Source organism: Meles meles, chromosome 1 (genome assembly GCF_922984935.1).
Source record: "Meles meles chromosome 1, mMelMel3.1 paternal haplotype, whole genome shotgun sequence".
NCBI lineage: Eukaryota > Metazoa > Chordata > Mammalia > Carnivora > Mustelidae > Meles > Meles meles.
The window spans coordinates 201,666,486-201,788,381 of NC_060066.1; the positions used below are offsets into that span (position 1 = coordinate 201,666,486).

Below are 121,896 nucleotides of genomic sequence, written 5' to 3' on the forward strand. Positions count from 1 at the left end.
TGAAAGGCAGAATGTTAACCGACTGAGCCACCCGGGTGCCCCAGAGTCCTTATTTCTGTTGGAGTTGCTGAGGGACTAGGATGCATGCCTGGTGCTGCTGGCAGCCATCTTGTGATCATGAAGAAAGAGAATGAAGCAGGCAGAGAGGAAAGGAGTCTTAAGAGATGGGTGGTGACACCGAATCCTGGCTATGTCATCTGAGTTCCTCAGTGCATCCATGCCTGAAGCTAGCTCTATATTCCAGTTTAAACTGAGTTTTCTGCCAGGGTTTTGAGCCTTGAGGCTCTGACTGAGCCATCACAGTGTCCAGACACCTGAATATTTGGAGGAAACAACCCTCACCTCTCAATCCATAGGAATCTAACAAGGGAAACATGTTCTCCTGCCATGCAAACATCCATGTCTCTGCCACAAATGCCAAAGAAGCAGCACGATGTCGGGAAAGGAGCAAATCCTCTCAGACTAGCTGTGCCTTCTTGGGGAAGTCACTTTCCCTCTCTGAATATTCATTTTTCTCACTTGCAACGTGGGGTGGGGTGGGAATCATAGCATCTACTCCGTAGAATTGTTCCGAGAAGGCTGTTTAGAGGAGGTGAGTTCTGAGGATCCCTAAGGAGTTGGGGGTTAGGGTCAGAGTTCTCACAAACCTTTCTCTTTGTTCTCCCCTGGGCCGCCTAAGACCAGAGACTGCCCCTCCTGGTGGAGTGGAAAGGAATTGGCCACAGCATTGGCCGCTCCGTTTCACAGGCAGGTCCTGGTTCCGCGGCTGCCAGCCTCGGGAGTGAATCTGCTGCGATCGTATCTTGTTCACTGCTGTCTCCCCACAGCTTAGCCCAGCTCCTGACTCACTGATAGAGCCTTTCAGAATGCCCATTGCGTGACTGGAGAAAATGTGGTCAGGACACACAAACTTTCTGTTTTGTTTTGGAACATGTTGTCGCAATGTAATATACAGGCATACCTCCGTTTATTGTGCTTTGAAGATACTGCGTTTTTGTTTGTTTTGTTTTGTTTTGTTTTTTAACAGATGGCAGGTTTGTGGCAATCCTGTGTCGAGCGAGTCTACAGTGCCATTTTTCCAACAGTATTTGCTTACTTTGTGCCTCTGTGTCCCATTTTGGTAATTCTTGCAAGATTTCAAAACTTTTCATTCATTAATTAGCTAATTAGTTTTTTAAAAAGATTTTATTTATTTATTTGACAGATGGAGATCACAAGTAGGCAGAGAGGCAGGCAGAGAGAGAGGAGGAAGCAGGCTCCCTGGTGAGCAGAGAGCCCAATGCGGGGCTCGATCCCAGGACCCTGGGATCATGACCTGAGCCAAAGGCAGAGGCCTCAACCCACTGAGCCATCCAGGCGCCCCTAGCTAATTAATTTTTAACGCAGGGTCTAAACTCATGACTCTGAGATCAACACCTGAGCCAATACTGAGTTGGACGTTCAACTGACTGAGCCACCCAAATGCCTCTGTGTTTTTTTATTTTTATTTTTTGAGATCTTATTTATTCATTTGAGAGAGAAAGAGCAAGAGAGCATGAGAGAGCACAAGCCAGGGGGAGAGGCAGAGGGAGAGGGAGAAGCAGGCTCCCATCTGAGCAGGGAGCCCGACAGAGGGCTCAGTCTGAGGACCCCAGGATCATGACCTGAGCCGAAGGCAGACGCTTCACCGACTGAGCCACCCAGGCGCCCCTTCCCCTATATTTTTTTAAAGATTTTTTTTTAAGAATTTATTTATTTATTTATTTATTTGACAGAGAGAGAGAGAGAGAGAGATCACAAGTAGACAAAGAGGCAGGAGGAGAGAGAGAGAGAGGAGGAAGCAGGCTCCCCGCAGAGCAGAGAGCCTGATGTGGGACTCGATCCCAGGACCCTGAGATCATGACCTGAGCCAAAGGCAGAGGCTTTAACCTACTGAGCCACCCAGGTGCCCCTATTTTTAAAAAATTTTATTTACTTAAGTAATCTTTACATCCCACGTGGGCTCAAACTCAGGACCCCAAGATCAAGAGTTGCATGCTCTTCTGACTGAGCCAGCCAGGTGCCCCAAACGTTTTCATTATTATATCTGTCATAGTGAATTGCGATCAATGATCTTTGATGTTTATTGTAATTGTTTTGGAGCACCATTAACTGTGCGATATAAGATAGCAAACTTTGTAAGACGGCAGCATGTATCAGTAAACATTGTGTGTGTTCTTGCTGCTCCACTGACCAACAATCTCCCTGGTCCCCCTCCCTCTCCTTGGGCCTCCCTATTCTCTGAGACACAACGATATTGAAATTAGGCCAAGTGTTCGAGTGAAAGGAAGAGTCACATGTCTCTCACTTTAAATAAAAAGCTTGACATGATGGGGCTCAGTGAGGAAGGCAGGTTGAAAGCTGAAATGGGCTGAAAGCTAGGCTTCCTGCACTCCGTCGCCAAGTTGTGAATGCCAAAGAAAAATTTCTGAAGGAAATTAAAAGTGCTCCTCCAGGGAACACATGAATGATGAGGAAGTGAAACAGATTTATTTCTGATAAGGAGAAAGGGTGAATGGCCTGGACAGAAGATCAGCAACATTCCCTTAAGCCAAAGCCTCATCCAGAGCAAGGCCCCAACTCTCAGTTCTGTGAAGGGTGAGGGAGAGGGGGAAGCTGTGGGAGAAAAGCCCGATGCTAGCAGAGGTTGATCCGTGAGGTTTAAGGAAAGAAGCTGTCTCCATAGCAGGAAAGTGCAAGGAGAGGGGCGCCTGGGTGGCTCAGTGGGTTAAAGCCTCTGTCTTAGGCTCAGGTCATGATCCCAGGGTCCTGGGATCGAGCCCCACGTCGGGCTCTCTGCTCACCCGGGAGCCTGCTTCGTCCTCGCTCTCTGCCTGTCTCTCTGCCTACTTGTGATCCCTGTCTGTGAAATAAATAAATAAAATCTTAAAAAAAAATTTTTTTTAAAAAGCGCAAGGGAAAGCCTCAAGTGCTGATGTAGAAAGCTGCAGCCAGCTTTCCAGAAGCTCTAGCTCAGATATCGAGAAAGCTGGCTACAGTAAAGCAACAGATTTCAGTGCCGACGGAACAGGCTTCCATTGGAAGAAGATGCCACGTAGGACTTTCACAGCTGGAGAGGAGAGGTCAATGCCTGGTTTAGAAGCTTCAACAGATGGGCTGACTCTCTTGTTAGGGGCCAGTGCAGCTAGTGGCTTGAAGTCGAAGCTGGTGCTCATTTACCATTTTGAAAATCCTAGGTCCTGGGCACCTGGGTGGCTCAGTTGGTTAACCCTCTGCCTTCCGCTCAGGTCGTGATCCTGGGGTCCTGGGATGGAGTCCCGCATCGGGCTCCCTGCTCAGCGTGGAGCCTGCTTCTCCCTCTCCCACTCCCCCTGCTTGTGCTCTTTCTCTCTGTGTCAGATAAATAAATACAATCTTTACAAGCATTATGTGAAATCCACTCTGCCTGCCCTCCATAAAGGGAACGACAAAGCCTGGATGACAATATATCTGTTTACAACGTGGTTTGCTGAATGTTTTAAGCCCACTGTTGAGTCCTATCGCTCAAGGGAAAAAAAAAAAGATTGTTTTCAAGATATTACTTGCCATCAAGATATTATCATTGACCATGCACCTGGTCACCCAAGAGCTCTGATGGAGATGCCCCGCAAGATGGATATTGTTTTCGGACTTGAGGACACAGCATCCATCCCGCAGCCCCCAGATCAGTAATTCAGACTTTCAGGTGTTACTATTTAAGATTATATAATGCTATTTAATAGGCTTATTTAATATTAAGGATTCTTTAATAATATCTGAATTATTTGAATCTGGGCAAAGTAAATTGAAAAGGGTCTGGGAAAGATGTGCTATTCCAGATGCCATTAAGAATATTCGTGATTCGGGTGCCCGGGTGGCTCAGTGGGTTAAACCTCTGCCTTCGGCTCAGGTCGTGATCCCAGGGTCCTGGGATCGAGTCCCGTATCAGGCTCTCTGCTTGGCAGGGAGCCTGCTTCCTCCTCTCTCTCTCTGCCTGCTTCTCTGTCTACTTGTGATCTCTCTCTGTCAAACTAAAAAAAAAAAAAAAGAATATTCGTGATTCATGGGAAGAGTCAAGATGTCCACATTCACAGGAGTTTGGAAGAAGCTGATTCCCACTCTCACGGATGCCCGTGAGGGGTCCAGGACTTGATCGGAGCAAGTAGCTGCAGGTGTGGTGGGAACGGCAAGAGAGCTAGAACGAGAAGTGGAGCCTGCAGACGGGACCGTATGGCTACGAGCTCGTGAGAAAACTCCCGCAGATGAGGCGTTGCTCCTTACCGATGAGCCAAGAAAGTGGTCTCTTGAGACGGAATCTATTCCTGGTGAAGGTGCTGGGAAGATTGTTGAAGAGACAACAAAAGATTTAGAAGAGTACAGAAATATTGCATGGTTGACAAAGCAGTGACAGGTTTGAAGGACTGACTTCAATTCTGGAAGAAGTACCACTGTGGGTAACAATGCTATCAAATAGCATCGCGTGCTGCAGAGAAATTGTTCACGAAAGGAAGAGCCGATCAATGCGCCAAACTTCACCATTGTCTTGTTTTAAGAAATCACCCCAGCCCTCAGCACCCACCACCCTGATCAGTGGGCAGCCATCAACATCGAGGCAAGACCCTCCACCAGCAAAGATGATGACTTGCTGAAAGCTCTGGTAATGGTTAGCATTTTCCAGCAATAAAGTAATAAAGTGTCTTTTTTTTTTTTTTTAAGTTGGCTCCATGCCCAGCATGGAGCCCAACACAGGGCTTGAACTCACCATCCTGAGATCAACATCCAGGGCTTGAACTCAGCACCCCGAGATCAACATCTGAGCTCAGATCAAGAGTCAGACGCTTACCTGAGTCACCCAGGCACCCCAAAAGTATCTTTTTAAAAATTTACTTTAAAAAAAAAAAGATTTATTTATTTGAGAGATAGAGAGTGAGTGCAAGCTGGGGGAGGAGCAGAAGGAAAGGGACAAGCAGAGTCTGTGCTGAGCATGGAGCCTGATGTGGGCTTGACATGGGGTTCGATCTCATGACCCGAGGTCAGGACCGGACCCGAAATCGGTAGCTTAACCAACTGAACCACCCAGGCGTCTACCCCAAAGGTATCTTTTAATTAAAGTACATAACTTTTTTTTTGGTAGATGTAATGCTATTGGACACTTAATAGACTATAGTATAGTGTATAGTATAGTATAGTGTAAACCTAACTTTTCTATGTACTAGGAAACCAGCAGATTCACTTGACTCGCCTTATTGTGGTTTTCGTTTCATTGTGGTGGTTTGGAACCAAATCTGCAATGTCTCTGAGGTACGCCTGTACGAAGGAGAATACACAGACCCTCAGGAAGCTTCACAAACCCAGCATATCCCCCTCCCCAGCCCCTTGGTTCTGAAACCACCTTTCCAGCACCCAGAAGAGCCCCTGCTTTCCCCTTGCCAGTTTTTCCCTCCCCAAAGGTAACACTAGTCTGACCTCCCGACGGCACACATTCATTCGCTTATTGCTGAACTTTATATAGGTGGGAAAATGCTTAATATTCTCCAGTGGTTTGTAACTTACAAGGGACCTGCATGTACATTAACTTGTAAAGCCTTCACAGCAGTACAGGGAGGGGGCAGGAATTACAAATCGCATTTTACAGAGGAGAAAACAGGCTCAGAGAAGGGACGGGGATCCACCACGATCACACTGCTGTCAAGGGGAGGCAGGATGAGTGGGTTCCATTTTTGCGTCTCCCTGGATCTCAGAATGTCCTTCCAGGCATCAGGCTACAATTCCCAGGAAGACGCTTGGCCGGGAATCTGAAACTAGCCCAGGCCTGGGCAGCTGATGGTGTCTTACCCAACCTCCAGGATGGAGAGTGTCTGGGACAGAGAAGGTCTTGTCACCTTTAGGGTAAGACCCAACCCTCCCCGCTCTACCCTGCTTCCTGTCTGCTGCACTCAATGAATTTGTGAATTTTGACAAGTGACTCTCCTCCATATGTTCTTCCCTCCACATTAAGGAATTCAGAGTGCTGTTGAATGGAAGGGGGGAGATCTGTTTCCACAGAGCCCCCGGCCACCTGCAGATTGCCACACACACACTGCCCAGGAACAGACGGTCCCCTTTGGAACCTGGCACTCTGTGCCCAGAGTCATGCCAGCCAGCTTCTGAGCAGGGGTTGCTGTGAGCGGTTCCTACTCCCCCTCCTGGCAGCAGGTGTCTCTTCCAGAATCCACATCTGTCCCCCGCCAATCCAGCTCCCTTGCCCCCAATCCCACGGCTGAGAGGCAAGGTTCCCCACCTCATTCCTTCTTGCCCTATGATCGCTTATACCTCCTTCAAAGCCCAAACCCCATCTCCTCCCAGAGGGCTTTGTCTCTCCTGAAAATACACTCATCATGCCTCTTGTACACTAGTTTCTCTGTCTGGACATAACACAAATATAAGTGATCCCAGAGGCACATGAATAAAACACTTACACAACACACACAAGGTTTTCATCTCTCTTTCTCACAAACTGGGCTGCATCCACAGTGTACCAAATCACAGCCATGCCCCCTTGTGTGTGTACAAGAACACAAGAACACAAGCACCCACAACATCACAACACCACAGGAATTTGGTGTCTGTAACAGGGACGCAAAGTCTCTAACACATGGCCACGCATGTACAACAGGCCCATAATGCACAGGTCACTCACATACAAATACAGACACACACCCTTGCGCCCTCTTCCTCCTTCGCCCTCTTAACACAATACACAGTAGAGACAGTTTCTACTCTGAACACACAAAACGCACAGACATGGAGAGTCATGGGTCCTTCTCTCTGCTTCCCTCCCACCGCCTTCTCTTGCCCCTCTCTTTTACACAGACATAGACACACACATATACACACGCACACACGGAAGCTCCAAGTAACAAAACCCAAATATAGTCAGTCTCTGCCTTTCCGTCACAAATAAACATACAGGCACGCGGGATCCATGCCTCCCCCGCTTCTTCTCTGTCCTCCTCCCCTCCCGCGCGCGCGCGCGCACACACACACACACACACACACACACACACATAAACACACGCGCAGCTGCAGCGCTCTGGGTCACACTCTGGAGCAGGCGCCAGGCAGGAGACAAAGGTCGCCGAGGCTCCAGGCGCCGCGCACCAGACGCAGCCGAGCCGCTCCCCCGGCTCCGCCTGCCCCCGAAGCGGGACTCGAAAAGGTCCTGACCCCGCACCCCGTAGCCTGAGGCCCCACCCGCGCAGGCCGCGGGGTCCCCACGCACCCGCTCTCCCTGCCCGGCACGCCGAGGGTTAAGGAGGCTAAGGGGCGGGGCCGAGGCCGGGCTCGGGGCGTGATTGGCTACGCGGCCCAGCCCCCGCGCCCCGCCATTGGCCTTCGGCGGGCCCTCCTCCCCCCGGGCCTGGCGCCCGAGCCGCGCTCGCCCGCGGGGAGCAGAGCGCGCGGCCGGAACGAGCAGCCGCGCCGTCCGAGGAGCGCGGCCGGGAGCCGAGAGACGGGGTCGGCCCCGGGAGCGGAGCGGTGCGGGAGCGGAGCGCGCGAGCTATGGTGAGTGCGGCGCCCGGCCCCGCCTCGACGGCCCCGGCGGCCAAGCGGCGGGGGGACTCGGCCGGGCTCGCGGGGGGCTGGGCGCGGGCTGCGGCTCTGGCTCTGAAGGCGTGGAGTCGGGGGGCGCGCGGGCCAGACTCGACTGGCCGGGCGGCACCGCCGAGCTTCCGTCGGGGGCGGCCACGCTGAGCTTGGGTCTGGGCAGATGGCCCCGGCCAGGTTTGGAGGGCTCAGGGTGGCCGATTCGGTTCGGGGACAGTTGGTGCAATTCTAGTCTGGGGCGTCCGGAAGTCCTAGCAGGGAGTGGAGACCCCGGGCATCGGGGTTGGGTCCGATACGGGGTCGGGCACAATCGCGGAGCGGCTGGGTCCAGTTGGACCTAAATGTCCCGGGACGCCGAGGTCGGTCTGGGGCCGAGACTGGGCTTGGGGCGTCATGGGTGGCCGAGCCTAGCGCATTTCGGAGGGCTAGGTAGAGGTCGAGGCACTCGGGGCTGCCTGTCCCCTTATGGCCGGAGGGAGTGGAGCCAGCTAGGTTGGCCGGCTGTCAGAGACCAGGGAGCGCTTGGGGACCCTGCTTTCGGTGATCCGCTCTCCCCACCATCTCCCAATAATGGGTCCTCAGAGGAGGGGGTTGCTGAGGGGGCTGGCCAGCGACACCAGGGAGAAGGGACTTGCAGGGAGATTTCATGGGGGTTTCTGGAACCCCAGGAAAGAAACCCTTTTGGTTGAAGCTGGGTTTGTTGGGGCTGTTTTAGGGCGGGGTGTTGTCTCTGGAAGGAAAGGTTGGACCTTTCAGTAATCTCTCTAGGGCCTGATGATCACTTCTGCATCATGGGGGTGGAAGCCACCTACTTCTCTTTGCTTTCCTCTGGACAGGCCCTTCTGATTCTCTCTCCTAGTTCTGTTCTGTGCCCTGTGAAGTGAGTACAGGTCACCAGGGAGGGCCTGAGGACGGCATATGCTGGTGATGATGGCTGCCAGTCCCAGGGAGACTGCCACCTCCATTTCTCTGAAATGATGCTGTCAAGCTTGAAGCAGACCAGGCGGGGACAAGATGGGACCCCTGTAGGCATGAAGAGTCCCCCACGGGAGTCCCAGGACCAAACTCTGCTCCACCCAGAGCGGGTGTCCCCTCCCAACATCCCTTTTTCCTCCTCTCTCCTCTCCCCACCAATATCTGCCTCCTTCTCTGCCATTTGCCTGCCCAGAGTCAGTAATAATGAAATTGTGTCTTAGAGATACACCTGGAGCCAATCTGCCTCCTTGGTCAGGAATCTCTCCCCTGGAATGCTCTACTTGGACAGTTCCGGTGGCAGGGAGCTCCACACCCTGTGGCCTGGCCCTTGATTTAAGGTCTCTTCATAGGAGCAGTAAAAGGGGCTGAGACATAGAAGTCATATCCTTCACTCTGCCTTCAAAGCCACCCTGATCTAAGTTACTCAGAAAGACAACTTTTTTCTCCTTAGAAACCACCAAAAAAGAGAGAGGGCACCTTGCCTTGGAGATTCTTTTCAGAGGCTTACAACCTGAGAAACCTTCCACACTTTAGCATCAGAGAGATTCAGGTTCGAAGCCTGGCTCTCCCACGTCCCCGTGGGGACTTGGATCAAGTTGAATCCTCACCTCTGACCATCAGTTTCCTCATCTGTGAGAAGAGATGAAAGGTCTTGGCTTGCAGGGGTGATGGGGGTTTGGTGAAATAACCCAGTGAGAATGCTCACTCCAATGCAGGTTAATTTCCTTTCCCTACAGTCTTAAGCTTGAGTTGGGACGTTCTGTGTGACATCTAACCTGTTTGCTAGTTGGGAAGAAGGATTACAGGTTATCGTGAGGGGAGAAGAAGGGGACAGTGACACTTAGAGAACCATTCCTTTGTACATCAGTCAACGAAGATTTATTGAACACTTACTATATGTCCTATGCTAAGGAGGAAAAACTGTCATCAACACAGCATTCGGGGAGCTTCTGCCAGTTCATAAATGTATATAAGGATCCTCAGGCCAGATGGCATATCTCTGGGAGAGTCAGAGGTATCACACCTGGCGAGGAGTTCCTCCTGACTGGAGAGATGAGAGAAAGTGTCACCGAGCAGGTGACTTCTGAATTGGAAAGAACTTCCAGTCAGGGAAACCTCTGTGAACAGAGGACCAGGGGCATGAGTGCAACAAGGAATGTACTCGGAAAGGCCAGAAATGGGGCTTGCCTGGCACGTGGGTATGAGAGAGCCAGAAAGCAGAAGAGAGAGTAGGCAAGGGTCATGCCTGGGGCCAGACGACCGAATGCTTAGGCTGAGGGGTTGGAGCCCCACTGAGGATTGTTGACCCCCCCGTGCGTGGAGGTGGGTGGGTGGGGTGGAGGGTGACATCAGGCTTCCTTGGCCCCTGTCATTTTGGTTTCCCCTAAACACTACTCCCTGTGCTCATTCCTGAGGTGGGGGTTATTCCGGGCTGCTAAAGAGTTCATTCCTTGGATCTCCTGCTTCGTAGGTTTTAAACAATTCCCGTGTTCCCTCCCTTCCAGCGTGGCCAAGTTTCCCCTGGCCCCCAGGTTCCAAACAGAGTTCCTTTGGAGAGGAGGTGGGCTATTTTCTCGTGTCCCCACTGAATGCCCCATATGGTCCCCAGCCCCGCATCCAGGTCTCTAACCCCTCGGTGGGGAGTCAGTGCAGTTCTTAAAGGCTTTTTGTATCTCCTGTCTTCAGTTGTCCTCATACCACCCAGCAACAGGCACAGAGAGGTGAAGGAGATTGCCCAGGGTCACACAGCAAGATAAGGTCAGAGCAGGCACAAGCCTCCGGTATGTTTAGAGGGTTACCAGGAAGACAGGTTGGGGGAAAGGAGGCCCAACCCAGTGTTCCCTCTCTGCTGTTGTGGCGCCTCGAGAATGTTCCTCCACACTCCAACCTAGGGGCTGAGCGTAAAGCCACAGCCAAGGGTTGGGAGTCATGTAAGTGGCTGAGTTGAGGACAGGGGCCACTGCCTAGGTTTGAACATGTACCACCAGCTTGCGTGTGACCTTGGGTCACCTCTTCCCCCCTCTCTGCACCTCTTTTCCCACCAAGCGGGGCAGATTTGCTTCCCTGGCAGGATAGCATGAGGATACAACCTGGGGTCCAATGTAGAAAAGCTTAAGAACTTGAGAAGGTGTTACTCTTTGAAGATGGGAGGCCAGCCACAAGCCCCCTGCACCTGTCCCCTTGGAGGCCCGCTCCAGGCTTCCCAGAGCTCTGCAGTACCCTTCCCTCTGCCGGTCAGCGTCTATGCTGGTACCTGGATCACTCAGCTTTCCTGACAATGCTGAGATCTGTGGTAAACAGGCGTGTCGTTAATCTTCGTTAAGCACGAAGTAGATGGTTTCTTTGGCAGGATGGGGGAGACCAGACCCTGTGGGAAGCAACAAGATTTGAGTCGTCAGAGAACTGTCCACAGGTGGGTTTGGCAGAAAGTTTCAGGCATCGGCCACGACGTAACCCGCTTGGCTAAAGTCCACACTTTGATGTCTGCTGTGAGGGAGGAGCCATCGGCAAAGGTTTATGACTTTTTGTGTTTCCACTCCATTTTTTTTTCCTTTTTTGTCAGCTAGGTAAGCACCACGGCCATAGTCACAGTGCTGCGTTCACTCCTTCATCCAGCAAACTAGTCTGCCTGGCACGGGACCAGGTGTCGGGGCAGCCGTCAGCCTGAAGGAGAGCGACAGATCTCTCTTCCACAGTCGGGCGGACAGGCAGATAAGGAGCAGGAAATGAGAAGGGCAACTGCAGTCACCAAGGAGACGTGTGGGGTGCGGGGGAGCGGAGAGGGGAACCTCACCTGGGGATCAGACGAGGCTCCCCGAGGACGTGGCATGAAAACCGTGGTCTCAAGAATGCGTGGTCCGAAGGGTGACTTGGTTCCAGGTGGAGGGAGCCGTAGGTGAGAGATGGGACCAGACACGGGGCCTTCAGCAATCACTGGGTCCAGAGGCTGAGAAGATGGTGTGTGGGAGGCGGCCCTGAGCAGGTGCATGCAGGGAGGGGCTTGATAAAGATCTGGGGCCTCGATCCTAAGGACACTGGGGAGCCACTCTGGAGTTCAGAGGCAGGAAGTGATGTGGTCAGAGTTGTGTTTTCAGTGGGTGAGGCCGGGAGCCAGAAAACCAGTTAGGAAGCAGTTGGAGTGGTCCTAGGAGAGATGATGGTGATCTAGACACTAGTTACGGCCCCCTTTACCCGACCCCACAGCCCCATCGTGCTGCCTAGCATGGGTAGTGAAGAGAGGGGAGGCTGTGGCCCTGAAAGTTGCACGAAGCCCATTCCCTGTGGACACTGACTGTCCTCCACATATTTTCATAGAAACAACAGTGGGGCTCCTGGCCTCAAGGAACTTTGATCTAATGAGAAGGACAAAATTCCCAAATGGCTCTAAAACCAGGTAGACTATGATGGTGCCAACCTGGGGATACAGCTCTAGAGTCGCCCTGGCCGTGAGTATGTATCAGGGAAGGCTTCCCAGAAGAGATGGCATTTGTGCTCCCTATGGCAAGGTAGTGAAATGGTATGTTTCCTAGGAGCCACGTTTTAGAGAAATGAAAATATGAAGACACTCTCCTGTCCTTAAGGAATTATAATCTGTTGGGGAGGGAGTTTAAGGAACAACCAACGCTAAGTGAACCCCACAATCAGTGAATGGTACTGGGGGTCTCGGGCCTCGGAGTTCTCTCCTTCCCCAGGGGTCCCCAAGAGCAGAGGTGCCAGAAAGATCTACAGGCCGGTCTTGGCTCACTGACTAGCCTTGGAACAGCTCCCTCCTCCCCACAGAGCCCTTGGTGGTGGGTGGGTGGGTGGGGTCCTTGGGGGAGATGTAAACAGAGAAACAAGTTTCTGGAGAACATTCAGGAAATTAGCTGAGGGAGGATCTAACTTCAGGGCTTGGAGACAGCGAGGCCTTGGCTACTAGAGCTTAAAACCATAGTGTGCTTGTGTTCTGAACATCTGATTCACCTTCCCCATTTCATAGGTGGGAAAACTGAGGGGCAAAACGACAACCTACGATGTGCCTGGGACTTAAAAGCAAACCTCTCTGACCTTCATGGGAACCCCAGGAAGTAGGTTTATCCCCAGCATGGAGCTGTGGAAGCTGACACTCACAGATCACTTTGGGAACTAGGGACTGGAACCAGGCAGTGGCCTCCTGATTCCGTGGGATCCTGGCTTCAGTCCCAAGCTGCCACCCACTTGAGCAGAAACTCTGCTGTCCCAGGAAAGCCCCCCTGGGAACAGGGACGGGACTGCCGGGCAGCGGCCAGAGGCATTGGGAGGTGACCGGGGCCGGACGTTGACCAGGCTGAAATGTTATTTTTCACCTTTGCACAGCCCTTGACAGTTACCCCAGCCCTTTCCTCCCCGGTTGCCGACTGTTTTTGGGTCCCACCAACAATCCGTGGCAGAGCGAGGACTGCAACCCAGGCCTGCGACTCCCAGTTCCGACGCCATCTCCCTGGCTCCTGGCCTTGCCCCGTGGGCCGCAGCCCAGGGCTGCAGCAACCCCCTGCCTGAAGACGTCCCAGGCTTCCTGTCCACTGGTCCATGGGAGCAGGAGCAGCAGCCCCAGCCCAGAAGCCTCCTCCCCCCATTCTCCTCCCCATAAGCTCCTTTTCCTCCTTGGCGGGGACAGGACGGGGACAGGCCGGGTATGAGGCCCAGCCGGGAGGGGTAGGGTTCCAGTGTAAACACCATCATGTCAATATTTACCTCTGCCTGGAACCAGGCCTCCCTGCCTCCCACACACGGCCCATCCAGGTGCACGTGGCCTGCTCCGAGGCTCTGGTCATGGAAAGTTGGCATTTTGCTCCCCAGGCCAAGGGGACAAACGTAGCTTCCCAGCCAAGCCCTGCCACAAACTTTATGTGTGGCTCCGAGCAAGAGCTTCCGGGGCCTTCGTTCTCCCACCTGTAGCCCCGTGGGGCTGGAACAGACCTACTCAGGGGCGCTTTCAGCAATAACATGCGGGATTACAGACACAGCGCTGTGGTGTGGAACACGGGCCTGAAGCGGGGCAGACCTGGGTTCGAATCCCCGTGCTGCCGCTTTCTCACTGTGAGGCTGTGGGAAGTCACTGAACCCCCCCTGAGCTTCCGTTTTCTTCCTGTGCAAAATGAGATCCCAACTGTGCCTACTTTGGGGGGACATTGGTGAGGAGCCACGTATCAAACTCCAGCTCTTAGCGCAGGGTAAGAACTGAGTAAGCCGCGGTAATGGTGGTGGTTGTTTTTCCAAATAAACATTTTATGATTCTCCGAGTCCAGACACTGGGTTACGTCATGTGTGAGCTGGAGCCAAGGGTGGGGTCTCTAACCTCAAGCCCTCCTGGCCCTCTGGGGCCACGGGCTGGGTCAGGGGAGCCCAGGAGCCGAGAAAGCCCCTTGGTCGGCACCACCCCTACCCCTCACCCCCCAGCACACAGCTGCCCGGCCTCCGGGGCTCCTTCTGGTCGGGCGGAAGGCCAGGGCTGCAGTGACCTCAGAGATCTGTGGCGGTGAGGGGGTGAGGGAGGGCGGAGGGGGCGGAAGACAGAGAGAGAAGGCATTTCCTAAGCAGCTCTTTCACAGAAATCAGCCCACGCTCACTGTTCCCTTCGACCCTGGGGAGGCGGCGGCTGCGTGGGGACCAGTGACCTCGCGGTGTGGGGTGAGGAGGGCAGGGAAGTGGGGACTGCTCCCTCCCTTTCTGCCATGTCCCTTTGGACGCCGTCCCCTCTCTGAGCTTCGTTTTCCTCCCTCTGACGTGGAGATATTGGGGCCTCTTCTGGCGGTGGTTGCAAGCGTTAGTCACCTGCTGTTCCCGAAGAAGCCGGCTCTGTCCCTGACACGCAGTGGGGCCCCGGCGACACCAGCTGCTCTCACGATCGTCCTGTTCGGCAGGGCTGTGGGCTTCCTCAGGGCGAGACCGGGCATCTTCTAAGTCGTGTAATTTCCTTAAGTAAGATGCACACGTCTTGTGCTGCTGTTTTTACAAATGTGTAGCCTGTCTAACCGCCGCCTAGAGCAAAGCATAGAACACTGCCACCTCCCCAGAAAGTTCCCGGTACCCCTTTCCATCTCTGTCTGCGACAGGTGGCTGCTGATCTGCTTTCTGTCACCCCGGTTTCTCCTGGTTTTGAACTTTATCTGCATGAATTCAAAGTATGTCCTCTTGGGTCTGGTTCCCTTCAGCTTTAGTCAACAGTGAACAGTTTTCTGTTGGCCCCCATCGTTGGGTGTTCCAGAATGTGCTCCATTGTAGGCGTCCCCCTGGACAGATGCACACGTTTGGACGATGTTCCTGTCTGGGCAGCTGTGACATTCCCGTGTGTCTCTCGCTGGGCCAACACACGCATTTCTCATGGGTGGGTCTGGGGAGGGGGCTCCTGCTGGGTCTGAGGGTTTGTGTGTCTTTCACGCTCAGAGAAACTACCAGGTGGTTCTCCAGGGAGGTGTCCATTTTCTGAGTATATTGCTCACCTCTGCCGACAGGCCCAAGGTCTAGCCTCAAGGAGACTCCTGATGAATCTTTTCTGAAAGAAGGAAGGAATTTGAGACTTTTCTTTGTCTTAGGGCTTCAGATACACTCTGCTGGCCCTGCCCCTGCCCTCGGGCCTGGCAGGTCTGGGTCTGGCACTCTTCCTAGAACCTGCGCTTTGGGTTTCACTTGTCATTTCTCGGGGCAAGGAAGGGTTCCTGGATCTGGAGACCCCAGGCCGTGAGACTTTACCAGTCTGTGCAACTTTAAGTAAATCCCTCCCTTGCCCTGGTCCTCAGTTTCCCCTTCTGCACAACGTTGGGTTGATTGAAGGTTGTGCTTCTTCACCTCTAGGGTTGTGCCTGCCCCACTGGTGAGCCCCAGCTGCCCTGTATCTCTGAAGAAGGGAACACTGAGGAAGTAGACAGGCCCTTCCTTCTTGGTACCCTTGCTAAGAGCCTCACTGTGAGTCGGTCCTCTCTGGGTGAGAGCCCCCTGAAGTGGGCTCCTGGCCTCTTCCATGGAGGCCTGGCAGAAATGGCCTGGGTACCAGGCAGACCTGGGTCTCAATCCTGCCACTTCCTTGCTGTGTGACCTTAGGCAAGTCAGTATACCTCTCTGAACTCCAGCATCCTCACCTGCAGAGTTGTAAGGACAAAATGAGGTCCCAGCTCATTGTAGGAACCAAAGTAGATGGAGCAGCTACATCCCTGCCCTGGAGGAGAGGCCCTGGAGGAGAGGGACTATGCAGGCAAGCCAACCAACCAGAAGCATCACTTCAGAGAAAAGAAAGAAAACCGAGTGATGAGTGATGTAGTGATGAGTTAGCTGGGAGGTAGGGAGGGAGCTACTCACATGGGTCAGCAAGGAAGGAGGTGACATTGAGCCGAGTCCTGAAGGATGAGGAGAGGGCAGCTGGGCAAAGATGGGGGGCAGGAGAGTTCTGAGCAGAGGGACAGCAAATGCAAAGGGCCTGAGAGAGGGATATGGGGTTTGGCACATTTTGGGCGGCAAGAAGGCTGCTGTGGCTGTTCAGAGGGAGCAAGGGGAAAAGTGGCCAGGTCGTGCAGGGCCTTGTCAGGCAGGGGACAGGGGCTGGGGGAGTTGGCATTTTGCTCTCGGAGGAATGGGAAGTCGCTGCAGGGCTCCAAGCAGGGCCATGACTGGTTTAGGTTTTGCCAAGGCTCTGGCTGCTGTGCGGAGGATGAACTGCAGGGGGCAGGAGGGAGGCAGGGAGGCTGGCGGCAGGTGAAAGGGTAGCGGGATCTTAGTGCTTTTGACCTGTCCTGAGGGGGAGGCTTGTCTCACTCCAGGATCTGGGATGTTAGCAGCCACGTCAGAGGATGGGAGAGAGGGAGACAGGACATCCCAGATGCCACAGGACGTTCTGGCCACAGAGCATGGTGGGCGAAAATTGCCTTTGGAGCCCAGCGAAGGTTTTTGTCCTAAAACCTCCACTTGAACTTGACCTTCCAGAGCGAGCTCGGGATTCCCCCAAAGTGACCACATTCCCACCACCCCAGGCCACGGGGACCCAGAGAAATGGGCCGGAAGGGCACAGAGCCAAAGCCCGCTTCCCCTACTTCCGCACACCCTGGAGAAGTGAGGGCAGAGGAAGTGGTGGCTGCGAGGGCTTGCCCGGCCCCTCTGCCCTCTGGGCTCCTGCTCCCACGGCCCGGCTCGAGGGAATCCTGTGGCTTTGCGGTTCTGGGTGTCCTGGTTGGTTGGGATCACCAGGCAGCCAGAAGAAGATAATACTTCATGTTTTTCTGCGGATGTGGAGTGGTGGGTGGGAAGAGGGCCAGAGGTCATGGCAGTTCTCAGAGTCACAGAAGGCCGAAGTGGAAGTGCGACTTAGACGTCATCTAGACCAACCTGTTGTGGGAAGACAAACCCTTTGAAAGGAAAGGAAATTTGCCTGACGCCACACAGAGAGTTAGAAGCAGGACTTACACTCTGATCTCCTGGACCCCTTGATCTAGTGTTCTTTTTGGTTAAGATGTGGGCTTCAGAGCCAGACAGACCTGGGTTCTCGTCCCAGCTACATGACCTTGGACCAGTGACTCTCTCTGAGCCTCCGTTTCCCCCCGTGCGGAACGGGATAATAGTACCATCTTTCTCATGATGGTGTTATGCGGAATGGTTGAAATGATTCATGTAAGGCTGTGTAAAGCTCGTAGGATGGTGTTCACAGTAGGTCCTCGGTAATGGGTGCCGTCATCAACATTATTACTGTTGTGGTTCTGTCGTTCTAAGCCTTGTGTTGTGCTGGAAAGAGTATCTGGGACTAGCCTTCGTTTGTGCTGATTTCTGGTTCTGGTGAATGTGCTGAAGCCAGGGAGGTGAGGAAATTGCCTTCGTCAGCCCGCCCTACGGCTGCTTGCTTATTATACGTCCCCAGATAGTTGGGAGACCCTTAAATAAGGTCCTTAACTGCCAGCCCCTACACACACACACACGCACGCACGCACGCACGCACGTGCGCCTTTGTGTCTGCCTCCAACCCGAGTAAGGGGCAGAGGGACAGCAAAGGCGGGCCTAGCAGGGAATGCTGCCTGACTCCCCACCTTCTGCCTCAGGTCCCTACACTGACTGACTCCTGTTTGTCCATCGTGGCCTGAGGCTTAAGCGGGGGCTATGGTATTGACTTGAACTTGAACCCAGGATCCATCACTTAGGTGTCCTGTAAAGGACCTTTTAGCAGGGAAGTTTTCCTCTCTGAGGCTTTGGCTTCCCATCTGTGAAGTAGGGGTAACAACCACCTGCCTAGGCGATCACTAAAATGAGAGCTGATATGATCAGAGCCTGTGGGGGCCACATTCAGGGCTCGACTCCTAGAGGTGGGAGGTCCCTGATAACAGCAGCAGGCCGGCTCCTCTTTCCACAGCTGTTCTCAGACATTTTCTTGACCAACTCCCACCTGTCTGTCTTGCATTGCCCCAGCCGCCTTCACTTCCCACCCCGGACTGCCTTCTGTCAGGGCACAAGTCACTTGAGGTGAGACTTCCCACCCTGTCACGCCTCCCTGCATGAGCACGGATCCAGAGCTAGAGCTCCGGGATCAGCCTGCGTAGGTCTGAGTCCCAGCTCTGCCATTTACCCGAGCAACCTTACGCAGAGTCCTGAATTCTTCACCTTTGCCTCTGCCTGAGGAAAGTGGGACAATAATAGCACCAAAACTCATAGAGTTGTTTATTTTTTTTTAAAGATTTTATGTATTTATTTGACAGAGAGAGAGCGCACAAGCAGGGGGAGCAGCAGGCAGAGGCAGAGAGAGAAGCAGGCTCCCCACTGAGCAAGGAGCCCGATGCAGGACTCAGTCCCAGGACCCTGGGATCATGACCTGAGCCAAAGGCAGCCGCTTAACCAACTGAGCCACCCAGGCGTCCCTCATAGGGTTGTTTAAACAAGCAATGTAATTCTTGTAAAATGTAGGATCCATGCCTGCCATAGGGGGAGTGCCTAGTGTCTGTGAGCTGATTTTTCTTTCTAGATGGGAGTTCTAGCAGAGCCCCTGCCTTTTCCTCTCCATATTCCCAGCTCCTGGTGGGATCAGGAGGGATTTGGGGGATCTCTAGGGATATATGCTTTGGGCAATGGGTACTTGCCTTACCAGTGAAAGGGGCCTCCCCGGAAGGACTGTGCTTGGAGCCTCGGTCAAAGACTCAGGTTACATTGCGAGCTTGTTTATTTGGAAGACATTCCTGCCACTCTGCTCTGTGTCAGCCTGTGTTGGGAGAACGTGCAGACCGAGTTGTTCTGAGTGAGCCCACAGTCCATGGTGAGCCCGGGAGACGGGGCTCTGCTGCGGTTAGAACGCGTATCAGCACAGGGCTGGGCATGCTGCTTCCAAGGACTTTCTGGGGCCACTGACGCCCGATGATTCCTTGGGGGGAGAGAATATATTCACTTCTGCCCACATTAGGGTTTTCTCAATAATCTTCTTATTTTTTCCTGCCAGCAACGTTTCCCAGGCTTAGCTCTTATTATACATGGTGATAACGGTGCTCATGGCATTATTTCCTGTGTGTCAGGAATAGTGCTAAATGTTTTATGTTATAAATTCACCTAGTCCTCATGTCAACCCTATGAGGTACTTATTATTAACCCTGTTTTACAGCGGGAAACTGAGGCATGGAGAGGCAATGTATTGCTCTCAGTCAGTAAGCCACAGAGGAAGATTTGAACCCCAGGCAGTTTGGTCACAGAGCCCAGGTTCTTACTGACTATGCTAGAATTGCTTCATCTAGAACTGACTTTTGGGGCACCTGGGTGGCTCAGTGGGTTAAGCCTCTGCCTTTGCCTCAGGTCATGGTCTCAGGGTCCTTGGATCGAGCCCCGCATCAGGCTCTCTGCTGAGCGGGGAACCTGCTCTCTGCTTCCCTCCCGGCCTCCACCTGCTTCTTGTGATCTTGTGATCTACTTGAGATCTCTCTCTGTCAAATAAATAAATAAAATCATTAAAAAAAAAAACCCATTGTTTATAATTGACTTTTCCCCACAGTCCTTAGGACCAGGCAGGCTCACAGACTCTGAGCACTTCACCTTCCGTGGGAGTCTTTGTAGTCAGCACAGGTGGAGAAGTGAATATTAGGTCTTTCTGTACAGCCTTCCTTACACATCAGCTCGGGGATGAGAAGGTTCAGACCTTCAGGAGAGAGGCATCTGGAAGTTAAACTGCTAGAGAATAAAGGGTCTCTATCCAGGAGAGGAACAGGGAGTAGAGTGGGAGGCATTTAAGTGGGGGAAGGGAAGGGAACCAAGAGGGCTGAGAAAGTTGGAATTCAGACTGAATCAACATTTAGCTGAGTACCTTCTTTGTGGCAGATGTGCGGGTGCCCTCCAGGAGCTCCCAGGTCTGTGGGAAAGATAGATAAGTCAACAGGTAAATTCCTGAATAGTATTTGAGTGTGTGGGCAGGAGCCTTTGAGGGCCCAGAGAAACAGATGACTAAGTTGGCCCCAGGAGATGATACTGAAGTTTGGGTCTTTTTTTTTTTTTTTTTAAAGATTTATTTATTTGAGAGAGAGAGAGAGATAGAGCATGAGAGAGAGAGGCAGAGGGAGAGGAAGAGAGAATCTTAAGCAGATTCTGCACTGAGCACAGAGCCTGACATGGGGCTCGAACTCATGACCCTGAGATCAGGACCTGAGCCGAAATCAAGGGTGGGACACTCCACCGATTGTACCACCCAGGCGCCCCACTGGGTTGGGTCTTGAAGGCTGGGTAGGAGTTTGCCAGCCAGGTGCAGCCAGTAGTGGCAGAGCCAGAATTTTAACTGGAACAGATCTGTCTTCAGAGTCTGTGTTCTCACCATGTAACCCCTGCTTCTGCTCCTTGCAAACCTGGCTGACTGCAAGGGCCCTGGGGAGTGGGGGGGGGGGGGTTGGCCGGCCTCTCAGAGAGGGTCTCTGCCTTCTCTAGGTGGCCAGGAGTTGTGGTGTGTGAGGATGACACACACCTTCCGCCTCCAGAGCCCTTGTGGCAGCAGCAGAGGAGGCAAGGGGAGACAGTGAGACGCTTCCTGTTGGGGTTTTCACCCTCCCCCCTTCTCCCACCCAGCACCTGAAATGTAGTTTGCATAAGGCACTTCCTCAGATTATCCCAACAACCCTCGCCGGTAGAGGTTGTTTATCATGATTTTAAAAATTGAGGAAGGTGACTCAGAGAGGTCGGGCCACTTATCTGAGGTCCCACAGCTAAGCCAATGCGTGCAAGAACCAGAATTTATACTTTGATTTGGCAAATCCCAAGGCCTATGCCCATGTTATTGTTTGTTTTTTTTTTTTGTTTTATTTTTCTTTCAGGATTTTATCTAAATTCAAATTAGTTCACATATAGTGTAGTATCAGGGGTAGAATTTAGTGATTCATCAGTTGCATAGAACCCAGGGTTCATTTCCACTACATGCCCTCCCTCATGCCCATCCCCCGGTTACCCATCCCCCCTCCCCTCCAGCCACCCTCCCATTTGTTCCCTAGAGTCAAGAGTCTCTTATGGTTTGCCCCCCTCTCTGTCTCCATTTTATTATACTTTTCCTTCCCTTCCCCTATGTCCCTCTGTTTTGTTTCTTAGATTCACCATATGAGTGAAATCAGATGGTATTTGTCTTTCTGACCCCAGCGCATGTTAGGAAGCATATCAGTTTATGATGAACCACGTGCCTTTCTAGAGACAGATGCCCTGACCCCATCCAGATAACCTCTGGGCTTAGAGTCAGGGCGCCCAGGACTTATGGGTTAGTGGCAACAGCAGTAAGATTGCGTTGGTTGCCATGCTTCTCAGACTTGAGTGTGTATCATCAGAGATTCTGGTTGCAAATGCAAATTTCACTGCCCTTGCCATGACTTTCTGATTCAGTAAGTTTGGAGGGGGTGTAGGAACCTACATTTCCGACAGACTCCCTGATTCTGATGCTGGTGGGCCACAGCTCACACTTCGAAGTCCTGGTTTATTACATACCTGCTCTGGGCTCAGCATTGTCGTGGGCATTTTATTTTGTCATTTCAGCCATCAGCACATCGCTGGGTAGAAACTGAGGCAAAAGGAGGCAGGGAGTCCTGAAAGACATTTCTATTAGTCCTAATGAAGACACTGGTAACCAGTCGGTCTAAAGTATTAACTTAACCTTCAGAGTAACAGGACCGGGGGCACCGGCCTGGCTTGGTCGGTAGAATGTGCAACTCTAGATCTTGGGGTTGTGAGTTTGAGCCCCATGTTGGGTGGAGAGATTATTTAAAAGAAAATCTTGGGGCACCTGGGTGGCTAGGTGGGTTAAAACTTCTGCCTTCGGCTCAGGTCATGATCTCACGGTCCTGGGATCAAGCCCCACATCAGGCTCTCTGCTCAGCAGGGAGCCTGCTTCCCCCTCTCTCTCTGACTGCCTCTCTGCCTACTTGTGATCTCTGTCTGTCAAGTAAATAAAAAATAAATAAATAAAAATTTAAAAAAAAAAAAAGAAAATCTTGGGGCGCCTGAATGGCTCAGTGGGTTAAGCCTCTGCCTTTGGCTCAGGTCATGATTTCAGGGTCCTGGGATGGAGCCCCACATCGGGCTCTCTGCTCAGCGGGAAGCCTGCTTCCCTCTCTCTCTCTCTGCCTGCCTCTCTGCCTACTTGTGATCTCTCTCTCTCTGTCAAATGAATAAAGAAAATCTTAAAAAAAAAATCTTAAAATAAAAGGGGGTGGGTGGGAGGGGCTGGTTCAGCCCAGGCTGGTGGTAATGGCAAGGGAGAGGCAGAGACACTGAGGGGGTAGAGCCGATGCTGATCGACTGGGCTGGCACTGGGGACCTGGCCCAGTGCTTTGACAGGTGAGAACAGAGCGTACAAAGTCGTGTGAGCTGCTCTGGGTCTGGGTCAGAGCTCAGGATCAAAACTCACATCCCAGGCCTCCCATGAAACTCTTGACTCAGGGCCCAGATTCCCGGCAGCCACACCTGCGGAATTCTTCCAGCCCTTCTGGTGTCTGGACCCCCTCCCCGTGACCCCTTCCCCTAAAGACTGGTGGCTTCTGGGGTGGGGGGGGGGGGGATGCTTCCTGCGCACAGATTCTGTCTTTGAAACAGCTGGGGGTGGGGAGGGGCTGTGCTCTGACCTCCAAATTCTTTCTCTGTGACCTCTGCACTGAGACCCTTCCCAGGCTTTGGAGGAGTCCACAGGAGTGGGGCTGGGGGGGTGGTTGGAACAACTCCACACAAGCAGCCCCTCCCTGGGCTCTGAGGAGATGCCCTGCCGTGGAGGAAGCCTGGGCCTACCTCGTTGCCCAGTGCCGTCTCCCCAGAAGCAAGGTGGCATCCCTTCCTCCGAACCTCTTGAAGTGGGAACGGTCGGCTACCGTTTGCAGGCTTCTGTTTTCTTCCCCCAGTTAAGCTTGTCTGGCAAATACCACCACGGAGATGTCCGTGGAAGTGAATTTCTAGCTCTGCAGGCCTCTCCCCGCCCCCCACCCTGGTCTAAGCTCGAGGCTCCTGGGGATTCACGACAGCTCTAGCTCCCCTGTCATGAAACTCAGCCCCTCTGTATCGGAGCCCCCATTTTTCTTAGAATTTGGAATCTCTTTGGGGTTCAGGCTCCTTCTTTCTTATCAGGTTCTAGAGCCCACTCACCTCACTCTTCTCCTTGGGCATTGCCCCAGACCTTGGACCCGAGCCCGATCCCTCTCTGGGGACTGGCTCCCCTGCTCTCCTGGAGACCAGCCCTCCCTCCGCCCCCACAGTCTCCTGGGGTTCTGTGTCTCCCCCAGCGACCTGGCCTGTCTCACTCTGCCACTCAGTGGGCACTCAACAGATGTGCTCTCCTCCTCCTGCCACACCCCTCCCCCACCCCTACCACCCAGCCCAGCCCCCCCCTTTGTGGCCCCCGCCTTAGTTTGGGCGGGACCCTCCCCCGCTTGGGTATTTTTGCTCAGGGAGTAGCGTGTTGTGCGGCTGCCGAGCCTGGAAAGCCGCTATTGTTGGCTCAGAACATCGGATGGAAGAAAGATGAGGGCTGAGAAGGGGCAGGGGAAACATTCAGTGCTACAGGCTCAGCCCCCTGGTCCTGGTGCATCAGGGTGAGGCAAGTTTAGGACAAGTCTAAGAAGGTTCCCTTCCCACAGGAGGGAGCTCAGTTCTGGAAATCATGGTGCTGGTGTGAAATGGGCAGCGGGTTTGGAAATGAGGTGGGTTGGAGTGGGTGGTGTACAGGCCACTAGCGGCCTCACAGAGAAGCCAGGAGCTCCCAGTACCGGGACCCCTTTATAACTCTTTCTAACACCTGTTCTCAGGGTTCCCTGACCTGGAACCACAGTTTAGTGAGCATCCACTTTGAGCCAGGCCCTGGGGTGAGCAGCTCATGTGTTGACTCATTTCGTTGGAATCGACTCTCAAGGGATGGGTCCTGTTGCGTCCCCATTGAACAGATGAGGACACTGAGGCCTGGTAAGCCACCAAGGCCACACTGCTTAGAGACAGCGGAGCCAGCGTTCTGGCTGACTCCAGAATCAGAGTTTCTGGTAGGCTCCTATGAAGAGTCCCACATCAGGGTGGAGGTGGAGCTTCGGGCTCAGAATGGACAGGGACAGGGATGAGAGAAGGCCAGCCAGGCAGAAGGTTGCTCTGGAGGCTCGTGCAGGGGTCCTCCTGGAGGGGAGCAGGTGGCACCCTTTGGGGACAGCAGGCAAAAGAATAGGCACTGCTCTGTCCTCAAGACACTCATGTCGTTACTTTCACTCTGACTGTTACTTCTCACCCCTGCAGGGGAAGTCCTCGAGGGCAGAGACTGCTGTCTCCCACACTTGCGGTCAGCCCGTGCCCAGTGAAGGATGAGAAGGATGAGTGGAGGAGGGCGGGCCTCACAGGGCCGAGATAAGGCGGGGCCCGGGATGGGGGCCAAGCCATCCTGGGGCCAGCTGATGGTTCGTATTGTCACTGGGGACACATTTCTATGTGTCTAATGCCAGCTAACGGAGAAGTAGCACTGAATATATAAAATGTCTCTTTGCCGTCAGTTCCAACCTGCAGCTCTTGTAGGATGTGCTGCTTTAAAGAACAAAACCCAGAACAAAGATGGAAGTGAGCATTCATGCTGGTGATCTCGGATCCATCTACTGAAGAGACTGCTTAATAGGAATCGCTTTTTCCTTCTTTGGTGATTTGTGAATTCGCTTGCTGTCCCCAGGTGGCCGTGAGTCAGCCATAAAGCTCGTTCAGGAAAGTCCTGAGGAATTTTCTTCTCCATCAAGTTCCATGTGAGCAACGCTGGGCGAAACCCAGTGACACACGTTCAAGGGTGTCAGGAGAGCCGCTAGCCATTTGTCTCTGCCATCGCTGTGTCTGTTTGTCGCCTGCCTTCCTGGGGCCCAGAGCCCCCTCAGCCCCAGCAGGCCGATTAGTGACCGTCGGGCTCCCCCAGCCTGACTCAGCCCAGCCCTGGCCTCTCTGGGGACATGTGAGTCATTTCTTCAAGCCTGAAATGTTTCTCGTTATGTGGGAAGAGAGAGGAAGGGTTCGGGGGGTGGGGGGGAGACCCCCTCTCAGTCTCCTCCAACCTTGTTTCTCAGCTGTGAAGAGTGCCCTAGCTGTAGATGGAGGGGTCCCAGGGCGATTGTTGTTGGGGACAGCTGGACGTGGTTAACTCAGCAAACCGCATCCCCTCAGCCATCCGGGTCACCCTAGACAGAGCCTTGCGGGGCTGAGCCGTTGGAGGGTCCCTCCCCTTGACAAGTGCCGGTCCCCTTCCCCCTTCCTCTGCCCACCCAGCACCTTGGCGGGGGGCCGTGGTGTGCTGGCCCATTTCATCCCTTAACCTCTTGAGGCTGATCAAGTGAAGAAGGTGCCTGAAGGGGAGGGGCCAGCACCCCCTACTGAGGAGTTGGAAGGGATTGAAAATCTGGCTTCAGCAAGGGAGTGAGCGGTGGGCTTGATCACTTAGTGATGAGCAGGGGCCCAGGAAGGGGCGGCGGGGGTGCCCCCAACCACCCTCCTCAGACAGGAATGAGGGGCCTGCCTCCAGTCTAATACCCTCCCCCAGGGCGCCCATGTTTTTCAAGGTAACCTTTACTCAACTGTTTTTACCTCTTTGAGGCTCGTTTTCTCATCTATAAAACAGGGCAAAGAAATACCACCCACAGGTGTGAAAAATAAATGAGAAACCGTCTGCAAAGCAACCTTATTTCCTTTCTTAGCTGTCACCTTCCCAGCCACCCTGGTGACAGATGTCCTCCCTTCCCGTTTTCTGTCCACCTCCATCCCCGCACCACTTGATTTTTCTGTCGCACTTACCACATTCTACAGACTCCCCGTTTTACTTACGCATTTTCCTCCGTCCCCTCCCACTGACACAGAAGGATTTGGGACTTTCTTCTTCCCTGTGGGTCTGCCTAGAACAGCGCTGGCCCATGGGGGGCACATAAATATTTGTCAAAAGAATGAATGTGGGTCCCTGCACGGTGTCTACCTGCTTGTAGGGCTGCTTTTGGTCCCCCTGCCTCCGCCTTCTCTCCTGGTATCTTATCTACTCTTGAGGCTTCAGGCTTCCTTTCTGTTTATTTTATTGTTGTTTTTTAAAGTAACCTTCTGCTCAAAATGTGGGGCTTACATGCATGACCCTGAGATCAAGAGGAACCCCCATGCTTAATTTTCATATCTGGGCTTTTCATACCAGTACACGGACTGCCCTGGGGAATATAGTGGGATACTCTTATAGCAAAATCAGAAGGCACTATTTTGGCATAGAATGTAGAATTGGCATAAATTTTAATTTTATTTTACTTTATTTTGTTTTGTTTTTAAGTAGGCTCCATGCCCAGTGCAGAGCCCAAAGCAGGGCCTGAACTTGGACCCTGACACCCAGACCTGAGCCGAGAGTCAGACGCTTAACTGAATGAGCCACCCAGGCATCCCCTGGCATGAATTTTTAAGATGAAAAAACATGGGGCTTCGATGAAGGCTCTTATCTGTGTCCTGAGATCTCCCTGGGTACGGATTCTCTCTCTGGGAGCCTGTGTGAGGAGCCCTGGATTTGGAAATGACCCCAGCCTCGGAGCCTCTGTCAGGGATTTCAGCAAACACACAGGATTCCCACCAGGGTGCAGATCCACTCTGCAGATCGACTCCCCTTCCCTTTTATTTCTTTTTTAAGTTTTTATTTATTTATTCATGAGAGAGACACAGAGAGAGAGAGGCAGAGGGAGAAGCAGGCTCCCCGCTGAGCAGGGAGCCCAGTGCGGGCTCGATCCCAGGACTCTGGGATCATGACCTGAGCCGAAGGCAGATGCTTAATGACTGAGCCACCCAGGTGCCCCAGCTTTTTTTTTTTTTGTTTTTGTTTTTTAAAATAAGCATCTTCTTTTGGAATAATTTTCGATGGACGGACAAGTTGCAAAGATGATGAGAATCCTGGTGTCTGCCTTCACCCGGTTTCCCCTATGGCAGCGTGCACGTGACCCTGGTGCGTCCATTAGCTCTCTGCGGCCCCAAGTGCTCCATGCCCATTCATAGAGCCCTGCGTGCTGCTTGGATTTCAGCAGTCCTTGGCGGGGAGGACAGCATGTAGGGCACCATGTCACATTTTGTCCTTGTGTCGCCCTAGCTCCCTCTCGTCTGTGGCAGTTTCCCAGACTCTCTTTGTTTCTCACGACCTTGGCTGTCTTGAAAAGCACTGGGCAGGGGTTCTGTAGGGTTTGTGCTGCGGCCCACCTGTGATGCCTTCCTCCCTGTCCGCTGCGTGTTGGAGTGGTCCCCAAGGCCGCTGCTTCTTTCCTTGGCCCCAGAGCCCGCCAGGCCTCCAGCTTCAGTGCTGCCCTCCCCCCGGTGAAGGCCCCCTCCTGCCTCCCGAACCTGTCTGCCTTGCTGACCTCAGTCAGGGACACCGCCAAGCACAGTGGCCTTAGTGGAGTTTGAGGTGGCGCCCAGACACGTCCTTGACCTAGTTGTAGCGATAGTCAGCCTCCCTCCCCCTTCCTCTTACTCCTCGTCCTTGCTGGCCTCTATTGGCCACCTTTGCCTGGACTAAGAGCCTCCTCCCTGGCCTCCCTGCCTCCAGCCTTGCCCTCCTACCTTTCCTCCTCACTGCAGCCTCAGCCGTCTCTCTGAAACGCAGAGCGAGCCCGTCACTGTACTGCTTCAAATCCTTCCATTGCTCCCCATTACCCTGGGAGCAAGTGGGACTCCTTCGTAGGAACTCTAGGGTGTTCTGGGCCTATTTCCTTGCCCGGTCCTTGCGTATTTCTCCAGCCGCATCTCTGGCTGTCCCCGGCCTGTGCTCCCGGCTTCAGCTGAACAGACTGCAGTGTGTCTCCCCCCACCCCCCCCCCCCCACCCCGCCGCAGCCTACACTGCATTCCACCTCCGCCCCTTTGCACAAGTGCCTTTTGTTGTCCTTTTCCTGCCATTAGAAAGTGAGTTCCACGAGTGTAGAGACCTTATCTGGCTTGTTTGCCACTTCCCCATAGTACAGTGGGCAGGGTCTGGCACATAGTAGGCACTTGATAGAGACCTGTTAATTAATGGGAGGAGAGAGCATGAAGTTGCGGCAGTAACTAATGTCAGGAGGTCCTGGTGCTACGCTTGTAGCCAGAGGATTTGACCTGGTAAAGGAAGGGGGGAGGATTTTACCCATAAAGGTCAGAGAGGGCCTTAGATCACTCACTGTGATCTGAAGGAGAAGTGATATTCACTGGCTGGGAGGGGAAGAACGTTCCAGGCACAGGGAACAGTGTGTGAAACGGCCCTGGGGCCTAAGCGAACAGGAAGGACTAAAGGAAAAGCAGAGTGGCTGGGGGCCTAGGGTAGGGAGAGTGCGGAGGTTTTGAAATAAGGCTCAACAGGATGGGAGGGGCTCTGGCCCAGGCTCTGGGGTGCTTGTAGTTTATCTTTATTTTTGGAGCAGCAGGGGGCCATTGGATGGAGTTAGAGCGAGAGTGGAGAGAGAGAGAGAGGGACAGTGGGAGGTGGAGGGAGGAGACAGAGAGGAAGAATGGTGATTGTGTCCTTGTGTCCACACTGTGCAACTGTACAAGTCTTATAGTCTGTATGAACTCATCTCCTGTCGGTGGAAGTGAGGGCAGAACCTCCCACTTTGCAGGGTCGTTCAGGTGATGAAGTGCGGTAAATGCAAAGCCTTTTACCCCGTCACGGTGCACAGTCGGCCACCTGATAAATATCACGTTTCCAGCCCTGGCACGCAAGCCGAGAGAACTACTGACAGGCCCTGGTTCACAGCTCAGCCGTCCCCTTGGCTCGGGGTCCTTCCCGGTGCTTCCCTTCTTCCCTTTGGTCTCAGCAGGCCAGGGCTATTCCTACTCGCTCCCCCTGGCCTCTGCCCTGGAAGAAGGGCGGTGCCTGGTTGTCCCTCCCAAACCAGACCAACCTCAGGCTCTGACCAGCAAGATACTGGGATCCAGAGCCTGCAGGGACTGGCAGGGTGGAAGGGTAACTTGCCGATCTGCCCCACCCGGTCCACCTGGTCACTCGCTCTGCAGTGGCGATGGCCTCTTTCTCCCAGGGGCCCTGCGGTAGACGCCGTGTAGCCATCACCCTGTTCAAGCCCCGGGCCAGTCATATCAGGTGCCGGTCAGGCAGTGTCCACTTTTCACAGATGAAGATACTGAGGCCCAAAGAGGTGACATGGTATCTCCAGGTTCGGGTTCTCATGGCTTGTTGGTGGCAGAGATGGACTGAAAGCAGGACTGCGTAACTTAGACCCACGGCCCTGCACTGCCTCCTGTTGGACCTGGAGATCAAGGACACTTGGATGGTCTTTGGGGATTAGCAGCCTGTGTTTGTTTGTTTCTTTTTTTAAGATTTTTTTTATTTCTTTGAGACAGAGAATGCACAAGCAGAGGAGAGGGACAGAGGGAGAAGCAGGCTCCCTGCTGAGCAAGGAGCCTGATGCGGGACTCGACCCCAGGGCCCTGGGATTATGACCTGAACTGTAGGCAGATGCTTCACTGTGGGAGTCCTGCAGGCACCCCATGCAGGGGCTGTTGGCATTTGAGAGAGGCGATTTGTGATATTTTGTAGCGCTGTCATGCACACTGTGGGAATCTAACAACTGTGGCCCCTGACTAAATGCTAGGACTCCCCAGTCGTCTAACCACCAAAAATGCTCCAACGTATATGCAGAAACTCCTTGGAGGGGCAGGATGGCCTCCGTTGAGACCCACTGATAATCCAGTAAAAGGTACGATCATGTTAATACCAGCTAACATTGAGCGCCTCATATGGGCTAAGTGCTTAACCTACATATTTACATTCAATTTTGTCAGATATAGGTACCAGTAATAGGCCCTTTTTATGGATGAGGAAGTCGAGGGTCAGAGAGGGTAAGTCATTTCCCCAAGATCACACATAGGTTAGAAGTAGCATTTGAACGTGTGCTTTTTTTTTTTTTTTAAGATTTTATTTATTCATTTAAGAGAGGCACAGAGAGCACAAGCAAGGGGAGAGTCAGAGGAAAGGGGGAAGCAGACTCCCTGCTGAGTTGGGAGCCTGAAATGGGACTTAATCCCATGACCTGAGCCAAAGGCAGATGCCCAACCATCTGAGCCACCCAGGCTCCCCATCTTTTTTTTTTTTTTTTTAAAGATTGATTTATTTGAGAGAGTGAGAGAGCGTGCGTGAGTTGGGGGAGGGGCAGAGAGAGAGGGAGGGAGAGAGAAAGAGAGAGAGGCTCTCCAGTAGACCTGGGGAGTGTGGAGGAATGACCTAAGCCAAAACCTGAGTCACCGACTAAGCCCCCCAGGCACTCCTGAGCTTGTGCTTTCTCTTAAAGAGAAGGCCCAGAGAAGGCAGGTGATTTGTTCAAGGTCACAGAGCAAGTGAGCATCAGGGATGAGTCTTGAGCCCAGGACCTGTAGAGCTGTTCTCTTGTCATTCCCGGTGATGTGGAGGACAGAGAGGAGCCCCTGGCCTGTGGCTGGGGGAGGATGTCTGCCACCCCAGACCTAGGCCTGGGCCCTGGGGGCCTTGAAGCCTTCTGTCTCTACCACTGTCCCCTCCACCTAGACAGTTTTTGTTGTGTCCCTCTATCACCCCTGACCTCATGCCCTGGGCTGGGCCCATCACCCCCCACCCTGATGTCAGTTTTTCTCTGCAGTCTTGGGAATCATGCTCATCTTTTGTGGGGGGGGATGGTATAGAGGATCCGGTGGCAAAACTAGCAGGAGAAGGTGCCAGTGTGATGCAGCCGTGTCCCAGGGGCTCAGGAGATGTTCCCTAACTCTGAGCCCCCGTTTCCTTCCCAGCTCTGTCTGTCCTCCTCCTTGGATTCTACTCACCATCTCTAGGTTTTTCTCTCTTGGCCCTCCTAGCTATTAAGGCCAGCTGCCGACTCCCAGGGCCAAATGGCCCCCTCCCAGCCTCCTATGCCAACAGTGGGCGCTGCCGTTTTTGTCGCAAGGCCTGGGGCCTTGGGGTCGGGTACATGGGAGGAGCCCCGGATTGTGCCCTCCACCTGCCCTTTGCACTGGGCCGGTGAGCAAGGCCGGCTGGTTTCCTGCGCTCGGAGCATCCTCTGTGTTTCCATGGCAGCTGAGTAACCAGGCTCCCTCAGCTTCTGGGCAAAGGGCCACCAGATTCCCCACAGGGTGCCCATAGCTCTGGACAGGAAGCCCCTCTCAGGAGGCCAGAGGTGTGCGGCACTCGCCTGTTCTCCAGCCTTAGAGAGGGAGCAGCTCTCAGCTAAGCCATGGTATGGGGTACTGGTTTCACCCACACACGTGCCTGCCCCAGCCCATCTCGTGCGAAGATGCCCTGTGACTATGCTCTGAGCCTCAGTTTCTTCTTCTGTAAGTGGAACTACGATGCCAACTTCAGATGTCCAGCTGTCCCTGTGAGCCACGCGGGGGTAGTGGTCAGCGAGCCTGGGGACGCTCCCTGGGAGCCTCGGGGAGGAGGAGAGGGGTGGGTCCAGATCAAAGAGAGGTACCCAGAGACTCCACTCTGTTCCACTAGGACTTGGGGATCAGGCAGCCCCCCCCCACCGCCACCCTAAGCAGAATGGTCTTGAGGAAGCGCCCTTCCCTCTCTAAGCCTCAGTGTCTCTTTCTCTAAAATGAAAATAATTCTTTCTGTGTGACAGGACTGCTACGAGAGCAGAATTAGATGTGGTAGCGTGCAAGCATGGTGCCTGGCCCAGTATACAGCAGGTGTTTATTAAGTGTTGATTACCAGTGAAGGCACTGACTGGCCACGGCTGCACAGGGAGGCGTGTTTCCTGTGGTCAGCCCTGCCTGCCCAGGCTTAGGGCCCTAACAGAGCCCCTCGTGGGCATGGCTGCTGGGCGCCCCCAGGACCTGCGTCTCCTGTGAGGAATTCCTCCTGTGTTGTCCACACAAAGACTTCCCCAGGAAGGCCGAGCCCCTCTCTGGAAATGCCCCAGCCTGTTATCTGGCCTTCCCTGAAGGCCCTTATCGATTTCTGGTTTGTGTTAGGTTGTTTGTGTCCTGTCTTATCTCCTTTAGGAGACTGGGGCAGCCTGGTGAGTCAGAGTGGCCCGCTCATGGGCTGTGGCGTCAGCTCTCCGAGCCTAAGTCTCCTCTATAAAATGCCTCCTGCGCAGGATGGTCATGAAAATGTCCGGCAGAACCTGGCACAAGCTAGGTGGTATGTCCACAACGGCTCCCCCATGCCTTCTGCAGACCTGGAGGCCTGGCAGCCGCAGGACTCTACGGGCTCCAACCCAGGGCGAGAGAAGAATGTATCATCCGGTCTGTCCCAGGCTTTGGGGCCCAGACAGCTGGTCCCCAGGCTGCTGGCCACTCCTAGTACTCCCGCGGGCTGGAAGAAATTGGGACTTGAGGAAGAGACATCCCCAGAATGGAGGAAGGGTGGAGGGAAGACACCAGTGAGGCTCCAGCAGGGACATGGATGAGTATGGAGGTCAGGAGCACAGGCCATGGATCAGGAACACACTTCCTCCACCTACCAGGGGCTGTGTGACCTTGTATAAGTGACTCAGCCTCTCTGAGCCTCAGTTCTCCACCTGGGAAACAGGGGATAATAATGCGCCCTGTCTCCCGCAGTCGCCGTGGGATGTGATGCGGTGACGCTGGAAAGTGCTTGGGTCGGTCTGGCCAAGAATTTTTTGTTCCTTATTTTTTTTTTTTTTAAGATTTCATTTATTTTGGAAAGAGAGAGAGTGCGAGCAGGGGAATGAGCAGAGGGGGCAGGAGAAGAAGGGGGAAAGACTTTCAAGTAGATTCCGCACTCAGCACAGAGCCTGATGCGGGGCCCAGCCTCAGGACCCTGAGATGTCGACCTGAGCTGAAATCAAGAGTCAGACGCTGAAGCGACTGAGCCACCCAGGCGCCCTATTACTTATTTTTAAGACGGGCTCTCAGGGCCCACTGGCTTGTTGGCCAGATTCCTCAAGGAGCCATCAAACAATCATAATTTAAGAGCTGATTTTTCACCACCTTCCACGAGCCAGGCGCTGTGCTTAGTGCCTTCCTCACGCCACCCCCCTGGTTCTTCCCTGTCCCTGTCGTCCCCCTTTTGTAGTTGAGGAAGCCGAGCCTCTGAGAAGCAGGGTGACCTGTCCAAGCCAGCACAGCTCCCGGAGCCGAGTTGTAACTGCCTTAGGGTAGCTTGACGGGTAGCCGCTGGACGCAGCCAATGCCAGACACAGTTCGTGGGGAGAATCTGTAAACAGAGGCTCTGGAGTGGGGCGGAGGCCGGCCCGGGAGGTGGGGGGTCTGTGGGAAGCGGGAGGCTGGAGCTGTGTGGCCGCGGGTGTTTACTCGGCCTGTCCCCCGCAGGCAGGGGCCTTGGCTGGCCAGTGTAAACATCCGGACTGCTTGTCGGCCCGGTGGGGGGCAGAGCAAGCTGGGGAAGCAGTGAGCAGGGCCTCCGGGTGCCAGCCTGGTGCCAGGGCAGCTGTGGTGGACAGCCGGGGAGGCAGCCCGCAGCTAGTGTTTCTTGAGCAGCTAGTATATGCCGTCTCGCTGACACACTCATCCTACAACGGCTTCACAGCAGCCCCGTCCCGTCTGTTTTGTTATTTGGACTTAGCTACTGGAAAAACTGAGCCGGAGGAGTCAGACGGGCTCAGCTCCGTGCTGATGAGCCAATTCGGCCATGCTGGGAAGCGGTATGAAATTGGAGCGTGGACAGCGTTTCCTGGGCAGCTTCCTCCGCTGGGGGCGCGCTCTCCACACACACCGTGGGGACCCCAACTCCCCTTCCTGTGGAGTCGCGTCCACCTGGGCTGTGATCGCCTCCCTTGTTGACTTGGGAGCCCATCACTGTGTGCAGGCCTGGCAGGGCGGAGGAGGGCCGCGTTACCAGTACTGGGGTCTTGGCGGGCTCTGGTTATGCAGGAGTGTGGAGCCGGTCTGCGGGATGGGCTAGACCTTAGCTCTCCTCCCACTTATGTTCAGATGGAGGAATGGAAGTCCGGGGAAGGGAGCTGTCGGCCCCCGGGGGATTCACGAGCATGGCTGGGGCAGAGTGGGGCCTAGTCTGTGGGGAAGGTATTTTCGGTCCAGGATGCTCTTTATGAGTGGGGGGTGGGGCCGGGTTAAGCCAGGGCAGGGATGAAGTCAGAATGTTCCCCAGATGCGTTACAATCTGAAATCAAATTTCACAGCCACCCCCGCTCCCTTCAGCCACCCTCTTGGAGCTGTGCCCCAGGAATGCCCTTGGGCTCTCAGGGACTCTGATAAACTCATGGGCTGGTGCCAGTGAGCATAGCCTCCCTGGGCTTGGGTGTCTGAGAGGCCGTGTGGGGGCTCCCTGCTCCCCTCTTCCGACCACTCTTCTGCCCAGATCTTGCCCTGCCCTCTCCTACACATGTACCCTCACCCTGGTTCAGCTTTGAGTCCAACAGGCCTAAAACTTAGGTTGTGCCAAAGCTGGGAGGAATGGTTTAAATACATAACTCGTTAGATACCCATATGACTGACCCCGGGGACGTGCCTTTGATGCCTTTGAGATGCATCTCTGAGGTGCAGACCCCAGCTGCCAGTGTTCTCCATCACTGCCTTCAGAGAGAGGTGGTGGTGACCCCAGTTTAGGGTTGAGAACACTGAAGTCACCCCCGAGGCTGGATTTGAACCAGGAGAGAGACACCTGGGCCCCATGCTCTGGACCACACCTGCTGAAGCCTGGGACTTGCAGAAGTTACTCCAGAGGGATTATTTGGGTGCAAGATGGCTGAGACTCACCATTGAGGATGAGGAGTCACGTCTCAGGAGAGGCCAGGGAGAACTGGGCAGGGAGGGAGCCCAGCTGTCCCGCCCAGCTCCCAGCAGGGAGGGGTCCCCAGAAGCCCAGGGACAGAGTCAGAAGGGAGTCCAGCCAGCCCAGGCCTGTGACTTTATGTCTCCTGGTCGAGGGACCGAGATTGGCTAATCTCCGGAGCCCCCGATGCGTCACCAGTTAAAAATCACTGAAGGCCGCCCTGGGTATGGGACAAGTAAACCCTTCCCCGGCTTGATCTGAAGCCTGTGGACTGGGGCTTCTCCTCTGGCGGCTCATTTTGGGAGATTTCTCCCCACAGCTAGAACAACAGCAGCCTCTGTGCACCAGGCCACCCGACGGCGCACGGGCCTCCCCAGCACCGCCTCCTGTGATTCTCAGAAGAGCCCCCACATTACGATCCCCATTTCATGGAGGCAAAAACGGAGCTCATAGGACAGCAAAGCGCCAGGCTGGCTTGAAATCGCAGTCTGTCCGCCTCCACAGCCCATGCCTTTTTTTGGTGTGTGACACAGTATTTCAGATATATAAAAAGCACAGCGTTCAATAAAAACAAACATTGGTGAACCAGCCATGCAGTTTCAGGAACGAAACATTCCAAATGCAGTCCAGTCCCCCCACCTGTTCCCACCTGCTCCTTCCCTGCCACCGCCCTCCCAGAAGAAACGACTTTTTTTTTTTTTTAAAGATTTTATTTATTTATTTGACAGACAGAGATCACAAGTAGGCAGAGAGGCAGGCAGAGAGAGAGGGAGAAGCAGGCTCCCCGCCAAGCAGAGAGCCTGATACGGGGCTTGATCCCAGGACCCTGAGATCATGACCCGAGCCGAAGGCAGAGGCTTTAACCCACTGAGCCACCCAGGTGCCCCAAGAAACTATTTTCTTGAATGACTGCCTTGCTGCCTTGACTGGATGCTTCTACCCGCCCCCCCCCAAACTATACACAGTGTTGCTCACGGGCTTTAAAACTAGAAACCAGAGTGCCTATGTAGCATTCCGTGACGAGGACCTGCCGGGTCGACGAGGACCCATCCAGGCTGCTGTAGACAGTCATTTTGGTTTTTCTCTTTGACTGTTCAGATGATGCGGGGGGGCGGCGGGGGGACATCCTTGTGCATGTACTGTGGTGGCCACAGGAAAGCTTCCAAGGCGTGTCCGTGTTTTCTGTGTGAAGGCCTGGGAGCAGATAAGGCCACCGTATCCTAGGACTTTGCTGAGAGAACTGACCAACAATCCGAGGTAGCCCCTGCTCTGAGGGTGAAAGGCTTCGCAAGGGGGGGGAATGCTGCTGTTTTGTTTGCTGCTGTGAACAGCGCCAAAAACAGCATCTGCGCGCAGTAGGCGTACAGTGAATATTTGTCCACCGAGCGAGAGGATGTGCCCCGCATGGTGCGAGACACTTGACATTCATGATCTTAACCAGCTGCTGTGAGGCTGTGGTGGTGGGGGGGGGGTGGTTCTTCCCATTCTGTAGCTGAGCTTTGGGGAGGTGGCGTTCCCAAAGTCCCACAAACCATCCCCCGGCTGACTGACTCCAGAGCCCGCACTCTCCCCCCAGCCTGCGGATCCCCTGTGTGGACAGGGAGCGCCTTCCCAGAGGCCTGGAAGTTGGGGCCAGCAGGAGCTGCTTCTGATGCCTTGTTGCCTAGTTACAAGCACTTAGGGCTTTCAGAGTCCTCCCGGAGGCTGGTGGAGCGCGGCAGGACCAGCTGGTTGTCCCCTGCGGCCTGAATGCCGCCATGGGGTTGGGGCCGAGTGGCATCTCACCTCTGGGGCTGATCTGTCGGGGGACTGCAAAGGTTGGGACCGTGACAGGCTTAGGATCCAGGTGCACTTGGTGGGAGAGACCCATCGTGCAGGAGGTAGCTGGACCCAACTGAGGAAACAGTCATCTGCTTGGAGCCTGAGCAGAACTGTCTTCAGGTCTCTGGCCTGCCACTTACTAGCTGTGTGATACTAGGTTAGTCTCTCAAGCTCTCTGAGCTTTATCATCTCCCATCTGTTAAATGAGGATATTGACTCTCTCTTGCAGAATTATTGGTAGTTTAAGAATTGAGTGAAACAGGTGCGCCTGGTGGCTCAGTGGGTTAAAGCCTCTGCCTTCGGTTTGGGTCATGATCCCAGGGTCCTGGGATCGAGGCTTACATCGGGCTCTCTGCTCAGTGGGGAGCCTGCTTCCCCTCCTCTCTCTCTGCCTGCCTCTCTACCTACTTGTGATCTCTGTCTGTCAAATAAATGAATAAAATCTTAAAAAAAAAAAAAAGAATTGAGTGAAACAACCTTAGCCCAGTGCCCAGAAAGTAGGCTTTTGTTTTTGTTTTTTTAAGATTTACTTATTTATTTGGGGGGTGGAGAGTGCATGTGCACGAGCATACCTGTGCACATGAGGGAGGGAGGGACAGGGGAAAGGGATAGAGAATCCTCAAGCAGACTCCCCGCCGAGCACAGAGCCCAACACGGCTCCATCCCAGGACCCTGAGATCATGACCTGAGCTGAAACCAAGAGTTGGACGCCCAACCGACTGAGCTACCCAGGCACCCCTGAAGGTAGTTATTAATTATGTCATGGGGCAAAGATATTCTAACTAGAGATATGTCCAGATCACTACAGGTGCATACAGTGGGGGCAGCCTAGGACACAGAGGAGGACTTCAGGGAGTAGGTGACGTCTGATCTGGGTTTTGAAGGGTGAGTAAGAGTTCTCCAAGCTAAGAAGTAGGCTATGGGTCAAGAAGCCTCCATGTGTCCTGTATTAGACTGAGAGCCTGTTGAGAGGGATATCCTGCCCATCGCTTACAAAAACAAACACACAAATGCTAGTTACTTATAATTTGATAGAGATTCGTGATCCCGTGAAGGTGGTGCAGGCTGGGCACTGAGTAAATGGACAAATCAGTGGTGCCCAGCAGTACTAAATAGACGAATTGAGAACCAGTAGTGCCCGGGGGCAGAGGGATATGTGAACACTCTGGGCTGGGGCATTTGGGAAGTCTTCCTGGTGGAGGTGATGGGGTAGGACTTCGATGAGAAAGGAAGACAAGACAGAGAGCGCCGCCTGACACTTGATTTCCTGGCGGGACTGGGTTAGGAAAGGGGTGTCTGCAGCTTGGCAGGGACAGACCTCAAGGGTTCTGGCAGCAGCCCGGCTGTGTCCTTGTCACCAAGGCTTGTGCTATTCTTTCTGCTGGAAGAGAAGAAAAGTTGTTCCCAATTATTAATTGTGCAATTGCAAATTGGCTCCTGGGCTGGCTGAGTAGGAGCCAAGCCTCAGCGTGGGGAGGAGGGAGCTGGACTGGAGAGCTATAGAGCCAGCAGTTTGGGGGCCCAGGAGGGGGTTAGGGAATGCCGCTGGGTACCGTGTGCTTGTCCCAGGCAGGGACGTCTCCCAGCCCAGAATCTGTGCTGCAGGATCCTCTGGTACCTAAGAGCTGGGTAGACTTTGATTTGAATCACAGCCTCTCCCCAGCTGTGTGGCCTTGGACTGGTTACTTAAGCTCTCTTTGTCTCTACTGCCTAGCACTGGGCCTGGAATGAAGTCCTTGATCAGGAGATGGTGTTCGTGCCCGCCGCTGTGGCTGCTGTGACGTGTTAGCAGCCACAGTGGGGCCGTTGCGGCTGCTACCTCCGTAACACGGGCCATGTCATCACTCAGGTTGAACCCCAAGGTCATTCTGGCCGCCCACACCGCCTCTCCAGGAGCCGGGACGTTGCTGTGCTGTCCCGTTGGTGTCCAGCATCGCAGGCCATGTCCTCAGGAGGCGGAGGAACTTGAAATAATCCTGCGCCTTTGTCTCATCATGGGTTATCTCCTTAAATCTCACCACACGCCCATGAAGTAGGTTTGCCCGTCCCCATGATATAGATGAGGACACGTGCTCAGAGAGGCGAGGCCAGTTGCCCAGGGTCACACAGCAGTAGATTCCAGGGATTCACGCCCAGGTCTCTCTGCTCCACAACCTTTGCCCTTCCCACTGTGGATGGGGGCGAGAGCCCATCCCATGGATTCGCGGCCTAGCACCTTCCCTCCGTTCGTCGCCCCTCCGCTCCCTTTCCTGTCACATCCCTGGTCCCTGGTTCTCCACCCTCTCTTCAGCTCTGCTCTGCACCTACCGCCCACTGTGGGCCACGACTGCAGATGGGGCAGCGTGTGTCCTCGTGAGCCAGTGCACCCACTGCTCCCCCACAGTCAGCAGGATTCGGGCCTCCTCTCCCGCTAGGCATTTCCTCCCAGGCTCCCCCCGGCCTCCCCGGCCTCCCCGGCAAGCATGACACATGTGCGGTGAGGGGGTAAATAGGGACCAGATGCGAAGCTGAGCCTGGGGTGGGCTTTGTTAGGCGGACATTCCTGGTCACTGAGGCAACGCCAGCTTAGTAGCATCTGGTTTGGCGAGCAGCCACCCTGATTGGCTGGGGCTGGATGTGGGGAGGTGTCCTCTCACACAGGCCTGGGCAGTGTGTCAGGTGGGGACCAGCCCTTCATGCTAAGACAGGATTTCGGAGTCCAGGAGGGAATATGGGGGCCGAGAGGTGGGGGAAAGACGACGGGGAGTTCAGAGTCAGACAGACTTGGTGTCTGGTGCTGGCTCTGTGCAGTTTTCTCATCTGCAAAATGGGAGCTCATGCTGGTACCTCCCACAGGTGCACAACAGGATCGAGGGAACAGCAGCCCCGCGTGCACACTGCTTCACATGCTTTCGCTCTTTCTTGTGCTGCCTGGGAGGATGGTGCTCCTGCCCTTTCTGGTTTACTGATAAACTGAGGCACAGAGTGGCCATCCCACTTGCCCAAGTCAGACAGGTAGTAGGAGGCAGAGCTGGGGTTTGAACCCAGGCCGCCTGGGTCCTGGATCTGCCACGCTCCTGCTGCTGCATTGTCCTGCATCTTAGTGTCGCAGGTGATGACCTGTGGGCCCAGTGCTGTGTAAACTGGCGGTGATTGTTCGCCTCCGAAGCCTATGCTGTTGGTGGCGTGTGGGATGGGCCTGCTGAGATGCTGGGACGGGCACATCGATGGGTGAACGGAGGAGTGGACGGATGTTGGGAACACTCTTGCACGTGGGGTGAAGGGAGGCGCCAGGGTTGTGAACCTGTGGGCCCTGCCTTCTGGGCAGCCAGCGAGATCCGCCGTGGCCCTGAGAGGGCAAGGGAGCCCAACTCTGAAAGCAGTAGCTCCCATTCTTCCGGTCCCTACCACTTGCCGCACACTTTGTCCATATTCTCTCATTCAATCCCCACGACCACTGGGGTTGCCCTAGATCATAACACGTGTCTTCGGAAGCTGGTTGGAACTGCAAAGCCAAGGCGCTTTCCCACAGACTCACCAGTTTGGGGGCCTGTCTCCTGCTTCCTGAGGGATGGGTTCCGCTCTCCTTCTCAAAGAGGGCTTTCTATTTTTTTTTTTTTTTTGGTAATGAGAAAACATGAGGTTTTATTAGAATTGTGTAATCCACATCCTAAATATTTACATAAAAGTGAACACAAAATTGCAAACATATTTGTTTTATTCTCCAAGTCATTAGCTTCATGGAATTACTTATTGGGAGAGTTACAAGATAAATTCCCAATCCTGAATGTTGTAAGGAAATACACAAGGAGCAACAGGAGAAAAACCTCATTCTTCCTTTGAGAAGCAGTAACAAAGTAACCTAATTGCCCCCTGGGGATTGTCAAAGCTTTCCTAGAACTCCTGGAGAATGGATTCTTTTGTAAAACAGTGAGAACTAAAACTACATCCTTTTACCAACCCACAGCCCTCTGGTAAGCTTTCTTTTCCAAACACACAGAGGCTCCAAGTCTGAAGTCCAGCTTAGTAAACTCAGCTCAAATGTCCCCTATCATCCATTTCCCCAAAAAGGCAGTTCCAAAAAGGGGGAGAAAATCTCTTTTTTTCACTTGAACAGCTTGAATAAAATTTCAAAGAGGTTTGTTTTGTTTTTTTAAGATTTTATTTATTTATTTGACAGACAGAGATCACAAGTAGGCAGAGAGAGAGAGGAAGGGAAGCAGGCTCCCTGCTGAGCGGAGAGCCCGATGTGGGACTTGATCCTAGGACCCTGAGATCATGATCTGAGCGGAAGGCAGAGGCTTTAACCCACTGAGTCACCCAGGTGCCCCCAAAGAGGTTTTTTTTAAAAGATGATTTTGACGATTGTAAGCGGAGGGTCTAGGTAGGCTCAGGGTGGGATTCAAAGAGCCCAGACTAAGATTCTTATCCTGGTTTCTGGTTGGCCCCTTGGGCAACTGCCTCTACCTCTTATTTCCTTCTTTCTTTATTTATGAAAAGTGATTTCTTTTTTTTTTTTTTTTTTTTAAGATTTATTTATCCATTTGAGAGAGACAGTGACAGACAGCCTGTGCAGGAGGGGCAGAGGGAGAGGGAGAGAAAATCTCAAACAGACTCTACATTGAGCACAGGGCCCTACTCGGGGCTTGATCCTTGGACGCTGAGACCATGACCTGAGCAGAAACCAAGAGTCAGATGCTCAGCCACCTGCACTACCCAGGCACGCCCTGCCTCTGCTTTCTTGTTTGCTTTTCCTTGTTTGTTGAAAGCAGACTGTCTCCAGGGACCAGAGTTGAGTGCTGGGAGGCCAAGATGACAGGAGCCGTGGCCCTTTAAGATTGCCTGGCCCAGTGGGTGGGACAGCCACGTGCCCAGTGGGATCTGTTGGGGGGTGGGATGTGCAGGATGCCATGGGAGCACAGGGGAGGGAAAGCACACAGAGCCAGGGTGTCAGGGCAATGGCATGGACACAGTCTGTCCAGCTTCTCTTCCCTCTCCTCCTGCCGCCGGCAGCCCCTCCCTTTGGGGGTAGCTGGGTGCACATCCCAGGACCTTGCCTCTGCCTCTTCACAGGGAGGACACTTGAGCCAGGCCTGGTCCATCAGAGCTGTTATCTAGGAATATATATATAGATATTCTCCCCCCCCCCCCAAGATTTTACTTATTTATTTGAGAGAGAGAGAGACTATGCAAGAGAGAGAAAGCATGAGCCAGGGAAGTGTTCGGGGGAGAGGGAGAATCAGGGAGTCGGACCGTGGGATGGGGAGTCAGGGGAAAGGGAGGGCTCCATCTCAGGACCCTGCGATCATGACCTGAGCGGAAGGCAAACACTTAACCTACTGAACCACCCAGGCACGCCCCCCCCCCCCCCTGCCCAGGACTATATTTCAACAGAGGGAGAAAGAAGGGTTCATTTCTCTAGGGCTGGCAGCTGCCAGGAGGTTAGCCTGACCCAGGCTAAACTCAGGAGGCAAGAACAAGGGTAGCACAAAGAGGAGGAGAAGGAGGGCAGAGAACTCAGTAGATTCCTCTGAGCTCCAGAATCTCTTCCTGTCCCAGGCCTGGCCCTCCTTCCCCTTCATGCAGTGCAAGTCAGGACATTTGCTTTGTTAGAAACCCAAGCGGGAGCTGAGTTTCACTTACAACCATGAGGGTCTTGACCTAGGAGGCTTCAGAGAGTAGGGTGGCATTTGAACTAGGTGTTGAAGGAGTTTTGGGGACAAACGGCAGTGGCACGGTTTTGCCAGGCAAAGCAGGCCGGTGGGAGAGACATGATCATGACCTGGGCGGGGGCAGCAGGTGGTGACGCCCACACGGATGGTAATGGGCTTTGTGAGCCACGGGGCTGAGCTTGGATGCACGGGCTCATCCGTCCATGCACCCATCCGTTCCACTAACCAGTCCCGTGCTAACTGGGGGCCAGGCCCTGTGGTGAACTCGTCGCAAAGAACAAATGGCATCATCGTAACCACGCAGTGAGATAGGTACTATGATTTCAGCACTTCACAGGCGAGAAAATGGAAGCACAGAGAGGTTGAGTAACTTGCTCAGGGTCATATAGCCGTTAAATAACAGAGCCGGGATTTGAACCCAAGCAGCTTGGCTCTAGAGTTTATTTTCTTAACCACAGAGTAGGAGTGACCCCCTCCCCAACCCCAACTCCATCCCAGAGTTGTTTCTGTGGAACTCTGTGCCCCGTGCCCCAGTGGGAATGAAACATGCCCATGGCTGAGATGTGGCCCCGGAGCCCCAGTGGGGCCTTGGGGATGGGCAAGGGAGGGCAGGAGGGTCCTGTGGATTCTCTTAGAGGCAGTGGGGTGCCCCCCTGGCCCAGTTCCAGTCCCAGCTAGCCAAGAGCTAGGGCCGGGCTCCTGTCACACACACTGCCGTCCTGCAGTTTCTCCAGCTCTGATAACCTCCAGAAACAGTGAATGACGGGCTCCAGCTGGGTCTGGCTAAGCCCTTGGCAGGAGGTCAGTAATGGAAACAAGCTCTGGCTTCCAGCCCAAGTACTGGAGAGTTTTAAAGCTGCTTCTGACAGGGGAGCCCCTGGGTGGCAGCAGGGGAGGGGTGGTGCAGCCCTGGGGATCCCTGGGGATCGTCTACATCAGCCCATGGCTTCAGCTTGCCTCAGGCTTCAGCAGCTCCTGTGTGCCTTCTGGTTAACAGAGGTAGGGAGTATTAATCCTATTTTCAGATGAGGAGTCTGAGGCTAAGTGACTTGTCCAAAGTCTCACAGCCACATTTCCTAGGTCCTTGACAGGCTCTGAACAGCCTCACTCCTGCCTCTTCAGCTTCAGTCCTGACCTAGGGATTCTGGAACACACACCAGAGCTCAGATCTCCCAGCCCTTCCCACAGGACAACTTTCATCTTATCTCCAATTCCAGAAGAAGTTTTTTCCCAATGGGGGTGCTTTCCCATTCCTCCAAGGGAGGAGCCCAGCAGTCCCTGGGAAGCCTACATGCGTGGTCTCTGGGGCAGGGAATCAAGGGGACCAAGGCTTCGGATTGTGCTCCTGTGTCTGGCCCTGGCAGGATATGTGAGAAAGGAGGCCAGCCTGTCCTGAGAGTCTCCAGAAGTGCTTGTAAAAGTAAAGTGCCAAGAAAGGAGCCCCTTCAGGTGAGGGCACAGGAAACACCATTTCGGCCGAGCCTCTAAAGAAAAAGGTTATGCCTCTGTGAGTAGAGCAGGGAGCAAGGTTCTCCAGGTGGAGGAGATAGCATAAGCAAAGGTCCGGGGGTAGAGAAGTAGAAGGTGTGCTTTAGGGAAGGGTGGCAGTTCCCATGTGAGTGGCTGGAGCTGGATTATGGTTCTGTGCACGAGTGGGGCAGGCAGGTTTTCTAGAGGTGATCCGTCCTGGACCTTCTGGGGGGAATCAGAAGAGACATGACTCACTGGAGTATTAGGAAAACAGTGAGCCAGGCTCTTTCTCTCTTCTGAGCCAAGAGCTTCCTCCCAGACACATTTTCTGTCCCACGAGGATGCTCAAGTCAGGCTCAGGCTGGTGGGGTGGGGATGGGGCGCCCTCCCCTGTACCTGGCCACCTTCCACAAAGACTAATCTGTCCCTTCCCATTTCCTGTCTGGAGCAGCATACCCTAAGGGAGCACCTCCCTTGGAGCAGGGCTGGGCTAGACTGGTAAGCCAGAGCTCCCACGGAAGTGGGAGCCCTCAGTTGTTTTCCTCAGGAGGTCTTGAGAACTGGAGCCCCAGGGCTAGTGAGGACAGGGACCAGAATGGCTTCTGGGGTGCATGGAAATGTCTCCTGGTGCCACCGTGCTCCCAACATCCTCCCGTCCACAGGCATAGTGATGAAAAAGAAAAGGCTGCCTTTTCTTAAGATTTTATTTATTTATTTATTTGACAGAGATCACAAGTAGGCAGAAAGGCAGGCAGGGGAGGGGGGGAAGCAGGCTCCCCGCCGAGCAGAGAGCCCGATGCGGGGTTCGATCCCAGGACCTGGGATCATGACCCGAGCAGAAGGCAGAGGCCTTAACCTACTGAGCCACCCAGGCGCCCCGAAGGGTGCCTTTTCTGATGCACTTACTCTGTGGCATCCATGGCATGTGGCACTTTCCACAGTGTCTCACTAGCCACTCCTAACAGCTAGCAAGGAAGCCAGTAGGCCTCTAGAGGTGGCGTGATTTGCTCAACGTCAGTTCCCAAACGGCTGAGCTGAATGTGTCCAACTTCAAAATCTGCATTCCCGCCTGTGACACAGAGACCCTAACTCTGACCCCTCAGAGTTGCTATGAAGACAAAAGTGAAATGAGGGGAGTGAGCCCCCCCAGGAGAGAGAACCTGGGCAGCTAGTGTCACCTAGCCGTGGCTGCAGAAATGTGAATGGGGTCCTGAGCAGTGAGTGGTCCAGGAGCTGATGCCCCGGACCTAGAAGGAAGGTGGCAGTCTGGTTGCAGGGAGATGACAGTCCATCAGCTACCCATGACCATCCTAGGCCCAAGCTGACTCAGTTCTCACCACCCAGCCCTTAGCATTCATGCCAAAGGCATGTGTGGCTTTGGAAGGAGCACTGGACTGAGAGTCCAGAGGTCTAGCTTCTGGTCCTGGCTCTGCCCCTGATTTAGCTGACTTAGGGAGCTTCCTCTTGGGGCCTCAGTTAGTTCATCTGTAGAATGGGATGAGGTGGGGTTCAGCCCAGGCTCACTCCCCTCTGCCCTTCTTCCTGCTTCTTGCACAGTACACTTGGTCTTGCCTCTGGGGCTTTGCTTTTGCTCTTCCCTCTGCCTGAAGTGACCTTCTGACAGTCAACACATGTCATTCTGGTTTCAGTGTTCATGTCACTTCACAGAGCCCTTCCTCCATTCCTACCCAGGAGTTCACTACCATGCAGCCGCCCTGCTGGACTTTCTTTATGGCACAGCGAGGTAGTCTCTGCAATGAGCCTACCGGGTACTGGGTAGGGTTAGAGACTCAAGAGTCGAATTCCCTGAGTCCAAATCCCAAACGCCAACAGTTAGAGCTGCATGATCTTGGCCATAAGCTCTCTGTGCCTCAGTTTCTTCACCTATAAAATGGGGTCAATAATAACATGCATTATCATTTTTTTGTAAGGATTAAATAAGAAATGCATTAAAAAGCACTCGTGCTCAGCATACAGTAAGCACTCAATAAGTGTTGGATGCTATTATTATTATTATATTATTTTAAGATTTCAATTATTTGAGAGAGAGAGTGTGTGCACAAACAGAGAGAAGGGGCAGAGGGATAGGGAGAAGCAGACTCCCCGCTGAACAGGGAGCCTGATGCGGGACTCAATTCCCGAACCCTGGGATCACGACCTGAGCTGAAGGCAGATGTTTAATCGCCTGAGCCACCTAGGCGCCCCTTAGCAACATGGTTCCTTGCTGGTCTTACTGATTAAGATTCAAGTTCCTGGGGCACCTGGGTGGCTCAGTGGGTTAAAGCCTCTGCCTTCGGCTCAGGTCATGATCCCAGGGTCCTGGGATCAAGCCCTGCTCGGGCTCTCTGCTCAGCAGGGAGCCTGCTTCCTTCTCTCTCTCTCTGCCTGCCTCTCTGCCTACTTCTGATCTCTGTCTTCCAAATAAAATAAAATCTTAAAAAAAAAAAAAGATTCAAGTTCCTGAGACAAGGACTTTGTCTTGTTCAATGACATGTGTCAAGCATGGAGCTTACATCCTGGCACACAATAGGTGCCAACTAAGTATTTGTTGAATGAGTGAACAAACAGATCCATGAGCGCCCCCCTCTTCTAAGAGGCCCCGTGTGGTTGGAGATGGAGAAGGGTGGGTGCTGGGAAGACAGGGCTGGGCCCTGAGCAAGGTGCCCCCTCCACCCCCAGCAGCCCCCATGATGGGCCCCATCCTGGCCTGCCCCAGTGGGGGTCCACACCCTGCAGGACAGAGGGGGTCTCTCTGGGGATCAAGGTGGCTGCCCAGCCGCCTTGACCATGGCAGCGTCGTGTGTGTCTGACGCTGTTTCTTAGCTCAGATTCGGGCGGCCAGGCATGGGGGCCAACGTAGATTTTTCCCTGTGCTCAGCAGCCCTCCCTCCTGAACCCTCACATTTGGGCCTCACACTGCCACCCGCTCACAAACAGAACTGCCCCCTGTGGCCCCTCCCACCACTCCTGTGCCTCCCACCTGCTCTACACTAGTTCTCCTGCAGGCCTTTTCTTGGTTGGCACTAGTTACCCCCCTACCCCCACCCCATGAGGACACTGCTTTATGTGCCTGGGCTTGAGAGGAGGGGAGAGAGGGCCATGCTCTCATCTCTACTGACCATATCAGGCTTGGAGGGGAGCTTCACTGGAGGCCCCACTGCTGGCAAGGACCAGGGTCGGGTTTCAAACCCAGGCCGTGCTGTGTGCTGCTTCTCCCTTCATTCATTCATTCATTCAGCTCATGTTTACCGAGCACCTCCTTTGCGGCAGGCACTGCGGTGATCGGTGATCGCAGTGCCCCGGCGGGTGATCGGAAGAGAGTCCGGGCTCTGCAGCTGATGCCCTTCAATAGAGCTTGCTGTGATAGGCAGGTGTTCTGTATGTGTGCCGTCCATGACCTTGTGTGGCTGTTGAGCCCCTGAAATGTGGCTGGTGCGAATGAGCAATTGAATTTTTTTTTAAAGATTTTATTTATTTGATAGAATGAGTGAGCACAAGCCAGGGGAGCGGCAGGCAGAGAGAGGGGGAGAAGCAGACTCCCCACTGAGCAGGGAGCTGGATGTGGGACTTGATCCCAGGACCCTGGGATCATGACCTGAGCTGAAGGTAGACGTTTAACCGACTGAGCCACCCAGCCATCCCAAGGAATTGAATTTTTAACTTTAATTTAATTTAATTTAATTTTAATTTCAGTAGCCCCATGTGGCTAATGGCTACTGTGCTGGTTATTATGGGTCTGTGCAGTTCTTTGAAGATCAATCATGGCCTCCGACTGTTAGGTCTCCAGCTCACATATGAGCAGGAGAACCAGGTCGATTTCCCAGGGGCACCTCAGGCTGCCTTTTCCCCCATATATTAAAGTCACAGTTGTTCTTTTCACACCCAAGAAGCAGTTAGTCGCAGTTTTCTTTGAAATATGAGACACTCCTGACCCATCTTTCAGTTTTGGCTTCTTTTTTTCTTCTCGAGGTGTAAGTGACATCCAGTGAAACGCACAGGCCGGAAGCAGTTTGAGGAGTTTTGACAAACACAGACACGCATGAAAACACAGGGGAATCAAGATACGGGACATTTCTAGAACATTTCCATTCCCCCAGAAGGTCCCCTCCGGCCTCTTTCCAGGAAGTCCTAGCCTCAGAGGCCACTGCTATTGTGATCTCTGTCGCCACAGATTCGTTTTGCTCGATTTCAGCCTCACATAAATCATTTTCCCACTTTGACTAAGACAAGGGGACGAGAAATACTTCTCTTTTCTCTTTGTTTCAAAAACCAGAGCACTAGCATGATGACAAGTGAAGGCTGACCCCGGGCTGCATCGAGAATGAGCCAAGGAGAAATGGGGGTGGGGTGGGAGGGCTTGGGGTCCTGGGGACTTGTGTCCTGTCCCCTGGCAGCCCCTCCTCGGCTCCTGAGAAAAGCTGAAAATACTGTTCTTCATGTAGAGTCTCTTAAATGTGGGCATTTCAAAACCTGGTACAGTGCTGCAGGCCATTAACTCACATCTGGGAGCCAGACTTGACCTGTGGGCTGCCGGGTTGTGAGTTCTGCCTTGGGCTAATCAGACTGTTAGCAATAATAATAGTGCTATTTGTTAAGTGATTCCTTTGTTTAAGGTCCTCTTCTAAGTGTTTGATGTTATTAAGTCATCTAATCCTCCTAACAACTTATTAATAAATCCATTTTACAGATGAGTAAGCTCCGCCAGAGAGAGGGATTAGGGGACTTGCCCAAGGTTACAGAGTGAAGACTTGGCTGGGCTTTGAACCCTGGCTGATTCATTCCTGAGGCCAGGCTCCTAACTTCTGCACATCCTCCCCTGGGGAGTGAGTGCAGCAGGAGAGGCTGTCGGGGTGGGTCACTCCACTTGGGGTGCCGCTTTGCCAGCTCCCGGGGGTGCTGCCATCCTGACCAGGCAATGAGAGCGCACCTCGGCCCCGCCCACCGGCACTGCCCTGACGGGCAGTGTGCAAGTTCAGACACCTTGGCTGTCCGTTGGCGGAGTCCCGATTGTAGAAAGTGCTGGGAAAGCAGCCAGGGGTGGGGTCGGGAGGATAGCAGCCTGGCTGATGCCTGATGAAGCTCTCGGGGAGCACTGGGCAAGTGGGGGCAGAAGGAACAAGAACCCGGCAGGGGGAGAGCCCAGGTCCAGGAGGGAGGCAAGGGAGAAGGGAAGGATCAGCCACCCAGGGGGGCGCAGGGCCAGGCCTGGATGCTGCTGCCGCGGGGGCGAGGGGAGCTAGGGGTTGGAGCTTCCCTGCCAGCACCCCGTGCCCCAGCCTCAGCCCCTCTGCTGCACTTAGTCCAGACAAGTCTATCTCTAAGGGAAGGTTGGGCAGGGGAAGATAAGAATCATCAGGCAAAACAATGCTGCATTTCTATCATCCCATCCCGCCTTGGGGAAGGGGCCCGGCAGGAAACAGGGCCCGTGAGGGTACAGCCAGAACCCAAACCCGGACTCTTGGCTTCCTCTCCAGTGCTCCTTCTACTCCATTTGGCCGAGTCCCTCGGGACCAGATGTTCTGGGGAAAGAGGGTCTGGGGTCCCTGGCAGGGACGTGTCCCGGCAGCCTCAGCGGAAAGGCAGGGACAGGCCAAACCCTCTCCCCCTCTGGCTGTGCTCTGTGTTACCGAAGCCAGGCTGGCAGGAAGTGCTAAGCGTTTGCCAGTGTGTTTGTTTTTTTCCAGTTGGATCTTCCCACCCACCTTTGCAGTATGTGTTGCTATCATAGATCCCTCATCCTACCAGTAAGGAAGCCAGGCTCAGGGAGGTGGAGATCATTGCCGAAAGTCATTGGCAGGAGTAAACAAGTGATGTCTGTAGAGTGCTTCACACCATTCTGGTGCTCAGCGAAGGATGACGGGCCATCGCCCGGAGTGGGGAGGAGGTAATAGGACTGCTTAAGGAGGACCTCTTGGAGGAGGTGACGTGGGGCTGGGCTTTGGGGAGTCTAGCTTCTCAGGCTGCTGGGTCGCCTAGAGTTAAGATTGTTTCCTGAGTAAGCCCTGATGCTGGTTGGGTCTCCTCACTCAGAGGATGTCATCTCTCACCAGAAGACCCAAGGAACGGGGGCTGGTACCCTAGGCCCTCACAAGTCTTCTCGCAGCCTCCACACCAGGGGACCCCTCTGGGCCTGGCTGTACTTCCTCTGTATTGTGAAGGGGCAGCCTGGCCTGGGGGTGGTGACAGCACCTCTCTGAGCCTCAGTTTGCTCATCTGTCAAATGGGGACAGTGCAGCTTACCAGGCAGGGTTGTGGTGAGAACCTGGCATGGGATGAGTGCTCGGTGAACAGGCATCACAGAACCTCCAGGAAACAGCTACTGAATTGAATGGGACTTTTAAAGTCGAAGACAGACACATCCCCATCTAGCTTGATCCATGCTTGAGCACAGAACCGAAAAGTCCCAACTACCTCACCTGAAGCCCGTGCTTTACAGGATCAGGAATCGGTCAGCCCGATTCAGCTGCATCTGTCTGCACCAGATGAGGGCCCTACGGAGCAAGCTGGTTAGTGTTGCCCCAAGTCCAGAGCGGTCGACACTTTCCGAGTGCTGTGTTTGAGGCTCTAGGCTGAGCCCTTTGTGTTGTTGTCTCACGCAGGAGGCAACAGGCCCCGTAACTGAGCGCTGGGGACTCCGCCAGCACTTGGACCCATGTCGTCTGGCCCCAGACTCTGTGCTCTTAGGGAGAGAAAGTCATCTACTAGTAATATGCAAAAAACATTAATTTGGCCCAGGCTTTCATAGTCGCAAAGGCTTTCTATGCCTGAGATTCAGTGTTGTCCCGATGTCACTGGATGAGAATGGTGTCACCCCTTGGCGGCAGACAGGTACGTGAGCTGCTGGGGGCCACATGGGTCCGTACTCCTCCCCCGGCTCCTGGGGAGCTTGCTGTCCAGCTTGCCCATCCAGTGGGGCAAACACCATCCCAGCCCCAGGCCCCCAGTCCCAGTATCCACCTCGCTTTAGAGCTATTAGTTGTCAGATAGCAACGTAAAGGAGTGATTTTCAAACTCCATTCCTTGGAACCCTTGAGGAAGCCAGGTTGGGGTCAGGATATGGGGTCATTGAGTGCGCAAGGGGCAGCCCCACTTACCTCTCTTTTGTATTTTGGGTTGCCATGGTAACTTTGTAATATGAAGGGCTCTATAGAATTAAGAATATACGTGCTTTGTGAACCACCGTTCACAAAAACTACCTCCCCATTTTACAGATGGCAAAACTGCCTTCAAAGCCCAAGCTTTCCCCAGAAATGATAATGACATTCAGGCAGTGTTCTACGTTTTTTAATGTGTTTGACCCTCGCACCCTGTGAGGGCTGCACCATTGTCTGCATTGTACCGAGGGTGCTGAGGCTCAGATAGAAGGGTTTGCTCCAAGGCTGAAATCCCAGGAGCCCAGCTCCCCAGTCCATGCTTTCAGCCACTCCCGGCCTGACAGGCTCACCTTCTGTTGGTGTGCTGGGGAGGGGAAGGCACTTGCTGAAGCCCAGCGGAAGGCAACCTGGGACCTGGGGCCAAAATGTAGATCTCCTGCCTCCCAGCCCAAGGCCAAGCCTGCTGGCCACAACATCACCGGGCCAGATAGGGAGATGAGCAGCCATGTGTGAACCCCGGCTCTTTCTTCACTGGCTGTGTGACCTTGGACAAGTGAATGGACCTCTCTGAATCTGTCTCCTCACTTTAGAAAAGGGAGAACAGGGCCCACTTCACAGAGTCATCGTGAAAGTCGAACAGGATCAGCCACGTGAGTTGGTGGGCATGGGGTCTGGTGCAAAGTGTGAGGGCCCCAGCCGCTCCCCGTTCATGGATCCAAGGAGTCCCCAAAGCTTCCTGCCTCACCTGCTTCCTCCTCCCTCTTCCTGGCCCTTACTACCCCACCTACATAACACAAATACTAATTACAGCCATCTCCATGAGGTGCCTCCTGGCTGAGCCTAATTATGGGGTAGTTCAGGCATGACCATCTTAAATATCAAGAGAGAGAGATTAACTTTGTCCTAAGTTTTATGTGATTAGATCAGCAAATTGTTAAGGCACACGTGGTGTCCTCAGCTTGGGCCTTACACAGACCAGTCATCCTGCATGGGGTGGGGGCCAGCTGCACCTTTCTGGTCTGTTTTGAACTTGGTGCTTAAAGACCAGAGTGAATTGACCCTTTAACCCAGCCAGGAAGGGATGCCTGAAGTGGGAAGGATGGACCGTCTGGGGCTGCCATCTCGTTTGTTGTCATGGCAAAACCACAGGCTTTGGGCATGGGCACACCTGGGCTGCCGTCTGGGCTTTGTTATTCACCAGGTGTGTGACTCTGGGCGTGTTGCTAACCCTCCCGGTGTTACAGTTGTTCTGTACTCTGCAGCGGCGAAGAGGCAAGGAGGTACTGTGGTGCCAACAAGGGCCAGGCCCTGCACCTGGCGTGTTCTAGGTCCCATCTTCTGTCGTTCCCAATAGGATGGGATACCACGTTTTCTGAACCCACCGCCACCCGCACTAACGTTTCCTACGTGCAGCTTCTCTGCAAGCACCGGACTGAGGACTTGATGTGTCTTATTTTATTTGATCGCATAAAGACCCTATGGAGTAGGTACCATTATCCTCTCCACTTGATAGATAAGAAAAGCAAAGCCCACGCAGGAAGTGGGGTGACTTGGTCAGGGTCACACGGCTGCACTTGCCTGCAGTCACTCTGTTGGGATGAGATGCTAGAAGGTCGTGCAGGGTGCTGCAGGGGAGGAAAGGTCACAGTGAAGTCCGAGAAGGCTGCCTGGAGGAAGAAGCATCCGAGCTGATGAGTTAGCCAGGGGAAGAGGCGAGGAGAGGCCTCCTGGGCAGAGGGCAGCACGGTGTGGCTAGGGGACTAAACCGTATGTATTTGACTGAGGTTCAAACCGTATGTATTTGACTGAGGTTTGAGCATGTGAGGGAGGACTGGTGAGTCAAGCTCAAGGGGAGCCGGGAGCCAGACCCCAGCAGGGAGGAGAGGTTGGAAGCCGCGCGGCCGGCCGAGGCTGCTGCTTTTTTCTGCCAATTCCAGGGAGCCAGTGTGTGGAGGAGGAGAGTGACTGGACCACATCAGTTAGTTTAGAAAGTTCTGCTTAGAGAGCCAGGTGGGAGGTGAGGGACTGGGGTGGTGGGGGGGAGGGTGAAATGGGAGATCAGGTGGGTCAGGGGGCTGACAAGGAATGCTTCCAGGGGGAGGAGGGGCAGAGCCTAGGACACTCCCCGCTTACCCCCCAGAGGGGCAGAGGTGACAGCCGGAGGCTATCACATGGGAGTGGGGGAGGTGGAGAGAGCTGTGGTCAGCAGTGTAATGTGTGGCCGGGGTCAGGGAGTAGGGAGGAGGTTGCTGGCCAGGTTTGGGGCTTGGGCGTGGGCTGGCCGCCTCAGCAGCACTGAGGGTGTTGGTTGGCAGCACTAGGTAAGGCTCTTAATGCCTCCCAGGGCCCCCAGGCAGGTGAGTCAGCAGCAGGCCAAGTAGGGGAGTGTTTGGCAGCTCTCTGCGTGTGCGGGCATGTCTCATCTGCCAGCATGGCCTGGGACTCTCTGGTCCAGACCAGGGTGATTGACTCATGGGCTCGCAAGGCTGCCACCTTCTCTGAGGACGCAGCGAGCAGCCTTGGTCTCCCATGTACGCTCTGTGCCCTTGTCCTTCTGTCTGTCTCTGAGTCTCATCTTCAGGCATCCCTTGCCCCCAACTCCTGTCTGCCTCCCCACCTTCCATGTCTGGCCTCCAGCTCCATCTGACCCCCTTGGTGGCACAAAGTAGAGTCTCCCTCCTCGCCCCCACCCACTTCTGTGGTCCTAGGGCACAACCCAACCCCAGGCAGCCTGTAGTCTCTGCAGGAGGTTGGCCTAGGGAGACAGGCCTCAGGGAGGTGGCCCAAGAACAGAGCGTCAGGAAGATCTGGGTTCGAGTTCCAGTTGTGCCGCCAGCTGGCAGGCTGCTTCCTTTCTCCGGCCTTGGTCTGTGCATCTATAAAATGGGGGTCCCAGGCTTATTCCACAGGGTGGTCGTGAGACACAAGTAAGATCAAGGTGTAGAGGTGTAGAGACGCCCGGGCAGCTCCGTCGGTTAAGCGTCTGTGTTCAGCTCAGGTCATGATCCCGGGGTCCTGGATCCCTGCTCAACAGGGAGCCTGCTTCTCCCTCTGCCCCTCCCCCCAACTTGTGCTCACGCTCTCTCTCTTACTCACTTTCTCTCAAATAAATAAGTAAATTTTTAAAAAATCGGCATAACAGAGTCTCGAGAACTGGACAGTGCTGGGCTTATGAGCGTGTCGACGACACTGGACAATACTGTTTTGGGTTTTGGGGCAGCAGTTGTGGTTTTTAAAAAAGCAAACATTTTATTGTAGAACTGTTGAGATTTATAGCATCGTTGAGAATATGGTTCAGAGAGTTCCCTTACACCACACACCCGCTTCCCCCATTATTAATGTCTTCTGTGGGACATTGGTCACAATGAATGAGCTGATATGGATACATTATTACTAACTGAAGTCTGTACTTTATTCAGATTTCTTTCACTTTTACCTAATGTCCCTTTTCTGTTCTGGGATCCCCTCTGGGACACCCCATTACATTTAGAGTCCTGTCTCCTTAACTCCTCTTGGCTGTGACAGTTTCTCAGACTTGCCTTGTTTGATCAGCTGCCTTGACAGCTTTGAGGAGTACTGTCAGGTATTCTGTAGAATGCTTCTTCCTTGGGATTTGTCTGATGTTTGCCTCCTTATTAGACTGGGGGAATGTGTGTTGGGAAGGAAGGCCACAGAGGTAAAGTGCCACTTCTGTTACCTATCAAGAGTACCTACTCTCACTGGACATATCACGGTTGACATTGACCTTGGTCAGCAGGGAGTCTGTTATTTTTGTTCTGAGCACAGTGGCACGGCTACAGTCAGGCCAGCATTGGCTGAATGAAAGCCAAGCTCACCGTGTGGGCGAGGGTAGGGGCGCCTGGGTGGCTCAGTCGGTTAGGTGTCCGACTCTTGATCTCAGCTCAGGTCTCCATCTCAGGGTCATGAGTTCAAGTCCCACATTGGGCCCCATCCTGGGTGTGGAGCACACTTAAATAAAAAATTTATAAAAGAAAAAATATGTGGATGATGGGAACATCCCAAGTAAATGAGAAAGGTGGTGGGGGAAAATAAAGAAAAGCAGGTATGAAGTGGGTTCACTTGGGGCTGGGGTGCAGCGCTGTATACCAGGCTGTCCACAACAACCCTTTCTCCAGATGAGGGAAAGGAGGTCCCAGAGGGGAAATGACGTGGCCCATGGGCCCAGGTCTGCCTTGACTGCCTGACCCCCACTGCTGAATAAGCACCTTGATATTGCATTCCCCGGGGAGGGGTTAAGGGAAGGGGGGCAGGGGGCGGTGTTTGCTATAGGTTGCTTCTTTTTTTTTTTTTTTTTAAGATTTTGTTTATTTATTTGACAGAGAGAGATCACAAGTAGGCAGAGAGGCAGGCAGAGAGAGAGGAGGAAGCAGGCTCCCTGCTCAGCAGAGATCCTGACTCAGGGTTCGATCTGAGGACCCTGAGATCATGAGCCAAAGGCAGAGGTTTTAACCCACTGAGCCACCCAGGTGCCTGCTACAGGTTGCTGTTAATTTACTTTATTCTGCAAAGGATTCGTGATGGCCAAAATTCATTCAGTAAGATAATATGCAGTTGAAATGGAAAATCAGAATCAGGGAAAACAGACTGAAAAATGTGGACAAGGAAAAGCTGAACATAAAGACCAGGAAAGTGCCCGTACATGAGTGTCTGATTTGACTGTCAGTTTCCTGGCAGCCAAGGAAAAAAGGGATCTGAGCCAATTCCTAGGATTCTTAGTATCAAAATAGGAACATTGTGGTAAATTTAAAAATAAATTAATCAAATGGAAATTTCCTTCTAAAAGACTGAGCAATGCAATAGATGACATAATAGTAATAATAAATGTCATATAGTCTCATCGTCAGGAGTGCCACTCATATGTTTACTAGCTTGTCCCTTGCCTGCAGTTGTTCTATTTGATTTTACGTGATTGTCATCAAGCAAGTAAACTCTACTCTTTCTTCTTTGTTGAAGTCACAGATGCTAATGCCCTTGTGAAAACCTGGGATACTAGTTATCTAGTTATCTATAGTTAACTAGTTACCTAGTTAGTTAACTAGTTATCTATATACCAGGTTGTGTGCTGGGTTCCAGGGCTGGAAAGTAGTAAGAGGATTGTTGCCCACCCCCCAGGTCCTCTCCATCTCAGGTGTGGAGATGCCCAGGTAAGGCCTGCATGTAATGCAGGTGCCACTTGGGGTGGGGGGAGCCTTGGGGAAGGAAGTGGGGAGGGCTTCATGGAGGAGGAGGTAGGCCAGAGATGGAGAGCAGTGGAAGGGAGGGGGCCCAGTCTTGGGAGACGGGCATCAGCTGCTGGTCCCTAGGGGTGGGGACCAAGTCCTCCTCTGAGCTGCTCCCTCACCTTGCAACACAGGCCTGACGTATGTCAAGGACTCTGCGGGGCTGGCTCAGAGCTGGGGTGATGACCACATACCCGAGGGGCATATGGAGGATGGACCTGGAGAGGGAGGAGTTCGGGGTTCTTTAGACCTTAGGATCGATGGAAGGTGTTTGAGTTGCGGCGCATAAGTAATGATGGAAGGAAGAAGTGTGCCCCGCACTGCTCTAAGCACTTCGTCTGTATTAACTCCCTGAAGGATGACAACAGTCCTGCGACGGGGAGTACAGTGATTATCATCCCCATTTTCCAGACGGGACAGCTGGGGCACAGAGAGGCTGTCACTTGCGCCAGGTCACACAGCTGGGAAGTGGCCCCGTAGGCATCAAACTGAGGCTCGGATCTAGAGCTTCTGCCCAGTCTGTCGTTGTGCCTGTTGAATAACTACTGGACTAGCACATGAGGTGAGTGCGTGTGAGATGACCTGTAAGGACTTCACTGATCCCAGCCAATCCCGAGCCCCCAAGGCAGGAGCTGGGGGCGCAGAGGCTCTGAAAGAATGTGGAAACAGCATGGAGGGTGCGGCCAGGGCATCGCAGGCCTGCGAATTTCACTGGGACTGCTCTTCCTGCCTCTGACAGCTCCAAGGTTCCTTGAAGATCCCCCGCCTTGGGCAAACCAACAGCGAGAACCCTCTGAGTGACTAACGCAATCACAGCAAATGGGATACTACCTGACTGTCACCGGGCCAGAGGCCTTTGGTGTCAGAAGCATGTGAGCGTTTCTAGTATTTCTCATTTCTGTTCACCCCAGGCCTTTGATTTCCACAGGGTGGGGTTTCCAGAGCGGGTACTGTCACACCCGCCTCTGGTTCCCACCACCTTTTCTCTGCAGCTGGAGGTCTGGGGGGGGGGGGGTTGGGGGGGATGCGCTGTGGCTCCCACTCCTCCGTCCTTGGTCTCCACCTTCTCATGAGTATCAGGCGCGGAGGGGCAGGGGGAGGAGCAGGAGGACGGGGGCAGACTTGCCACAAAGCAGCTGTGTTTTCCTTTTCCGGAAGCTCGCGCGGCCAGGTGTGACCCCCGCACTGCAAACAAGACGATTAGAACGAGCGTGGGCCACCCAGCCAGCTCGGTGACTGGACTTCGTGAGGGCCCCGCCTAAAGGCGCAGCTCCCCCTTTCAAAAAGAGCACAGACTGAGAGTGTGGGACCCAGGTTCAAGGCCACTTCCTAGAGGCTGAGGTTCTCGAGGCAGCAGCATGAGACTAGGCAGGCAAACATTCACATCCTGGGCCTCTCACTCTCCAGCCAGGTGACCTGGGCAGCGAGGGAGGAGGGGAGTCGAGTCGTGCCTCCTCCCTCATCCTCAGTCTTCTCATTGGGAGCCTCGCAGAACATTTTGGGGTCGGGACCGCTACATTTTGTCAGACAGCACATCCACAGACAGGCTGCAGTGGGACGGACGGCACCGGTGGCCTGGCCTTGGCCCCCACGATGGGCTTCCAGCCTCCCTCCCTTGCCTCCTGCCTTTGCCCCAACAGCCGAGGAGGCTCCAGCTGCAGACTTGGCTCCGGGGAGACAGGGCCTGAGGAACCCTGGCCCCGGCCTTCAGGGTCCCCCCATTTAGAGTGCTGTGTGCTTCAACAGAAGGAAGCATGAGGTGGGGCCCTGGGTCGGGGGGAGCACTGAGCAGGGGACCCAGAAGCCACCTTTTCTGGAGGGTGGTGAGGCGAGCTTCCTCGAAGAGATGTTCTCTGAAATGAGACAGAAGGAGGAGGAGCCACTGCCTCTGTACCCAGGCAAATTACCTGCCTGAGCCTCAGTTTTAGGCTCTGTAAAAGGGGCCAATAATACTCAGAGGGAAGGGCGAGAGGCTTAAAAGGAGGACAAAGGTGAAAGAACTGACAAATGCCTCATACCCCTAAGTGTCTCTGAAACAGTCGCTGCTGTGCCAGGCTTGGAAGCTGTGTGGTGAACTGAACTTCTTTTTCAAGGGTCTTTTCCTTGGGCGGTTGACACCTGTTACTTAGTATAAACAAGTGTCCTGGCTTCAGAAAAAGTCCAGCTGTAACTCAGCGTGAGGCGAAGCAGCCCTGGGGTCCTTTCCACCTGTAAAGTGTTTTCCCCCACCCACTGGGAGTGGGGCAGAAGACTCCAGAGTTAAAATTCTTCCCAAGTACCCACCTCCCCCAGGCCTGTGCCAGTTCGACAGTTTCCTTTGTCCTTGGACATTGCAAAATTCTATTGTCAAGGACAACGGCACTGCCCCAGAGTGATTTTCACTTCCCCTCCTCTTGTTCCTTCATCGATTGGAATTGTCTATTGAGCACCTATAGTATGTGAGGTGATGGGGATGTGCCAAAGAAGGTCCCAGTCCCGGGTGGGAGGGGAGGGATCAACGTAAACTAAAATAACAACAGACTGCAGTAAAGACCATAAAGGGAGAAAAATGGGTGTGTAACAGAGTATTTGAGGGACTACTTGGAGTGGTCAGGAGGCTGGAGGAGGTGGCGATTTAAGCTGAGGTCTGAAGCGGAACTGGCCATGGGAGGAGGAGAGATGAAGAAAGAATGTTCCAGATAGAGGGGAAAGCAGCTGTAAAGATCTGGAGGGAGGGGAGAAACTTGAGAATCTGAGGAACTGAGTGAAGGCCGGAAGATGTTGGGGCCTGAGTGAGTGAGTGAGGTGGGGAGCAGCAGAGATGAGGGTAGGTGGGAGGCGTGGGCAGACTAGCAAAGGGACTGTCCTTGGAGAGTGTCAAGCAAGGGAATAACAAGTTCAGAATTTCCTTTTAAATGTTCGCTCTGGGTTCTGAGAGGGCCAGAGTAGAAGCAGGAGGCTGCCAGGGGTTGTTGCTGTGACCCCAGGCAGTCACCCCACCCCTCTGAGCCAGTTCCTGCACACATGTGTGTGGCCATGGGAACCGAATATGGGAATTGACGTGCTCTGGGGGAAGCTGAAAAATTTATAAATGCGGGGGATTCCAGGTCCCACTGGAAGTGGCGGGTCCTTTGGGAAACTTCTGGGTTAAATCTCTCTGAGGTAGGAAACAGAGTGCTGGGTACCTAGGGTCCTGACCTGAGCACCCCACATCTGAGGGAGCCTGCTTTTCCAGCCCAGCTCACACGGCTGGGGAGGGAGCACCTGCTTGAGACTCTTGCCTCCTGAGACTGAAGGTGGAGGGATGGATGGGTCACCTTCCTGGTTCTTTGACTAGCCCTAAGCCTCTGGAATTTTCATTAATTGTCTGGCTTAAAATCCCTGAGCTAAAGGAAGGGGGAAATGAGAGAGGAGACACCTGCCTTTTCTTTTCCACCTTCCGCCCCCCAATCTTTCTAGCTCTGATGGGGAGACTTACTTGAGGCAGCTAAGGGGCCCTGGCGGGGGTGGGGGGGGGTGGGGGGGTGGAAGCCCTCTCTTGACAGTTGTGGTCCAAATTAGGGGCATCTTCCTAGTCCTCCACTCCCGCTATCTGGCAACCCCAGTCCTGAAGGGTGACTTGGGGCTCCCCAGGAGGAGGGGCTGTTGAGAGAACCCTTCCCGCCAGCAGCGGCTGGCCGTGCGGGGTCTCCATCTACGCCAGGTCTCCCCCTGGGGCCAGGAAGGGCACGGGCAACTGCGCGCCTGTCAGGCCCCGCCCGCGAAGGTGGCGCTTTGTCCGGCCCGCCCGGCCAGTCTGTCGCGCGGCAGCCGCGGTGACATTGGGGACCAGGCATCGTCCCGGGCGCAGCATGAGGAGCCGGTGGCTGCCGCACTGTGGGCGCCCGGGGTGAGGCGTCGCGTTGCATAAGCGGGGGCGGGGGGAGGCGGGATCCCCCTCCCCCCGCCACCGGCCGGTCCGTGGGCCGATCGGTGTCCCGGGCGGGGCGGGGCGCGCGGCGGCGCCGGGCCGCTTCCCCATTCTCCCCATTCGCCCGAGAGCCATGGAGGCGCTGAGAGAGTCTGTGCTCCACTTGGCTTTGCAGATGTCGACCTACAAGCGGGCCACGCTGGACGAGGAGGACCTGGTGGACTCGCTTTCGGAGGGTGAAGTGTACCCAAACGGCCTGCAGGTAGGAACCCTGCCGGCTGCGAGCCCCCAGGCAGCCGGGCATGCGCACTGCTGCCTCCCCGCCCCAACCCTGCCGGCCTGAGAGGGGGCCATGCCAGCCTGGCGCCCAGGGCAGCTCTGGGCTCCGTGGGGGAAGATACCTTTCCGGGGCAAAAGTGCCTCCAAGGCACTGGGCTCCCTCCCCCCAGGGCTCCTCCCCAGCTCTGGCTGTCCCCCAGTCCTCCTGCCACCTGCCAATGGGACTACAGCCCCTTGGCAGAGTTGAAGCACCCTAAGGAACTGAACTGGACCAGTTACCTTTCACAGGAGAGGCAGTCCCTGAGTGCTGAGGGACCTGCCCAGGGTCACACAGTCCAGTAGGCAGAGTTTAAAACTGTCCCAGTTTTAGTGTGGAAAGCCCTGTGTCCCTGGAAACCTTTCAGTCCTGGGCAAACCAGGATGGTTGGTCACCCTATCTGGCAGGCATGGCCCCATTCTTCCCCTTTCCCCCAATACCTGAATTTGCTGCAGGGAGGAACCCATCTTCTACCCTCTCTTTTCCTGCCCCTTTGCAGCCTGCTCACAAAACCCAATTCCTCCCCTCCCCAGGGTCTGTCCCTGTGAGTCTCAGACATGCCCACCACCTCCCTTCCTTGTGTCAGAGCAGTAAGCATAGCTGCTTCCTGCTCTTCTCTCCCTGCAGGGCTGAGCTGGGACAGTGTTGAACAGGGCCTCAGCCCTGGTGGACCCAGGCAGGTGGGCGGGAGCAAGTCGGAAGTGTCAGGGACACTCAGGGGGGCCCTTCTCATGTGGCTTCTGAGAAACCAGCCCAGAGAGAGGAACGGGGCATCTCAGTCCAGGAGAACTTATGCCAGGTTGACCAAGGGAGGCACTGGGGAATGTGTTGGGGCCCCCCAGTGAGCTGACACCAAATCACAACTCATCCAGAGGGCAAGCTTAGGGTGCGTGCAGACGTGGGCTGCCAGGCCCAACCCTACTCAGGACACCTCTTAGAAGCTGGAATAATAATACCAGTAAAGAAAAACAACACTGATGGAGTCCTTCCTCCAGGCTGGGAAAGTAGGCTCAGGGAGATCCAAACTCATGACTCCCAAGTGGTCTGCCCCCTGGGACATGGCACTCTTAGCCCTATCATCCCACTTAACTTTTCAGGATCGCCCCTATGAGCTGTAAGTATTACTGTTCCCACTTACAGATGAGGAAACTGAGGGTCTGAGTGGGTATACAACTTGTCTTAGGTCGCAGGACTAGAAATCTTGGAGAGAGAGATCAACACAATCTGTCTGGAACCTCTTCCCTGGGACCCTTCTTGAGAGGCTAAATCCAGCAGGAAATTAGATTTCTGTGGCAGGCACTTCTCCCTTCACAAATCAAAACAGAATCTAATCAGCAATCTTTTCAGTGTCATCTTGCACAGAAGGTTCTAAGTATATCAGCACAAAAGCATTTCAGAATTCACAACAAAATAATAGGCCATGTTGTCATCACCATAACGTAACAGTAGCCCGTAGTGCCTTTTTCAGGCCACAAAGTGTGTTCATCCGTCCTGGGGCTGCTTGGGAGAGTGGAAGCAGCCCAGTCTCTCAAGCTGGGGTCCCTGGGGTGAATTCTGACTCCGCTCATGGTCATGGGTGAGCTGCTTAACCCCTGAAAGCACAATTCCCTCATCTGTAAAATGGGGATTAGAGAAAGTCGGCGATGCCTCTTACGGGGCCTGCTAGGATTATTGTTGTTTTTATGACCTGTGAGGTCAGGGCCCTGTGGCTATGTTACAGATGATGAAGCGGAGGCTCAGACAGGTTGGGGACATTCCTGTGGTCACAGAGCTATGTTTTGAAGTGCAGTGTTGCTGTCCCTACACCAATCTGCCAAACTGGGTACACTGTCTACTTTTTATACAGGCAAAGCCAAATGATTGCCTCAAGGACTTGGGACCTTTCCGTGGGTACCCAGTCCGGCTTCGCTTGAGCCCCCATGACTTCCCCAAAGCAAGTGTGAACGCGCTACTGCTTGAACAGAGAACTTGTTCAGCTCAATTTACGAAGCCAAGCTTTCTACTAATTTTGTTTTTAATCACTGGAGTGTTTTTTCTCCCTGTATAAAGACTTTACGTGCTTATTTATGGAAAAAAAAGTGTAAAAAATATATATTTAAAAGGAAACCATAATCCCAGCACTTGGAGATAACCCCTTCTGGTTTTCCGCATTTGCACACATATATTTATAAACATAATTGAGCTCACTCTAAGTACACGATGTTGTGCTGTGCTTGTTTCACTTAATGCCACTTCACGAGCATTTTTCCTGTTGTTTAAAAACTCCCAAAACATGCTGTCATTAAAAATTATAACGCCACAGGGCGCCTGGCTGGCTCAGTCAGTAGAGCATGTGACTCCCAATCTTGGAGTCATGAGTTTGAGCCCATGTTGGGTATAGAGGTCACAATACATAAAATATAAGGCCTCAAGGTACCAGTATATAAAACTACCTACACCCCATCTGAAGGTTGGACAGTAGGCCCAATAACTAACATTGTAGGTGACCATTCCTCAGCCCTTTGGATAATCTCCTGTGAGCCGATGCTAGAATTGCAATTGCTCCTTGAAACTGAAGATTTTTTTTTATTTTTAAAAAGATTTTATTTATGTATTTGACAAAGAGAAACCCAGTAAGAGAGGGAACACAAGCAGGGGCAGAGGGAGGGGGAGAAGCTGGCTTCCTGCCAAGCAGGGAGCCCAGTGCAGGGCTCAATCCTAGGACCCTGGGATCATGACCTGAGCTGAATGAAGGTAGGTGCTTAACGACTAAGCCCCCCAGGCACCCAAATTTAAGATTTTTTAAATGGCCCCATCCCCTCCTCCCAAATCTCCCTCTTCGATGGGCAGCTAAAAAAAATAAACTACTTGACTTTTCACAATTTTGAATTGGAATTCTGGAAATCCAAAGTTACCCATACCAATACCAGTAAGTAAAACCCTCCATCTCTCCAGCAAACTTGACAGCTTTGTTACTGAGTATGCTGACCAAGTGCTAGATTTAGCTGGACCACATTCTATGGGTACCGCAGCTGAAAGGCTTTTTCTTTTCCTTTATCTCATGTTTAGGCCCAAGGTAATTGTGATTCACTAAAATTACTCACTGCAGACTGAGGGCGGAATTTAAAGCCCGATGGCTCCAAGGCCTAAGCTTGGCCTCTGATGGTCTGTGAGACCTGAAAGCAGCTCATGAAAGAGGTTCTTTTCTGTCAAATGGGGTTAATATTATTTTTTTATTTTTCTAATCTCTTTTTAAAAGATTTTATTTATGTGTGTATTTGTGATTGAAAAGGAGCAAGAGGGCACGGGCAGGGGGAGCAGCAGGCAGAGGGAGGAGCAGACTCCCTGCTGAGCAAGGAGCCCAATATAGGACTCGATCCCAGGACCCCAGGATCATGACCTGAGCTGAAGGCAGATACTTAACTGACTGAGCCACCTGGGCGTCCTCGGGTTAATATTATTAGTGGATGTTTGCAAAGATTGAAATGAGGCGGCATAAGTGAAAGCGTTGTGCACAGTGCACAGACCGTGGATTTGGTTGCGTTGTTACCATGACTCACTAGGCGGGAGGCCACGGAGATGCCCTAAATGTAACCACTTTGCTCTCAGGAGCCTCTTCTCTGCTCCAACGAGGCTGCCTGCCCCCGACCCCATGCCCCAGCACGCACCATTTTGGTGGCTCAAAGGGGGACAGCTAAAGTGATCCCGCAGCCTAAGCCGGGGAGCAGGCGGCCCTGACTGCTACCCGAGCCTTTGAAACTCATCTTGTTGCTTCTAAAAATCAGTTTCTTCAAGAGAAGGGAAAGCTGAGATATTTCATTCTTGGTGACTTTTCTCATCTTCTCCCCCCTACACCTCCAAACATGCCACACAACAGGGCTCTCCTTTGAGGGTGATTTCAGGGACAAGCCCACTTCGTACTTTAAAAAGACCTCTGTGCTCACCAGGAGTCCACTTGTTTGAGCCTTGTACTCCTGGCTTTTGAATCCTTCTAGAATCTGAGATGGTCAGACGTGGGACCGCATCTAGCTTCCTCATTATGAAGATAGGAGACTGAAGCCCAGAGGTGGCCCAGCGACACACGAACAGGGTCTTGATAAAGTCAAAGCTGACCTTTAACCTCCGTTTTCCCATGCCCTGGGCAGCTGGGTGTTCCTTCCAGGAAACAAAGAGCTGGAAAGTGCTTCCAAATACTGTGGTTCCTGTGTCGATGGCAAGAGTCCCCTCCCCCACAGCAGGCACTAGTGTGAGCTATTATGGGTCATTGGAAGAGAGTCCGGCATGCAGGCTTGGGGGACAGGTAGGGCTCAGGCAAGAGATGGGGAGGATAAGAAGATACCGTTTTGCTCTGGGCCGGCCCCGGTGGCCTCAGCTGGAAGTCCACTGTATAAAAACTTTGCTGGAAGAAACTCCCCCAACCAAACCCTTTCCAGGTAGCTGAGCTGTCAGGGTCTGTCTGCTCCGAGAGGCTGACTTGAAGGAGGCAGCCTGGTCACCCTGCCAGCCCTCGTTGGGTAGCCAGGCTCTTGGGCTGCAGGGGGTGGGCTCCCTGCCAAACCCTTGGCCAGACTGACTCCCATTCACCTCTCTACGCAGGGCAGGTCACTGGGGGACCTGGTGGAGGGCTCAGCAAGGACCTCTGCCTCCCTTCCAGAACCCCTGCTTCCTCCGAACACCAGGCTCTGCCCCACTCCCCACCCCTTCTCCCGCTGGCTTGCCTCCTGGGCCCCAGGCATCCGTGTCCCTCGTCCCGTCCTTGCCTGCAGAACTCGTTCTTGCTGTAAGCCTAGGTGAGCCAAGCACTCACTTCTGTAACCGAATATTTATCCCTCATTAGGGCTTTGTTCCCTTGGCTGTGTAAGCTTTGGGAACCCCCGGGTTGGACAGCTCAACTGTTTCTCTCTCTTTCTCTCTCTCTCTCTCTCTCTCTTTCTTTGGCTTTGTCTGTGTCTTTCCTTCTCTGTCTCCGTTTCCACCTTCCTCCTTTGAAGGAATCCTTTTCCTTTGGTCTCATTCTCCCTCTGCCCCCCATGACAATAAATGGGATATTAAGCCCACCCGTGAGCGCAGCGTTTACAGTAATTCTCCGCTCCATCTCCCACGTGCCAGCTCTGCTCCTTGGCTGATGGCCGCTCCCAGTTACCTCTCCCGAGACGGAGTGGGCTGCCAGCCACTAATCCTCTCCCCCTCCGAGCCACGGCAGACCAGTCTCTGGTGAGCAACATGCTCTTGTTTCCAAAAGAAAAGTGAGAAAGCACTTGTGTCCTCCCCTTGCTGTGACCTCAGCTTGCTGGATGGTCTGAAGGAGGTTGGGCAGGGACCACAGGGCTCAGAGAGAAGGGGCTTGCAGCCTGGCCCTGTCCACTGTACCAGGAATTGGATGGCTTCTCCCAGAGAGGCCTCTGGGCCACTTCTCCTGTCCCAGGGGGATGCCTCTGGATTCCGTCTGCCCTCAGAGAGGAGGCTTGTCAAACAACCCGCAGGCGCTCAGCCAGTCAGCACTGAGTTGAGCAAAGAACATTACAAAGGTTAAAAACCCTATTTTCAAACTCCACTTGCCATTTCTTCCTGGAACTGAATTTCTAATTTAATTTGAACTTAATTCTGATTCAGTTTCCCAGTGAATACCATCTGTTTGGTTGACATGAGACAATGAGGCTCGGCTCGACTCTCTGCTCCTCGGTGGTGTGGCCATGGGGCTGAGGCTGAGGGTTCTGGAGAGACATGAGTCTTCTCACTGTTCCCCTCCTCCCCCACTTCCTGTGTTTCTTCTGGAGCTGCTTCTAGTGCCTGCTCTTCAGGACGCCGTGAAGAGAGGATAGCATCTATGATATTCTATAATATTCTATGATATTCTATATTCGAATAGCATCACCCAGCAACAAAATGGAACTAATGCGACGGCCGGGCCCCTAGAAGGCACTCGAGTGTTAGCTACCTACATGACTCCTTTTTCCTTTCCTCTGTTTCTCTCATCTTCTCCCTTCCGTTCCTCTTTCCCTCTCTTTTACCTGACTCCCCGCCCCGTCGGGGGAGGGTGCCCTCCCTCCACAGACCCGGATGGTGAGGTGTGCCTGCTTCCCCAGGCCTGAGCCAACACCAGGCAGAGGGGGGCCCCCTGCCTCTTTGCCTGTTGCCCCCTCTCCTCCTGCACTGGGCCATGATACGGGGGCCTGAGGGCCCTCAGGAGGAGGCAGCCCGTGAGGCAGGCCAGGGGCAGGTTGGCAGGAAGAGGGAAATGTCAGCGCTTGCTTCACATCCTCTGGGTCTGTGCCCCGAGTTCCTTTTGTTGGTTTCAGAACACATTTTTTTTTTTTTTCCCACAAAAAGTTCTCATGTTCCCCTTTCTCTGGTGCGGCAATTCCCAGTCATTTCCTGCCCAGAAATTACGCCGTGATGACCATGAGGCTGCATGGTGTCCGTCCCTGAGGGGACCAGCCTCAGATCCCACACGTCTGCGTGAGGCACCCTGAGGGCTGGGACCTGGCTCCTGGGGACAGGCACCCCTTCAGCTTTTGGGGGAGCACTCACAGGTCAGAGTCTGTATTTCCTCATCTCCCCTGAAAGCTCCCCACTCCCCGCCCCCTGACAGCTGTGGGTCACCCCCCTGCATGCACACACCCCCTCCACAAGCCTCGCTCCCTCCACCTCGGTCTTTCCAAAGGGGCACATCCTCTCTCTGTCGTTCTGCCCTCCAGATGAAGTCCACGTTCTTTAAAGGGGCTTATAGGGTCCCTTAGAATCTAGGCCTTGCTTCCTCTCCCCTTTCCTTCCCCATTCACCTGGCCAGTTCCTACATATTCCTCAAGACCCAGCCCAGGTATCCCCATCTCCAGAAAGCCTTCCCTGACTGGACCTCCACCCCAGTCTGTTTTTTTATCTGCTTTCCTACTGGACTGTGAGCAGCTGAAAGCAAGGGAGTCTGTCTTCCTCTCCGTATTTCCAACATGGTGGCACATGACCGCAGTGTCACCGAGCCAAGCCCCACCTTCAGGGGACCCCTCCTTTGCTGGGGCCCAGGCTTTTGCAGGAAGCACCTCTTGCGATGGAGAGGAGCCCCGAGTCGGCCTCAGGTGTGAAGGCCTGGGCTGAGGGCTCCCAGTGCGGTTGCCCAGTATGTCCCTCCTTAGCCCGGAGGGCCCCACCACGCCCTCCACTTCCTCTCATTGTGCCTCCCTTCCTGTTTAGCTAGACTGTTAGGCTGGGGACATTTTTCCTCCTCCCTTTGAGGACCTGCCTGAATGGAGCGCTCTCTCCATTGCCTCTCCCCTGACATCTCCCAGACACCCGTCTCTGATCCCCTGGTGGGCTCCAAAGTCAACAGACTTGGGTTCAAACCCCAGCTCTCCTCATTTAGCTTTGTGATGAGAGGCAGGGGCCTCGTGTCTGTGAACTTGTTTCCTCATCTGTAAAAGAGAACTAGTAACATAGCCCTCACGGGACCATGAGGGTGTAATGAGCAAAGGATGTCCGCACTCCTGGGAAGTGTGAGCTGTGTGTGTCATCCTGGCCTGCTGGTCTGGGGGGTCTGAGAAGAGCCCAGCTGGACGCTCACTGGATGCCTGCAAGTCCAAACATCCTGTTCTTTCTGAACTCCTTACTGGAGAAACAGGGGAAGAGCTATTCTTTTTTTTTTTTTTCCTACCCATATCGGGTAACACAAAAAAACACAAGTCCGGCTGGGTTGAGCGGCTTGAGTCTGGTGTTTAGGAGCTAATCCGAGCTGCTGAGCAGGGTGGCGGCTCCCTTCCTGGATTAGGACTGATTCTGTGGGAACCGGACCACCCCTGAGGCAGGAGGGCGGCCCTGATGGCTCCCCGGGGCCTGGGCCTGCCTCGGAGCCCCTTGCTCCTGGGGAAGGGGGGCCCTGGGCTCACATCCTCCCCACCCCTCCTGCCTCCTCCTTCCCTGCAGGTGAACTTCCGCAGCCCCCGGAGTGGCCAGAGGTGCTGGGCTGCGCGGACCCAGGTGGAGAAGCGACTGGTGGTGCTGGTGGTGCTTCTGGCGGCAGGACTGGTGGCCTGCTTGGCAGCGCTGGGCATTCAGTACCGGACAAGTAGGTGCCTCTGTGTTTCGTCGTGGGCTTGACTCGCTCCTGCCCTCGGCTCTGTCCCCTGGGGCCAGAGGGCTTCTCTGCTCAAGCCAGGGCTGGCCTCCAGGGCTGAGATGAGAGCGTGGCCCGGCCGGCTCGGTGCTGAGTTGGGCTGAGACGTGGGAGCTGGACGGCGTGGGTGGTGCAGAGGTTTGGGACAGGAGTCCACACAAACACTGGCCCAGCAATTTATTGTCTGTGTCAACTCAGACAGGTCACTTCATCTCCCACAGCCTCTGTCCGCTCTCCTGTGAATGGGGAAAAATGGGGCCAGATTTGGGGCTGGCCCTGAGGATCAGAGATCATGTCTGTCACACGCCTGGTGCGTCCAAGGACTTCTGGAGTCTTAGCTCTGGGTGCTGTCATTGTTCCGATGTGAGCTGACGAGGCGCCATCCTTAGTTCCAACAGAAAGCAATAATAGCTTCCGTTTACTTAATACTTTCCATGGACCAAACACCACACCTCTTCTTTACAAACACGATCTCGTTTCCTCCTCACAGCCACCTTGTGAGGTGTGGTTACTTTTGACCCCATTTTACATCTGAGGAAGCTGAGGCGGGGAGACTAGGTGACTTGCTCAAGGTGGCTGGTGCGCCAAGAGAGGGGGCAGCTGGTTCTCAACCAAGGCTGGCCGGCCCCACCTGCCTTTGTCATTGTGGTGCACCTGTGTGTGTTAGAACCCCCCGAAGAGTGGACCTGCCACGGCCCAGCTGGCCTCCGTGGGCCTCATGTGTCCACGGTTGTCATCACATCCTGGGTCCGGTCTTGTCGTGCAGTATGGTAGGGCCGGGCCGATCCTGCCCTCTGGGGTCTGGGGTTGGCTCTTTGCGTCTGGCTGAGAGTATCCAGCCGAGTACCTCATGCAGAGTTGATGTTCAGTAAGCACTCGTGGAACTGGAAAGGGCGGAGCCAAGTTAAACAACAAGGATGGGGGGTCCGGCCAATTCCAGGATGTCTCGTACCCTTGTGCCCAAACAGCTGGCTTTCCCGTGGCAGGTGGTCCGTCTGGTGGAGCCGCCTCGGGGGCCTTTGCTCGGGGTCCAACCCCACCAGCTCGGTCACCTGGTCACCTATCCCATCAGAGAGGTTATGACCCTTCCCAGGATCTGGGCACATTCACCCCAGGCTTTGCTGTGCCTTCCCCATTATAAAGGTGCTGGCCTGCATGGGTGGCCATGCTAGACTGGGTGGGGAAAGGAGTTTGAGGGCCTGGAGGGAGGGCAGGACGTCCCCTCAGTCATCCTTACATCCACCTATGTCAGGCACTCCAGCAGCCAGTGCTACCTTGAGACTGCCCCAGGAGTTCCCAGAAGCGAGAAGGGAACCCCCGAGGGCTGGATCCTAGAGCTCAGGCCCACGGATGGGGTCCACAGGAAGCAGCCTTGCTTCGGCCTCTATCCCGGCCCCCTCTGGGCCACAAGAGAGTGTTCCCCAGCCTGGACCAGGATGAAAGGAGCTCTCCCCCAAAACCCCCACCAGGGTGACTCTGGGCCGGGGATCTCATGAGCCCTGAGCCAACCATGTGTCTTCATTGGCTACCTTGGCCTGGGACAGCAGGGACCACCCCAGATTGACAGTAACCTCACGACAGCCAGCAGCCGCCGGCATTGGCCACACCTGAGCAAACATCAGGCTAGGTAGAGCACATTCTCCGCTGGTACTGAGAGACCCATCTCAAAGTCATGTCTAGGCCCCTAAATACCTCTTTGTCTACTTTCCTGCCACACCCCCTTTCCAGAAACTTGCAGGCGCTTTACAAACTGGCAGTAAAACACACAGATTCTCCCAGAAAATATTCTTCAGTGTCTTACTCAGTGTTGGGACCCAGCACTGTCCAGACGAGTATCTATGGACCAGGTCTGGGGCCGTTCCTCTTTCTCAACTGGTCACACACATCCTTAGAGGAAGAAATATTTTCTGCCTGTGCAGGTGGTGACCAAGGGCTGGGCAAAGCTCCTCTCATTCATTCATTCATTCATTCAACACACAAGTACTAGACAGCTGCTAGGTGCCAGGTACAATGCTGGTCGAAGGAGATAGGAATGCAGGTACGGTGCTGGTCTTACGATCCAGCTCGCGTTCCAGTTGGGGAGGGAGACAGCCATGACCTAGCACAGTCTGCACCCGGAGAGCACACAGCCAGGCAGCCAGCCGAGGGGCGCAGCAAGGAATGAGGGTCTGGGAAAGTTTCCCTGAGGAGTTGGAGCCTGGGCCGAGTTTTGAAGGTGCTGACCTGATGTTGATGAGGGAGGCCTAGAAACAAGTAATTGATCAACTATGCCGGATCAGGAATTGCTGGTTAAAGGATTTATAAACCACTAAGCAGTTAAACAACCCAGTATCACTTAGGCATCACCTTGGGGCCTTGCTCTGTTCTTAGCAGAGTCGGGACCCATCAGGCCTTTCGGGAGACTGGTTCCTCTTTTGTTTTTAAACTCAAGTCCCCTTACGGTAACGTCAAAAATCAATCGGCCCATGTCCCTCCTTGTCTCACTGTCTCACACACACACACACACACACACACACACACACACACACGCATGCCATTTCTGATAAGCCTTGTTCCCGGGGCATCACCCTCTTGCAGTCTGTCTCTGGGACATTCCCAGCACCACGGTTTGACCAAGCCCAGCTTCCTGCAGTTTGCTATATAAAAACAATAGACATTCTTCTCCCTTCCCAAATATGAAGTTCTCTCATAGTAGTGACTAGGCTTTTTAACGACACAGAAATTCTCTTCCCCCACCCCTGAAGATTCTGGTACGTTTTCCCGCCTGGGGAGTGGGCAGTGCAGCTCTGATAGAGATGATGTCCTCTAGAGATGCTTCAGTGACAGCACACCCCCGCCAGTTGCTTTCCGTGTTCGTGCCTGTCAGGTCAGTCATTTGTGATGGTTGTACGGTCCGCTCCAAACAAGTAATCCCCTCAGATAAAGTGAGCTTGGTTTTTGTGCTGCCGTGTGGCTCCGCTGAGCCTTTCGTCAGCCTGCCAGATGTTGTGCCTGCCGTCAACGTGAGAAAGCCCACAGGCCACCCCAGCCCGGGCTGGTTCCGTGTTTCCCTGCCAGAACCACGCATCCTTTCCTGCTTTCTGAAGGTTGGCCCGGGGACATCAGGCCCAGCCATGAAGGTGTCTACCATCGCTGTGATGACATCAGGCCCGCTGTGCTTCCTCGCTACTAGATGGGGAAACTGAGGCTCAGTGAGACAAGGTCACCTGCACAAGGCCCACAGCTGGAATCAGAAAGCTGGGATCTGAACCCAGGTCTAAGAGCCTCCAGCCCTCGCCCCGCCATACTCCTCCCTGTGCGGTAGGAACACTGAACTTGCCAGAAGGGCCACACCAGCCCCCGATGGGACTGGCAAAGAGGCAGAGAGAAAAACAAGGAACCCGGCCTTGGAGCTGCTTCAGCCTTGGCTCTCCCACTCGGCCATGTGGCCATACCCCATTCATGCACACAGAGCCTCAGGGCATCACGCCTCTATCTGATGTCTGTGGTGAGGCCTGAATGAGATAACGAATGTGAGACAAGTCTCTCTTGTTGCCTGTGTCAGCTGAGGTCCTGGCTGGCCTGTATTTTTTTTTTTTTTTTTTAAAGATTTTATTTATTTATTTGAAAGACAGAAATCACAAGTAGGCGGAGAGGCAGGCAGAGATAGAGGAGGAAGCAGGCTCCCTGCTGAGCAGAGAGCCCCATGCGGGGCTCGACCCCAGGACCCTGGGATCATGACCTGAGCCGAAGGCAGAGGCTTTAACCCACTGAGCCACCCAGGCGCCCCTGGCCTGTATTCTTAATCTCGAGACTGAATCTCCTTCCACTTTGGGCTGAGCCCCCATCAAGGCTGCCCAGTTTGGTTCCTTTGCTGGAGCCCGCCGCCCAACCCCGAAGCAGGGGGCTGGACCTCTGGCCTTCTAAGAGCCCTCCCGCCTCTGCCCCATGTCCTATGAGAGAACCCGCTCCGACGAAGTGGATTCATGGGAGGCTCTTGTAGTATTTGGCAGCCTTCCCCACTGCCCACCTGCACCGACTACCATTCCTCCTCTGGGAGGCACCTAACAGATGGGGATCCCTGGGCCCGCTCATCATCGCTGGCATCACGCCCCTCCAGGCCCGTAGGAGACGGAGCAGAGAGAGGATGGGGCTTGTACCCCACTGGCCATTGAACAAGCTACTTAGCTTCTCTGTGCCTCAGTTTCCTTGTATATAAAAATGGCTGTAAGCAAAATGGTCTGTTCAGTTTGTTCCATTTTTATTTCCTTGAGAGTCAGTGAGATAACTCTCTTGCCTTGTACTCAGAGGGAATTATTTTTCAGTTTCTTCTCTTCATTACAGGCTGTCCTTTGCCCTAAGTCCTCGTACCAAAATGTCTTCATCACCCATTTGTCTTGGACTAAATACAAGTCAGTTTATGTTTCCAGAATGACAAACATTTCTCCTCTGGTGGTGATTTAACTTTTCTTATAAAATGTTTATATCGGGGCGCCTGAGTGGCTCAGTGGATTAAGCCGCTGCCTTCGGCTCAGGTCATGATCCCAGGGTCCTGGGATCGAGCCCCACATCGGGCTCTCTGCTCAGCAGGGAGCCTGCTTCCCTTCCTCTCTCTGCCTGCCTCTCTGCCTACTCGTGATCTCTGTCTGTCAAATAAATAAATAAAATCTTTAAAAAATAAAAAAATAAAAAAAATAAAATGTTTATATCTCCAGCTAAATTATCAGCTCCTGAAAGAAAGGACTATGCCTTTTATATCCTCCACCACACATACGCCCGCCCCCCAACACAATCACCACTCAGTAAAGAACCTGGAAGAGACTCAGTTATTACGTTGTTGAATGAATGAATGCATGAGCAAGTGGATGAACTTGTGGAACATCAGGGAATAATAACTTTAAAAAATGAATAATTATGGAAGGAAGGACTGATTAAGAGAAACACCTTGGTTCTGGGTACTTTTCAAGCCACAGAAAGGATTTTAGGTCGCTAAACAGAAGTCTTCTTTTACAAGCCAGGAAATTATAAATCTACTGAAATCATTTCTCTGTAGAAGTCTGGGGACCATCTAGCTCCAGTTGTGTTCGGTCGGGGCTGGGGCGGGGACATGGTACCCCAGGCCACCCGCACTATATTCCCACAGCCTTCTCCCTGCCCTTCACCAGCCTCTTGTCCTTGACCCCTGCCAGGAACCCCCACGGTGTGCCTCAGTGAGGCCTGCGTCTCAGTGACCAGCTCCATCTTGAGTTCCATGGACCCCACAGTGGACCCCTGCCAGGACTTCTTCACCTACGCCTGTGGCGGCTGGATCAAAGCCAACCCCGTGCCTGACGGCCACTCCCGCTGGGGGACCTTCAGCAACCTCTGGGAGCACAACCAAGCCATCATCAAGCACCTCCTTGGTAAGCAGCCCACGGGGAGACCCCTGAGTGGGCCGCGGAGGAGAGCGGCCAGCCGGACACCTGGCCAGGCCCGGCGGGAGGGTGAGCTTGACAGGATGGGCAAACCAGAGGGCTGAGAGTAGGTGAGCCCGGGTTAGACCGTCTGCCCCGTCAGTCATTGTGTGGTCCTGAGTGGGTTACTTGTCTCTGAACCTCAAGCTCTACAAAGATGGGACTCATAGACGGGGACGCGAGGCGCAGCGGAGGGGCAGAGTGGGTGCTGGTGTAACGGCATCATCGTGTGGTGACAGACGCTAGCAGTGAGTGCTGTGTGGCGTCTAGACTGGTCGAATCACTGTGTGGTACCCCGGAGCTGACATAACGTGCTGTGCCAGGTATATGTCAGTTTAAAAAAAAAAATGATTTTTTAAAAGGGACTACTACTACCGAAAGTCGAGAGTCTTAAGAACCGTGGAGCGCGCGTGTAAAGGGCTGGCGTGGCATGTGTGGTCCAGGGCAGGACCTGGGGTACGGGTCGCTGTGGTACTTGCTGCTGTGGCTTCAAGCTGCCGCCAAGGTGTGCCCGGCACAGGCGGTGAGCTGTGGAAGCTGTGAGCTGAGGGAATCAAGGCCGAGCACACTTGGGCAGGTTTTAGAGTTGTGAGCAGATGAAAGTTCTAGCAACATCTGTGGGAGGGCTGCCACCGCAGGCAGGAACATTCCTTGGCCTTGTGCTGCTCGGACTTGCGTGATAAACTGTCTGACTGAAGTTCTTCTCTTTGTACTTTGTTAGGCCTTCGGCACCTCTAGTCGATGCTGGTGTGGGTGGTTTTATCCTTAGGTTAGAGCCCCGTGTGTGTCTTGTTTGCAGAGTTATCCCTGGTTATTGTTGGTTGAATGAACACCCGCCTGTTGGGGTCGTCTGCACGTGAATTCACAACCACAAGCCGTAGGGCTCCCGGCTTGAGCCCTCTTGGCAGCCAAGACCTCCTCTGTCCCTCTCCTGCTGCACGGCCCCATCCTGGGACCCCAAATGCTGGGAGAGGCGAGATCATGAAAAGCCATCAGTGACTGAACAGATCCTTACTAGGTTTTTAAAAAACCTGCAAGATACTCAAAAGTACATAAAATAGGGATGCCTGGGTGGCTCAGTGGGTTAAAGCCTCTGCCTTCGGCTCAGGTCATGATCTCAGCGTTCTGGGACCGAGTCCCACATCGGGCTCTCTGCTCAGCAGAGAGCCTGCTTCCCCCTCTCTCTCTGCCCATCTCTCTACCTACTTGTGATCTCTCTCCGTGTCAAATAAATAAATAAAAACTTTAAAAACAAAAAATAAGTACGTAAAATATATGAAGATACCCCAGAGGGGACACATCTGCTCAAAGGGACAGAAACCTTCCTATGAGACAGTAAGAGATTCCTACTTGACAATTGCAAATTTCAGGCAACTGTGTCTTTTAGATGACAGTGGAAATGGGCAAACCAGGTTAGGGGACGTTTCTTTCCCACCCCAGCCCGTTCTGGGTGGGGGAGGGGCGCGCTGCCCAGTGAGACCCGCCCACCATTCTCTCTATTCTCTGCCCCCCACCCCTGCCCTCAGGCTTGTATCAGAGCTAGGTGGTACACAGAGGCGAGGGGGAGCCGAAGGAACCCTGTGTGTCTGGAACAGCAAAGCCCCTGCTTTATGCTCTCTAGGTGCCTTTGAAAGGGGGCACAGCCTTTTATTTCAGAACTAGAAGCTTAACAGGCAAATGTGTCTGGGGTAGCCAGACTGGAACTCAGGGATGTCCCTTCTGCAACACCTGAGGACAGCTGAGGGCTTGTCAGGGACCAACAACCCAAGCAGGAGGACAGTCCAAGCAGGATGACAAGATGGGCCAGAGCCCCTCCTTCGGTCACCAGGACCTGGGTTCAAACCCTGCCTCCTCCACTTTCTGTGTGATCTCGGGTGAATGACGTGACCCTCGGGACACCTTCATTCAATAGAGCCTCCTCCAGGTTATGAAAATAAAATGGGAAAAATGTAATTAAGGTACATTGCCTTGGCCTGGCGTACCGTGCTGGCTGCTGTGCGTGTGAGGGTGATAGGTATTCACCTTTGACCTTTGCATAGCACTTTACAGTTTACGGACCTTTGTGTCGATGTCCTCCTATTCGATCCTATAGGGCAGGAGTGAGGAAGGTATCGTTCGTCCCATTTGAGAGATGAGAACACTGATGTCCAGAGCCATCCTCGAGACAGGCTAGCAGGTGGCACAGATGGGACTTGTCCGACTCAGTCTGGGCCGTGTGTCCTTTCCACACCTCACACCCCCTCCTTCAGACCGATGGGCATGTATGGCTCCGTCCCCATCCTGCTGGCAGCATGGAGCGTGGGGGTCTGAAGGAAAGAGAGGAAGAAACTGATGTTTGTTGAGTGGCTGCCACTGTCCATGCTCTGTACCAGGCTCTTTCTGTCTCCTGCCTCCTTCATCCTCACTGCCTCCCTGGGATTTAGGAACCATTGTTCCCATGTCGTGGATAAGGAAACAGGCTCAGAGAAGTTAAGTGACCCTGCTGAGGAGACACTACCAGTCCGGCATGGAGAGGGGCTCCTGCCCGGGGAGAGCAGTTAGCACCGAGAGGGAATGGAGAAGATGGGCAGTCTTCTCTAACCTTCCAGTTAGGCCCAGGATTGGTCCTTGTGTGTGGTGCCTGTGGGTCCTGCTCCAAGGGGGACCTTGGGCCTTTGCCAGGACTGAGTCCATCCCCCTGCCCTGCCCCCCAGCCTGCAGGGCCCCAGAGGAGTGGGCTATGGTCCTGGGCTCTGGCCTTACCTCCATCCCGTCCCCAAGATTCAAGGTGTAGGTGGGGAGCTGTGCTCAGCTGGGCACGGAACAGCCAGAACCATGCGTTCGAGCCCCTGCCCCTGGGACCAGGGCCTGGTGGCATCAGGAGGCCAGACTGCAGGGTTTTGAAGTCAGGCCGCCCTGGCATGCCAGCTTATCACTCCTATAGCCTTGGACAAGTGACCTGGCTCCTCTCCAAATTATTATCTGTAAAATGGGGATAATGGTGCCATCAGACTCAAGATTGCCGTGAGTACTGGCTTGTGTGTGCTAGGTCCCCGTGCTCAGCACGGATCCTGGCACCTCATGAGCACCCAGCCGAGCAGAGCTGGTGTACTGAGTGTACTGCTCAGTGTGCTGAGGGAGCTCCAGCCCAGACCTCTCCCAAAAAGCTGTGGGACCACAGACAGACTCCCCAGGCTCCTGAACTCGAAGAGCATTAAGGGGAATGTTCTACGTATTAGTAAGGTGATCGAAGAAACCTAAGAATTACGTATTTCTCATGAAGGCCCTGATGTGGACCTACTTACCAGGGAATGAGGTACAGGGCATATCCATGACCACACTAGGCTGTTTCCTTGAATTATTTTATTGAAGCCATGGATGAATATCCCCATTATACAGAGGAGACTCACAGATACTCATGAAGTGATAACACTTAGCTGAGATTTGGCCCCAGAGCTGGGGGACGTCGAATGTGCCTTCTTTTTCCACCGACTCCCCTGAGTTAGACTGACCATGTGGAGGCCACAGAGCGGCCCAGAGCTACAATTCGCCAGGCTCCTTTCCCCAGGAGCTGCTTGGTGAAGCTCCCCAGTTTAGATGGGATCTGGCCAGGGCCAGATGAACATAGTAGGTGAGGTCAGCCCCAGGTCATTCTGACCAGGAGCTTCCCCAGAAGGCATATCCCAGAGTCCCCTACCCGCCAGGCTCACTCCTGGGAACGAGTCTGGAAATGGCCCCTCGCCTCCCCTCAGGGCCTTGATACCTGAGACTTTGGCACCGGGAACCCCCTAAAGGGGCAGGAGGCAGGTGAGTGGGTGACAGAAAATGCCGAACAGAATGCCAATGCATTCCTGGGCTCAAGGCCAGGTTGGTTTCAGCTTCCCCAAGACACAGGAGTCAGCCAGCAGGTCCGGCGGGGGTGGGGGGAGGGCTGGAGCTGCTGGGCGTTGCAGTGTGCCCGGGGGTACCCAGACTGTCCAAGCTGGCCTGGGGTGGGCTTCTCTGGCAGGAGAGAGAGCGTTTGGAGTGCGGGTGAGGACTGTGTCACCAGGCCAGGCAGAACAGCTATAACCACCAGCTGTGGGGGCAGGACCTCGGACAAGCCACTCCTTTCTCTGAAAGGTGAATAAATTCACAGGGGCCCCCTCAGAGGAAATCTGGGCAGATCTGTGGCCGGTGGACTGAGCTCTGCCAAGTCCCCCCTGGGGCAGCTCCTTGCAGCCCGCTGGCTGGGAGGCGTGACCTCAGCTGCACGAGCAGAGATGCTCACCCGAGAGACACTCTGCTGCCCCCCCGCCCCGGGTTGCCGGCTTGGACTGTCCTCGTGGGCCTCCGGGAGACAAGCGTGTGGCCTCACTTCATCAGGGCAAGGATGCAGCGGGACCTCTCACCCTAAGGCTGGGCCTTCCCGCCAGCTTGTGCTCTTAACACAGACTGATCTGCTGTCTAGACTACCTGCCTCGCTGCTTCTGGTCCTGTAGGACTTTCCTCAAACCTGCTTCCTCTGAGATGCCCCCTGAGGCTACCAAAGGGCTTCTCTGGGCTCGAGTTACAGTTCTGTTTTATGTGTCTGTTCTACATACTGTGCTTTCTTTCGTTAAAAAAAAAAGATTATTTGAGAGACAGAGTACAACCAGGGGGAGTGGCAGCCAGAGGCAGAGGGAGAAGCAGGCTCCCTGCTGGTCTGGGAGCCTGATGTGGGGTTTGATCCCAAGACCCCAGGATCATGACCCGAGCCAAAGGCAGACACTTAACCGACTGAGCCACCCAGGCGCCCCTGTACTGTTTTCTATTGTAAGATTAATGCGTGCAAAATTAATGCCTGGTTTTTATAATAATTTGAACATCATGGATTTCACAAGGACTTCATGGTCTCCCTTCCATGTAGCCCAGCGCCAGTCTGCCGGAGAAATGGAGACAGAACCATTCCATCAGCATTCAATCTGTTCATGTCAGTGACTTGGCAACTAATCCTGTCACCCTGTGCCATCTCTCCTACTTTTATTCTGATTTGTTTTTCTAGTAGTTGCTATCCAGCTTCTTTTCTTCTCCCTCTGGACAAGATCTGTGACCCCATGCTTTCTGTTTGGTACCGTGTCTGCAGCCGCGTGCCCCTCTTTCCCATTCCAGGAGAGGCAGGGGGTGTCCGGGGCTTCTCCGGGGTGGCCAGTCTGCTCGGGTGCTACCTCCGGTTTTCCAAGCCAGCCTGCAGGAAAGGAAAGGCGCAGTGCTCAGGACCCTGTCCCAGCCTCAGCCACTCACTCGTGTGACTTTGGACACGTTACTCAACCTCTTGCCTCTAAATTGGGCGTGATACTAATAGCACTCGCGGGTCACTCGCGGGTGGAAACTGTTAGGACCCAATGCACACACACAGCCACACCCACACACAGAGAAAGGAGTTCCTTCTCTCAGGGAAGCCTGAGAAGGCTTGGGTTCAAATTCCAGCATGTGACGTATTAGCATTACCTCGCAGGCAAGTTCCTTCCTCTCCCTGGGCCTCGTTTTCTTTCCCAGTGAATGGGGTGATAGTCTGACCTCAGGGTGCTGATGGGGTACTGAGAAGAGCTCAGCCCGGGCTGGGCCTGTTGTAGGCACCAGTAGTGGTAATGGTCTTATCATTATTTTTGTTCCTCTGCAGAAGAAGGGGCCTCGTTTATCAGCAATCCCCACTTCCTCTCACAGGATGGGGCTCCTGAGGCCTGCGGCGACTGCCTGAACCAAGTCTATGGTTTTTATCTAAGACAAGGGCTGGTCTCGCCCTGATGTGGAGTCCCGCGTGCTCCAGGCCAGACGGTGCTGCGGTTGCACTGGGATCGCAGAATTTCCGGGAAGCTCCATCCCCGCAGCCCGCCCAGCTGCTGGGTGTTTCCCTTCCTCCCAGGGAGTGGTGTGGAAGAGGGTGTTCCACTGAAAACTCCCAGGGGAAGAAGTGGGCGGATCAGAGGGTATGCTGTCTTTCCTCTTTCGGACTTTGGGGAAGTGACAGCGGAAGTCTCTGGAACTCAGGGACCCCGGAAGGAAGTAGCCCCAGCAATCGGGAGCCCTGTTGTCTGGCCCTGGGCTGCCAAGTTATCCTCATACCTTGGGGGCCTTGGAAGTGCCACCATATTCAAAACGTGGCCCTCCAGCTCCATCCTGGGAGCTGCGCTGTTGATGGCGCCTGGCCTGCTCCCATGGAACCTTCTTCTGGGAAGTAAATGCGAGGAGTCTCCAAGGAGACCAGGGTTTTCCTCAGAAGAAAACTGTATGTGACTGATTTCCCTTTGAATCAAAGCCTCCTCCTCAGACTGATGTGATTGGTATCTTTCTCTGTGGAGCTCCCAGAACATTCCATCATTCATTCCTTCATTCCACAATTATGTATGGTACACTGGCTATGGGCCAGCCATCACTAGGTGCCGGGATGGCGTGAGGAATAAGACAGCCTTTCCTTGTGGGGCCTGCATTCCATCAGGGGAGACAGACCGTAAAAAATAAATGAGTAAATAAGGCGGCTGCAAAGAGTTAGGGCTTTGAAATGAGTTGAGTAGGAAGCAAGCCTGGGAAGGGAGGAGGCCGCTGCAGACACAGCAGTCTGGAGGGCTGGGCCTTCAGAACAGGAACGTTGGGGCAGAAACTGGAATTAGTTGTGAGAGAATAGACCACATGGATGGGGCAGAAGGACAGGAACAAGGGGGAGAAGGGGCAGGACGCAGACGGGAACTGGAGGCCCACAGCGAGGGCAGGATTTCTCAACTTTTTTCATTCTTGCCCCCTGCCTAAAATTCTTTTCTGTCTTACCTAATTTTTTAATTCAATTTTTTAAAAAAGGTTTTTATTTATTTGAGAGAGAGAGACAGTGAGAGAGAGCATGAGAGGGGAGAAGGACAGAGAGAGAAGCAGACTGTCTGTGGAGCTGGGAGCCCGATGCAGGACTCGATCCTGGGACTCCAGGACCATGACCTGAGCCGAAGGCAGTTGCTCAACCAACTGAGCCACCCAGACGCCCCTAATTCAATTTATTTAAGTAAATAAAAACAGTTCACCCATTTCTCTAACCCCCCCCCAACAACTCCAGCAACTGCTAATCTGTTCTCCTTATCTGTGAGCTTGGTTTTTGTTGTATATGTATGTATTTTTTTAATTCCACATGTAAGAGAGATTATACATTATATACAATATACACAATATATACAATATATACAATATACAATATATATATTTGTCTTTCTCTAACTTCCCCCAATTACAAAAATATCTTTGAGGTTCATCCTTGATGTCACAAATGGCAAGATTTCTTTCTTTTTTATGGACAAATAGTAGTCTTCTGTGTGTGGGGGGGGTGTGTGCCACGTTTTCTTTATTCATCTGTCAGTGGGCACTTAGGTTGGTTCAGTATCTTGGTTGTTGTAAACACTGCTGCCTGGGGGTGCGGATACATTTTCAAGTTAGTTTTTTTGTTTCCTTGGGGAAATACCCAGCAGGAATTATAGGGAAGTTCTACTTTAAATTTTTCAAGGCGCTTCCATATTACTTTTTTTTTTTTTAAAGATTTTATTTATTTGACAGACAGAGATCACAAGTAGGCAGGCAGAGAGAGAGGAAGGGAAGCAGGCTCCCTGCTGAGCAGAGAGCCCGACGTGGGGCTTGATCCCAGGACCCTGGGATCATGACCCGAGCCGAAGGCAGAGGCTTTAACCCACTGAGCCATCCAGGCGCCCCTACTCTTTTTTTTTTTAAAGATTTTATTTATTTTTTTGAGAGAGAGAGAGAGAGACAGCAAGAGGGAACACAAGCAGGGGGAGTGGGAGAGAGAGAAACAGGCTTCCTGCTGAGCAGGGAGCCCCATGCAGGGCTCGATCCCAGGACCCCAGGATCATGACCTGAGCCGAAGGCAGACGTGTAATGACTGGGCCACCCAGGCGCCCCTCCATGCTACTTTCCATAGAGGCTGAGCAATTTACATTCCCGCCAACACTGCACAAGGGTTTCTTTTCCTCTACACCCTCTCCAACATTTGTCCCTTGTCTTTTTGGTATGAACCATTCTAACAGGTGTGAGGTGATACCCCACCGTGGTTTTGGTTTGCATTTCCTGATGACTAATGATACAGAACATCTCGTGTACCTGTTGGCCATCTGTATGTCTTTGGAAAAATGATCAGATCGTCTTCCCGTCTTTTAATTAGATTTTTTTTCTTTGTTGTTGAGTCATATGAGTTCTTTATATATTTTGGATACTAGTCCCGTAGCAGATGTATGATTTATAAATATTTTCTCCCACTCACTAGATTGTCTTTTCATCTTATTGATGGGTTCCTTTGTTGTGTAGAAGCTTTTTAGCTGGATGTAGTCCCATTTGTTTATCTTTACTTCTGTTGCTTTTGGTGTCAGATTAAGAAAGTCATCAGCAGGGGTGCCTGGGTGGCTCAGTGGGTTAAAGCCTCTGCCTTCGACTCAGGTCATGATCCCAGCATCCTGGGGTCGAGCCCCACATCGGGCTCTCTGCTCAGCAGGGAGCCTGCTTCCTCCTCTCTCTGCCTGCCTCTCTGCCTACTTGTGATCTCTCTCTGTCAAATAAATAAATAAAATCTTTAAAAAAAAGAAAGTAATCAGCAACACTGAAGTCAAGGAACTCACCACCTATGTTTTCTTACAGGAGTTTTATGGCTTGAGGTATGATGAACGTTCAAGTCTTTAATCCAGTTTGAGTTAATTTTTACATGTGACATGAAGTAGGGGTCCAGCTTCCTTCTCCTGAGTGTGGCTGTCCCAATTTTCTCCATACCGCTTACAGAAGAGATTGTGCTTTTCCCAGCAAATAGTCTTGGCTCCTGTGTCATATATTAATTAGCAATGCATTTCTTTCTTTCTATCCTATTCCATTGATCTCTGTGTCTGTTTTTACGCCACTACCATAATGTCTTAATTACTATAGCTTTGTAATACAGCTTGAAGTCAGGGAGTGTGAAGCCAGCTTTGTTTTTCTTTCTTAAGATTGCTATGCCTAGGGGCGCCTGGGTGGCTCAGTGGGTTAAAGCCTCTGCCTTCGGCTCAGGTCATGGTCCCGGGGTCCTGGGATCGAGCCCCACATCGGGCTCTCTGCTTGGCAGGGAGCCTGCTTCCTCCTCTCTCTCTATGCCTGCCTCTCTCCCTACTTGTGATCTATCTGTCAAATAAATAAATTAAATCTTTAAAAAAAAAAAAAGATTGCTATGCCTAGGGGCCCCTGGGTTGCTCAGTCAGTTAAGCTGCTGCCTTCTGCTTGGGTCATGATCCCCGCAGCGGGCTCCCTGCTCAGCAGAGAACCTGCTTCTCCCCCTCCCTCTGCCTGCTGGTCTGCCTACTTGTGCTCTCTCTCCATCTCTCTAATAAATTAATTAATTAATCTTTTTACCAAAAAAAAAAAAAAGATTGCTATGCCTCAGGGCACCTGGGTGGCTCAGTCATTTAAGCCTGACTTGGACTCAGGTCATGATCTCAGGGTCTTGGGATCAACACCCGCCCCCCACGTCGAGCCCCACATCAGGCTCCATGTTCAGCAGAGAGTCGGCTTGTCCCTCTGCCCCCCTCTCCCAGCTCGTGCTCTTTCTCTTTCTCAAGAAATAAATAAAATCTCTCTCTTTTTTTTTTTTAAGATCTTATTTATTTATTTGACAGACAGAGATCACAAGTAGGCAGAGAGGCAGGCAGAGAGAGAGAGGAGGAAGCAGGCTCCCTGCTGAGCAGAGAGCCGGATGTGGGGCTTGATCCCAGGACCCTGGGATCATGACCTGAGCCGAAGGCAGAGGCTTTAACCCACTGAGCCACCCAGGCGCCCCTAAATAAAATCTCTTTTAAAAAAAACCGATTGCCATGGCTCTTCAGGGTCTTTTATGGTTTGACACAAATTTTAGTATTGTTTATTGATTTTTTTTTTTTTTAAGATTTTATTTGAGGGCACCTGCATGGCTCAGTTGGTTAAGCGACTGCCTTCAGCTCAGGTCAGGATCCTGGAGTCCAGGGATCGAATCCCGTATTGCTCTCTTTGCTTGGCAGGGAGTCTGCTTCTCCCTCTGACCCTCCCCTTTCTCATTCTCTCTCTCTCTCTCTCTCAAATTAATAATAAAATCTTTTTAAAAAAAATATTATGTTTGAGAGAGAGAGAGAGAGAGAGCACCAGCAGGGGGAAGAGGGAGAAGCAGGGACCCCCCCCATGACAACATGGGGCTCCATCCCGGGACCCTGAGATTGTGACCTGAGCCGAAGGCAGATGCTTAACTGACTGAGCCACCCAGGTGCCCCTGTTTGTTCTATTTCTGTAAAAAATGCCATGAGAATTTGATAAGGATTGCAATGAATCTCTACATTGCTTCAGGCAGTATGGACATTTCAACAAAATTACCTCTTCCAATCTGTGAGCACAGAATATCTTTCCATTTATGTGTCTTCTCCAGTTTCTTTTTTTTTTTTTTTTAAGATTTTATTTTTTTATTTGACAGAGATCACAAGTAGGCAGAGAGGCAGGCAGAGAGAGAGAGGGGGAAGCTGTTCCCTGCTGAGCACAGAGCCTGATGCGGGGCTCGATCCCAGGACCCCAAGATCATGACCTGAGCCAAAGGCAGAGGCTTAACCCACTGAGCCACCCAGGCGCCCCCCACTGTAACCACTTTTTGAGAGTTTTCATCATAAATGGATGTTGCTTTTATGCAGTCAGATGTTTTTTCTTCATCTATTGAGAGGATCAAATGATTTTTATCCTTCATTTTGGTAATGTGGTACATTCCATTGACTTGTGGACATTGAGCCATTCTTGCATCCCTGGAATAAATCCCACTTGATCGTGGTGTATGATCCTTTCAATGGCTTATTGAATTCTGTGTGCTGATATATTGCTGAGGATTTTTGCATCTATGTTCATCAGGGATATTAGCCTATAATTTTCTTTTCTTGTGTCTTTGGTTTTGGTATTGGGGTAATGTTGGCCTTGCAAAAGAAATTTGGAAGAATTCCCTCCTCTTCTGTCTTTTGGAAGAGTTTGAGAAAGATTGGTATTAATTCTTTGTTGAACGTTTGGTAGCACTCATGTCTGGTCCTGGACTTCCATTTGTTGAGAGATTTTTTGGGGACCGATTCAATCTCCTTACTAGTAGTTGGTCTGTTCAGATTTTCTGTTTCATCATGATTTTGTCTTGGTAGGCTGTATATTTCTGGGAGTTTACCCATTTCTTCTGTGTTGTCCAAGAAGAATACAAAAGATAATGCTCTGCACCTGTTTATGTAATAATGTATGTATACATGAAAGGGTAAGATGTTTCTGCTCCCTAAGAGCTAATTCTCTCCCCCTTTGGGGACAATATTGTCCCTGTTGAAAATGCACAATATAGGGCCTTATAGGTAATTTTAAGGCATTTGTATATTCCAGAGCACATTAGTGGGGTTTTATTTATTTATTTATTTTGTCGGGGGGAGGGGCAGAGGGAGCGCAAGAGAGTGTCCCAAGCGAACTGTGCGCCGAGCATGGAGCCTGATGTGGGGCTCGATCCCACGACCCTGAGAACACGACCTGAGCTGAAACCAAGGGTTGGAACCCAACTTACTGCACCACCCAGGTGCTCCCCTCCAGGGCACAAGATACTGGTGCTATAAACTCCACACCCAGGGTTCCACTTCTGTGTCTAATAGACGTTTCAGCTAAAGATGTCAGAAACGGAACTGCTTATCTCACTCGCATCCCTAGTCTCCCACCTCTCAGCACCAAGCCCTTGCTCCGGTCCAGGAAACTGGGCATCTGTGACTCCTCTTTCTCTCCCACTCCAACTGCGTCTCGCCCCCCTCTCTGCTGTCACCCTGGCCCCAGCCCACATCATCACTCACCTCTTCTGCGTGGTGGCCTCCCACCTGGCTGTCTTGCTTCAGCCCTTGAAGGCCCAGTGCCTGCCAGGCCATGGGTGTCCTATGGGAGAAGACAGAGGACAGGAGGTGGGGGTGTGTGCTGGGGGTTGTCCCGGTGGGCTCCATGAGCCAGAGAGAGACAGGGGGAGGAGTGGCGGAGCTTGACCTCCCAGAGCTCCTGCCCCACCCAGTGTCCCTGTGGGAATACAGGGGCTGTGAACGCCCGTTGCTAGTGAGGCCTGTGCTCCTGTCCCTTCCTGCCCCACCGGCCTCAAGTCGCCCCCGTGCCAGTCTCTGTCTGGCACTGACCTCATCACTCTCTTGACATCCAGAAATGGCCTCCTTCCTCCTCAGAGGCGACACTGGACTCTGCTCTTCCAACAAATGCTGCTTAGGGCTACTGTGGGCCTTCCAGGTACAGGCAAAGAAACAGAGATGACTGGGACGCGAACTGGGGGCTGAAGCAGCCCAGGCCCAGCTCCCCACAACTTCTCCACGCTGAGCCCAGAGTCCAGACAAGGTTCCCTGGGCCTCCCCTGTCGTCCTTTCTTGGGCCCTCCCGGACTTGGTCCTCAGAGCTCCTGCCCTCCCTGCCGTCAGATGCTCTGTGATTGTCCTGCTGCTTTCTGTCCACCCCCCCCCCCCCCACCAGGCTACAGGCCTCACAGGGACAGCCCTGAGTCCATGTGGCCTGCCGCATTCTCCCCCCAGCCCAGCAGCCACCAGGCCGTAGGAACTCAATAACCCTTTGCGGGGAAAACAAGTGGCTGTGCGATCCAGGGCGTGGAGCTCAGAGGAAGGAGGTTTGAACTCATCCCGAGCAGCCTCTCAGCGAAGAGAGAGACCCTGCGCTTGAAGGACACTTGTAAGTGATAATGCAGGGTGGGGCAAGATGGAAGCCTGGAACTCCCCCTACTGAGCACTGCCAGGCGTTCCTCCAGAGCCTTTCTTCCGGCCTCTTATCTCAGTGGCCTTGGGCAATAGGAGAAGGAGAAGCCAGACCCGCTCACCCGCCAGAGTGCACAGAACACACTCCCCCCTGACGCTGGCCCTGGCATTTCACGGTCATGGCCAGAGCCGCGTGTGCACGGTGAGATGCCGCTTGCAGGCTCGGGTGAGCAATGACTTTCTTGTTTTTTCCCTTCTGAGAGCCTAGCTGCTGGGAGCCCTTGTCAGAGAAACAAGGCTCCTAGGCTAGGCGGGGGGCAGAGTGGAAGCTCCCCTTTGCTTTCCCTGCAGTTCTGCTTTCTGAGTCTGAAGCAGGGGGAAGTCTAGCTCTCTCCATTTCTGCCCTCCTCTCTGGGAGGCCTCGTCTCATGCTCTGGAGGGACAGGGGGGACACACTGGTATTTCCAGGCCTCCGCAGCGTGGCAGCCTGTGGTCTCCAGGGCTGTCACTCAGGTCCCCCCTCGTCACTCAGGCCCCTGGACCTCTGTCTCTCTCAGGGTTGTCCTGTCTCTGCATCTCCCTTCAGACTAGCCCAGGCTGGTCCAAGGCCTTCTTCAGGGCCGTCACCCTGACTTCAGCAAGATGGGGGTGGGTGCTCTCTGCCCAAAGAAAACCAGGATACTGGTTGTCGTAAGAATTGGGGGGAGGGCAGGGGGGCTCTTAGGACAGGGCTGGGAGAGCCGAAGTGACCTCATGCCCTCTGTACCATGGGCCACATCAAACGGGTATCTTTTCTCCAGACAGCGTGCCCTTCTGTGCTTCTTGTGTTTCCTCAAACTCTCCAACTTTCCCCTCATTTCCACCTGGTGAATAACTTCTTACCTTTATTTTTTTTAGGATTTTGTATTTATTTATTTGACAGGGCTAGAGAAAGAGAGAGAGAGCACAGGCAGGTGGAGTGGGAGAAGCAGGCTCCCTCCTGAGGAAGGAGCCCAATGCAGGGCTCGATCCCAGGTCACCAGGATCATGACCTGAGCCCAAGGCAGCTGCTTAACTGACTGAGCCACCCAGGCGCCCCAACTTCTTACGTTTAAAAAAACTGGCTTGCGGTGCCCGGCTGGGGAGGATGTGAAACATGCAATACCTGACTAGGTATTGTGAGTTCGAGCCCGACACTGGGCGTAGAGCCTACTAAAAAAAATTTTTTTTAAAGGAGTGAAATATAATTTTAATTCTATTAATTAGAAGAGTCAGAAATTCTTTTTTTTTTCAAAGATTTTATTTATTTATTTGACAGAGATCACAAGTAGGCAGAGGGGCAGGCAGAGAGAGAGAGAGATGGAAACAGGCTCCCTGTCGAGCAGAGAGCCCAACTCGGGGCTCGATCCCAGGACCCTGGAATCATGACCTGAGCTGAAGGTAGAGGCTTTAACCCACTGAGCCAGCTAGGCGCCCCTAAAAAAATTTTTTAATTAAAAAAATAAATGAGGGGCGCCTGGGTGGCTCAGTGGGTTAAAGCCTCTGCCTTCAGCTCAGGTCATGATCCCAGGGTCCTGGGATGGAGCCCTGCATCGGGCTCTCTGCTCTGCAGAGAGCCTGCTTCCTCTTCTCTCTCTGCCTGCCTCTCTGCCTAGTTGTGATTTCTCTCTGTCAAATAAATAAAATATTAAAAAAAAAAATCAGACATTTAAAAAAAATAAATGAAAGAACTGGCTCAGAGATAGAGCCCCACCCCCAACCCCACCTCACACCATCAAAGGGTGTGATTTTTCTCTGGGTTCCACAGTCATTTGCCTTAACTAAAGTACTTTCATGTCTCTGGGTCATTTCTTTGCTTGACTGTGTTCACCATTAGGCTGTGAGCGCCCAGGAGGCAGAGAGTGAGCAGGGCTTTTTCGTGTCTACAAAACTCCCAGCCCAGCCCGGTGCCTGGCACTTGGTAGGTGCTCCATGCTGGGGCCCTCATGAAGGAGCATCTCAGGAGAGGCTCCACGGGAAAGATGGCCTCTGGGAAAGGCCTCGAAGTCTCTAGGGTTTCGACGGCACCTCATACAGGAAGGCTGGAGTGAACTTCTCCTTTATGTATTTGCTTGTTTGGTGTCTGTGTGCTCACACTAGGAAGGAAGCTCTACGGGGACAGGGACATTGTCTTTTGTGTCCCCGAAGCAGGCGCAGTACCTAGCACAGAGTAAGCGTCTGGGATCTGTTCGGGGTGAATGGATAAGACAGACCCTTATCTGCCAGAAAAGTGTTGGTGGAGAAGATGGGGCTTGAGGGCGGGGTGGTCTTTGAAGGAAGCAAAGGAAGGAGTTTCTGGATCCAAAAGAAACAAACTTGAAATGAGGAAAAGTGCCTGGATCAGGGAGGAAGGATGTCCCCAGGGAGAAGCAAGGTGGACAGACAGAACTAAGGGGGTCAGGGACAGGTACCATCGGGAATAGGGCTCTGAGACAAAGGCTCAGGCACAGGAGTCCCAGCACATAGTAGGCCCTTCATGACCCGAACCGGCACATAGTAGGTCCTTCGTGGCCTAAACAGCAGGATGTGGTCCCCTTCACTGGGCACAGGCAGGACCCTGCCCTGTGTTGGTGTACATACAGGAGTATGGCCCTGGACCAGGACACCAAGGACAGGGAGAGGGAGAAGGGGATGACTAAAGTCTCTCAGGTGTCCTGGTGCAAGGATGGAGACGCTGGCTGTGGAGTCAGGGAGAGAAATGGCAGCAGCATGCCGGGTTAACTGTACGTCTGACGAACAAGGCTGGCGCCTCAGAGGAGGAAGGGCAAGGGTGCATGAGGCCTTGGAAGCTTCCATTTGGCTCCAGTCTATCAAGATAGAGGTCATCTGGGATCTGAGAGCCAAGACAGGCCTCTGTCCCGACACCAGGCAGGGCTGTTTGGGCCCTGCATTGGCCAGCAGGGAAAGCAGACCTTCCTGCTGGGTGGCCCTGTGCTGCCAACCAAGGGACACGTCTACAAACCTGACTGGTGGATGGGAAGAAACATGGTATGCTCTTCTTATTTGCAGTTAGCAAAAATTAGGAAGCACCTCAGTTTGCTGGGCTCTGCCCAAGACAGTCACGTACCCACTGTGGCTGAGGCCTTGTGGCTGTCTTGATAGGCAGAAATCCTAGGTCTTTTTACAGCTGAGCACACCAAGGCTCCCGGAAGGACTCCCCCAGGCCACCCACTGAGCAAATGGGGGCAGGTTGCAAACTGCTATCTCCTATCATTCCAGAAAATTCCACGGCCAGTGTGAGCGAGGCAGAAAGGAAGGCCCAAGTATACTACCGTGCGTGTATGAATGAAACCAGGATCGAGGAGCTCAAGGCCAAGCCCTTGATGGAGCTAATTGAGAAGGTGGGTTCCTGGAGCTGGCTTTCCTGGCTCTCCTCTGGCCTGTGCCACCTGCCTGTCCCCCACCCCCGGAACCTCTGGGTCCTGGTTGCCTCACACCCCTAGCTGCCTCACCCAGCTGGACTTTAGAACCTGTTGGAGCTGTATGTGTCTGAGTGTGTGTGTCTGCACGCTCACGTGTCTGCGGGTGGGCATCTCTATATTAGGGCTGGCGTGTGTCAGCATTGGTGTGGATGTCTGTCATGTGTGTGTGTCTCCATGCACCTGTGTGGAATAGGGTCTGTATTTACAGAGAAAATTTCTCTACTTTGCTGCTTCCTCTTGCTCCGAGGGCATGTCTGTGTGTGAGGAGGGGTATGTTCCAGAAGGACCAACAGAGAATCTTGGATCAGAGGCAGAACCTCACCCTGTAAGGAAGACCCCACGTACCCCAGGCCTCCCCATCCTCCTACAAGGAGGTTCTTGCCGAGCGTCTCCCAGTCAGCCTTGGATGGACTCTTGGGGGGCCGCCCACAGCTGGCCAGGCTGCGTGGCACCCACAGAGGGTGGCCATGCATGTTTTCTGGCTGTCCCATGCTCCCTCAGTGCCCTGCCTCGTGGCTTGGCTGTGGGAAGGCATCACAGCAGGGTCGCGAGCCGTGGGCACCGGGGTTGGACAGCCCTACCCTCTGGCACAGACCCCACCTGCCAGTGTGTGCCAAGCCAAGGAGACTGAGGAGATTACAGAAATCCCAGCTCTGGGGCGCACGGCTGACTCAGTCTGTAGAGCCTGCAACTCTTGATCTCGGGGTTGTGAGTTTGAGCCCCACGTTGGGCATGGAGCCTACTTGAGAAAAAAATCCTAGCTCTGAGAGAAACCAGCGACCACTGCTTTATCAACCTTTTATTTATTTCTTTATTTTAGTTTGTTTTTAAAGATTTTGGGGCATCTGGGTGGCTCAGTCATTAGGCATCTGCCTTCAGCTCAGATCACAGTCCTAGGGTCCTGGGATCGAGCCCCGCATCAGGCTTTAGCAGGAAGCCTGTTCTCCCTCTCCCACTGCCCCTGCTTGTGTTCTCTCTCTCTCTTGCTCTCTCGCTCTCTTGCTGTGTCTCATTGGCCCGCTTGGTCAGGATCAGTCTCGTCCCAGCGGTGTCTTGTGTGTGCTGGTCAGAAACTCTGGTGAGGGCCGTCCCTTGCCCCGGCTCTTGAGGCTCAGGGGTCAGATGACCACTCCAGGGTCACAGAGCCGGTCAGCGGCGGAAGCAGAGTTCACGCCAAGGTCTCCTTGGCACATCACCTCGCTGTTCCCTCTCGTCCCCACAGCTAGGGGGCTGGAACATCACCGGTCCCTGGGACAAAGACAACTTCCAGGACACTCTGCAGGTGGTCACCTCTCACTACCGCACCTCCCCCTTCTTCTCTGTGTACGTCAGTGCCGACTCCAAGAATTCCAACAGCAACGTGATCCAGGTGAGCCGGCCTAGAGCCCCAGGAAGAGGAATGGGCATGTTCTGAGTCTCACCTCATGACCTGTTCTGAGTTTTGCAAGTGCCAGGTCTCAGGGCAGACTTCCCTGGGAGACAGCCTCCAGGTTTCGGAGCCGGGGTTATTTCTGAGGCTCTGAACTGTGAGATTTTTATGGGCGAGAAGTCGTGAAAGTACAGCCTGCTGATTTTGAGTGCAGGATTGGGGTGGTGGGGGGCGGTCACCGTGGCACAGATGAATCTCTGAGATTCAGATTGGTCACTGTGGGCCCCAAGAGTGACATCAACTTCTGGGTCCCCCACCCTCGGCTCCCGGCCTTTGTGGCCCTGAGTCCCGCTCTTCCTGCCGGAGCCTGCCCTAGCCTTGGTGTCCGCGCACCCAGGGAAGCCCCTGGTCTGCCCACCCTGCGATGCAGAAGCCAGGAGCCCAGGCTGGGCTGAGGTTCCTACCCAGCTCTGTCCTACCCACCTCTGTCTCTCCCTCATCGCATGACCTCGGCAAGTGACCTCTCTGAGCCGCAGTTTGCTTATCCACCAAAGGAACCGTAGTAACACCGACTCTGGGTTGGCCGGGGTGCGCCCACGAGGCTGTGCCGGTTGCTGGTCAGGAATTGAGGCTCCCCGACCTGCCACACCCTCCGCACACGCTCTCCCGGCGACCTCTCCTCTGATCCTCACTCCGGCTCAGCGGGAGATCCTAGTTCCCTGATTTTCCAGAGGAAGACCCAGAAGGAAGCTGCTGTAGCTTGATGAAGGCCAGGCAGGGTGTGAGTGGCTGTTAACCACCGCACCATCTTGGGAAGTTTTTAGTTAAGTAGAAACGCTGTGCCAAGCCCCAGAGAGGCTGAGAGAGGAGCATGGCTCTGACTCCTCAGAAGGGCCCAGAATCTCTGAGTTTGGGCAGGTGTGCCGCCAGACATGTGTCAGCCCCTGCCCTGGGTGGGCGCACCCCAGAGGTGGCCTCCGCCACCAGCTCCTGCTCCTGCTGGCACCCAGGCTGGTCCCATGTTGCCATGTGGCAGGAGCCCCCCCTCACTCCTGCCTTCCTCTCCAGGTTGACCAGTCTGGCCTGGGCTTACCCTCAAGGGACTATTACCTGAACAAAACGGAAAATGAGAAGGTGAGTGTAATGCAGAGGAAGTGGCTCCCGGCCCACACCCATGGCGTTTTACCCACTGGGTGTCTCCTGAGGGTCCACACCTACGTGGGTCTTTAGAGCTGGAGTTACACAGAGGGGTCACTTACCTGATGGGTGCTAGGCAGTCCCTGGCAGGGTAGGGGACCTCCTCCTCCCCAGACTGGCTGTTTCACATTCAGGTGTCGTGGGCACAAGAGGCAGGGGACAGGTGTCCTTTGTCCGACTGTAGAGCGAGGCAGCAGTAATGGCCACTGTCATTTATGGACTCATTTCTGGCCCTCCCAGTAACCCTGCAGGTACAGAACGTCTCTGAACTTCATTCTCCGCACCTGCCTGGTGGGCATTTTTTTTTTTTTTTTTACCTTGCCTTCTACAGAGGAGCGAGCAAGGCTCAGAGATGCTAAGTGACCCACTCAAGGTCCCACAGCAGTGAGGCTGAGATTCACATCCAGACCCGCTGACTCCAAAACTCATGTATCTCACGATGTCCCGGGGAAACCTCACCTGCGGGTCATCGTCTCTCGCTGCATTATCCGCCCACTTGAACTGAGCAGGCAGCTCCCCTGTGCCCGCTGCTGGGTGGATACTGGTGACCTGGACAGGCATGGTCCCCACCCCCGGGGTTTGGGGTCTAGCAGGGAAGGGGGGCGTTCATTAACTAAACACCCAGTTACAGCATAGTGACCAGTTGTGGTCACTCAAGGGTGAGCTGAGAAAGTTGAGCACGGGAACCTAATTCCAGTCTGGGGACACAGTGGAGAAGTGCAGCTCAGGAAACTGTGTTCTAAGAACTGAAAGACGGTCTGTTGGTAACTTTCATGCGATGGGCGTCCGAGAGCGGGTGTGGGCTGGGACTGCAGGGACCCACCTGCCGGGGCCCTGTGGGCTTTGTCCTGAGTGCTGTAGGCAGCCAGTAAGGCAGTGCAGATCCAGAGCCTTCCATGTGGTGGCTTGGCCCCACCCCACCTTCCACACTTGTCCAGCGGGCTGTGCGTGGGAGACAGCACTGACGTATTGCGGGGGCTGGGCCCACAGGTGCTGACGGGGTACCTGAACTACATGGTCCAGCTGGGCAAGCTGTTGGGTGGCGGGGACGAAGACACCATCCGGCCCCAGATGCAGCAGATCCTGGACTTTGAGACGGCGCTGGCCAACATCACCATCCCCCAGGAGAAGCGCCGGGACGAGGAGCTCATCTACCACAAAGTGACCGCTGCTGAGTTGCAGGTAATGTGGAGGCTGGGACATGCCCAGGGCTTCAGGACCTAGGGCGCTGGGCTGAGGTTTCTGTACCTGCTTCATCAGGTCCTCAGAACAACCCTATGAAGCAGGAATGGTTGTTACCCCAGTTCACAGATGGGAAAACTGAGGCTCAGAGACATTCAGTTACCTGCTAGAGGCCGCACAGCTTTTCTTTTCTTTCTTTAAAGATTTTATTCATTTGACAGACAGAGATCACAAGTAGGCGGAGAGGCAGGCGGGTGGGGGGAGGGAGTAGTTTCCCTGCTGAGCAGAGAGCCCAGTGTGGGGCTCGATCCCAGGATTCTGGGATCATGACCTGAGCAGAGCCTTTAACCCACTAAGCCACCCAGGCGCCCCCGCACAGCTTTTCTGTAACAGCATTTACCTGGGGAGTGTCTAGGGTCATGATGATAATCACCCACATTGATTGGGCATTTCCGGTCTCAAGCCCCGTCCCGTGGAGCCTGGTGTACAGCAGTGGGCGTGAGGGGTGGTTTTGAGCCACTTCTCCCTTTGCCAGGCCAGGAGGTTGAGTGACATGTTCAAGGCCCCGAGGCTCCCTAAGTATCAGGGGGGCTGGACAGTGGACTCAGGCTTGGCTCATGGGGTCTCTGCTCTTGACATGACCCTTGGCAACCTCCTGGAGGTGTAATGGGGTTGCTTGCTCCCTGTCACTGAGTGTAACCCAGCTCTGAAGCCAGCAGCCCCTCTGTCAAAGGCTGCCCTGTGGTGGCTCCTTGAGACCTGCGGGTGGTGAGTTGAGGTGATCACCTGCCAGTTTCATCTTTCCAGTTCACCATGTGTTGGTGTCTGGTATTATCCCAGGTCCCCAGGGTCACAGAGGAATCAGCAGAGTGGCCTTGGCTAGTCTTCCTGTTTCCTGCCATTGCCTAGGAATGCCCGGGGAGGACTGCTTGCCCGCTGGGGAGGATGGTAGACCACTTGGGGTTCCACCAAGACATTTCCTTCCTCCTGCTCTCTTTGACCAGCCAGGTCCTGCCCATCCATTAGAGCTGGCTCATTTCCTCTCCTTTCAGGAAGAACATCTAGGTCCTGACCTTTTTTCTGCCTCCATCCCTCCCTCTGACAGGTGTGTATGGGGCCGCCCTCGGGGCCTTGCTCCGGAGGTACTTCCAGGTCAGGGAGGCACACCAACGAGGAGACAATCCCGGACTCGCTGCTGAGTGCTTTGGGGAAAGGAGGGCCCTAGGGCAGGGATAGGGCCAAGTCAGGGAAGGGGATCTGTTGAGTGGGCCAGCGGTCTGGAGGCTGACCTGCTGTCCCAGGTGGGGCTGTGGCCCAGGCAGAGCTGGGGCTAAGGGCGACAGGGCCGCTTCTGGGTGCCAGCTGCCCATTAGGTCCCCGGAGATGTTGGCATCGGGGTAAGCAGGGCCGCGTGGTTGTTACGGAGATCAGCAGGCTGTCGGTTGCCATCTGGTGCTGTTTTTCTGCCCCGAGGCCCAGAGGTCGAAGGAGATGCCGTCTGTGCCGTGCAGTTTGGTTTGCTCCAGGGGCCTGCTTCTCAGCCCGGCGGGGCCCCTGTGGCCGCCCAGCAGCCCCCACAGCGGCCATGGTGCCGGCCGACTCTACCCCAGGAGCGGCAGAGAAGACACGGTGGCCCTGAGCACATCCGCCCGGCGTGGCTTCCCGCTGCCACCCCGGGCACCCTGTCACACGGCTTTTTTCTTTTCCTCCTCCTTCGCCGCTGCAGAGCTGCTGGCATGGGGATGACATCTGCAGAGGGATGAGCCCCGGGCTTGGGGTCAGAAGACTGCTCTGGCCCAGCCCCACGATGAGCTGTGTGACCCTGGGCAAGTCACATGACCCCCCTCTTCACACCTCGACTTCCTTCCTTGTAAACTGGGGCTCTGCTCGCTCCTTTGCTCCTGCTGTGTTCCAGAACACAGAGAGGGATGGGGGCAGCCCCTGTCCCCCTACAGGGCAGTGGTTCTTCACTCTGGCCACAGTGTTCTTGGAGAACAACTTGAAAACTATGGAGTGTTTCCCAGAGAAACTGGGCATAGGTTGATACAAAAAAATTATGTCTAACATTTAAAGATTAAGTCCTGGATCCCTGAAGCCAAAAGAATCTCTGTCTGGGATGTCACTGTGTAAACTGACATGGACAAGTCAGACATCGTATAGTAAGCCTTACTCGCATGTTGCTTTCTTGGTGACAGCCCACAGTTCCAGCACTTAACCAGTCTGATCCTTCCAGCTTTGGACAGAGCCTGTTCTGGTGTTCCCTGGTGTCTGGAAATTTGGTTCTCTTCCTACACCCCAGGTGACTCTGGGAAAAGTGCGCCTACCTTCACAGCATGGTTCTAGACTAGCCTCTCCAGCCTACAGAGTGGCTCCAGGCCAGCTCCCAACAGAGTCTGAATTCAGAGCCATGAATCAGACATCCTTCTGCTGCTTCTCTGGGGGGCCTGAGGACCTTCTCATTCCTCTCTGGGACCTTCTGCATCAAAAGTTATTTGGGAATGAGCCGGATTCTTTGCTCTTAATTCTCCAGCTGCGATAAAATCTGAGAGCATCTTTCTTTTCTCTTACTTGCAAGCCTACTTGGGCTGGTTGGTTGGTGACCATCAGTACCTTTGGCTGCAGGTCTGGAAAATAGAGCTGACTGGTGTGCCCCAAAGGATTTGAGTCCAAGTGGAATGTCCTGGTTAGTTAAAACAGCCATCTCCATGGAGACAGATCAAGGCACACATGTCTAAGTTAGGCGTTCACTAAAGCAAGGTAGAAAATGTGAAAATTCTGGTATTCGACACACACCTTACCTGGAGTTATGGGAATTTACCTGCACAGAACACCTGCTCTCCCTACAGAAACAGGCTTGTGTTAAGTACACAGGGACTTATCACCACCTGATGGCTGTGCCCTGATGAGAGTGTCCCAGTCGCCTGCAGTCTGTGAAGCTTTCGTTAATTGTATAAACGACGACACTTTGTCAACTTGGTGAGTTTCCCAGGCGTCTTTGCCAGCAGGTCCTGCAGGCCGCTTCCAAGCCCTATTTGACCATCTCACCTGGACACTCCCAGTTTCACAGCCCCGGAAACGTTATGGAAAAGCCCCAAAGGTTGACCCGCCTGAGGGGCTCCTGCCGGGAAGAGAGAGCAAACGGGCAGGCTAGGGAGAGAGGCCACTTGCGTTGCCCCCCGAGAGCCAGCATGCCGCTGCCTGTGGGAGCTGCCCTCCTCCGTCCTCTGAGGTCCTTGTTCCCTCAAAGGGCAGCTCAGCCCTTTGAAACCGGAGAGACGAGTGAGCCTGGATAGTAGACAGGCACGGTCACTGGTTAACTATGTGACCGCAGGAAGGTCACCTTAGCCATCTGCGGAGTCAGGATCATTAAGTGGAGGGTTTTGTGACTGTTCTCTCACTGAGGGCATCGTAGGGATTTACCAGCGAGTCACAGATGCATCTGATGTTGTGGTTTGAGTTTACATTATCGATCAATCTTACCATCTGAAGGTCACATGTAATGTGTCTTTCACTTTCTTTGTCTTCCCTTTTGCCCTTTTTCTTTTTTAAGATTTTATTTATTTATTTGACAGGCAGAGATCACGAGTAGGCAGAGAGGCAGGCGGGGGGAGGGGGAGCAGGCTTCCTACTGAGCAGAGAGCCCTATGCGGGACTCGATCCCAGGACCCTGAGATCATGATCCGAGCCGAAGGCAGCGGCTTAACCCACTGAGCCACCCTGGCACCCCATCCCTTTTGCCTTTTTTCAAGAGAACATAGAGAACAGAATTTCATAGAGAGTTCTCTTTCATAGAGAACAGAATTCAGAATCGTTCAGGCCCAGACCCACTCTTGGGAGACCTTGAGAATGATGACAATAGCTAATATCAGCTGAGTGCTGAGTGGTCGTTACGTACCAGATACCATTCTATGTGACTGACCCATAGAAACACTTTTGCTATATCACACAGTACATGTAGCTCGGAAAACACCGCCTTCTGGAGAATCACAGAACAAGAAATTAACTAAAAATAACAAGACATATGGGAAAAACAGGACTTTGTTCCAGTCGCCTACAGTTTATGAAGCTCTCGTTAATTGTATAAATGCTTCCAATTAGATTCAAAGTTGGGCAACTTTAAGGACAGTATAATAGGCTCAGTGTTATAAGCCACTCACAAAAAGACAAACACTGTATGGTTCCATTTATAGGAGGTAGCTAGAGCCGTCAGATTCACAGAGACAAAAAGAATAATGCCTCCTGGGGGCTCTGGGGAGGGAGCCAGATGAATTACCGTTTAATAGGTAGAAGTTTCCGTTTTGCAAGATGAAATCAAGACGGGTGGGAGTGGTGGTTGCCCAAGAGCGTGAATGTGCTTAAGACCACTGCCCTGGGCACTTAAAGATGGTTAAGAGGGTACATTGTATGTTTGTGTGTCTTACCACAATTAAACCCAAAAGTTATACAAATTTGTAATCAAAGCAATCACTGGAACCTGGGGAGAGAGCACAGCGTGAATGGAGGCTGCTTGGTGTGGGGAGTGGAGAGGCTGACTGTGGACACAGAGACTCTGCAGACAGATGAGCCCTGGGTGGTGGGGCCACCACCAAGTGGGCCGAGAGCAAGCTAGCTGTTCGAAGCTGCGAGTTACTCCAGGCCAGCCACTGACTCTTTGGGGAACGAGCTTCGGCACAGGCACTTATTTTAAATTATCTTAAAATCAAGCAGACTAGGGGAGCCCAGGTGGCTCAATCATTAAGCATCTGCCTTAGGCTCAGGTCTTGATCCCAGGGTTCTGGGATTGAACCCCGCATTGGGCTCCCTGCTCAGCAGGAAGCCTGTTTCTCCCTCTCCCACTCCCCCTGCTTGTGTTCCCTCTCTCACTGTCAAATAAATAAATAAAATCTTAAAAAAAAAATCAAGCAGACCAGGGGCCTCTGGGTGGCTCAGTCAGTTAAGCATCCAACTCTTGATTTTGGCACAGGTAGGATCTCAGGGCCATGAGATCGAGCCGCGCGTCGGGCTTCATGCTCAGCACCAAGTCTGCTTAGAATTCTCTCTCTAATTCTTTCTCCCTCTCTCTGTCTCTCTGCCCCTCCCTCCAATAATAAATAAAATCTTATTTTAAACAATGGCACTGACCAGCTTCCTGTGCATCAGCTGAGCTGAGGGCTTTTCCTTTCTTGCTGAAGGTTGTCCTTCTGAGCTTGCTTTTTCAGATCCCATGCCTGAGAAAAATCACCTGTGGGCCAAAGCATTGACACTATTAATTTTTTTTAAAGATTCTATTTACTTATTTGTCAGAGAGCGAGCACAAGCAGGGGGAGTGGCAGGCAGAGAGAGAGGCAGACTCCCTGCTAAGCAGGGAGCCCGATGCAGGACTCGATCCCAGGACGCTGGGATCATGACCTGAGCCGAAGGCTTACCTGACTGAGCCACCCAGGGGTCCCGCGTTGACACTAGACAGTGCTGTCATTCTTGAATTTACCGGTCATTCAGACTAAGTCGCATGGAAGCTAACTGATATTACAGAAGCACGTGCTAAGTGGAACAGACACTATTAACCCGTTTAACCCTTACACCAAGCCTACGAGGTGGGTTCTGTTATGATGAGGAAACCAGTTTTCAGATGAGACCCCGAGGCCCGGAGAGACTGATCCGCTTAGTCAAGGTGGTGCAGCTGGGAGGAGCCCTTAACATATACCCAGGCCGTTTGGCTCTGGACGCTCCACAGTTTTCCATGATAGGCCTGTCTGGACTCAATCTCTTCATCCATAAAGTGGGGATAATGGTACCTACCCCTAGGCCTGTCCAGAGGTTCCACTGAGTGAGGACGTGGGAGTCATTTGCAGGGGTGTCTGTCAGGGGAGGGCTTGATGGACGGCAGCTACCACTGCTATCCCCAGGTCCCCTGTATTCCATCCCAGCTCCATTTCAAGTTGAAGTTGCTGTTTGGCTCCTTAGAGGTCCGTCCCTGGCCTCTCCGACGGAAGCCGGGCAGCCTTGCAGCCCCCCTGGAGTCACCCTGTCTCTTCCCTTCCAGGCCTTGGCACCTGCCATCCACTGGCTGCCCTTTCTCAATACCATCTTCTACCCCGTGGAGATCAATGAGTCGGAGCCCATTGTTGTCTACGACAAGGAGTACCTGGGGCAGGTCTCCGCCCTCATCAGCAGCACAGACAAATGGTAAGCATGGCCAGCAGCAGCCAGGGGTCCCACACGGCCCTGCTCTGCTCAAGCCAGACAGGCCAGGGTAGTGGGGGACAGACAGACTCGGGAGAGTGGGTCCTGGGGGGAGGCAGCTGGTTCCGCCCACCAGCTCTGTGGCCTTGGGCAAGTTTTTTGCCCTTTCTCTGGTTTGGGCTCCCGTCCTAAATTGGGGGTGGAGATAGCGCCTACCTTGTGGGGAGAACCGGGTGAGATAATGACACAGGGGGCTCAATGTTCACTGATATTTGTAGGTAATATTTGTGATTTTTGTTATAATTTTAAAGACTTGTGGAGGTTTTTGAAAACTACAGAAAAAATTTAGTATTATCCAGACACTACTGTTGGTTCTATGGGGTGTGTATATGTGTGTGTGTGTAAAGAAGAGAAAGTGTGTGTGTGTGTGTGAGTGAGAGAGAGAGAGAGAGATTGTGTGTGTGTGAGAGAGAGGGAGGTGAGTTTTCTAATACATGGTTCCTTTTTTCCCCATGATTGTGACCACGGGGGTAATCTGCTTTCCCCTTGACCTTCATCAAGAGCATCTTCCCCGCGTTATCCCGTACTCCCTGTGGACCCCATTCTTCCTGGCTGTGCATCCTCCCCCCAAGTACACGTAGTAGGATTGTTGACTCACTCTCACCTCTCCTGTCACACATTTAGGGTGGTTCCTGTTTGAGGCTAGGTGTTCGCTGTTGTGAACATCTCTTGGTGCTAAGGTGACTTCTTTGCAAAGGTGACAACGGCCACGATGATTCCCTGTGCCCTGAGGGGAGGGGGCACTGAGCTCTCTTTCATGTTGACCTTGGCAGGTGGCTAAGTTCTCTTTCCTGCCCCTCCTATTTTGAGACCTCCTCTCCCATCTCTGGGCTTCTGGTCAGGACATCTCCGAGCTCCTCCCTGCTCCAGCCCAACAGCACTGCTCCCCGCCCCCCCAGCCCGGTCCGGGGTGCAGGGGGTGGTAGTCTCCATGCGGTGACTCCACGGCTCCCAGACGAAAGGCAGCTAGCTGTGCGACAAACACAAGTCACTGCACTAGGCACCGAGGGGTGTTCAAAGAGGACCTGGGTTCTGTCTTGAATAGCTGACATTCTCTGTGCTTAGTAAGCAGTAACCTGCCAAACTGGGGCGGGTAAGCGGGGTGGAGGGTGGTGCGGTGTGGAAAGAGCCTGCAATCCAAAGGCCAGGTTTGCGCGCCCCCTAAAGGTCAGTGTGGGAAGTGCTGTGATGCCCCCAGCTCTGGGCCCTTCTGACCTGTCCGATCTGCTCTTGCCCCAGCCTGTTAAACAACTACATGATCTGGAACCTAGTGCGGAAGACAAGTTCCTTCCTTGATCAGCGCTTTCAGGACGCCGACGAGAAATTCATGGAAGTCATGTACGGGACCAAGAAGGTGAGCCTGTTACTGAGCTTTCCCATTCACCTGCTGAGCGCCTGCCGTGTGCCAGGCCCTGGGTTGGAGACTCATGTGACCTCAGTGTCCCCTGGAGCTGTGGAACTTGTGAGGGAGGTGGAGGATAGGCAGAGAATGGAGAGGACCTCTGAAGGGCCTTGGATGTCCCAGGGCACACAGGACTGGATCTAAGCTAGTTGGAGATGGACAGAAGCTTCTAGAAGAAGATAACTACACTGGGTCTTAATGGGTGAAGAGGAGTCTTAGAGGGGTGCCTGGCTGGCTCAGTGGGAAGGGCATGCATCTCAGGGTCGTGAGTTATGAGCCCCAAGTTGGATGTAGAGATTACTTAAATTTAAAAAAAAAAAAAAAAAAACTTAGAGATTTAGCTTCTTTACAGCAAAAGGTGGTTTCTTTTCTCTCTTTTCCTTCCAGGGCCCCCACCATGACCCCTGGCAGTCCATTCTTCCAGAGGTCCCAGGGCTCCAGGACCCTCACTCCCTCCCTTAGGACCCCGCCCCAGATAGGAAGGTCCCAGGCCACTTCCGCTCTTTCCCCAATAAGGTGGCTGTCCCCCTCTCATTCGTGCAGCCGACAGGACAAGATTCCTGTGTGGGGACACGGAGACAAGTGAGGTGGGGTCTGTGTCCCCGGGGCCCGCGTCCACTGCCAGAGATCCTCAGATGTGCTGATGGGACACACCAAGTCAGGGCCTCAGGCAGGTCCCCAGCTGCAGAGCCCACCCAACACACCCTGCCCCGGCGTCCCTTCCTGGAGTCCAGTGGAGTGGACAGAGCCAGATAAGTGCTGGCAGAGAATGACAGGATATGGGCTCTTGCCTCTGGTCCCGGAGTCTGTCCTATAAAGGGTTCTCCTTTTCTCTCCCATCCGCATGTACACGCACCTGCGGCAGGAAGGGGACTGAGGGAGAGGGTGGCTGGGCATAAGAGAGGCTTCTGAGGGTACCACGGGACCTCAGCCACGAGAGCCACCTGGCTCTGCAGAGAAGGACCAGGGGGAGGGCCTGCCTTCCCGCTCCACCTGCACCTATCGTGGGCCGGGCCTGGGTGAGCCCTGGGTCACAGGTGTGACAAGGCATGACTCTGTCCCCTGGAGCACAGGGCCTCCCAGGGAACTTTATACGGGAGGAGTGTGAGCAGAACCCGGGATGGGCGTCACAGGGACACCTGTGTGCATGGAGTGTGCTCCTGCCTCGTTGCTTACCCACCCGGGTGCAGAGGAGCGAACAGGCTCCGGGCAGTGAAGGGCTTCCCAGGTCACCCAGGGAGGAGGCAGCCAAGCTCAAGTTCAAACCCAGCTCTGGATGACCATGACTACTTGGCACTTTCAGCCACTCACTAGTGATGATGATGATGATGATGATAGAAGATATTGTTAGATGTTTGCCCTTCATAGGCATTATGTCACCAAGTTCCTATAACAGCTCTATGTCAGGAGCTGTTATCACCAGCCCATTTTATAGATGAAGAAACTGAGGCTCTCTGAAGGGAAGGGTCTGGTTCAAAGTCGCACAGCTTGTAAATGGGGAGTGTGTTCTCAGTCCCAGCACATCTGATTCGACAGCCCCACGTGAGTCCTGCCCCACTTAACCACCACCCCCACCCCCACCCACCCCCGCCTCTGCAGGAGCCAAAAGTTAAAATTGCGCCTCCTGGTGGTTGCGGGGGTGGGGGGCAGGGTCAGGGAGACAGCCATGGGGAGTCGTTTAGTAGGTGTGGAGGTTCACGTTAGCAAGAGATTGTTTGCACAGCAGGTGAATATGCCTGACACGACCAACAACAGTTAGAATGGTAAATCTTAGGTCTCTTTTCCTATGATAGATAGGACGGGCAAGCAAGCAAGCGAGCTTTCCTGGGCCAGGCTCCGGGTGCAGCCGTCTGCTCCAGCCAGTGTAATGCTCCCAGCTGGCAGGGAGGCTTTGGCAGAAGCAAGGGCATTGGAAGACCCTAGAGGTGGGAGATTGTGTACGCGGGTCGCCACGTGCCCTGTGCGTGGTATAAGGAAACAGCACGGAACTTTGGGTCAGAAGGTCTGTGTTTGCAAATGTTCTTCTAACCACACAGCCTTAGACCAATCCCTTCCCTGGAGCTGAGGGCTCAGTGTTCCCAAGGGTTCAAAGGAGTAACCAGTCCCTAGCCTGCTGACCGGGGTTGTCTGGGAGTACACGAAGGGATCCCCAAAAGTCTGTCCCAAAGGCAGAACCCTCCAAGCCATGTTCTTTATCCACACACGGGCGCACAGGGGGCACCTGCCTCCTGGGGCTATAACGCGGATTAGCTGGGTTAGGGCCTGCACCCGGCAGACACTCAGCGAGCAGGACCTACTGTGGCTGCCACCGTTGCTGTTATTACGTGTCTGTCTCTCCCACTGCGTGCCCTGGGTGTTTCCATTGAGCCCCTCACAGGCAAGGCCCAGGGCCAATTTGTCTCTCGGTTCTAAACACCTAGCACAGTCCAGGTGCAGAGGAACTCTCCAGAAGGCACTGGGCATGTGAACGAACGGACAAACGAACAAATGGACAAACTAATGAGTGAGTGAATGAGTGAGTGGGCTTATGCAAACGCTCTCCTGAGAAGGCAGTGAGACTCTGCCCCTGACTTAGCCATCAGGGCCTGAGGTCCCCAGGGGGCTGTGAGTTCAAGGTCCCCCTGGCCTAACCTTCTGCGTGGGGGAGCCTCTGCCAGATGTAGGCAGGTTGTGGGGAGGGGAGGGCATCTAAACAGACACATGAGCAGGAAAGCTTAGAAGAACTTGGGCCACTAAACTTCGGGAAAGCTGAGATGCCCTTTACTTCCCTTCTCTCGTGGAGGAAATTCCTCCTGCTGAGGTGTCGTCTGCGTACTGTAAAGTGTGCAGGGTACACCAAGTGCACAGTTCAGTGCACAAAGGAAATGTGTTCCTTTGGACAAAGGAAAGCACCCACAAAACCAGCACCCCACTCCAAACAGAGACACTCCTGTCTCCCAATCATCCCTCCACCATCGAGAAGCAGAAGGTCCCCCGGGTGGGTGTGGCCAGGCGGGGGCGGGGCTGTGCGCCCGGAACTCTCAGCATCTGGCTTCTCCGCTAATGGCTGTGAATTTCAACCATGTTGCGATTATCAGTGGTTCACTCTTTCTTGTTGCCAAGTAGCGTGCTGTTGTATAAAAATACCACATTTTGTTTCTCCTACCACCTGTTGGTTGTTTTCAGTTGGAAAACCTCTGAATCAGGCTGCCCCGAACCTGGTGGATTCTACCACCTGTTCTTCGCGGTCAGGAGGCCCCACGGGGGATTTAGGGATGGGGGAGCAGGGCCACCTCTGGTGGTCACAGAGGGCAGGCGAGCCAGCAGGGCGGGAACTCCAGCGAGCTTCCTGGGGCCCCATTCCATGAGGCTGCATCCTGCGGGGCGCCCGCGTCCAGCTCCACAGCGGTGTGGGGCGGGTTGGCGAGCTTGTGGGCGAGACCACAGGCCACCACATCCACGCCCTGCGCACTGGACCCTTCCTCTGCGAGGCCTCACTGGGGTTGGATCCTGGCCTTCTGGGAAGGGTTTCCTGGTGCGCGAGGGTAGACAAGGTAACTTCTCAAGGCTTTGCCACCAGTATCCTCCACCTCCCCCAGGGGCCGGGGGGGGGGGGGTGCGGTCAGGCAGGTCAGAGTCCCATGGTTCACGCTCACACACGCTCACACACACACACACACACCAGTGACTCCCCCTAGCTGAGTGTCGGTCCACGTCCTCATCTGGCAAAGCCCACAGCCCTGCCTTCCAGGTTCATTTCCATGGCTCCAGAAGATTCCATTCCTGATGTCCTGCACAGAGCCTGGTGTTCAGGAAATGGTAGATGGCGGCGATAAGCAGTGTTCAGTGGCCTCTTGGTCCAGTGTCTAAAATAACTTCCACTGTGTCCAAAAAGTCTCCCTGAGGTTCTGGAAGGAAGCACGGGCCCCAGCTGTTGCTGCTTCCTCCCAGACAGACAGGGGCTGGGGAGAAGGACGGGGCCAGTAACCCCTCTCCCTTGTGCTTCCAGACCTGTCTTCCTCGGTGGAAGTTCTGCGTGAGCGACACAGAGAACAACTTGGGCTTCGCCCTGGGCCCCATGTTTGTCAAAGCGACCTTTGCCGAGGACAGCAAGAACATAGTGAGTACCTTCCCGTGGGACAGTGCACCTGCACTCGCCTCTCGTGAACTTGGCAGCCCAGGCTCTGGTCTGCTAGGGACCTTTCCTGCTCCAGGCCAGGGCTCCGACCTTCACTCACAGGTCCTGTCCTGTTTTCTAATGACTGTTGTGAGCTGCTGGGTTCCATGGGGCATTTGAACTACATTGTCACGAATTTGGGAGCCCCTCCCAGCCATCTCCACCTCCACCCCCAAGGGGAACAAAGGGCCCGGCGACATCCTGTTGGCAGAGCAGCTGGCCTAACGGGTGACATATTCCTTACCCCAGGGGTAACCCCATGTCCAGACCCCTAGATGAACATCATGGCTAGGTGCACGACGACAGCCAGGCCCCAGTTCAAGATCCTGGGTCCATCATCTCCTGGTTGGGTGATTTGAGACAGTTTTCTCCCTTCCTGGCTGACTTGGAAGCGGGGCTATTCATCCTATAGCAGGACAGGAAATGAAATGCTACCCATGGGGCACCTGGGTGGCTCAGTTGGTGAAACATCTGCCTTCGGCTCAGGTCATGATCCTGGGGTCCTGGGATCAAGCCCCGCATCAGGATCCCCACTCGGTGGAAGCCTGCTTCTCCCTCTCCCTCTGTCTGCCGCTCACCTTGCTTGTGCGCACTCTTTCTCTCTCTCTGTCATATAAATAAATTAAATATAATTTTTTAATGCTACACACAGAGAAAGCCCGACAGAAAACAAGGGCTCGGTAAATGGTAGCTATTATATTTTTTTACAGTTTTTATTACTTACTTTAATTACGTAGCTATTATCTGCAGTCAAATGTTAGCAAACAGAGACTTTCCTTATGAGACTGGCCTGTCGGTGGCTGATAAAAAGTCTTTGTCTAGTTCTGTCAGCTGTCAGCCCCTCTGCTCTTTCTGCTGTGCGACTTCCTTCCTCTGCTCTAGAATCTTTGGGCTCCAACTCTGCCTGTGACGTTATTGTCCTCGAGAACAGCTGTTCATCTCCAGCCTGAAACTGCTCGTCAGAACTCGGGTTCTCTAGATTTTAAAGCCCATTCCATCAAAAAGGGATCCTGTGGTCTAGTAAGTCTGAGAAAGGCTACAAAAATTTTACACTTTCCGAAAGAATCGAAGTTCATGTCACACACTAAAGGCTCTGGAAAGTCCTGCAGAGGAGAGACTTTTCCAACTTTCGCAAAGCTTGTCCTGAGCATCTGTGGCGTGGACGCCCGGTTTATGGAAGCCCAGTCTTACCTTGCAGGACGTAAGCGTTCTGGGTACTGAGGAGCCTGAGGCTTTGAGCTGATTCCTGAGTTTAGACTCTGGCCTCCTTCCACCTGGTGTACCCATCCAGTGCCCAGACCTCACTGGTCAGCTTCTGTCTCCTCAGGCCAGCGAGATAATCCTAGAGATCAAGAAGGCATTTGAGGAAAGCCTGAGCACCCTGAAGTGGATGGACGAAGATACTCGGAGGTCAGCCAAGGAAAAGGTGAGGCTGGCCCGGTGCCGGAAGGGGTGGCTGAGGCTTTCCACTTAGAGGCCGCGGCCACAGATGGAGGGGCTGCATGAAGGGAGACCGGTCACATGTGGGGAGCATAGCATGGAAGCTGTCCTGCCTTTGGAGGTGAATATTCCAGCAGGGATAGCCTTGAATGCACGATCGCATTAATGACAACATAAAGATAAACTGTGTTGAGTGTGTGAGGGCCAAAGGCAGGGAGATGTGGCATGTGTAACGGAGAACGAAGGATCTGATCGAGTCCAGCGGGTGGCAGCCAGCAAAGGCTTCCCTCTGGGGAAGCAGAGAGCCAAAGGGTAAGTAGAAGTCAGGCCAGAAGGGGATCTTTCCAGGAAGAGAGGCGAGGGTGGGGGACCTGCCCATTTCCTTTTGGCCCAGAGCCTGAGCCCAGCCAGGCCTGCTGGGGCGCTCAGTGTCCTCTGTATCTCTCCTGTCCAGGCAGACGCAATCTACAACATGATAGGCTACCCCAACTTTATCATGGACCCCAAGGAGCTCGACAAAGTGTTCAATGACGTGAGTGGCTCCCACCCCGTCCCCTTGCACTCCCGCATGTCCCTGAGAGGTCCCCACGTGGGGAAGAGCAGAGACAGGCTGGGAAGCGAGAGGTACCTCGACTGTCAGGGCGTCTCAGGATGCAGCGGTGTGGGGTGTGGGGATGGATTGGGCATGAGGGAGCTGTTCTGTGCCCCTTCTCTCGCGGGCCTGCTTGAGGCCCCTCCTTCCCTGGGGCCCCTGTCAGTGCCCAGCAGTCTGGACCAAATGGTGCCATGTGTGCCCTGCCAGACGCTCCAGCTAATGGAGGTGAGTGGGCCCTAGGAGGGACAGACAACTGAGGCCCCTGAAACAGCAGGAGGCGGAATGAGGAGTAGAGCCCCTCAGGTCACCTCTTCCTTCCTGGCTCTCCAGATTGCCTCCTCTCCGCAGGGTCTTCCCCCACCTTCCCAGAGAAACCTGGACTTCATTTGGACCTTGAAATGCTAATGGGAAAAAGGGAGCATGAATCCCAAATGCGCATTTAGGCTTAATTGAGGCAACAAGGATATTTGATATATTTCTGGTGGTTAGAACTTTCGGCAGGTCATCCCCATAAAGGGATTGTGCTTCTGCCCAGGATAGTTTTATATTTTCTTGTGATTGAAGTTTGTGAAATTCAGGCATTTTTGCAATTATAATAACCTCTCATCGAGGCTCTATTTAAAACCTAAGAATATTAAAATTACTTTTGAGAATATGGGAGTGACTCATTCCACAGCCTTTTTCCTTGAGAATAATTTAAGATGCTCTGGGCATCACGACATGAGACTTGGAGGCTCCTGGGGACAGCCCAGGCACAGCCCACAGGATCACAGTCCTGTCCTCAAAGGCCCAGTGTTTTACCAGAGCCCTGACGGAAAGCCAGAAAGCCCTAGAGCGGATCTGAGGGAGAACCTTGCCCCTGAAAAGAGCTGAAAAACTGGGCAGAGTGCTGATGCCTGTCCCCTGCCATTTCAGAGATAGACCCCAGCTCGATCTGTGTGCTGCCCATTGTGGTAGCTACTTGCCACTATTGTTCAATTAGCTGAAATCCAAATTAATTAAAACTAAATTGAAAAGTCACACCAGCCACATTCGAAATGCTCAGTAGCTTCGTGTGGCCAGTGTCTGCCATACTGGGTCACACAGGTGTAGAACACACCCGTCTTCGCAGAAAGTTCTGTTGGACAACATTGGGGAGATTCGCTGTCTAAGGCCCAGGCCCCGCTGCAGCCCTGCGACACTGCTGGGCGCTGAGCAGCCCCGTGAAGCTGCTGGTGTGTCCTCAAACGGGAGAGGACACCAGGCCCCAGCGAGGTCAGAGCCCAGCGAGAACCCAAGCCTGCAGTCCCGAGCCCTCCATTCCAGCCTCTGACCTGTGGACCAGCCCCTTAACCTCGTGGAGTTTCAGCTTCCTCAGTGTTAGAAGAAGGGGTTTGCACGTGGGGACCCGAGGGGCCACCGGCCTGGGCACACTCTCATCTCGTGACTCTGTTTCCTCTTGTCCAGTACACGGCCGTCCCGGACCTCTACTTTGAGAACGCCATGCGGTTTTTTAACTTCTCCTGGAGGGTCACTGCGGACCAGCTCAGGAAAGCTCCCAACAGAGACCAGTGAGTCCCCGGGGCCTTGCTGGGAGGGCGCTGGCTCCTGGGACACGGGGCTGCTCCGGGCCGAGCATGCCTTTGTCACACACACCAGATGCCAGACGTAGCTGTCGTGAGTGCTGTCTGGCGAGTGGGTACCGTTGCCTTCCCGCTCCTCAGATGAAGAAACCAGGGACCGAGGAGGTGTGCCCAGCCAGGAGCTGGGAGTGGCCCGGGTCCACGTGCCCCTGACGCCCCTCTGGTGGCCAGAGTGGCCTGGCCTCACCTGCTTCGGAGTTGGGAGCCTTTGGCTCCTTCTCTGCAGATAAGACGGGAGGAGCGTGTGACAGTCAGCTGGGAGTGGGAGTGTCTGGCCCAGAGGAGGCCCTCAGCTAGCGAAGATCCCGAATGGGCCCCCAAACCTTACTGCACATCAAGACCCTCTGCAGAGGATTTTTTGTTTGTTTTCAAGATGTATTTATTTGAGAGAGAGAACAAGTGGGAGGGGCAGAGGGAGAAAGAATCTCAGGCAGACTCTGCACTGAGCACGGAGCCCGAGAGGGGGCTCGATCCTATCACCCTGAGATCACGACCCAAGCCAAAACCGAAAGTGGGAGGCTCAACCCACTAGACCACCCAGGCAACCCCTGGGGGAAGTTTTTTAAAATACAGCTTCTTCCTGGACCTCAAACCTTCTTAAAATAATCTGGAATGAGATTTCTGTCATTTTTTGGGGGGGAGTATCCTCAGGAAACTCATCTGCTGTCACCCCAGCTCTAGCTCTCAAAATAGGCTCCCTCCACGCCTAAAACGTTTTGCAGAATAAATCTCACCAAAAGGTGGAGGCAAGAATTCTCTTTGCTTCTGGCGCCCCCTCGTGGCCAATGAAGTTTTGAACATCTCCTCTCAAGATTCCTGAGCGCCTGGGTGGCTCAGTGGGTTGAGGCCTCTGCCTTTGGCTCAGGTTGTGATCCCAGGGTCCTGGGATCGAGCCCCACATTGGGCTCTCTGCTCGGCGGGAAGCCTGCTTCCCCCTCTCTCTCTGCCTGCCTCTCTGCCTGCTTGTGATCTCTGTCTGTCAAATAAATAAATAAAATCTTAAAAAAAAAAGATTCCCGTTTCCTACAGAGGAACTCCTTACCCTAAATGCACCAGAAGGCTTTTTTTTAATCTCCAGAATATGGCACAGGTACTACCAGAACATTCTGAATTTATCAAAGTCTTTTAATTTAGCTTAAAATTTTGCATTTAAACTCTACCTCCTGGCGCCGCCCAGGTGGCTCTGTCGGTTAGGTGTCTGCCTTTGGCTCAGGTCATGATCTCAGGGGTCCTGAGATTGATCCCCAGGTCATCTCAGTGTCCTGGGATGGAGGCCCACATCCACATCAGGCTCCCTGCCCACCAGGGAGTCTGCTTTTCTTTCATCCTCTGCCCCTCCCCCTGCTCATGATCTTTCTTTCTCTAATAAATAAAAAATCTTTTTAAAAAAATAAATTCTGCCTCTTGCCCATTAATGTATGGAGCCATGATTACTTGAATACAAATATGATGTTTTTGATTTCTGTCTTCCCATGGCTTCAGTACCCCACAACACATCTCTTTGAGGCTCACCTGGGGGAGACAAAGTGTCTAAGCTCTTGGAGAAAATGTCCTTTCTGTCTCACTCCACTCATCACTGACCTTCCCCTTCACACCAGAAAAATTAACGAGTGGACAAATGTTTCTACCATCAGGGTCTCTTCCATACTCTTTATTTATTTTTTTTTTTAAAGATTTCATTTATTTATTTGACAGAGAGATCACAAGTAGACAGAGAGGCAGGCAGAGAGAGAGAGAGGGAAGCAGGCTCCCCGCTGAGCGGAGAGCCCGATGCGGGACTCGATCCCAGGACCCCGAGATCATGACCTGAGCCGAAGGCAGCGGCTTAACCCACTGAGCCACCCAGGTGCCCGTATACTCTTTATTTTTTAATAAGTTTTATTTATGTAAGTAATCTCTGCTTCCAATGTAGGGCTCGAACTCACAACCCCGTGAATCGCATGCTCTTCTGACTGAGCCAGCCAGGCACCCCCTTCTGCACTCTTGAAAAATTACTGGACCCCAAAGAGTCTTTTTGTGTATGGAGATTATATTAATTTAATGTAAATTTTATGAAAAATGACTTTTTTTTTTTCAAAAAGCATTTTAGTGAAAAAAGTATCACTATTTACTATTTGCTTAATATCTGGCTTAATAGAAGACAGCTGGATTCTCATATCTGCTTCTGTGTTTAATCTATTGCAATTTATTGTTTTGAAATATATAAGGAAAATCTGGGGGCTCCTGGGTGGCTCAGTCAGTTAAGCATCTGACTTGTGATTTTGGTTCAGGTCATTGGCTCGAGCCCCTCATCAGGCTCCACACTAAGTGTGCAACCTGCTTAAGATTCTCTCTCGGGGGCGCCTGGGTGGCTCAGTCGGTTAAGCATCCAACTCGATTTCGGCTCAGGTTGTGATCTCAGGGTCGAGGGACTGAGCCCCCTGCTGGTCTCCATGCTCTGCGGGGAATCCGCTTGAGATTCTCTCTCTCTGTCAGCCCCTCCCCCCTCCATGCTCGCACGCCCTCAATCTTTCTCTCTCCCTAAAATAATAAATCTTAAAAAGAAATTCCCTCTTCCTTTCCCTCTGCCCCTCCCCTCCAGAGAAAATCTAGTCTCGTACAGATACGAAGTTGGGAAAGGGAGAGACGCTTTAGTAGCCTTTTCTGTTACTTGTGCATATCCTTCATTGATACCTACACCAAAACTCAGCAAGTAGTGATTTCTTCTTTTTTCTTTAAGATTTTACTTATTTATTTGACAGACAGAGATCACAAGTAGGCAGAGAGGCAGGCAGAGAGAGAGGAATGGAAGCAGGCTCCCTGCCGAGCAGAGAGCCCGATGCGGGACTCGATCCCAGGACCCTGAGATCATGACCTGAGCCAAAGGCAGAGGCTTTAACCCACTGAGCCACCCGGGCGCCCCATAAGTAGTGCTTGCGTCGTGGTCAGTCGCACCGTGGAGTCTGAACGTAGAGCCATGAACTCTTCCTGCTCTGTTCCACCGAAGTCCGCTAGTCTGTCTTGCACCTTGAATGGGTCTTTTATTCAGCCATGATTTGGAACATCATACATTGTCATTTGGGACAAGGCTTGCTGACTTTTATATACTTCTGAAGAGTGACACTTTCATTATACCATATCCAAGAAAACCCACCTTTGTTCTTACCGCTGCTGACCTCCGGAGAGACGTCTTTAGCAACTGATGAATTATTGAACTCCACATCTGAAACAAATGTTGTACTATATGTTGGCTCATTGAATATAAATTAAAAAAAAAAAGAAAAAAAAGAGAAGTTGGGCGCCTGGGTGGCTCAGTTGGTTAAGTAACTGGGTTTGGCTCAGGTCATGATCCTAGAGTCCTGGGATCGAGTCCCGCATCGGGGTCCCAGCTTCACGGGTAGTCTGCTTCTCCCGCTGACCTCTCCCCTCTCATGCTCACGCGCTCTCTCTCTCTTTCTCTGTCAAATAAATAAACAAAATCTTAAAAAAAAAGAAAGAAAAGTCTTTCAGTGTTGGGAAGCTATCAAGTTTATGGTGACCAGTACAAGTTCTTGTAATTAATTTTACTAATTAATTTATGAATTAATTTTCCTTAAAACTTAAGTTTTTTTAGTTCTTAAAATTTTTTTAAAGATTTTATTTATATATGTGAGAAAGAGAAAGCACAAACGGGGAGGGACAGAGGGAGAAGGAGAAGCAGGCTCCCCGCTGAGCAGGAAGCCCAAAGCTGGGGCGCCATGCCAGGACCCTGAGATCATTACCTGAGCCAAAGTCAGACATTTACCTGACTGAGTCACCCAGGTGCCTGTAATTTTTAAATTTCTTTCAAAAATTTTTTTATTCTTATTTTTTTAAGTAACCTCTGTGCCCAGTGTGGGCTTGAACTCACAACCCAGAGACCAAGACTCGCATGCTCTATCAACTGAGCCAGCCAGGCGTCCCCAAAGTTTTTTTAAACCTTGAATTTTTATCACTGGCAACAGATGATGTCAGTGGTTTCTCTTGAGGTGATAATTTCACTTCATTTTCAAGACATCTGCCGGGTGCCAGACGTCTGCCATGTCTGAAATGCCGCTCGGCCAGGCACCCTCACCAGTACCAACGGGATCCCATGAGAAAAACACAAGCACATATGTGGACTTCCCATCTGATCGCACCGACTGTCAAGACACTTCTACCCAAGCGTCTAGATTTAATGACGTTAAGTAATCGTGGGGCGCCTGGCTGGCTCAGTCAGTGGAGCACAAGACTCTTGATCTCGGGGTCGTTGAGTTCGAGTCCCACGTTGGGTGCGGAGATGACGTAAATAAATACAACTTAAAAGAACATGAAGTACTCGTGCTGCTTCACCAGCGATGTTCCTCAGTGAGATGGGCTTGTTTTTCCTGGGCAGGAAGGCGGGGACCAGCGGAACAACTGGGGCCGCCACCTTGATTCACACGCCATTGCTTTTCCACCGTCAGGGCAAACGTCACCACGGTGGAAAAGACACCTCATGTCTTAGTATTATTATAGAAGATAATAAGGTAGTTTTGGCCCCACAGGTCCCCTGAAAGGGACTTGGGGGTCCCTCCAGGTGTCCACAGTCCACACTTTGAGAACCGCTTGGCAGCAGTGGCCTTTTCATTACATAATGGTCCATTTGGCTGTTCGTAAGCACCTTGCTGTTCCACTTTGTGGACCTCGGATTCAGTGAATCCCTTTCTTTGCTGACACGTGGGTGTTCTCTGGTTTTCCCCTCTAAAACACCGCTGCTAAAGATGTCCTTGTCCTTCCGTGCCTTAGGGCTGGGGTTCAGGCTCTGGACACCTCCCGGATGGGAGGACCCCACCTGCCTCCCCACCAGCTGGGCCTGGGTTTCACGCGTGTTTGCCTGCAGGTGGAGCATGACCCCGCCCATGGTGAACGCCTACTACTCGCCCACCAAGAATGAGATCGTGTTTCCTGCCGGCATCCTGCAGGCGCCCTTCTACACCCGCTCCTCACCCAAGTAGGATGCTTGTGGTGCTCCCACCCCGTCCCCCTCCCCTGCCCCTCCGTGGACACCCAGCCCAGTCCCGTGGCCCATAGCTGACCACGTGAGCCAGCTGGTCTCCCTGAGGGCTTTTTGTCCCACTGGCCCAGGGAGCTTGGGACGCTCAGAGATGTCGCACAGAGAACCACATCCTCACTCCCTGTGCTTCCCTCCGGGGGTCTCCAGGGCCCAGAAACCCCTGCACAGTGGGAGCTTGGGGGCGTGCCGTGAAGTCAGGTGCCCTATCTCGGGGAATGCCCCTCTAGCAGTGTTTTAGGGTAGTCACAGCTGGGGATGGGGTGGGAAGTGTGAGAAAGTGTGGGTTTAAATCCCAGGTCTGCTCTTCGCCGACTGCATGACACTTGGGCAAAGTGATTGAACTGTGTGCAGCGCGGTTTGCTTATCTCTACAGTGGGTCACTGATGCCAGACTCTTTTGAGGGGACCAAAGAGGACAGTGAAGTTCGGTGGAGTGTCTTGCACAGTGCTTGGCCTCCAGGGTGTACAGGCCGACCGCAGCCCATTTGCCCAGCCTCTGAGTAGCCTCCAGGGTCTGGCTGGAGGCTCAGGCTGTGGCCACGTTCCCCATAGAGCCCCTGGGACCCTGCTGTGTCTCCAGACCCGGGAAGTGATGTCCCCTTGTGGGATCATCCTCACCTTTGTGTTCTCCTCCCCAGGGCCTTAAACTTCGGTGGCATTGGTGTTGTCGTGGGCCATGAGCTGACTCATGCTTTCGATGATCAAGGTACGCTTCCTGGGGTCCCCTTCAGATGGGGCACATCGGCTCCTGGCCCCACGGCCTCTGCTTTGCTCTCGTCACGTCCAGAGGTCTGGGGACAGATGGATTTGGCTTCAGTCCTGCCCCTGCCTCTGCCCACTGAAGTCCCAGGGCAAGTCCTGTCCTTTCTCCAGGCCTCCTCATCCTTGTCTGTAAAATGGGCATGATGAGTGCAGCCTCGTGCTGATTTTGGGACTGTTAGACACAGAGGGTTCCTGGAAGGTGTCCCGTACTCAGGTGTGGGTGTCAGTAGTCGGCAGGGAGCTCACATTGCTTCGGTACTCCAGAGACTTCTCTGGGCCACCTGTCTTCAGAGGAGTTGAAGTCATTTGCCTCCTCACCAGAATGTTCAGAATCCTCATTCCCTCCTGCCTTGGGGGAACTCCAAGGTCAAGAAGGAGGAGATGGGACCTTAGAGGCCAGAGCCTGTCCTGTGATCCCAGTGCGGCTGACTCCATTTCCCCCTTCCTGGGCTCAGGGTCTGAGGCCCTCAGCCAGCCTTGACAGTGAATCCAGCTCCACTGAACATGAACATGCTGACCCTTTGCCCGCATCACGTTCCTCCATCCTCTCTCCCCCACCCACCACCCTGCTGCCTGGCTCATTCTCCCAGCCCCTCTGGCACCCTGACCGGCATCATCTCCCCAGTGCGGCTGGGTGCTGCTGCATAGATGGTGGGGTGGGGGGGATGGGCAGGAGGGCCCCAAGGGGGATGGGCAGGTGACTTCGCTTCTCACCAAGAGGAGAGGCGCAGTGAGCCCGGCCTCCTCCTCGCCCTGTCCCCCTTGGCCTGACGCTTCCCTCGGAACCCACAGGACGAGAGTATGACAAGGACGGGAACCTTCGGCCCTGGTGGAAGAACTCGTCCGTGGAGGCTTTCAAGCAGCAGACGGAGTGCATGGTGGAGCAGTACGGCAACTACAGTGTGAACGGGGAGCCAGTGAACGGCCGGCACACGCTGGGGGAGAACATCGCCGACAACGGGGGGCTCAAGGCGGCCTATCGGGTAAGAGCACACGCCCCAGCCCAGGCCTGGGTCTGTGTAGGGGCCTGCTCAGGAAAGGTCTTTATGGACAAGCTGGGACCAGCTGCAGTGGCTGCGTGATTGTTGGCTCATCTGCAAAATGGGGGGATAGCGGGGACCGAGAGATCTGAGGAAGTCCCTCGCACGGAGCGTGGCGCGCAGAGGGTTTTCCAGGCTTGAGTCCGGCCCTACAGACAGAGGAAAGGGCTTAGGCTGGAGTCACCTGACGGCCTGCGGGGTCCTACCTTGGCAGGGATGGGCATCACTAAATCAGGTAGCAGTGGGCCTGGGAGGGGAGGGGTGGGGAGGGGAAGGACACTGGTCATGGAGCCAGTTCCAGGTTCTAGTCCTGGTGCTGGAGAAGGTCACTTAGCCTCCTTGAGCCGCAGCGAGCTTGGCTGTGAACACCCACTCCCTGTGTCCCTGGGCTGTCAGAAGGATGTCACACAACTTGGGCACAGAGCCTGGACAAGGGGGACACTCGGAAAGGTTAGCTGAGTTGGAAGGGAGAGAGAATGGAGCCCAGGAGAGAGGAAGGAGGTGTCTATCAGAGCAAGACAGAGGCGCCTCCTTGCCGCGACAGGAAGAGCTTGGAAATGCCATTGGCTGAGGCCTTACTACATGCCGGGCTCTGCTCTGTACCCCACAACTTTACCATTAGGTATTACAATCCCCATTTGACAGGTGAGGAAACTGAGGCCAGAAACACTGGGTAACCTGCCTGAAGCCATGAGTCGGTGAAACTGCACCGCGAACCTTCTAGCAACCACGGACTGTCTCGGGCAGTGGCGACCTTGTGCCAAAACAGACAGGGGTCCTGCTCTCACGCAGCGCACAGTTTGCATGGGGCTGGGGCGGAGGGAGGAAAGCCGGCACATACCCAGACAAATAAGGGAGGTCATTTCAGGTACTGACAGGATGAAGAATATCAAGTAGGGCAAGGGAATACAGAACAAGAGGGCGGGGGGCGGGGTCGGTGTAGGCCTTCTGGAGGGGATAACGTTTGAATTGAGACCTGAGGAGGAAGAGGAGGCAGGGCAAGCTGGTCTTCCTGGCTTTGACTTTGGCAGACTGTGTCCGCTTCCACTTGCTATTCTTGGGCAGGGGTGAAGTGGAAGGAGGAGAGGTCGGAGGAGGGGCTGGGGCCAGAGCTCACCGGGCCTGCGTCGGCTGATCACAGGCTCGGGTTTTGTTCTGTACAGTGGGGCCTGCCACAGGATTTTCAATAGAAGAATGATATGATCTGATTTATCCTTTAAAACCAGGGTCAGCAGGGGCGCCCGGCTGGCTCAGTGGGAAAGAATGTGCGACTCTTCATCTTGGGGTCGTGAGTTCGAGCCCCACATGGGGTGTAGAGATTACTTACATAAGTAAAACTTCAAAAAAACCCAACGGTCTGCAAACCAACAGACACCCTATGGGCCAAATCCAGCCCTCAGCCTGGTTTTGTAAATAAAAATGTAGGGGGACCCTGCCAGGCCCGCTGGGCTCCGTGCTCTCCACCGCTGTTTTCCCACTACAGTGCCAGCACAGAAGAGTTGCTCCGAGACTGCTTGGCCTTCAAAGCTGAAAATATTTACTCTCTGGCCCTTCGAGGGAAGGTCTGCCAACCCCGGCTTTACAAGGATGACTTAAGATGTTGTGTCGGAGGGAACTGGAATTGGACCAGCTCGAGTCAAGGAATCTAGTTAGCAAGCTGTTGTGAGATTGTCCAGGCAAGAGAAGGGATGAAGCCATGGCAGGGGTGAGAAGTGGCAGATTTAGGTGGTTTGGACAAATGAATGAGAAGCTCAGAGTGCCCAGCTGACTCAGTGTGCGGCTCTTGATCTCCAGGTCATGAGTTCGAGCCCTGTGTTGAGTGTAGAGATTGCTTAAAAATAAAATTAAAAAAAAAAAAAAAAAGAGGCATGCCTGGGTGGCTCAGTGGGTTAAAGCCTCTGACTTCGGCTCAGGTCGTGATCTCAGGGTCCTGGGATCAAGCCCCGCATCGGGCTCTCTGCTCGGCGGGGAGCCTGCTTCCCCCACCCCTCTCTCTGCCTGCCTCTCTGCCTACTTGTGATCCCTGTCTGTCAAATAAATAGATAAAATCTTTAAAAAAAAAAAAAAAAGAAAGAAAGAAAAGAAAGAGAAGGGCAAAGAAAAACTCTGGGGTCAGAGCTGGAGGAACTAAGTGGTTGGTTGTGCCATTTACCGTGGTCGGAAAGCATGTGCGTGCGTGCATGTGACCCCTTGTTCTGTCTGTGCCATATTAAGTCTGGATGCATCTTGGAAATCCAGCTGAAGCCGTGAATGTACAGGGTAGGCACCTGAGAGCCGTGGCCACGTAGATGGTGTTTAAAGCCCTTCGGAGTGAGTGCTGGTGAAGAAGGTCCCTCCTCCAGGCCGAGGGGGGCCCAGACTCACCCAAACGAGTCCCTATCCCAACAGGGTTGATCTTCCCGAGACCTCCCACACTGGCCACCCATTGTCGCCCTGTTCGCTCCTGTGTCATGGGAGCCCCTGAGCTTTGTTTTCTCTGCTCACAGGCCTACCAGAACTGGGTGAAGAAGAACGGGGCTGAGCAGACGCTGCCTACCCTGGGCCTCACCAATAACCAGCTCTTCTTCCTGGGCTTTGCGCAGGTGAGTTCACTGTAAAGAATATGCCAAGCTCAGGCACATTTCTGCCATCTTACTGTTCCAGGAGCTCTGAGAGCCAAAAGGCAAGTTCCCCTCAATTGAGAACCTTCTAGCTCATTGGACTGTCCGTAGGCATCTACTCTGTACGAAGGCAAGCTTCCTGCCGGTAGAGAAATCTGATTAAGGGCCATGGAGACCGTGAAAATTTTCCTGTATCAGGTAGATGAGAGGCCAAGTGAGTGCTAAGGGCCCTCTGGTTCAGGGGTTCTAGAAATTTCCTAAACTCAAGATGCCCCAGGATGTCCCTTGAATTGGCATCCATGTGTGGTCCTCTGTTAGTGCCCAGAGCCACCAGGCCAGAAGACAGTTTTTGTTCTGCCCAGGAAGTGAGTGACCTGGACGAGTTCAAGGTTTTCAGACTGGTTGGGGGGCAGAACCCTTTGTTCTCAGGAAATCTAATGCAGAGGCCCAGGACAGACAGAGGTGACGGCAGTAGAGGATGCTGGGGTGGGGGACATACCAGCCCATGGTCTCTTCCCTACCCAACAAGTCCCCCTCAGGATTCCCAAGGGTCTCTGAACCAGGTGGGGGCTCATTCCCCTGCTGTCATGGATGGGGGCAGCCTGGTGGTCTCAGGGCCCCACAGTGACCCAGCTTCTCCCTTGTCGCCTCGCAAAGGTCTGGTGCTCTGTCCGCACGCCCGAGAGCTCCCATGAAGGCCTCATCACCGATCCTCACAGCCCCTCCCGCTTCCGGGTCATTGGCTCCGTCTCTAACTCCAGGGAGTTCTCAGAACACTTCCGCTGCCCGCCCGGCTCCCCCATGAACCCTCAGCACAAGTGTGAGGTCTGGTGAGGGTGAAAGCACCAGGAGCCAGGACCGACGATGAGCCCCAGGTGGAGCCCGGCAGGCCGCCTTGCCGTCCGGCGTCCGGGGTGTCGCCTCGCCCCCTGGCCGCCCAGGGCCCCCCCTTCCCCGCACTGGAGGGTTTCCAGCCGGAACTGAGCCTCTGATGTGGGTTCTCAACACAATCCGAGATTTGATCCCCTGTGAAGACCCTGTCATCCTAGGCACACGCGCGTCAGTTCTCACGGGCATTTGGGTGTCGGACCAGTGGCTTACCAGGCCTGGGCCCGCACCGACAAGGGCGGTGGGACACGGCGCCCCCTGCCCACATCCAGCGTCAGAAACACCACAAATACCACTGTGTCAAATGCGTTAAAGATATATTTTTGGGGAAACTATTTTTTAAACATTGTGGAATACACTGGAAATCTTCAGGGAAATAATGCATTTAAAACACTTTTTTTTTTAAAGGAAAGGATTGGTATATTTATTATATTCTGTTTTTCTAAATAACCTGTGGATAAGGGAAGCCCCACTGATTGAACCCTTCCTTCCTCACTCGCTGTGGGGTCGGCTGGGGCAGCCATCCCCCACCACTGAGCATGTCCCCAAGCAGAGAGCTGCCCCCGCTCTCGGCGTTTGCAATTTCAGCCTCTGTCAGCTGGTTTTGCGGTCACAGGGCATAAAGAGAGGAGGCGTGGAGGCCAGGAAGGGGCAGAGGCCAGCTCCCAGACACTGCCCCTCACAGCTGGCCTGCCTCTGTCCCCGGAGTCCAGCAGTGGGAACCCCGACAAGGACGGTCTGATCCCCAAAGTTGCAGCAGGAAATTGATGGCTGGGGCAGGGTGAGGCCAGCTCGTGGCCCTCAAACCCAGCCCCGGGGCACCCAAGCACCCTGGACCTGGATGGCAGGAGCCCCGAGAGACCTAGCCCTCCATCAGATGCAATCTGCCGTGCCATAGTTGGCCTCTTTCCGTCCCTCTCCTGGCCGCTCCCTGTGCGGCCTGTGCCCAGCAGCCCTCCCATCTCGGCAACTCTGGGGTCCGCCTTACGGACCCTCTTCCCCAGGGGAAGAAGAAAAGGGAAGACCACTCCCCTGCCCTACAGGGCCCGGATCCTCCCTCTGGGCTCCATCCTGCACCCCTGGCCTGGGCTTGGCTCCCAGGACCACAGCCAGGCCCACCTGTCTGGCCTCCATCTTTAGTGCCTTAGCTGAGGCTGCAGCCCAGGCTCCACGCCAAGGAGACAGCCCTCCGCCAGGTGCCCCTTTGCCTCCTCAGTGAAGCCTTCAAGTGTCCTAACTGTAACGCAAGGCCGTACCCCTCCTCCCGGTGTCCACAGAGCGGCCTCGCACGGCAGCCTGGGAGCTCTAGCCTGCAGGTCTGGGGCACCAAGGTCAGGAATCTGACGAACCCTTGAACTTGCCCTGAGCCCCATCCCACCCTCAGCCTCTTCAGTTGGATCAAGACAATGCTTGTAGCTAGACGGGCTCCTCACTTGGAGGTGTTCTCAGCCGAGGAAGACTGTGAGGGAAAGGCTCCCCCAACACGGTCGGTCCAGCCTGTGGTGTCAGGAACCAGGAATGGCGTCCCTCTCCGAGGCCGCGGTTCAGGAGCTCCGTTGCGGGGAAGCAGGCCCCTGTGGCCGAGGCCAGAGTAGCCAGTCGTCTCACGGCTCCTGCGGTCTGGCCGTGCTCCCTCACGACACTCGCCTCGGCAACCAGAATCCTCCCTGCCCAAGAGGACCAGCCACATCCGTGTCAGAACTGAGGCAGGATGGGCTCCAGATGAGGCCCCTGGCCCTCACAAGCTGCAGAAAGGTAGGACAGGAGCCAGAGAAGAACCCAGAGTCAGGGGCTGGCGCACGCACCCTGCCACACAGAGGTAGGCTTCCCTAGCCCTGGCGCCGTCTGTGTTCGTCCTCTGCGCCCCCTTCCACCCTGCCCTCCCCATGGAACTCACCGTCCTCAAGACAGTCCAATGGCACCACAGCCTAGAGCCTCCCACCAGAAGCAAGTGTCCCAGGCTGAGGGTTCAGCCGGAGGGGGTGCCCTAGGAACGACAGGGGGCCAGGGCAGAGGAGGGCTCAGGCCCAACAGAGATGGAAGCAAAGAGAGCAGCCCGCCCTGTCCCTACTCCTCCAGAGCTTAAAAAAGGCCAAGGGCCTGGGCAGCTGTCCTCTGAAAGATGCATCCCCTCAGGCCCAGGGAGCCATAGGGCTGGTTTCTCCGCGGGTACACGGACGTGCGCTTTGGAGCTGAGAATCTATGTTTGTATTATTATGTTCTGTGCTACTGTAGTTTTGGTGTGGCACTATTGTAACTCAAATAAAATATTGTACCAAGCGGTGTGCGACTGTGTGTGTCCTCCCGGGGCCGGTGTGTGTCCTGTGCGGCTATGGGGGGTGGGGGAGCCCTGGTCAACACAGAGTGTCCCATCCTTGTCCATGCAGAGGGGCTCACTGCTCCTCCTCCCCAGCTCCCCATTGTAGAGGCCTTGGACCCCGACAAATGCCGGAAGGTGACTCCGGGCCTGTGCCCATCGAGCCGTGGGTTTTGCATATATTCGTCCTTCTGCCTAGAAAGCTCTTCTCTGACTTCTCTGCCTGGTAAACTCC

The 121,896-nt window shown here is 53.7% G+C and overlaps 1 protein-coding gene across 3 annotated transcripts; it reads left to right on the plus strand.

Moving 5' to 3' along the window:
* The first annotated feature begins 7,394 nt into the window (after positions 1 to 7,394).
* Positions 7,395 to 121,627, plus strand: ECE1 (endothelin converting enzyme 1). Of its 3 annotated transcripts, none has more exons than XM_046006108.1 (19): positions 7,395 to 7,542; positions 60,021 to 60,107; positions 68,055 to 68,196; positions 73,413 to 73,625; positions 89,636 to 89,757; positions 91,061 to 91,207; positions 92,276 to 92,341; positions 93,395 to 93,586; positions 99,609 to 99,751; positions 101,048 to 101,162; positions 105,199 to 105,309; positions 106,694 to 106,792; positions 107,261 to 107,338; positions 108,848 to 108,951; positions 113,882 to 113,992; positions 114,693 to 114,760; positions 115,609 to 115,799; positions 118,343 to 118,438; positions 119,114 to 121,627. In XM_046006108.1, the coding sequence occupies exons 1-19, from the start codon at positions 7,540 to 7,542 to the stop codon at positions 119,288 to 119,290; spliced, it is 2,265 nt and encodes a 754-aa protein (XP_045862064.1). In that variant the 5' UTR covers positions 7,395 to 7,539; the 3' UTR covers positions 119,291 to 121,627. The 3 variants fall into 3 exon arrangements, with proteins under 3 accessions (XP_045862064.1, XP_045862068.1, XP_045862060.1); XM_046006112.1 differs by lacking the exon at positions 7,395 to 7,542 and adding an exon at positions 59,766 to 59,824; XM_046006104.1 differs by lacking the exon at positions 7,395 to 7,542 and having other exon boundaries at positions 59,957 to 60,107.
* Positions 121,628 to 121,896: the final 269 nt, after the last annotated feature.

What these genes read in the sequence shown, in the direction of transcription:
- ECE1 (XM_046006104.1), top strand. Translation starts at nt 59,979, where the DNA reads ATGGAGGCGCTGAGAGAGTCTGTGCTCCACTTGGCTTTGCAGATGTCG. An exon ending in TGATGGAGCTAATTGAGAAG is followed by an intron (nt 89,758 to 91,060) that starts GTGGGTTCCTGG and finishes TCGTCCCCACAG; the next exon opens with CTAGGGGGCTGGAACATCAC. An exon ending in ATCAGCAGCACAGACAAATG is followed by an intron (nt 99,752 to 101,047) that starts GTAAGCATGGCC and finishes CTCTTGCCCCAG; the next exon opens with CCTGTTAAACAACTACATGA.